The sequence below is a fragment of the Portunus trituberculatus genome, chromosome 16 (assembly GCF_017591435.1).
Source record: "Portunus trituberculatus isolate SZX2019 chromosome 16, ASM1759143v1, whole genome shotgun sequence".
Lineage (NCBI taxonomy): Eukaryota > Metazoa > Arthropoda > Malacostraca > Decapoda > Portunidae > Portunus > Portunus trituberculatus.
Genome location: NC_059270.1, coordinates 15,039,269 through 15,183,447, shown reverse-complemented (window position 1 = coordinate 15,183,447; position 144,179 = coordinate 15,039,269). Strand labels below are relative to the sequence as shown.

Sequence of the window (144,179 nt, the reverse complement as noted above, 5' to 3'; positions counted from 1 at the left end):
GAGATGACGCGGGGGTGGCGGGTGGAAACGGACGCGGCGCCTGTGGTTATCTTTTTCTTTAAGGGTGTGTGTGTGTGTGTGTGTGTGTGTGTGTGTGTGTGTGTGTGTGTGTGTGTGTGTGTGTGTGTGTGTGTGTGTGTGTGTGTGTGTGTGTGTGTGTGTGTGTGTGTGTGTGTGTGTGTGTGTGTGTGTGTGTGTGTGTGTGTGTGTGTGTGTTACAAAGCAGCGTAGGAAGGTGGTGACAAGGTAGTAAACAATCATGGGTATGATAAGTGGGGATGGATGAGGGTGGATGTTGGATGTATGGTAGGTTTGGTAATGTGGGAATGTGAGAGGGAGAGGTAGACAGAGTTATATAGTGATAGTAGTAGTAGAGACAGTGATGGTAATAGAGATAGTGAAGGATAGGAACCGAACATTTATTTGGAGGCAGAGTTATGCAGTGATAATGGCAATGGAGGTAGTAGTATAGATGTAGTGGGAGTGAAGGATAGAAACTAAGCACTTATATTTATCCAAGATTTGCTATCACACTCACCGTGAGACTTTACCTGAGTAAATTTCTAAAAATGACTCAGTGGACTTGTCATGAGCAGTGAATAGCTGGCAACTTCATCGTAACTGGCGGGGTTCCTTGAGTTGCCCTTGCCATCTCATAAACCTAAGATAATTGTAATTATATGAAATAAACCTGAGAGTAGTAGTAACAGTATAGTCGTTGTTTTTGTCATCGTGACACTTTGAATTGGTATATTAAATGCAACTTCGTGTGTAGAGTAGGAGGAGGAAGTATGGCTGTTGATTGTAACTCGAAAACTATAATTCCTTTCTTGCCACATGCATCCCATAATGTTGGGATAATACATACTGAATATGGTTAATATTTTTGTAACCATACACGTCAATCATTAAAATACTTACCTATTTTGACAACTATCCGCCTTGTAGTGGTCTATTTCTTCCTTAATCCTCTCAGTACCATAACGTGTTTCCATATTCATTCTGCTACTTGGTGATTTTTATACAGCTTATTGTGAGGTAGAAAGACTTAGTTGTTGCTTACCAAGCTTTATTAAGCTTAAACAGAAGTATAATCTTACTTCTCTGAATAAGCATACAACTCTTAAATCTACAGTACTCTGTACAATGTGTACATATCCATAAACACTAAAAATAATGAAAGAAAGGTAATAAAACTTACAGGGCATATTCAGTGTTGAGTCCCACCAAAGAGTGTAAGCAAAACAATGGGATCATGACAAGACTCATAAAATAAGTAGGACATATTATAACATTCTTCCCCTCGAGAGAAAATAAGAATATATCACATAAAACCCTCTAGCGAAAATAGAACATATAACATAACCAATGATCCTCAAAATTAATACCAATTCAGGACATCATTATTTCAATCCCACCCATATTGGCTTGAAGGCTTCAATATACGAGTTGATCTTCGCACTGCAGATGAAGTGGCAACCTCCTCTACTTGGCTTTCTTTATCGCAAGCTGAGTTCTCTGCCTCCTGTATTGATTGGGACAAATATTCCTGATCTTCTGTAGAAGTATCTGTGGTGGGGCACTTGGCCTGGCCTTCAGGATATGGTCATAGTCACGTACGGAGATAGTTGAATCCTGTCCATCCTGATATCTAATGTTGGCGTAAGTCTGGTTCACGTCCAAGAGTTCATCTTGATCCGCCAGACAAAGCTCCTCAGTAATACCGGCCCTGGTTTCATAAACCAAGAAGGTAAAGCACTTCTGGGAGATGAGCGACGTGGAAACCCGAAGAAACGTTTATGTGATGTAACATTTGTAGAGGATGTTGCACGGGAGTCAAAGTTGCACGTCTATCAATCTGGTAAAGACATAACTTTGGCACAGAAGCCACAACGCACGATTTCTAAGGGATATGTCATTGTTGACCTAACTCTTCACTTGAACGGACAGACTTATCCACCCACGCTTCTTGGGTTAATGAAGGATCTGTGTGCTGGAGTACTACTCGATCAGCATTCCTCTTTGATTTGTTTATCTGTATCCCGATATGTTTTCATTCTGTATCTAAAACACTCTTATTCTTTGTCTCTTCTCATGTCTTCCTTTATGAATGTTTTTTATTCGTTACTTGTATTTATATCGTGTTTTTTTTTTTTTTACTCGTTTGGTTTTCTTTGCTATCTTTTTTATTTGTTTGCCATTTATCTATACCTAATGCCTTGTGGATTTGCCTTCTATGCCTTTCTTTGTGTTCCTTTTCCAATTGTTTCTTATTTTCGTTTCTTGTACCTATAGTTTTTAATGCTGTCAAATTCTTGTGTTGTCTTATATGTCTTATTTTCCTTTGTGTTCTCTTCTTTCTGTTTCCTATTTCCCTCTTTCTACCTGATCTTTCTCGTTAAGTTCCGCTATCGAAGACATTGCACAATATGTTGTCTCCTTCTTCCTTTGTACTCTTTTTATCTTCACGTTTCAGATTTATTCCCATGATGTGTCTTTCCTTCAGCTCCTTTTTTTATAGCTTGTTTCTTAAATCTCGAGCAAATATCTTAACTTATTTATCGTTTTCTTTCCTTATCATCCATAATTTCTTCACTTATCTTTAAGGTTCTTTATTACCTGTTCCTCTGTCTACATTCATTAATTCTTTCCCACCTTCACAAATCAGCATAGCTTACTACTTTCCATTCCTCTCTCACATTCTTTGTATTCCTCCTGCCCTTCGCCCCTTCACCTTGCTTTTCCATTACCCTTACCCTTTCTTTCCCATTCTGATAACTTGCACGTCTTCTCTGACCCTTCCTTTCTACCTTGCGTCACATAGTTTTTACTCTTCCTTATTTGCATACTCCTGCCCTTTCGTGCCTATTCACACCCTTCTCCCTACATTGCGCCACATTCGGCTCTGCACGTCAACTGTGCCTCCTCCTCCTCCTCCTCCTCCTTCTTCTTCTTCTTCTTCTTCTTCTTCTTCTTCTTCTTCTTCTTCTTCTTCGTCCTCCTCCTTCCTCCTCCTCCTCCTCCTCCTCCTCCTCCTCCTCCTCCTCCTCCTCCTCCTTCTTCCTCCTCCTCCTCCCTTAGAGATCGTAGCATCTGAGGTGACCTCATCAAACGTTCAAAATACTTAAAAATATAGACAAGATCGATTACGAAAATCTTCTTGGAGCTCTCGCAATCAGTAACAAAAAATAACGGCTTGAAGCTTAAAGGACAGCGATTTAATACTACTGATTTGCGAAGAAACTTTTTTAACGTAATAGCTGAACATTGGAACAAGCTGCCAGCGTCCGTCGTCCAAGTTAACACGGTAGCTACGTTCAAAAGTAAATTAGACAAGTTTTATAGAGAAATTGGTTTCCGTATTTTTTTTTTTTTTTTTTTTTTGTGTGTTAGCGACAGTAGTAGTTACACTAGATATCTCTTTTTCATAGCAATAGTAGTAGTTTTACATTAGTACTCTCTTTTTCCCATCTTTCCTGTATAAATTTCCCCGATTGTCCTTCTCAGCAATCGGGGTGTATTTTTCGTCTTATTTCTTGCCGGGTGACGCCGGAAGGAGTGGTGGGTGGGGAGGAGCTTCATCTGTTCTATATCCTTGCCTTCTACTAAGTATATAGCTTCTGTACATGTAGTATAGTAAACGAGTGACCTCGTCATAGGTCGCAAGGCCTCCTGTCACTCGTCTTTCTCGTATTCCTATGTATTCCTTCTCCTCCTCCTCCTCCTCCTCCTCTTCTTCTTCTTCTTATTATTATTATTATTATTATTATTATTATTATTATTATCCTCCTCCTCCTCCTCCTCCTCCTCCTCCTCCTCCTCCTCCTCCTCCTCCTCCTTCTCCTCCTTCTTCTTCTTCTCCTTCTCCTTCTCCTTCTCCTTCTCCTCCTCCTCCTCCTCCTCCTCCTCCTCCTCCTCCTCCTCCTCCTCCTCCTCCTCCTCCTCCTCCCCTTTCACTCCCGCATACGTCACCTACCGGGCACGACGCGTCCATCCAGACAAGCGTAAAATGTCGTCGTTTATCTTCGTTGTATATGCTGCGTTTGTCATTCTTTTTCCCTCATAGTCTTCCCCGCTTCCCGCTCCCTTGATCGTGAAGAAAAGAAAAAAATATGTGATGGTTTCCTTCTTTTCTGAGTTTTTTTTCTTGCCTATGTTATCGATATTTGTAGTGTGTGTGTGTGTGTGTGTGTGTGTGTGTGTGTGTGTGTGTGTGTGTGTGTGTGTGTGTGTGTTCACCACGGTCGTTTGCTGGTCACTCAGCCAGTCATACAGACCGATCTTCTGGTAGGACTGAGACCACACCACACTCCACACACCCGGAAAGCAAGGCCAGAACCCCTCGAGTGACATCCCGTACCCATTTACTGCTAAGTGAACAGGAGCTACACATTGAGAGGCTTATCCATTTGCCTCGTCGCGACCTGGACTCGAACCCAGGCCCTCTCGGTTGTGAGCCGAGTGTGCCAACCATTACAGTACGCGGTGTGTGTGTGTGTGTGTGTGTGTGTGTGTGTGTGTGTGTGTGTGTGTGTGTGTGTGTGTGTGTGTGAGATTCACTGTTTGATCTGCTGCAGTCTCTGACGAGACAGCCAGACGTTACCCTACGGAACGAGCTCAGAGCTCATTATTTCCGATCTTCGGATAGGCCTGAGACCAGGCACACACCACACACCGGGACAACAAGGTCACAACTCCTCGATTTACATCCCGTACCTACTCACTGCTAGGTGAACAGGGGCTACACGTGAAAGGAGACACACCCAAATATCTCCACCCGGCCGGGGAATCGAACCCCGGTCCTCTGGCATATTCCCTTGGCTATCTTTTTACTATGCGATCTCGTAGTTCTATTTAAGTTTTCCTCTCTCAACATCATTTGCTCATTATCCACTTCATCCAGTCCATTCAACAGTTTATAAACCTGTATTAAATCTCCTCTTTCTCTTCTTTGTTCCAAGGTAAGCAAATTCATTTCTTTTAATCTCTCCTCATAGGTCATTTCTGCCAATTCCGGAACCATTTTTGTTGCCATTCTCTGCAATCTCTCCAACTTCCTTATATGCTTCTTTTTATAAGGGGACCAAACCACTCCAGCATATTCCAATCTTGGTCTAATTACCGTACTAATTAATTTCTTCATCATATCTTTATCCATATAATGGAAGGCTAATCCAATATTTTTATCAAATTATACGTTTCTCCAAACATCTTATCAATATGAGCCTCAAACTGCCCATGGTCTTGTATTATCACTCCCAAATCCTTTTCCTTTTCCACCTTTTTCAACACTACTTCTTCACCCATCTTATATGACCCTCTTGGCCGTCTTCCACTCTTCCCCATCTCCATCACATGACTTTTGCTCAGATTAAATTCCATTTGCCACCTCTTGCTCCACTCCCAAATCTTATCCAGATCTGCCTGTAAAATTTCACAATCTTCTTCACTCTTCACACACCTACACAACTTCGCATCATCCGCAAACAAATTAATATAACTGTTTACTCCTCTGGCATGTCATTAATATATACAAGGAAAAGTATTGGTGCCAGCACTGAGCCTTGTGGGACTCCACTCTCCACCACCAACCAGTCCGACTTTGCATCCCTTATTACCGTTCTCATCTCCCTCCATCTCAAGTAGTTTTCCATCCACTTTAACACTTTTCCTTTCAGTCCTCCATAAATCTCTAATTTCCATAGCAGTCTCATGTGAGGTACCTTGTCAAAAGCTTTCTTTAAATCCAAATATACACAGTCCATCCATCCTCTCTCTCTTGTATTTTGTCAACCACTCTTGAATAAAAGCTCAGTAGATTTGTTACACATGACCTCCCTTTCCTAAAGCCAAATTGATGATCCGATAATAACTTATGATCCTCCAGGAACCGTATCCAATATTTCTTTATCACCCTCTCACAAATCTTACCGACCACACTTGTTAGAGACACAGGTCTATAGTTAAGAGGCTCTTCCTTACTGCCTCCCTTATAAATGGGCACCACTTCAGCTCTTTTCCACTCTACTGGTACTTCCCTGTTTCTAATGAACACCTTATAATATCATATAATGGATCAATCAATTCTTCTCTACACTCCTTCAATAATTTTCCTGAAACTTCATCTGGTCCCATCGCTTTATCATCTTTAAGTTCCTCCAACATTTTATATAACTCCTTTTAGGTATCTTAATGTCATCCATGTGCACATTTCCTTGTACATTCTGAGGCTTTACAAACATTGTTTCTTCAGTAAATACTTGCTGAAACCTATTATTTAGCAATTCCGCTATATTCTTAGGGTCATCTACTATCCCTTGCTCTCCTTTTAATCTTTCAATGGACTCTCTCTTTTAAGTTTACCATTTATGAACCTGTAAAACAATTTTGGATGTTCCTTACTCTTGTCTACAATATCTTTTTCAAATTTTCTTTCTTCCTCCCTCCTTACCCTCACATACTCATTTCTCGCCACTCTATAATTCTCCTTATTTAGTATATTCCTGCTCTTTTCCATCTTTTCCAAGCCACATCTCTCTTTTCCTTAGCCTTAACACAAGTTGCATTAAACCAATCCTTTCTTCCTTCCTCTCTCGGTTTATACTTTGGTACAAATTTCATAACTCCTTCTTTATAATATTTCATAAAAATCTCATATTTTTTTGCACTTCTGATTTGTAACATCTCCTCCCAATCTAATTTTCTGAAATAATTTTTCAAACTTTGTGTCCATCTTTCTATAATTCAATCTACCACTCCTGTATGTCTCGTCTTTCCTTCGCTGTGTTGTTGCTATCTGCATTTCCATAACCACATGATCACTCTTTCCCAAAGGACATTTGTATTGTATATCTCCACATAGGTACACTTCTCTTGTTAACACCAAATCCAGTCTAGCCGGTTCATCATCATCTCTATATCTAGTATTTTCCTTCACCCTCTGTTCCATCATATTTTCCATCATTAGATTAAGAAATCTTTCTCCTGTGTGTGTGTGTGTGTGTGTGTGTGTGTGTGTGTGTGTGTGTGTGTGCTTGTGCGTGTGTGAGTGTGTTTCACTGTTTGATCTGCTGCAGTCTCTGACGAGACAGCCAGACATTACCCTACGGAACGAGCTCAGAGCTCATTATTTCCGATCTTCGGATAGGCCTGAGACCAGGCACACACCACACACCAGAACAACAAGGTCACAACTCCTCGATTTACATCCCGTACCTACTCACTGCTAGGTGAACAGGGGCTACACGTGAAAGGAGACACACCCAAATATCTCCACCCGGCCGCGGAATCGAACCCTGGTCCTCTGGCTTGTGAAGCCAGCGCTCTAACCACTGAGCTACCGTGTGTGTGTGTGTGTGTGTGTGTGTGTGTGTGTTACAGGACTGTAAGACTAAAAGACAGACATACTGGTTTACGTACAGGACATACTCGCATATCATTACGTAGGACATCATTTCTATGATTTTCCATCCCCGACTAAGTAACTGTGTCAGCTGTTATCAAGTTGTCCTTCATGACGGCTTTGCTTTTTGGAAATATTGCCTTGGTCGTTATGATGTTTGTTTGTATTTTTTTTTTTTTTTTTCCATAGAAGTGTGTGTGTGTGTGTGTGTGTGTGTGTGGGTGGGTGGGTGGGTGTGGGTGCGTGCGTGTATACGTGTGTTCGCATTATGCTCTTCATATTTGTTTGATTAATTGTATTCAGTGTTGTGTCCTTTGTAAATAATGTCATGAAAAGTAGATAATATTGAATGTATATATGTTTACATTTATTTTGTTCCCATTAGAGCAGCATTAATGCCGCCACATTGCAGCATGGTGGCACTGTTGTGGCTATCTCTTGTTAATGTTTGTTTTGCCTGTGTGCCTGTGTTTGAGCAGCACGTGGCGGCCCTTGCCGAGGCTGATAAGGACTCCACAGTGGAAGAGGTTGCATCTAGCGAAACAATGGAGAAAGAAAAGATCGAATCCCCTTCGCTTCTGCTCGCTGAGGAAGCCGAGAACACTTCAGATGATGTTTTGACTCCTATAGAGGATGCAGCTTCGCTGAGTGGCAGCGACAGAGTCTCAGAAAATGACATGATTGTACCAGGAGAGGAGTCATTGCCCGAACCGAGTGAGGCAGACTCTCCTCAACTCGAAGAGCCTCTGGAGGGACGGGAACAAACCCACCCCGAGACTGACGGTTCCCAAGAGGAAGAGGTGCAGCAGCAAATGGAGGAGGAAGAAAAAGAAGAGAAGGAGGAAGAGAAGGAAAAGGAAGAGGATGAGATAAAGGTCGAGGCTACTCCCGAACAGGAGTCTGACCTCGAAGCAGAGTACGACAACGTGGAGATAGATGCTGGACGTGCCGAAGTAGTCGCTTCTCAGGCAACTTCTGATTCGCACTGTCTTTCTGCTTCCTCGGGGGAGTCACACTCCTCACACGGCTCCGACATCACCCGCACTGACCCTCCTACTCAGGTTGGTTCTTCCCCAGCCACCGCCCCGCACGCCGCCGCTGCCCTCAGCTTGCACTTAGGGGACTCCACCACTAACACTCCTGCTATCTGTAATAATCAGCCTAAACCCTGTTAACACGAATTAACAGATTAAACCGCTTCTGTTACTTAGTATAACCTGATGACTACCGCTTCTTTCCTTTCACCTCTCATGCTACTAACAACAGACACGACCAGCTGCCTAACGGGCTCAGGTTGCTTCCTATTTATTTATGATGTGGCTTTCTTTTTACAGACAGTGTGTGTGTTATGATATAGTATTCATTCTCTCTCTCTCTCTCTCTCTCTCTCTCTATATATATATATATATATATATATATATATATATATATATATATATATATATATATATATATATATATATATATATATTTTTTTTTTTTTTTTTTTATGTAAGAAGGGAAATCTGGCTCAGGACACCAATATTAAAAAACAGGCCCACTTAGTTGGCAGTCCCCTTGCAGGTCCGAGAGAGTTACCTGAAATAAAAAAAGGATGAACGTCTTGAAACCTCTCTTGAATGAAGTTATGTCATAGGAAATTGGAAATTCAGAAGTAGGTAGGAAGTTCCAGAGTTTATCAGAGAAAGGTATGAATACTGATTAGAGAGTTGCACAGAGTTGGGGCGGAAGAAGAGAGCGTTTTGCAGCGAGGCCGCAGGGAGGCATGCAGTTAGCAAGATATGAAGAACAGTTAGCATGAAAATAGCGATAAAGGATAGCAAGAGATGCAACATTCCAGCTTTGAGAAAGAGGCTGGAGATGGGTATTCAGAAGAGAGGAATTAATAAGACGAAAAGCTTTTGATTCCACACTGTGTGAGTGGAATCCCCCCATACATGCGGAGAGTACTCCATACATTGGCAGATAAGGCCCTTGTACAGAGTTAACAGTTGGGAGGGGAAAAAAAATAAATAAATAAAAAATAAAAAAAAAACTGGCGGAGACGCCTTAGAACACCTGACTTCGTAGAAGTTAGGCGTTCTAAGGTGTGAGGTTCTGAGGTGTGAAGTTTTCAGTTTAGATTATAAGTAAAGGACAGACCGAGGATATTCAGTGTAGAAGAAGACGACAGTTAAATGTCATTGAAGAAGAGAGAATGGTTGTTTGGAAGGTTGATAGATGGAGGAATTGAGTTTTTGAGGCATTGAACATTACTAGTTTCTCTGTCCAATCAGAAATCTTAGAAAGATAAAAAGTCAGACGTTCTGTGGCGTCTCTTCCTAAAAGGTTGTCTCTGGAAAGACGCGGAAAATAGATATTCCAAGAAGTTTGATTTAGATTATTAATAAATATTAGGAAGAGAGCGGATGACAGGACAAAACCCTAAGGAGCACCACTATTAATAGATTTAGGAGAACAGTGTTCGTCTACCACAGCAGCAATAGAAAGGTCGGTAGGAAAACTTGACAAAGTTGCAGAGAGAAGGATAAAAACCATTGGAGGCTAGTTTTGAGATCAAAGCTTTGTGCCAGACTTTTGATATATATAACGCAACAGCTAAAATTTCACCAAGATTTAGTAAGAAAAGCCAGAGTACCAGTAGAGCGGCCTTGACGGAAATCATACTTGCGATCAGATAGAAGATTGTGAAGTGACAGATGTTTAAAAATTTTCCTGTTGAGGATAGATTCAAAGACTTTAGACAAACAAGAGATTAAAACTATAGAGCGGTTGTTTTAGGGATCAGAATGGTTACCCTTTTTAGGAGCAGGTTGAATGTAGGCAAACTTTTAGCAAGAAGGAAAGGTAGAAGTCGATAGACAGAATTGGAAGAGTTTGGCCAGGCAAGGTGCAAAGACGGAGGCATAGTGTTTGAGAACGATAGGAGGGACCCCAACGGGTCCAGAAGCCTTCTGAGAGTTTATGCCAGCTAGGGTATGGAAAATTATCTATCTTTCTATCTATATGCCTATGTATTTATTTATCTCATTTATGTGCACTGCTGTCGTTGAATATAAATTTCTGAACTACCTGTATTTCTAATATTTTCCTTCCTTACAGGCTTTAGTTCTTCAGCCTCTCGTTGTCCTTTGGCAGACTTCACAACACAGAACACATCTGCATTTTACTGACGTCTCTTAGCAAAATAAAAGGAAAACATCGATGCGCATTATTCTGTCAAGTGGTTTCGATTGCCTTAATGCAAATGTAGAAACTCATTTTCACCCAGCTTAGTTTTCTTTTTCTTTTTTTTTTTTTTTTTCCTTATTGATTATACGCTATTTCTTTAATTGAATGTTGAGGCAATACGTCACCGGTTTATCCATTACTTTTAGCACTTAGAAAGATTCCTGTGACTGAAGAATGAACAGCCATCAACAATCATTCCATAACGTGATCAGGCTCAGGGTTTTTTTTGTCATTTTTCTTGAGTCCGTCTCGATTTAGAGAACACTATTCGTAATCTCTAGTACTTTCCATCATTCCTTTTATTTTATTTTGCTGTTAACTCTGATATTTGCTTGAAAAAAGTGTAGTTCAATGTTGCTGTTCCTTTTCTGTAAGTCAATCACTACGACGACTTCCTTCCGAGTCTGGATCAGTTTTTTTTTTTTTTTTTTTTTTAATACTTATTATCACACACGCGGCTAATATAATACAGAGCTCAGTATGGCGCTATATTAGACGTGGTGACTCAATGTGAGCCAGTCGTTCAAGCCTCACACAGCAATAACTTGTCAGGTAATCATCTCTCCGAGGACTTTTGGTATTTACATTATTCGGTAGAATGACAAAAAAATATAAAATTGTGGAATAGAGCATCTGTTTCCACACTGCATACAGGAAAGGTGACAAATCAAGAAGAAAATTATTTTATTTTCAGTGCTGCTACTTACAATGACAGCACCTGAATTTGAATAGAAGAAAAAAAGACGTGCACAGTAACATCAACAAGTCGTGATCAACTCTTTCCTCTTACAGTGAAATTTCCAACATACTCCCTTGCCAAAGTCCTTCACAAACACACTTTGTCTATAGATATAAAGAGCTTTGTATTAACTGATGACCAGTATATATGATCAACACTTGCAATCAGGGTTCACTATAGTCACCACAAAACGCAGTCTTACCACAAGTATACTTCTTCACTCTTCCTCCCCTTCACCATTTTTCTCTGCTCCCTCCATCACTCGTCTCACGTTATTCAATTCTTTTCATCTCACCCTCACAGTTTGCGGTCACATACACTCGCTCCTCACTATGTATTTTCTTTCTTCCTCTAACATTCTTCACCGAGCCGTCACTACAAAACTCATTCAATCTCGCCATCATAAAATCGATGTTACGATCCACCAGCACTGGCACCACTACACACACACACACACACAAAGAGAGAGAGCTATGATATCCTCTTTCTCCTTCCTTCCTTATTCTCTTACCTGTATACCACTTACCACCAATGTTACACCATTAGTGTTCAACGCCTTAGTCAGTCACTTGGTTGTGCAGGCATTCTCTAGACTCTACTCTTGAATGACCTGCTCGTAATGGCACTTAATGAGAGCAGTCGTCTTTTACTCCCAAGATCAGTCGTCTTAGAAGAAAGATTATGAAGGATGCCTGAATACTGCCTAATCAACATTCATTTGGAGCTGTAGACGACTTGGGGTGCAGTGTGGACTCGCATCCTTGATGGAGTTTTAGGCGTGACTGACAGAAAACGCAAAACAGCAACGTGGATTCAATCTGGGAACTTCAGTTCGATGCAAAAGAGTGTCAATTGAACTACTGAATGGAGCTAGCCAGCCCATCCACCGATGATTTTTTCTTTTTTTCCAGAAATTTATCTAAAGTTCTTTGTAACGATTGTTTCAAGTAGGACTTCGCTAACGAGATTCAGCTGACTTCACGATCTTTTTTTTTTATGCTGCAATGTCCGAAGTGTTGTACAACTGGATGGCAACAGGACAGGAAGATGAATACCAGAGATAATGATCCAATTTTCGTTATTTTTTCCTTGTCCAGAGTCCCATGAGCACTTCCCCTACGCCGCCACCCTCACTGGAGTCTGTCCCCGAGCCCGTGCGCAGTTCTCCTCAAGCAACCCTCAACAACACTGCCGCAGCCAACACCACAACTACCAAAACTAGCACCACCAACAATGCCAGTCCGAAGTCTCAGCCAGTGTCCAACAACAACACTTATAACTCCAGGTAAGCTACTTATTGAAGTCATTAGTGTAATCTGAGTATTTTAGTTCTTAGTTTTGTATACATGGTGATACTGTGGGCTACCTAGCAACTCAGTATATGTCCATTTCCTCAGTGGCCTTAACCTCAACATGTCTGCGGCGGAGATGAGAGCAATGCTGGCTCGCAAAAAGAAGGCTGACCCTCGGAAGGAGACGGTCGATCTCAAGACGAAGTACGAGATCATCCAGAACATGTGAAGAGCTGGACGGGGGCATAGCAGGCGTCCTTGTCACACCAGACTTGTGGACACGCCGAATTGCCACTTATGTGGTTCATGGTTCTTTTTCACACTTAATCTTTCTTTCCTGTGATTTATGATGATTGTACATGTGGTGAAGACTAGTAAATAATCATGTATATATTAGTAAAATGTATAACTTTGAACTTCTGGTATATGTGAGGTGAGTACTTTGAACTTCTGGTATATGTGAGGCGAGTCCTTTGCCAGGATTAGATTGAGGTCTGTGAAACAGGGAACAGGGAAAATAATTCTCGATTCAGAGTAATAGAATGAATTTCAAGCAGATTTCCATACAAGCTGAGGCCACTATTGTTTTTCATGTCATGTAAAATATGTACCATCACGTAACCACAGATGCCTCTAGACACAGCAATTCGTCTTTATGGGTCTTGATTAGAGGCCATTCTGATGCCACGCCACGAGCACAGGTCTAGAAATGTAAGCAGCATGGAGGGTGAGCTGTAATAGAGGCTTAGCTGCCTCGTCCGTTACTGTACACTATGGGGCAAGTGATGCAACGAAACCAACTTGCGCTGGCGATGTAAAATGTGAATTAATGGTATTATAAGCTTACATTAATAACTTGTTTGTATTGAAGACATAAACACCTGATTTTAAGTTTGATTATAGTAAGATCATTTATTCTTCTAATCGATGTAAAATGTGAATTAATGGTATTATAAGCTTACATTAATAACTTGTTTGTATTGAAGACATAAACACCTGATTTTAAGTTTGATTATATAGTAAGATCATTTATTCTTTTAATTCATACCATGTGCCGAAGCATAGACTTAGGGAATTGATGGAGCAGCTGCTGCCACCCACTCATAACTTAACGTTCTTTGTCCTGATCGCCTCTGGCACAACGATGATGGCATGATGTTCAGAATATTGATGCCTCCTTGAGCACTTAGGGATATATTCTTTTTAGACTGATAGGTTACACTATCTACACAGTGCCCCAATCTACTGAAGGAATGACGTGAAGACCTTTCTGACTCTGCTTCGTTCACCGAGCATGAAGGTTCGTCAATAATTGCGTCACTAATCAGTAGTACCAGAAGGCAGTGCGGTGAGGTGACGCCCAGGTCAGTGCAGCACCTTACTGAGGAACACTACATAGGTCTCCCATGTAGGTAGCTTTTCAATGTGTTGTGGTTTGATTTCTTACCTGGTGTACCTCTCTGCATATAACCGATAGGTGTGTGTACGATCATTTTTGTGCTTACCAGTGCATTCTATGTTGTCCCTGTTCATTGTGATACGTAACCAGTATATATTCAATAAACTGTAAGCATGTGACGTACTTTATTTTAATCCTTACGTATCAGAGTTTGACAATTAAGAGGAGGTGGAAAAAACTACTTAATTGGCGGAGTTATCAGCTTAGGATGTTTTTGTAGTATGGTAATGGTATGCACTAGTATCTTATAGGGTAAGAGAGCGATGGGAGTTGGAGAGTTACATAGTTCAGCATGTGAGAGAAGAACGTTATTAAATACAAGTTAACCAGGATAACAGCACATTACCTGTGTGTGTAAGCATCGTATATTGGTCTCTCTACAGGCTAGATTCTTACTTCTATTGAATGGCCGTTTTGAGAAGGATTTGTAAAAAGGGTTTGCACCTGATCCATCTGGAAGTAAAAGATACACAGGCTTACAGAAAAAAAAAAAAAATAGTCATTGGTAGTTGTTATTAGCGTTGAATGCGAGAGAAATTGGGAGGTTATTAATAGCTTGTTATTGTTATCCAAAGTGTACTTTAAATGCTTTATCATCCCTCAGTCCAATGTAGCACTTGAAACAAATAACATGACTATAGTTCTAATAGTAATTAGTTCTGAAGATTTTGAGAAAATTTTCGATATATATTAACAAATTGCTATGCCAATAAAGAGGAGCTTTGAATATGGTGTTTTTGTCAATCCCTGTGTAGCACCAGTTAAGACAAATACCCTGAATTGATAGTAGCCTAGATTGGCCTAATCATCGCCATACAAGGAAAGAATTCATTGAAGTAATAACAAATTAGCACTATGAAGACAGACAGGAATATAAGTTATTCTTCAATCTGGCATAGTTGAGAATATTTTCTTTTTTACTTATTTTATTATTATTTTTGCAGCAACGCTGATTGTTGCTGGGTTTCATTTCCCTTTCGTTTTGCTTTCAGTATATTTAATGTTCTATCACAGATATTATTATTTCATATTACATCTAATAATTTACAATCTTTGACTAAATAAAGAATAAGAGTGTGACACCACAAAGATCTCATATAACTAGCATTTTGCTTTGAACTGCTACAACAATCCTCGACAATATAATCATGAATACCCCATTAGAGAATGCTCCTTTTAGATAAAGTTTTCTTTTATTAAGATCTATTTTTGCAGCAACGTTGATTGTTGTTGGGTTTCATTTTCCTTTTGGTTTGCTCTCAGTACATTTGATGCTCTATTATTATTTTTTTCATGTTACACCTAATAATTTACAATCTTCGACTAAATATAAAATAAGTGGTGTGTTTGGCAAAGATCCTACATAACTAGCGTTTTGCTTTGAACAACACTCGACAATATACAATCATAAATACCCCTCCTTTTTAGAAAACTTTTCATTGACCTGACTGCTTAGAACAGTAGAGAGAGCAAGATGAGAGAAGGAATGAGAAGAGGAAAGAAAAGCAGGTAACCAGTGTATGTTACTCGTAGTTTCGCTGTCAGGGAGAGCGAGGAAGGAAGGCTGGTGTTGATAAGGAAGCAGGGCCCAGGCAACAGCTGGTAGTCTTGCGACAAACGGCTGAACGAGGGTCTACAGCAGGACAACAACAAAGAACATGGCGCAGTAAGACTATAACTGAGCAGTCTACTCCTACTACCAGCACTACAGGTGTGTCCAGTGGCAGCGTTTTGTGGCATAATACTGTGATATAGTGCTATATTGTGTAGTGTTAAGGGAAAGACGAAATTGCGGAGAGAAGCGTTAACATCGACGGGAAAAAACGGGGCGCGTGCTGTACACCCCCGCTCTGCACCTTGCCCGGGGGCACACTGACACGAGTGGATGTCTGCTATCCTGCAGAAGTTGGTGAGCTCCAGACGTTCCGCAGACAACGACACCACCTCTAACGACGGTGCCTCACGCCCCAGCAACGATGTCGTGCCCACGCCGCGACCACACTTGCCACACAGTGCCACCCTAGCGCCACATTTGTCGTCGTCCGCCTCCCTGAAGGAGTTCAGTGTGTGGAGGTAGAAGTTCGAGGGGTTCTTGAAACTCACCGGGGTTTCTTCTCTCCCTCTGGCGGATCAAACAATCGCTTTAGTGTCCTTGCTTGACGACGACTGGACGAGGACGTTACGCTATGGCCTTGATTTGGGTCAGCAGGCAAGCCTGCAACCCTCGACACAATGGAGTCTCACCTACAGCGCCAGAGGAACGTGATGGTGGACCGAAGGGACTTCTATGCAAGAGTTCAGGAGCCTGGTGAGCGATTCGACGACTTTCTCTGTGCGGTGAAAGAAATAACTGCATTCTGTGATTTTTGCCCTACGTGTTTAGACAACAGATTACGTGATAAAGTTGTTGTTGGCACCCGTGACGAGGAAGCACTTAAACAATTGCTTCAGGTACACGACCTTGACTTAACTAATGCTGTACGCATATGCAGGGCTTCAGAAACTGCTCATGCCGATAGTGCCAATTTGCGAGGGAGTGGCTCGACAAGTGTTCAGAAAGTGTCTCGTCGCCCACCGTACCAAGGTAACAAGCAACGGCACGGTACAGTCAAACCTGAAAACTGTGCTTGGTTTGGTGGAAATAGGCACACTGACAGAAAACAATGTCGAGCAAAATGTCAAGTGTTATAAGTGTGGTAAAATAGGACATTTCAGGAAAGTGTATAAGTCATTGAAAGTCAAGTCTACGAAAGCAGAGAAAACGAAGGTGCATCGTCTAATTGCCGATGTTTACGTGAATGGTGTTTGTTCTCGCCGGGCGCCTTGAATCAGTGTGCGAACTACTCACCCCACTGGTAGTGGTTTGATTCAATGGATCCCAGACTCGAGCGCTGAAACGACCATCATGGGCGAAAGGGTCGCAAACTCCCTTGGCATCCAGCAACGACACTTGTGCACTTTACCTAGTTCTGGTCTGTTTGCTGCGGACCAGCAACCTTTGACTTGCATCGGTACTTTCCCTGCGAGTCTTGAACTGGGTGACAGGAAAGCGGAAGTGACTGTGTCCGTGGTGAGAGAAGTGAGGGGTTCGTTACTGAGCTGGTTCGACTCTGTTTCTTTGGGTATTTTACCAGACGATTTCCCGGCACAGATTCAGGCTGTGAAGAATAAAGTACCGAAATCTACACCTGGAAACGTAACGCAAGTGGAATCTACGCCTGCGACTTTGCGTCGATGGCCACATGACCGTGAACCCACACCAGTAGAGCGAGCAACGCATGCTTTGGAAATTATTGCCGCATTTCCGAAAGTGTTCGACACATGGAAGCTTGTTCAGTGCGGTTCTCGGTTCCTCACAGACACAGAGACCCGCTATGCTGTGATTGAGATGGAAATGGCAGCGCTTGTATGGGCTGCTAACAAGTGTAGTACTTACCTTCGAGGTTTACCGCACTTTGAGGTAGTCACCGATCACCGCCCGCTGCTACCCATCCTCAACCACAAGTACATCGGAAAGATAGAAAATACCAGACTCCAGCGCATGCGTCAGAAACTAGTTGCGTATAATTTTACTTGTGTCTGGCAACGCGGTGCTGATCACAGCATCGCCGACGCTCTGTCCAGATCACCTGTTCAGGATCTGGTGGAAGAGGATGAAGAGGAGGATGAGGATCCCCTTCATACTGCTATTCTAGCTACCTTATGTGCAGTTGATGAGACCGGCACGCGTATTTCACCTCTACACGACGCTACGCTCGCAAAGGTATGTTCTGCAGCCACACATGATCATGAGTATATGAAATTACGTGATGTAATATTAACTGGCTTTCCTGAGCATGCTAATAATTTAGACCCTGAGCTTCGACCTTACTGGAGGATTCGCGACATGTTAGGTGTCGTGGACGACCTCATAGTCTACGGACCACGACTCCTTATTCCATGCTGTCTTAGAAGGGAAACCTTGGACTGCCTGCACGACAGCCACCAGGGTATAGAGAGGACGAAACGACGCGCTCAGCACTGTGTGTACTGGCCGAGAATAGACACTGACATTGAAAATATAGTTTCTTCCTGTACAGCGTGCCGCCAGTTGTTACCAAGCCTGCAGAGGGAGCCACTGCTTCAGGACGACACACCTACCCATGTCTTTGAGTCTGTCTCAGCCGACTATTTCCACATGGCTGGCCGCACGTTCCTGGTGTATGTGGATAGACTCTCAGGATGGCCGTATGTATTTAGCTGCGCGAGGCCTGCTTCCTCGGCTCAGCTTGTCTCACTTTTACGCAAGCTCTTCACGGACACTGGCGTACCTACCGTACTCAGGACTGATGGAGGTCCTCAGTTTACGTCATCGCAAGTGCGACGCTTCTTGACGCAATGGGGGGTGGAACATCATATTTCCTCTCCTCACTTCCCTCTCAGTCGAACGGTCATGCGGAGGCGGCCGTGAAACTCGTCAAGAAGTTGCCAATGACCACTACGCAGAACGGTAACTTGGAAGATGATGCTTTCACTCAAGGCCTGCTGGAACTAAGAATCGCTCCTCATGGTGACGGGAGGTCGCCATCACAGGTATTATTTGGACATCCTTTACGATCCTCTGTCCCTACTCACTATCGTTCCTTCGCAGAGGAGTGGCAGAAAGCAGCGGCAGAGTGTGACAGCAAAGCAGTAACTCTCCATCAACAAGCCAAGGACAGATATGACGCCAGGTCTCGCACACACTCCCAACTCTTTATCGGAACACACGTGGACGTGTTCAACCACACGTCGAACCGTTGGGATCGTCATGGCGTGATCGTGGCCATAGGATCCCGGCGTGACTACCTGGTAAAGCTGGGTAGCGGGAGGACCTGGTGGAGGAATCGCAGGTTTTTACGCCCACATCGCCCATTCCTCACGAGCGCAACCACTGGTGAAATGCGTTTGTAAGAATCGTCGATTACTCAACCCCCAGCCTTGCATGTACCTCAGGAGGAGAAGCGCAAGGACAGTCAACCTGCCCATCTACACCGCAGCGGATGCCAGCGACGGGAGCCGAGCAGACTCACTGTACACTGGGATAAGAAGTCTCACGACTAATGTATATATGTGATGTAATCTTGGGGGGAGGTGTTGGGTTATCAATTATGATTGTTCCCTTGTCTTGTTGGGTTCATTGTCACAGCCCTCTAATTCAAGAGTTTCGAACCATAGAGACTAGAGGGAGTCTATGTTGGGGTTGTAAGCACTACACTAAGTCAGTAAACAGCACGGCTCCCCTCAGCTTACTTGTTTCCCTCGTCCTGCCCGAACCTAACATCATAACATGCCTCTGCCATTGTCTCTATCTACCATGCCGTAATCCTTATTCGAGTCATTGAGACGTAGGTTGGCTAAGAGACACACACAATCATGGGTAAGGGACGTAAACCCATGGAAGACGCCTCACGGCCCTTCCCACCCACGGCAGCATCACCCCCATCGCAGCCATCTAATGCGACCCCAGGCATGGCAAGTTCAAACGACGTGAGTTTGCCTCCCGCTACGGACCTCGCCACCCTTCTTCAGTGGATCACGGTCAGGGACGAACGCCGACGAGAGGATGAAGCTGTGAGGGAGGAACGTCGTTACGAGGAAGAAACCGCGAGGGAGGACAGACGTCGGGCAGGCGAAGCCAGACGTTTTGACACCTTCCTCACACGACTTGCTTTGCCACAACAAAGTGCAGCCACTCCACCACACACGACTGAGAGCTCAGACGATGAGCCGTTAACGCCGCCACGCCGCCACACGGCTCCACCGCCAACGAAACCACCCACGCCAGCCCAGCCTCTACCACCCCTTGCCACAGGTGTTACGTACCAGACTTTTCGTGAGTGGAGACAACGATGGACGGACTATGCTACGATGGTGGACTTGGCGAGGTTGCCCCAGCCAAAGCAACTTATTCAGCTGAGGGCGTGTCTGTCACTCCAAATGCAACGAGCACTCAAGTACATGCTACAGGTGCCCCCAGACTCATCAACTCCAGTGGAGGAGGTCCTTGACAAGCTACAGGAGCATGTCAAAGGACAGAACAACGAAGCTCTACGCAGGCGTGCATTCTCTAGCTGCAAACAAGCCGAGAACGAGACGTTTGACGACTTCTTCGTTAGGCTGAAGAGTGCATCAGAAGAAATTGACGTCTGCAAAGTTCACGCTCGCGAATGCGAAGAGGTGTGGATTAAACACGGAATCCTCATGGGTGTAAATGACGAAGAGCTGACGCAAAAACTCATCGCCATGCCTGCCACTTGTTCACTTCAAGAGATGTTGACAGAGTGTAGGTCACACGAGGCCACCAGATCCGCCACCTCCGCGCTACGAGCCCCACCCGCCATGCGAGCAGTCTCACGGTACAAGAAGGACAAAAGGCAGCACGAACGCAGAAGACTGACGCCTCTCCTGTTTCGTCTTCAACTCACCAAACGGGCAACGACCACAAGAAGCAGCACGGCTCCCAGTCAAATCCGTCTGTAACATGTGTTTGTCGTGGTTGTGGACGCAAGGGACACTATGCACACACGGACAAGTGCCCTGCCCGAGCTGCCAAATGTGGGACCTGCTCTCGGTATGGCCACTATGATCGCTTCTGCAGCATGTCTACGACTTCTACGAAAACTGACAAGAACAAGCGGTCTACACTCAACGTAGTACGAACACAGCCATCACCTGAACCCCGGTGCAACCCTACGCAGCACGACAGCCACATACGAAGAACGTCTGCCAAACGTCCAAACGCACAACCGTCTCCAACCATCTGTATCGCTGTCACCCACAGCGGTAAATCTGGCTTTCTCGATGCCATACCCGACACGGGTGCAGAGACGACCGTGATAGGCCTGCAGCACCTTACAGGCTTAGGCCTCACCAAACGAGACCTAGTACCACCCTCCAAAGTGTCCTACTACAACGCAGACGGTTCCAAAATGAAGGCCACATTGGGTTCATTCTACGCTGAAATCACCTACGGTCCTGTTTCCTGTCATGGATGGATTGATGTGCACAGTTCTTTATCTGCACCACTCCTGTCTTGGGAGCTCTGCCGAGATCTGAGGATTGTGCCGAAGGATTTCCCAAGCAAATACGTGCCCAGCACACCACAACCAGTGGACATGAGAGGACACACATGAAGCCTAGTGCCACCAAATGGAGCTGCCACGAGGCTGTCACTCTCGACCCACCCCTGTCTTCTGCTACACCACTCCCGTCCTTCAACTCACCTTCAGAGGCTAAACGTTACTTCCTTGAAGAGTACAAGGATGTGGTCGTGAACAAAAAAGATCTCAGGAGTGCACGGCTCAAGACCATGGCTGGACCACCAACGTGAATCCACCTATGGGACGACACTCAGCCGTTTGCCATCCACACCCCAAGGTTGATTCCCCTCGCCTTCAGGGACGCTGTCAAGGCGGAGCTTGACTCCATGATGGCACAGGGTGTTATCACTCCAGCTGGCGACGAACCATCTTCCTGGTGCCACCTGATGGTCGTCATACCAAAACCAAATGGAGGCATCCGCATTACTACCGACCTTTCCAAGCTCAACAACCAAGTATCTCGACCAGCCCACCCTTCACCCACTCCATTCGCTGCCATACGAAGCGTGGACGCCAAGGCACGATACTTCACAACGATTGATGCATTGTGCGGGTACTGGCAGATCGAGCTTGCTGAAGAGGATCGGGCCTTGACAACTTTCATCACGCCATATGGTCGCTTCCAATACTGCCGTGGCCCTATGGGTTTTGCCGCGACAGGTGATGCCTTCTGTCTACGCGGCGACATGGCACTCAAGGCGTCCAAAACTGTGTTAAGGTAGTGGACGACATCCTCCTCTACGACGAGGACTACCTTACACACCTCAACCGTGTCAGACAGGTTCTGTCTAGGTGCAGAGATAATGGCATCACCCTCAACGCTGCCAAATTTACCTTGGCCTCACCTACAGTATCGTTCTGTGGTTACCGGCTCTCAGAACAAGGCATCGCAGCGGATCCGGAGAAAGTCAGTGCCATAGCAGACTTCACGACGCCTGCTAACCTGACCGACTTACGCTCTTTCATGGGCCTAGTCAATCAACTGGCTGATTTCTTCCCTGCCATTTCCACTGCTGCTGCACCTATACATCCTCTGATGAACCCAAAGAGGACCTTCACTTGGACTGTTGATCACGACCAGGCCTTCAGCAACGTAAAGAAAGCCCTATCCAGTCCCCCAGTCCTCACTACGTTCGACCCGGCCCTACCCACCGTCCTGCAGACAGACGCTTCTCGCCTCTTCGGGGTGGGATACATCCTCCTGCAGGATCACGGCGGTGGAAAGTTCCGGCTCGTGCAGTGTGGCTCGCGCTTCCTCACAGACGCCAAGATGCGCTATGCCACCATCGAGCTTGAACTAGTGGCTGTGGTATGGGCAATGACAAGATGCAAGTTCTACCTAGCAGGCCTACAGAACTTCGACCTAGTCACCGACCATCGCCCACTTGTACCTATTTTGAACAATTACACGCTTGACGCCATAGAAAACCCACGACTTCAGAGGCTGAAGGAGAAGATCTCGGCGTTTGTCTTCACTGCAGTATGGCGTGCCGGGAAGGACCTCTGCATCCCTGATGCCCTTTCCTGTACCCCAGTAAGCCATCCAACTCCAGAAGACAGCCTGCTAGACACCGAGACCCACCACTCTATAAGACGACTGGTCACGCAGCCTGCCACGGACTCCCTTGCTAATCCTCACCAGAATGATGACATGGTCCTGGAAGAGCTACAGACAGCAGCGCGTGCCGACCCCTCCTACGTACAGCTCGTGGAAAATGTAAAGAAGGGATTCCCAAACGACCGCTACACTCACATTACAGCCATCGTGGGGCAGAGGCCACGAAGCGTCGGCCACGACAAGCTGTCTACTGGCCTGGGATCGACGCTGACATTGTCAACACGGTTAAGGCCTGCGAACCATGCCAGGTCATGCAGCCCAGCCAACAGCAGGAACCACTCCTATCAGACGACAAACCCACCAGGCCCTTTGAGTCAGTGTCAGCCGACTACTTCAGTGCATCTGGGAAGCACTTCCTGGTTGTCGCTGACTGTCTCTCTGGTTGGCCCGTGGTGGTTTCCTGTGGCACAGACACGACATCTGCTGCCACCATACGTCATTTCTGGCACCTCTTCAGGGACCTGGGAGTACCAGTACGCCTCCGCACAGATGGAGGACCCCAGTTCACCAGTCGAGAGCTCACCGACTTCTTGGAGCGATGGGGAATACGCCACATAATGTCAACGCCTCACTATCCACAGTCCAATGCAGAGGCTGCCGTCAAGGCAGTGAAACACCTCATCCTGAAAGTGGCTCCATCTGGAAACATCGACTGTGAGGCGTTTGACAGGGGACTGTTGGAGTTACGTAACACTCCCACCCACACAGGACGCTCCCCAGCCCAGACACTCTACAGCCACCCGCTTCGCTCGTGTCTCCCTGCCCACGCTAGCTCTTTTGCGAAGGTATGGCAGGCCAGAGCAGAGAGCTGCGACCGTCGCGCCGCCAAACGTGCCCAGGACGTCGAAGCACGGTACAACGACCATGCTCGCCCTCTTCCACCTCTCAAGATTGGATCCCTCGTCCGTATCCAGAACGCTACTACGAAGCGATGGGATACAGTGGGTACTGTGATGGGTGTCGGACGATCGAGGGACTACCACGTGAGGATGCCCAGTGGCCGAGTATGGTGGAGGAACCGATGCTTTCTCCATCCTATCCCATCCCCAGCTCCAGACTCTCCAGCTGCACAAGAGCACCGCAATGGTGAAGCACCTACATCCCACCCGCCCAGTCCTCATCACTCTGAACGACTCAAGGCTAAGAGAGACGCTCAAGAACTCTGACGCCTATGAGCTTGAAGGGGAGGGGGAGGTGTGGGACAGTTACGTCTGGCAGACTAGCCTACCGTACAATGTTAGGTGAGCGCCAGGCAGCGTGTGGACAGCTGCCGTACAGACTACCCGCATAGCGTGGTACCACTTGTATTTTCCCCTATTGTAGTCGTATTTTGGAGTGTATCTGCTTAACAGAATAAGAACCTTGTTTGGACATCTCATCTGTTGTTTATGTGTCCCTGTACACACATCCCTGCTATCCAAGTGCCACAGACAGCTGGACGAGGGTCTACAGTAGGACAACAACAAAGAACAGTCCAGATTCTATTGTAGAGCGTTAATAATTTTGAAAGGGAATGGTGGCCGAGATGTTGTAACATGATATATGAAGTATTGTCTGGACCAGGACTGGAGCCTTTACAGGATTTCAGGGCAAAGAGGAGTTCATCCAACATAAACTCTGTGTTGTAGTCCGAGTTTATGCCTCCCGTGGCAAAGTTTGGGACAGTGAGTTCTGCTGCCTCCTTCCTTGGAATGAAGGCAGGGTCATAATAAGTAGTACTGCTGGCGTGATGGAACTGGTGGGCTATTGCATTTGCTATTTTTGTTATCAATTATAATATCATTTATTTTAAGAGTAGTGATAGGAATATAAGGCTTTCTGTTATTTAAAATGTTTATTGTTTGCCATACTTTGGAAAGAGGAGTGGTGCAGTTTACAGATGATATAAATTGTCTGAATGAGTCTTTCTTTGCATTACGGATGACTTTCCTTGCCTGAGCCCTTGCCTTTTTATAGGCTATGAAAATTGCTTGACTGGGCTTCTGGCTGAAATACCTGTATTGCCTATTTCGCTCATGAAGTGCTTGTTGGCAACCCATTGTCTGCCATGAGACTCCATGCTTAGTGTGAACTGCAGAAGTCTTCAGAATTCAAGCCTCAGCGGCGTGTAATATGGATTGTGTTGCGTTGCTGACCGTCGTGTCAACGTCTTCGCCAGATATATCCATGTCGGCAACCTCACGGAAGGTTGCCCAGTCTCCTCTCTTGAAATTGAAATTGGGAGGGCGGGGGGTGGGTGGGAGGTCACGTGCATAAGAGATGCAGATGGGCAGATGGTCACTTCCGTGGGAGTCGTCAATGACTTCCCAGGAGAAGTCAGGGAGTATATTTGGCGAGAGCAATGACAGATCAATGGCAGACACGTTACCAGTCCAATCATTTACTAGAGTCGCACTTCCATCGTTCAGAAGACAGAGGTTTGTCTGTAACAGTATATTTACTATCTGCTCCCCACGTACACTTGACCTCTCACTTCCCCATTGTTGATGATGGGCATTAACGTCGCCAACAACTAGCCTGTTGCTTGGAAGCTGGCTAATTAAAGATGTAATGTCATCATCAACAATGGAGGTATTGGGAGGCAAGTAGAGAGAACAGATAGCCAAATACGTGTTGTTGAATCTCGCCCTGCATGCGGTCGCTTCCAGAGGTGTATTCAACGTCACTTCTGTTTGTGTCAGTTTTTTGTGAATGTATATGGCAACACCGTGTCCCTCATATCTTCTATACAAATGGTAGTGTTTTAGCACTGCAGGATCAGGCTGATCCTGCAGTCTCGTCTCCTGTAGACAAATAATGGACGGCCTGTGTATGTTCAATAAAAGTGACAAGTATGGATCTTTATTCCGAATACTTCTGCAATTCCACTGTAACACTTTGAACATTATGGCAGTGGTGGTGACGGCCATTTTTCTTGGTCCTTTCGCGCTCAGAGGTGCTGCCGGGGTACCTCTCCCGGCCCTTACTAGTAGCGACATCCATCAACTCGTCAATTATTTACTCCCCGGAGCTGGTCGAGAGGGAGCGAGTGTGTGAACCCCTCCTCGACGGCGCGGGAGCAGCGACGACATGAGAAGGGCGGTGACATTCAAGTTTTGTTAAATTTAATTTATTAGTCTTGTCAGTCTTCACATCCTTGCTGGGAGTACGAGAAATAGCTGACAGATATGGAGGAGAGGAAGTGATAGCAGTAGAGGTTTTAGTAGAAGTAGAAGTAGTCTTAGCAGATGATGAGGCAGAGGTTGAAGGGGAAGCTGTGGTGGTAGATGGAGCAGGCAATGGGTCAGTCTGGATGGCAACAGTACACATCTTGGGTGGAGCCCTTACTCTTGAAGCGTAGGAGACGTTTGAAGTAGGCGCGGACTGCATCTGCTTCACTCGCATTCTTGCTTCATAATAAGAAATTCCCTCTGTAGTTTTAACTGTGCAGACCTCTTAATCCACTTTTCACGCAGGACAATCAGGTGAGAAAGTGGAGTGAGTACCCTCACAGTTATGGCACTTCTCTACCAAGGATGTGCACTGGTCCACCAAATGGCCTTCTCCTGAGCATCTACTGCAGTAGATATGTGAAGACCAACAAGTGTTGCCATGGTGACCATAAAGCTAGCACTTGAAACATTGGAGAGGATTCGGAATGTAGGGACGAACGGGAACCGACTCGTACCCTACATAAACCCTCTCTGGCAACTTAGCAGTATTAAAGGTGAAGATTACTGAAGCTGTACTCCTGGTACCGTCAACCATTTTAGTGCTCTTCCTAGCTTCATTGACATCCTAGTCAGCCATGCATTCGACTATCTCAGTCGGTTCCATATCCACGAAATCGCGATGGGAAGCGACTCCCCAACACGAATTCATGGACACTGGAATCGAGGTCTCAATCTCAATGTCATGAATGAACCAGAGCTTCAACAATGATTTGACTTGACTTACATTAACTGTCTGAACAAGCAAATCACCACTGGCAAGTTTTTTTCACATTAGCAACATTTCCAACATTACCACCAATTATTTTCTTTATGATAAAAGAATTAACAGTAGACAGGCGGGTGTTTGTCTTTGAAAGGAGAGTCACATATGTTGCTTTAGAGGGGTCAATAACCAGACTGGCAGTCGGGGGTCGTCGATCAATGTCCTCCTTCCCCCTTATGGGGGAAGGGTAGGAAGGTCCATCAGGCATGGAGGGAGGTATACCCCCCTCCTGCAGGAGTGGAGCGGGACACAAGTGGGAGGAGGTCAGGGAGGAGTTACCTAATGTCAGATCGTCCTACCAAACCACTCTAGGGAGGCCGGACGATGTTAATTCACCCCAAAAGCACGCTCACTGAGGCGGATCCTCCATAGGTGAGAGAGAAAAGACAATCTGACAACCTGGCAACAGACACTTTCTATTGCCGCTAAGGTGAGGACAGTGGAAAGCAAAACTAAAAACACGGGGCAGTGGGAATCCTAACTTTATTTAACTAATGCCTAAGTCTGATGGGCATACAAAAAAATTCCACACAAAGGTGGCAGAAAGACAAAGTGCAGGACACGTGTTATCAAGAACAGAACAGAATCAGAAAAGGAAAGATGGGGAGGGGGAAGTGGGGACAGAAGAAGAATAGATGGGTGATAAGAAGGGAGCTTCAGTAAGAGGGTAAAGTCACTGGGGCTTGACCCAGGCGCAAGATGGACTTTTGTGGTTACTGAGCGCTACGTCTATTATAGAAGTTCTTTATAGAAGAGATGGACGCGGCAAGGGAGGCCGGCACCAGACCAGGGGGAGCCAAGCAGAGCGCATTACTACCGAGCACGCAAGAGCAGAGGACCGCCAATGCCATGGACGAGGGCGACGCACCCACACGGAAGTGGCGGCCAAATCTTTTCGTCTTCAGTGCAAACAACAAACACCGTGAAGCAGGAAGAGTGAAGTACGTGATAGTAGGAGGGGAAAGGATGACACATAGAGAGGATGGGGTGAGAAGTACTTCCGTATAGCGGAGGGACCTACAGTTTTACGTGGGTTCCGAACCACGGATAGTAGTAGAATTGGTGATTTGGGGTTGTAGGATATGTTTTAACTTTATTAGCGAGGTTGGTGAGGGGGGTTATGAATATTTTATTTGTGATTAAATGCATGTGATGAATGGATATTGGTGTTTGGTGGTGTCCGCCGGGAGTGGTCCGGTCCTGGAGTATCACCCTGTTCTGGGGATATCAACCTGCTATGGATATAAGTAAAGGATTAAAAATGTCAATTGGATGGAGATGGTTTGTTTTGTGAGGGTGGATGACGTGACGGCGAGATGACCGAACAGTTCCGCGTCCTCTGTGGAGGTGATGAAAATGTTCCCGCGTTTTGTGCGTTCACAGTACCTTCCATCAGTACTGGCCCCTCCATAACAGACGCGGGGGGGTGCCGCTGCCGGAACGTCATGTAGACGGCCGGGGGGCCCCATTGCCGCGCCGTCAGAGGGAGGGGTGCGGTTGTTCTCGTCATTCGCCCAGCATTGGCCGCTCCCAACTACCTCTGTGGAGGTGATGAAAATGTTCCCGCATTTTGTGCGTTCACAGTACCTTCCATCAGTACTGGCCGCTCCGCAGTAACAGACACAGGGGGTGCCACTACCGGAACGTCATGCAGACGGCCGGGGGCCCCATGCCGTGCCGTCACTGGGAGGAGCGGTAATGCTGTCCCCGACCCTTGGAGGTGGTCCGGTGCCCCTTAAAGCCTAGGCTGCGAGACGGAAAAATAATGCATAAAACAAAAGATGAATACAAAGCCATAAGACAAAAAATATGAAAACACCACTAGGCGTTGGCACGCGGGCCCACTCCCGTAGGAAGGGGCATGTGATGGGGGTGTGGGTGATGCCACTCTGACACCTGGAGTGGTACTGTTAGTAGTAAAGATAAGTGAGAGGGAGAGTGTGAAAGGAAGTGAAAGGAGGATGGATGGAGAGAAAATAAAATAAGGTTTGTTAGTGAAGAAGTGATAGGGAGGATGGATAGGAGTAGGAGTTAGTTAATAAGAGGGAGTGAAAGAAAGGTGAGATGAGAGATGATGAAAGAGGGGAAGAGGAGTCCGTTATCTGTAGATAGGATCAGGAGGTTCATCTGTGGGGTCAAGGAGGGTGGTGTGGGGTAGACGTCTGTGTGGTCGTGGAAGGTTTTTCAGGAAGTTGTATGTGTCTGTGTGTCTGTCTGGAAACGTGTTTAGTTGTTTGTTTATTCTGTTGTAGAGTGTGATGTTTAGTGGTAGGATGTTGGACTCCTCATGAAGAGATGAAGAGGTCCGGAAGTCGAACCACTTCGTTCCAAGTGCGAAACGAACTGCTCGGTTCTGGACCTTTTGTAGTTTTTGAAGATTGGAAGGGGCTGAGAGAGACAAGGCAAGAGGGCAGTATGTTATTAGAGGAAGAATAAAAGCTTTATAAAGGTGAAGTTTCAGCTTAGAAGTACTGTCGCGAAAACGTTCCAAGTTGCTCAGGGCCCCTGAGGCAGTGGCGACTTTTTTACTTATATGGGTATGAAATCTAAGGTGATTGTCGATGGTGAGGCCAAGGACAATGTTGACTTTGCTTATTGGGATGGGTACAGGGTTTGGAAAGTTTTATAAAGTGAAATTTGGCGGGGCTGTTTGGATTTGGTGTTAAAGTAGGTAACCTTAGATTTTTCTGGATGGGAGTGAATGCGCCATTCTAGCTCCCATAAGCTTGTGGTTGTTAACTCTTCTTGAATTTTGTCAGTAAGGCGATCTAACGTTCTGGCGCGCGCCAATTGTGTTACATCGTCTGCATATTGAATTGTTAAGGAATCATTGTGGGTGGGACGGGGTAGGTCGGCGGTATACATGTTGTAGAGGGTGGAGAGAGGACGGAGCCTTGTGGGACTCCGGCCTGGGGGGAGAAATAAGCGGAGAAGACGCCCTGGTGTCTGATTCTAGTTTCTCGCTCGTCCAAGAAACTGCACAGGATTTTTGGGTTAGGGGGTAGATCAAAGTTATTGCAAATTTTGTATTTTAATCCTGTGAGCCAGACTGTATCGAAAGCTTTTTTCACGTCTTTTGTCACTAGTGCAGATTTATAATAGGGCGAGTTTCCATCTAAATACGTGATAATACTGTTAAGGGCGTCTTCGGTTGAAGCATTACTACGAAAGCCGAATTGCTGGGGACCCAGCAATTCGTTGCTTTCGAGGTATGATCTTAACCTTTGATTAATTAACCGCTCGAAAGATTTACCGAGTATTTCCAGCAAGCTTATGGGGCGATAATTTTCAGGAGATGTAAATTTTTGCCGGGCTTCGGGATGAGTGTTATGTTAGAAATTTTGAATGGTTTTGGGAAGTACCCGGAGGAAAGGGAGGCGTTGAAAATTTTTGTGAGACTGGTTATAATTTCTGGGGGAAGATTTTTTACCATTGGCCAGGTTATACCTGTTGGCCCGGGTGCCCGTTTTGGGGTGTGCCTGAGCATCTTGGAGACATCCTCCTCCTCAAAGGGTGTTGTGAGATAGTGGTTTGGATCTAAGCGTGTTAGCTGTGGTGTGTTGTGAGGCAGCGTATTTTCTAAGTGTTGTTGTACGTGTGTTGTGATGTTGTTGATGTGTTCGACACTGGGCCCGTAGGCAGGGAGAGGGTGAGGATGGAAGATGTTTTGCCAGTGTGTTTTGAATGTGTCGGCTACCTGGGCTGGGTCAGAGATGCGCACTCCGTCCACTAGGAGATACTCGAATCTCTCCCGCTGGCATCCCCTCAGCCTGTGCACCATGTGCCAGAACTGAATGGGGTTTTGGCAGCGGGCTCCGTCCAAACGGGAGACCATAGTTCTCCAGTGGGCGCTGTGGTCATCTAGCAAGCTGTTTATGATGTGTCTGCGGAGGATGTGTGTGTCTCTGTGGTTTTGAAAAAAGCGTGTTTTGTAACAGATTTGTAGTCTCTGTGTTCTGATAGAGGGTCTGAAGTCAATGTGGATTTTGTGGTGTTTTTTTGGGATGTGTCTGTCGGCTGATGTTATGATGTCGTTGTGAAGTCGCTCAAGGGCCCTGTCTATCTGTGTGTGTGGTAAGCCCTCGAGATGTGGTGTTTGATGTATGTCAGCAAGTGTTTCCTTGAAATGTTCCCAGTTAGTGGATCGGTAATCAGGGATGGGGTGGGAAGGAATAGAGATGGGGTTGGAGGATATTTTAAGGATGAGGGAACGTGGTCTGAGCCACAGGGTGGTCCGTGGGAGATGTGGTGATGGAAGGGTAAGGACTGGCGGTTGGAGAGGATGAGGTCGGGTCTGCCAGATCCATGATTGGTGAAGCAGGTAGGAAAATCTGGGCCAAGGAACCGGAGGCGTTTGAGTTGTGTGAGCATGAGGAGTTCTTGTCCGTGTCTGTTGTTGCTGTTGTGACGAAAGGCTGTGTGTGTGGCGTTGAGGTCAGCTAAAACGTAGACTGGTATGTTTGTGTTGTTGAAAAGGTTAGTTAAACTGTTCAGAGGAAGTCCAGTGTTTGGTCTTGCATATGTTGTGGCAACTAGGAATTGCCCGTGCTGAGTGTGAATTTTGGTTGCAAGGAAGTGTTCTGATGGCCAGTCGGTTATGTGTACGTGTTTTATGTTGTTTTTAACCATGACGGCTACGCCGTCATAAGGCGTTCTATCGTGTATCGTGTATTGTAGCCGTAATGTTTGAGGGGTTTAGGAGGAAGACCAGTGTGGTTGAGGAGAACAATGTCTGGATCGGTAGATAGGATGGCTTCTGAGATAAGGTGTCTGTTATTCCAGAAGACGCGACAGTTTAATTGCATAATTGTTATCATATTTCTTTATATGTTTTTCCTTCCTCTTAACGCGGTACGTGTAGAGGAGGGAGGGTTGGGGTGGAACAAGGAGGTGTCGCTTTGTATCAAGGGTTGTTTTTTTTGTGGTGTTGGTGTTGTTAGTGGTGGTGTTGTTAGTGGCGGTGGCGTTGTTGTTGGTGGTGGTGTTTGTGGAGTTGCTGTTAGTGTCGGTGTTTGGAGCAGGTTCCGGTGGAGAGGGCTTCTGGGGCTGCGGTTCCCCAGATGTCTCTTCGGCAATAAGGAGGGCCGGTGGTGAGCTCGGACTGGTGTCACCAGAGGAGGAAGAATCCTGTGGTAGGAATGATGTGGTTGGAGGAGTTTTTTCCATTTGTTCTGTGTATTTTTGTTGGTAATGTTGTTTGTTGTTTTCTATGTACTGTTGTGGGAAAGATATTGTGGGGCAGCCGTTATGTTTTAAGAGAGAGTTCATTAGGTCTGTTTGTTTTTGTAGGTCCCCAAGAGAGAGGTGAATAGAGTATTTAATGATTGTTTCTGCTAGTAAGAGTTTTTCCGTGTTGGGTTGTGTTTGTGTAGGTGCTGTAGTGGCTGGTGCGGCAGAGGTGGTTGGTGTGGTAATTTGGGCGTAAGATACTGTGTTTGTGGCTGGTGTAGAGGAGTTTTGTTGTTTTTGCTGTTCCCGTTTAATCTGGCATTTAAATGAAACGGCTGTGTGATCACCGTCGCAGTTAATACATTTTAGTGTAGGTGCTTGGCAGTTCTTATAATCGTGGCCCTTAGCTGCGCACTTAGAGCACGATTGTTCCTGTTCCTTGCACTGGTTTGTCCGGTGAGTGTATTGGTAGCATTTGTAGCATTGTGTAACAGGTAGGTATTCCTCTATGTTTATGTTGTAGTGTGGGATGATCTGGGAGAAGGCTTTGATACCCTTGTTTTTTGTGTTTTCTGCTTCTTGTTTGTTGTTGAGTCTGAGTTTGATCATGTGTGCCTTGGGGATTATTTTTATGTCTGCGATTTTTATGTTGTTTTGTCTTCGATTTCATCTCTTAGAGTTTCGACACTCATTTGGAGGATGTAATCGTCGACACGGCGGGCAAGGATGGTTTTGGCAGATATTTGGTCTTGAGACTCAACGAGCTCAAAACCAAGGGCTTGAAGTTTTCCGGTGGCAGCGCTGGTGGTGTGTTTGTCCCGGTCTGCTTCGCTGGCAACACCTACGATGATATAGGGTCCAGACTTGAAGCATTTCGTATGAGGTACCTGTGTTTGAGAGAAGAAGACATTACTAAGTTCGGCAGGAAGGTTGTTAGTCTTTATACGATACCGTATGGTGCGATCCGGGGGGCGTTCGTTCCTCATCCTTCGGTCATGGGTGAGGAATCTGTTGGTGAAAAAAGGGGATGGATTATCCTAGGGAGACCTATAACAGTCTAAGACTGTTACCTATCGCCCTAATGTCCTGTATCCCAAGGGGGATCCTGAGCTCTTTGAAGTGTCCCTAACTGTCTAACCCGAAGGGAGGGCTGGCACGCTACCAAGGAATCTCTAGGCCGCTCTGGCCAACCTAGAAACCCCTGGCTGGCTAGGAGTGCGGAAAGCGGGCTTGCCTAAGGCCCGATCCTGGCTCCGGTCGCCGGTGCGAAAAGAGGAAAGGTATGAGGGGAAGAGGGACAGTGGTGGCAAAATTGTCTCCTGGGTAGGGCGAGTTACCACAGCCTTCCAGCGTTACCCTTAGGTGAGGCTCTCTCCACCGGGTACGTAGGGAAGGAAGTGGCTCCTCTAGGAGTCTGCCGTCTATATTCTTTTTTTGTATAGTGAGGACTAAGCCTCTGTGTTTTATTGTGCTGGAGCGGAGGTGGTGATGTCGCGGCTGCTGTGGGTCCAATGGTATTGTTGTTGCTATTGCTGTGTCAGTTGATCTTCCTGATCTGAAACCATGTTGGGAGTCTGGTAGGATTTTATTGGCGTCTAGGAAAGTTCTTGTTCTTTTGTTAATTATTCTTTCGAAGATTTTTCCGGGTACTTCCAGAAGTGAGATTGGGCGATAGTTAATTGGATCAGTTGATGGTTTGTTCTGTTTTGGGATGAGTATGATTCTGGCGTGTTTGAATGGTTGTGGAAAGTATCCCATTGAGAGAGCGATGTTGAATAGTTTTGTGAGTATTTCGAGCACGTTGTCTGGTAAGTTTTGTAATATTACTTTATTTATTTTTGTTTCCCCAGGTGTGTTGTTTTTTAATTGTTTTATTGTTTGTTTTATTTCTTGTGTTGTGATCGGTGTTGTGTAGTAAGTGTCATTGGATAAATTGTTTGGGTTTCCTTGTATATTAGGTAGTGTTTGGACTTTGTTATCTTCTAGGTAGTTATTAACTCTGAGTTCCGTGTCTGCATCATATTGTAGGTTTTCCATGGGGTTTATTCTAAAAACATTGCTCCAGATATCTCTAAATATTTCTTCCTTTTTTCAATTTTGTGTATTTTCTTATTGTTTACTACTAGATGTGAATTAGTATTGGTTTGGTTGCCTTTTAGTATTTTTATATTCTGCCAGAATTTTTGTGGGTCTGCATACAGTTTATTTAGTGTTTTTATTTTGTTTTCCCAGTTACTTTTATTTTGTTCTTTGCATTCTTTTATTATATTTTGTTTTATGGTTTTGTAGGCGGTGTATGTTGTATAGGTCCAGCCATTTCTGAGGCTGTTATTTAGCAATTGTTTTGCCCACCATTGTAATTCTTTGACTTTTTTATTATATATTGGTTTAACCAGAGTTTTGTGTGTGGATAATGGTATATTTTGTTGCATTGCTGTTGTTATTCCATCTAGCAACTGTTTTATTGATGTGTCTAGTGTGTGTTGTGACATGTATGGGTTGGTGTTAATGTCTTTTGTTGTATTTATTGCTTTATTCTTGAATTCATCCCAATTAGTTTTTTCATCATATATGTGGGTGGTGTTGGTGTTCGTATGGGGTGGGATGTTATATTTATTAGTATTGGTAGGTGATCTGATGGCGTTGTTGGTCCTTGTGTTATGTTGATGTTATGGTATGTTTTGTTATTGGCAAGTATTATGTCTGGTGATGATGTTGCGTTATGAGTTAAGAATGTTGGGAAATCTGGACCTAAATGTGTGAGTTTATTATAATCAATGAGCATTTTTATAGATCTGCCGACACTGTTGCTTTTTTCTTATCGATTGTTGGGTGGTGAGCATTTAAATCTCCTATTATATATGTTGGAAATGTTTCTGATGCTATATTGTGAAAATCTGTGATAGGTAGGAAAGGTCTTCTTGGAGGTAGATAGGTGGTTGCTATGTTTATTGGGCCTGTTGTTGTTTCAATTGTGGTTAGTATTACATCGGTATCGTAATTTTCTTTAACTCTGTGTTTCAGGTGTTCCTTTACTAGAATTGCCGAGCCGTCGTTTGCTTCTCCGCTGGAATTTATAAGGTAAGTTATATAATTTTGTATTTTGATGCTTTCGTGATTTTTTAAACCATGACTATTTATTAGTATCACGTCAGGGCTTATTTCTTTGTATATATTGGTTAGTGTTAGTTTGTTTGTGTCCCAGTGTCTTACGTTGTGTTGTAGTATTAGTATGCTGTCGGTGTTGTCCATATTTGATGTTTTTAGGATGTGTGCTTATATGAGTGGGGATGAATGAGTAAATTAGGTTGTGTATTTAATTTAGAGGGAGTTCTGTCTTTTATGTAGTTTTCTTCCTTTGGTTGGTGGTGTTTTTTCTTGGTAGAGCCCATTTCTTATTTTCCTGAAACGTGCGTCATCTTCTATTGCCCATACGTCGTGTAAGTCTATATCATTGTTCTTTAGTAGGTCGAATATTTCCTCTTCTTCATAGGCTGTTGATGTGAATATGTATTTGTATTTTCCTTCCTCTATACCTTCTATTATTTGTTTATGGTAAAGTGTTCTTTTCGGCCATCCGTTGCTCTTTTTTGTTATTATTTGCAACCCAATGCCTTTCCCGCTAATTTTTACTGGTTTTTCTTGTTCCTGTTCTTTTTCCTCCTCCACATCTATCTCTTCCATCTCTTCTTCCTCTTCATTATATTCATTTTCTACGGGGTGGTCAAGTGTTGTTTGTGTAGGAGATGATGCTGCCAAGCTTAGAATTTTTTTTGATGGTGGGTTGTCTGGCAGAATTATTTGTGGGATATTGTTAAGTTTGAAAACCTTATTTAATTCAGTGTTGTATGTGCCCGGGTTGGCCATGTTGATGATATGAGAGTGTATTATGCAAGTTAGTATTGTTGAGGCTGTGTCTTTTTTGAGCATGTCAGCTGGCATATTTAATGTATTGTTGTTTGGGTTATTCTTCAATGCCTGGCTGTAAGTGCTTGTGTTTTTCTTTTGTTTTCTTTTGTTTTCTTTTATTTCTTTTCTTTTTGGGCATTTGTTTGCCAAAGTTCTGTGTGGTCCAGAGCAGTTGAGACACTTCTTTTCATCTGAATTACAGTTTTTCCAGGTGTGTTCCGAGCTACTGCATTCAGAGCACACCGTGTGGTCTTTTGGTAAAGGGCAGTTATTGGTGGTGTGTTCCTCAAGAGAGTAGCACCTCATACAGGTGAGGATTGGAAAAAAGTCATCTATTTTGATATTGTGTGAAGGAATGCTCATATGGAAAGCGAGCATTCCTCTATCTGTGGCCATTTTTGCTGTGGCTGTTTCTTTTAAACATATTTTAATTATTTTGGTTTTGGGGATTTTGAAGACACTTTCAATGCCGCCAATCAGCCAATTGTTGTTGTTTAACATTTCTTCTTTTATTTCAGCTTCAGGGTGTGATAAAATGTAGTCGTCAACGTTAAAGAGGATGATTGTTCTTTTTGCCCGGAGTTCTGGTGGCATAATGGGGTCGAAACCTTCTTCTTTTAGGGCTGCAGAACATGTTGTCTGGAAAATTTTGTCTATCTCATCATCCGATCGGGTAAGTGTAATATACGAATCAGGCGTTGGGATAACCTTTGTGGCATAGATGAGGTGTTCAGATAGAATCTTCAGTAACTTAAGCTTGACGCTGTTGTTCGGGTCAGGGTGTTTGATCCTCACCCTGGCCATGGTGGCATTGGTATTATGTGGTAGATTAAACAAAACACAAAATTCCTATAAGGGGGCCGAAGCCCGACATACGACCCAGCTAATATAGAGTAACAGAAGAAGCCTACCTATGCAAGACAATATATTGGCCCAATTGCTAAAAACTGTCGTAGCCAACTTGTCTCGCGCCTACTCCTAACCGAGTTTTTGGCCGACCCTACCGGTGGGCTTAAGGCAGCCCTCTAAGGGCCCCCCTTGGCAAGCCGCGGGGTTCACCTTCACCACACCGGGGGACGCTAAGGCCGAAAGGAAATACAGTCAGAGAAAAAAGTCTCTGCACAAGGGCGGAATCTCAGCCAAGAGGGAGATTCCCGGTACACTTGTGCAGATGCGGCCAGTGGTAGTCAGCCGTAATCCAGGGACAGTTCAGTGGTCCAGGCAGCTCCCTCACTTGCGCGTTGCACACCCACACTAGCCAGGAGCCACAGCCCTTCAGCCAGTGACAACTAGCAGGGAGGTGTGTGACGAAGGCGCAGTCGGCAGACAGAGCAGCTCAGCGGCGAGCGAATCGGCGAGCTGTTGTCTGCAGAGGTAGTTGTTGCTTCTATGGCTGCCAGTGTTAATCCACTTTTCACGCAGGACAATCAGGTGAGAAAGTGGAGTGAGTACCCTCACAGTTATGGCACTTCTCTACCAAGGATGTGCACTGGTCCACCAAATGGCCTTCTCCTGAGCATCTACTGCAGTAGATATGTGAAGACCAACAAGTGTTGCCATGGTGACCGTAAAGCTAGCACTTGAAACATTGGAGAGGATTCGGAATGTAGGGACGAACGGGAACCGACTCGTACCCTACATAAACCCTCTCTGGCAACTTAGCAGTATTAAAGGTGAAGATTACTGAAGCTGTACTCCTGGTACCGTCAACCATTTTAGTGCTCTTCCTAGCTTCATTGACATCCTAGTCAGCCATGCATTCGACTATCTCAGTCGGTTCCATATCCACGAAATCGCGATGGGAAGTGACTCCCCAACACGAATTCATGGACACTGGAATCGAGGTCTCAATCTCAATGTCATGAATGAACCAGAGCTTCAACAATGATTTGACTTGACTTACATTAACTGTCTGAACAAGCAAATCACCACTGGCAAGTTTTTTTCACATTAGCAACATTTCCAACATTACCACCAATTATTTTCTTTATGATAAAAGAATTAACAGTAGACAGGCGGGTGTTTGTCTTTGAAAGGAGAGTCACATATGTTGCTTTAGAGGGGTCAATAACCAGACTGGCAGTCGGGGGTCGTCGATCAATGTCCTCCTTCCCCCTTATGGGGGAAGGGTAGGAAGGTCCATCAGGCATGGAGGGAGGTATACCCCTCCTGCAGGAGTGGAGCGGGACACAAGTGGGAGGAGGTCAGGGAGGAGTTACCTAATGTCAGATCGTCCTACCAAACCACTCTAGGGAGGCCGGACGATGTTAATTCACCCCAAAAGCACGCTCACTGAGGCGGATCCTCCATAGGTGAGAGAGAAAAGACAATCTGATAACCTGGCAACAGACACTTTCTATTGCCGCTAAGGTGAGGACAGTGGAAAGCAAAACTAAAAACACGGGGCAGTGGGAATCCTAACTTTATTTAACTAATGCCTAAGTCTGATGGGCATACAAAAAAATTCCACACAAAGGTGGCAGAAAGACAAAGTGCAGGACACGTGTTATCAGCACGGTGTCTGGGGTTAGTCCAAGGATTCTAGGGAGGATATACAGGTTCAATGGGCGGGCTGGAGGAATTGATTAGGGAACCTCGCTTCTAACAGATGGCGCGTGGGTCGTAGGTAGTAAGGGGGTGAGGGATGGGGGGGTTCATCAGCGGGGGAGGATGAGCACCGTTACAAGATTCAAACGACAAACAGACAGTCAGTCACGGGAAGGAGCACAAGGCACATCAACCATCGTCCGCCTCCGCCTGGGCCACACCACGCTCGGTGCTCACTTGCATCGCCTACGTCTGTCTTGTGACCCCTTCTGCCCTTCGTGTAGGACTACCCCTGAGGCCATGGAACATTTCCTGCTTCAATGCCCACGGTTCCACTCTTAACATACTGCATTACGTTCCCGGCTCTCCGCCCTGGCCATCACAACACTCAACCTGCCCACCCTCTTGGCAGCCTCAGGCGTCTACCTCCCTGGCAACCTGCTGTCCTTCGCCTTACTTGTGCCTTCTTGAGGAAGACCGGCCAGCTACCACGCAACTGAGGCCACTGAGGTCTTTTTCTCATTCTGCGGGACCAGATACACATGGTTCACTCCAAGCCTCGTCCTCTGAATCCCCACACATGCCAACAACACACTCTGCAACATTATCTACTTCACCGTCATCCACCATCTCGCTGTTGCTCCCCACCTCACTTTCTGGCAACGAGGATGGTCCCTGCTGACCCCACGTGAAGTGTTCTTCCACCACAGCAACCCACAGGTGATTGGCGTGGACAATGCACGGCTGCCTACTTGTCCCATCGCCCAGCTTGTAGGTGACGGCTGCGGGTTGTTGCAGGATGGTGTACGGCCTTCCCACATTCCCAGTCAAGCTGCAGCCCGCTTATATACCCCCTTCTTTCGCCGCCCTGCCCTGATTGGCCCAGCCATGAGCCAATCAAGGATGGCTTATCCACCTGCATCCGGTGCTCACATTCGGTTTGTCTCAACACCACAGCTTGTACCAGAGACAGTATTGCCAGCATACCAGTGCTGCAAACGCTATCATCACTACCTGCACCCCGTGCGCCGCTGCAACAATACACTTCTAAAAAAGTCAAAAATTAAGAATTAGATCCCTTATCATTTTCCGGAGAAGAAAAAATATTTTTAATATAAACAAGTAAAAAAAAATTAAACAATGGGAAAGATTGAAACCAAAGGAACATAAAACAAAAGAAAGAAAGAGATGTGAATGTATGAATCGTACATAATTATCTTCATGTTTCTTTACATACAGCCATAAGGATGGGGCTGATGTAAGCCAAAGGCCCCTATATGTTTACATTTTTTTTTTTTTCCTTCACATGCACTTGCTGAGGTCAACATTAGCTTTCACAGGTTCATTGTGGAAATCACTAGTTACTAGATTGTATATATGTAATTATAGTCAAGTATGATAACATAGACATATGTTTAATAAATTTTTCTTCTTCCATTTTTTTAATTGGATAATACTATAACTGTTGTAATCAATGCATTTGTAAGTGTTCCTAAATGTACGAGTCAGTCACCGTATCAATGAGTTTTTGCTGATAAAGAATCTACAAGTTGCCAGAGGAGACCAAGTCTAGCGATTGCACGATCTGGCTGTGATGTTCCTGGCGACTGTCAGGGAGCTCAGGACATGTGCAGACTATCATAGTGTAGCATAGTTAAATGCACACTGTACAACTGTAGTGATAAACCAAACGGTGTTTCTGTTACCAGCATGGGAAAGCTGTGTGAGAGGGACGCATGACACTTGCTCCTTAGTGACCGCTCACTTACCAACATTACAGTGTCATTAACATTAACTAGAACATGTGTAAGACTATGGAATGACAATTAGTAGGATGGATGATTCTTGACTGTTAAGATTAGGCTTATATTTCTAAATCCATAGTGATTCAGCAATTCTAAACTCCGTTAACGTACTGGGGATGCATACTTGAAACTTCCTAAGACGCTTTTGGCCACAAGACCCCTTTCCTAAGCATCTATCCTCTGAAAGGAGCATACTCAAACGCTCTGCTGGGCGCTGCCATCTTTGAAAATGGCGGCCAAAGCACCTTCTTGGGAAGTCAGGGAAGAGGGATCGAGGCTTGGGGAGCCAAAGGCGCTTTTGGGAGCAGCAACAGAGGAGATAGGTGCATCTCTTGACAAGTGATTATGCAAATTGAAAGCTTAATATTGTGTTTAGAGTGACGTGGTTTTCTTCAAAAGTACAGGCAACCCCCGCTTAATGAAGGGGTTATGTTCCTAAAAAACCCTTCGTTAAGCGAAATTTCGTTAAGCAAATCTATTATAACAAGTTTAACCCCTGACTTGAACTTCCATTGAGAGTAAACAAAGCGAGAATGCATCATAGTACAGTGAAAGGTTTAATGAAAGTAAAAATTATGAAGTTAAACATTTAGGCAGTTTAATTTAAGTCATCATAATGTACACTAATGTATGTATGTACGTAACTTTATATGTTGATGATCTGAAATTTATGAAGGGAGGAAGAGTGAAACGGGAAAGACACTAACCAGCAACCTGTGGAATGTAAACAAAGGGAGCACCATTGTATCACATACAAGACTTATGTACCACGTTTACACAAGGCTTTCCATTTTATCCATTGTAGAGTCTCAAGTTCAGGAGGTTCTTTTAGCTTGCAAGGAAGATACGGTCTCACCAGCCTTCTTAATAGAGTCTGCTGACTTGAAAATAGTAGAGACAGTAGATGGAGGCGAGCAATGCTATTATGTAGTTTTCTCGTCTCTCTCGTGTCTGTGAATAATATCCAGCTTCACTTCGAGAATAAGAGATTTCCTGGTATTCTTGGCAATGCTAGACGACATTGCAGGGCATTTTGGTGGTAAGTTGAGTGAGAGAAGACGAGGTGCTGCTGACGCTGCTATTGTTTTTAACAGGGAGTGAGTGGTGCACATGTTGTCCACGAGAGGCGCTGGTGTATTCAAAAGCCTGTCAGCTTGCGTGATATGGCGAGGCTTTCAGAGTTGGAAAAATTACGGGGATAAAACTTCGTTAAAGAGAGTTTGGTATTCATTAAACGAGCAGATGGTAGTAAAATGAAACCTTCATTGTGTGAACCTTCGTTAAGCGGGGATTGTCTGTATTTATAGGGCAGCGAAACCTTAAAATAATACCCATAGTAAAATAATTAATGTGATAAATATGATTTTGGAGCATAGATAACTCCTCAGCTTTGGAAGTGGAGATGAATGCATCTCTTGGCTATTTACTTCACAAATTGTAAGCTTAATATCGTGTTTAGAATGAAGTGGCTTGTGTTAAATTTTGTTATATAGTAGTATCAGCTTAAAATGCTACCCATAGTAAAGTGAACAACGTGATAATAGTGTTCTGGGAAGATGAATAACTCTTGAGGAAACTTGGCAAAGATAAGTATGCCTCCTAGCAAATTTGACAAATTAACACTTTAATGTTGGGTTTGGAGGAAAATATTGAGCGCCAGAAATAGTTACTGGGTAGAAAAAATCGAAAAAATTAGCCATACCATAGTAAATAAGGCGATATGTGTGATGTTTGGCACATTCAACAGCAATAATTGTCTAGAACAGTATTTTTCCTCAATTTTCAATATTCTATCATAAAGCTTTCACACACACATTAAAATAATAAGCACTGGAATACTATAAAATGGTGGGGAGTAGTAGAACAAAAAGGCCATAAATAAAGTCTAGTACGAGTATATTGGGTTGGAATTTATGGCAATCTTTGGAAAATGCACGCATACCATCAGACTGGTCCAAAAGTAAACAGATGTAATGCTGTCACTTGTAATGATGCACCTTCACAACTCACCCTTGGGTGAGTTGTGAAGGTGCATCATTACATCGAGTTATTGCAGGACTGGAAAACAGAGATGGATGGGTGGATACAGTATACCTGGATATTAAAAGCTTTTGATAAATTCCCTCATGGAAGACTACTTTGGAAACTAGAGAACATGTGATGACTGCGAGGAACTTTGCTAGAATGGACAAGAGATTATTTGAAGGATAGGGAAATGAAAACTGTGATCAGAGATACATACTTGGGGTAAAGTAACTAGCAGAGTGCCACAAGGGTCAGTGTTAACCCACATTATGTTTCAGATTTATGTAAATGACATTCACATTGGGATAAACAGTTATATAAATTTATTTGCTGATGAGGCAAAGCCAGTGAGGACTGTCTGCTGTTGCAGGAAGATAAAAACAAGATCTTTGAGTGGAGCAGGAAGTGGAAATTGGAGTTTAATGCCAAGAAATGTCACATAATGGAACTAGGAAAGATTAAAAGAAGACTGGTATGGATCACTATCTGATGGGAGAGGGACAAGTATTGAAGACTAAAGAGGAAAAGATCTGGGAGTGATCATACAGGAAAATCTGAGCCCCGAAAAACATATAACAAGATATTTGAACAATCACATAAAATGTTGACTTATATAAAAGAGTGGTATTTCAATACATAGACAAAGATATGATGAAAAAAATTATCATAAGCATGATATGTCCAAGGCTGGAATATGCAGCAGTGCTGTGGTCTCTAAGCTCTAAAGAGGATATAAGAAAACTGGAAAGGATACAGAAGATTGCTACAAAGATGGTGCTAGAATTAAAGGACCTAACATATGAAGAACAACTGAAGGGAATGGGACTGCCAACCTTACAAGATAGAAGAGAACGTGGGGACCTAATAACAATGTACAAGATAGTTAATGGCATTGAAAAGATAGACAAAGAAGACCTGGTGCTGTTGACAGATGATGATGGAAGGACAAGGCAGTGTGTGAAGGATATTGGAAAATACAGTTTTCCACACAGAACAGTGGAAAAGTGGAATGCATTGGATAATGAAATTGTTACAGCACATAATGTGCATAACTTTAAGGAAAAATTAGATAAATGGAGATATGGAGATAGGACACTGAGCCCCACTCGAACCCTGTACAATACAACTAGGTAAATACGTACATGTAGTAGTTGACCTATCGTGATGTTAGTTATTTCTTTTATTCTTACATATTAGTGTTGTTGCAGTAATATTACTAATATTGTATATACATTACAGAATTTTTCTGAATATTTTTAAGGTGGCCCCAAGGTTTGACACTGCAAACAATTTTTAGACATCAGCTTCTTAACAAGGTACATACAATGTTCAGTTGTTATATTTAATCTCATGATATGGTATTCAGCAATATAAGCACAACCTGGAGATATCATAGTTATACATTTACCCTATTCATTCTCCCAAAATCTTAGATCATGCCTTGTTATCCTCAAATTCCCACCTCTTGTTAAGAAAAGAAACAACATAACTAAGAAGACACCAATTGTTTCAGGTCTACCAGCAACTGCAGTATGGAAGCTATATTTATATACTTTGCTACCCGACAGCTGCGACAGGAGAGGAAGATACAGTGACCAACTAGATCCTTTACACATAGATGACAATGAATCGTTAAGGAATTACAGATTTCCTAGAGAAAAAAATTATTGAATTATGTGAAGAACTAGAGCCACATAATGGGTGAAGAACAAGACGGTCTCACGCCATTGCAACACACACTCAGGTCTTACTGACTTCATGCTTTCTAGCAAGTGAATAGTTTCAAAATGTTATTGGTGATGTAACAGGTTTAACACAAATCAGTGTCAATTGTATTGGGCATGTAACAGATGTCTTGTTTAACATGGCAAAGACTCACATAAAAATGCCAACAAAAAGTTAACAGGACTGTGCAAGCTTTTCACAGAATAAGTGGCTTCCCAAAGGTCATTGGTGCTATCAATGGAACACTTATACCCATTAAGACATTAAGTGAAAATTAATATATGTATGTTAATAGAAAAGGGTATCACTCCCTCATTTTGCAAGTAGTAGCTAATGCAGACCATCTCATCACAAGCTACACTGTAAAGTACCCTGAAAGCACACATTATGCTTACATCTGGAACAACTGCCTTCTAAGAGATTGCTTCCAAGCTGGACTCTATCGAGACACACATCTCCTTGGTGAGCATTGCATTATATTATTATTAAACTCAATAGGCTGCTATATGCTTACGACTTGCATTCCATTAAGCAAGCAGAAGACATTTGGTGGACTTCATTAAACATTTGGATTAGAGTTCATTATCATTTGATGGTCAATGATTTATAAACTAGGAAAACATACCTATACATAGTATCTCTACTGTTAACATACATATACAAGTGAGATATTTCTATGTTATTTTTTTCTGATCACAGGTGATAATGGCTACCCACTTGAACCCTTTCTCCTCACTCCGTTTCCATATCCAAGCACCTGTGGAGGAAGAAAATACAACAGTACAACAGAAGTCATGCCAGAGCCTTAGTCATCATTGAGAAGACTTTTGGTATCCTGAAATCTCGCTTCCAGTGTCTCCATCATTCAGGCAGGTTTCTTCAATACGACCCCCAAAAATGTGGAAAGATTGTGGGAGCTTGCATGTTGTTGCATAACTGCTGCATACAACATAGAATACCAGTTCCTGAACTGCTGGAGGATGATGCTGAAGATGAGGATGATGATCATGGTGATCATGATCCTTCAGAAGAAGCAGGTGCATAAAATTACTGGACAGCGTGCAAGAAACATAGTGATTGATTTTTTTTTTTTTTTTTTTTTTTTTATGAATTCATCGAAATTACCCATGTTTTTCATTAAGTTAAGTTTAGACAAATATATTTAAGCTAATGTATTCTATTCTATTTACTTAATTAAGTTTGTATGTACTTCTATGTTTAAAATTTTGTTTATTATTTTATTTGTTAACTTAGGTTTGAATACTGAAGTTATTCCGTTAATATACATTATTGTTTTTCATTAAGTTAGGTGAGGTGAAAGTACTAAAATATTTAAGGTAATTACATTTACTATATTTTTAAGCTTAAGCTAATAAACATTATTACATAAATTTAAATATAATGCAGTGCCTAAGCTAACAGAGAATGTATTATTCATTAAGTTATGTTGATTTTTTAAAGCTGTCACACAAAAATGCATTTAATATTTTATATATAAAATATGCATTCATTGAATTCCTTATATTAATATACTAATGTTATATATAATAGATTTGTACTGCAGCTTCACTTTTCATACAAGTAGGGTGAGTTGGGGACGGATCATACAATTTTTTTTAAATAATCATAAAAAAAAACTTTGGTGAATTACGTATAGTTGAAGTTATTAATATAAAATATAGTCATTTGGCTATGTTGTGTGTAAGGCACAGTTTTGGCATCACAATATTAATGGGTGAAAATAAGGCAAGGAAAAAAAATCTAAAAGTGTACAGATCGTCCACAGGTGTGGACGATCTGTAAAGGCATGTAGGTCCCTCACAATTTATATATATATATATATATATATATATATATATATATATATATATATATATATATATATATATATATATATATATATATAAACAATTAAATATACTGCCAGTTTGCCCTCCCATTCAAAGTGATTGGCAACATAGATATGTACCTACAAAACGCTGCATGTTGAAACACAAAGTGAAAGGTTATTCATCAAACTTTTATTGTACAAAAAAGTACAAAAATATTCAGTATCAAATTGTTTGAATCACAGCAGGTCATCCTACACATCATACTGCTTAAACATAATAAAAGAAATCATCATTCAAATCCTTATAGGATGACAAAGTAATAAATATTGATATTTAGTAAACTGAAGATTTTTTTCAATCATTGAGGATCATCAAAATAGAATTAAACAATCTTTCATTCCACTGACATGTTTTTCTGCAGTACAAAAGTACCATATAGGGCTGGTCTACCCTACAAAGCCATGAAGGCAGGCCTACTTAACATTGTAGGATGCCAGAGAGTGCTGGAATCTGATGAATCGCTTCAATCTAGGGGTGGGTTCTGGCAATGGAGCAAACAAAATCCCCTTCACCTGCTTAACCTCAATATCTCTTTCATCTTAAGTGTTAGGGAAGATAAATGAGTCACTCAATTTAAGTGAGAATGTTCCGTACATTTAAAATCCAAGCTGTACGATAAGACCACATGCCATTAAAATGTAAACGAACACCACGCCATTCCTTACGGGAGCACTTCCATATCATCTTAGTCATATCATCACATACAGGCATATCTTGGTATTGAATACCTTACCATCGCACTCCTGGGATATTCATGAGCACTATAAGCCATAAATTAGTGGCAAAATATTACATCAGACATGCCCAAAACAAGAAAGCGAACCTGGTCATGACAGCGCGCGGTATGCAGCATCAACGGCGGGTGTCAGCTGTGCGCCTCCGTTTTCTTTCTCAGCAGATTAGTCACTGACTTCGCTATTTTCATAAAATTTAATAAGCTCACGGGAGCGTTTGTACGTTACGTCCTCATGTACGATCTCTCCCTAACTCACCCTACACAATTACATATAAAAGTATAAAATTATAATTAACTAAACCACATTTAAATTTAGATAATTATATAATAAGAATGATAATAAAAACTATAGATATTAATAAGGGGGTGTTGTCAGAAAATGATAACTGCACTAATGCAGTGTAAAAAGTAAGAGTAAAGTAGTTTAAAAAAAAAAAAGTAATAAATCCAGCTAAACATGTATCCTACTGATTATTAAAAGAAAAGATATGAAACACAAATCTGATGAAAGTTAGCACCAATATGACCATCATGTGAAGCTTGTCTACAGATTAGTTTGCTTTGAGAAAGTTCAATATACAGATGAAGTTCTTTTCTTAAGTTTCTTACAATAAGTTTTCTTTTCATACAAGACAGTAAACCTGAGTATGATTTACATGGGCAAACATGAAAAGAAAATGTGCTGTATTTTACAACACAAGAACTTGAATGAAAAAAAAATAATAAAAAAACAGTTCTGTACTGCATAATGACTGTAATAAGTAGTCTTAAATAACCTGAGATGATTAATCTAAAATTAAATTTGTTGTGCATATCACAGTAAATAATATCTGAAAATATAGAAGCAAATTTAATTCAATTATTGTACTGTATAATGAAGTAAATAACAGCATAAACAACAAAGGAAATATAAGAAAGGAACTTCTTGATTTATATACTGAACTTATTCAAAATAAATTAAACTGTAGAGTAGCTTCATAATCTAAGACTTAATTTTTACCAAAGTTTTGCATAACAGCTGCAATGATTTGGAGGGATTGGGCCATGTCCCTCACGTTTTCATTTAATTCTACCTGCACCTGCAGCATCCGGTTCATTGCCTCTGGTACAGGGTAGTTTGAGCCACAACTTGCAGGGCAGCTTGGTCCGCTGCTAGAGGGATTGGAAGGAGTTGTTTTCCCCATTCCTGCATATAGGTGGTCATGTGGTGAAGGTGTTATTTCCACAAAGGACTGAGCATTTTCCTCTGGAAAAAACAGGTGAATGGGCACCATTGGTGTTTGGTCCTGTAAGGCTGCGGCAGAAGTGCTGGGGCGAACCTCCTCTGTGGCACCAGATGCAACCCCAGCGGGGTGAGATGGCTCTGAAACCATATGATTTTTTTTCACATTAAAAATATAGGGTACCTGTCAAGATATATGTAATTTTTTACTTCCATGGAATATATGTTGAGCCAAAAAAGAATAAATAAAAAAAGCTTCTATGATGTAGAAAGTCTTATAAAGTGAGGCTAGGGAAGTGAAAAGGCATACAATTTTGCAAAACAGTACCAACAGATGTAATGGAAAGAGACTGGAAGATTTAAAACACTGTGGAAGAGTGTGACTGAAGACCATAAGATTTAAGAGGAGGAGCTGGACAGAACACATGCTCCAAGTTTGGAGGAGCAGTATGAATGGGATCATCCCCCTTTTTTATTTATTTATTTTTTTTAATGTAGGAGGGAAAGCTGGCCAAGGGCAGCTAACACAGTGATTAAAAAAAAAGGCACACTGAAGTCAGGTTAGTTTAGGTTAAATTTATGGCAAGAAATGGTAATGGTTGTTCTCAAGTAAACAAGTAGAGCTTTTTAAACAACAGAAACAAATTTTGTTTTGTTTCATTAAGTAATTAAAGAAAAATCAGGACAGATAGACTAGCAACACATATAAAATTATAGATTTTCCAAACTATCTGTCTATGTCCACTGATGATACTGTAAAAGAGTTTACTAACTATTCACAAAGATATCTAGGTCTTGACTGTAAGGAATTTCTGACAGCCCCTCCACTGCCTCCTGCGCCAGAAGCCTTGCATTGATGAGGGCTTTCTCAGATGGCTTGAGTATAAGCTCTTCATATGAAGCACCACCTGGAAATTTTCATAAGATTCATGGATTGCTGAAAGAAGTTAATTGAAAAAAAATAATAATACCTACTGCAATACTGTACAAACAGCTCCAATAACAATACATGTTCATTAATACATTATTATAGCTCATCACACCAGCAACAAAGGCCATATACTAAAGTTAACTAAACACCAATCTTTTCTAAAATATATTCAATCAATCAATTATTCATTACTAGTGTTTGAATTTCATCATCAGATATTGTCTGAAAGGTTTTTCACAGTAACAAGCCTCATTTAATAGAAAATTAATACCAATATAATCTTTCTTGACTATTTGAAACAGCATATTTTCACTCACTTAGACTAAACACCATAAAATGAGGGCATTAGTTTTGAGAAAACTACCAATTCAAGTAACAAAATATAAGTCATGAATCTATTATCTTTTTTTCTAAATACTAATGACGTATACTAGTGCAGCAATTGAATGAAAGGATGCCTATATTTTCTGCATGACAAAACTTTGTAAAGCTATAGGCATGCCAAGGTTATTAACAACTACCATGAAGTCTCACCAGTCTTCCTTATTTTACTTTTCTGGAGCCCAACCTTCCTTTTACTTCAGAGTGGAAGTCTAAATTTTTTCCTCACATCCTTTTCATATCTTGTTGTTTGGCTGATGGCATTCACGGCTTCTGTAATCACAGCCCATGCTGCATCCTTTGTCCTACAAGAGACTTTACTGGTAAAGAATCCATGTATAATATCTTTTCTCTTGCTCACCTTGGTGATCATCATAAAAAATTCATTTTCAGAGATGTTTGGCTGCTGCTTCTTCATAAGTGGCTCTACAATGTATACCGTTTTCACAAAACCCAGAAATTCTCCACAAACCCAAAACCCAGAAATTCTCTACAAACAGTCACAATGCTACGTGCTCCCCTCCATCACAGTGCTCTTATCGCACGTGCTTTTTGTTTATCCCTTCGCCGCCAGCTGATAATGCTGCTATGTGATTGTCTTGTATTTCCCAAGCTCATCTTCTTACAGCCACTGTGACTGGCTTGCGTGTTCAAATCTCTATAAGAGGATGGTAGTCAAAAGCTGGTTATCCATCCGGCGCACCAAAGAAGTCTTTGTAATATTTCGAGCATGGGAATCAAAGATGGTGGAAAAGAGCCTTTGGCCTGTTATGGCAAAGTTGCCATTTTGCTGAGGCACTTTTCAAATATGCGGACCCTGGCTTTGTAAAAAATTTCTAAGTCCTGTTAGCTAAAAATCTGATCTAACTCTTTTAAATTGTTTCTTATGACAAACACCTGAGTTTGAGATATGTTTGCCAGTTTTAAGAGAGATGCCCTTGTGTTTACACATACATAATTTTAAGTTTCAGTTAGTTGAGCTGATATACAGTGGAGACTCAATACTCGAACATCTAAATACTCAACCTTTTCAATACTCGAACGCAAAAGTTCAATTTAATACTAAAGAAAATACCTTAGAGTTGAACATCCACACCCGTGGTTGCAAACAAAGGCTCCCTGGTGTTCCTCCTCCACCAGTTGTGACTTGTGCTGCCACAGTCATCAGAATAACATTCTTCTGCATTCTATCTGTAGTTTTTCATTTATAAACTTACATTAACACCAAAGGCTTATTAATGGTGAAAATAGCTGGTAATCAAATGGCCGTGCATTTGGTCGTATACAAAGCTCTGTTGTCTCCCTTCTCACAGCCGCCACTGTACTGTTCTGATACCATATAACTGGTAATACCAGTAATACTGGTATACCAATGCCGGTGCACATTGTTAGTCCTGCTGCAATCTTGAGAAAAACAATGTTTTTTCTGCGTTCTGTCCGTAGTTTTTCATTTAGAAACTTACAATGGCACCATAGAGGCTTATTAGTGATGAAAATATGGAATCTGGTGAGAGTGTAAGTGTTACTGAGCCACATCCCTCCATTAGTGAATTCAGAGGAATCACACCAGAAACTTTACTAAGACATTTTCATGGATGGTGACTCATCCTCTGGTGACCTCCCTCTTCCTCCCCACCTTTCTCCCCTCCTCATTTAAGTTATACATCACTAGCCTTCACTTACAGTATGTACAAATCAAAATTGTAAAAAAAAAAATACATTGAAATTTTTGTAACAAGAGGTTTTGCTAAGATTAGAATGAATTATCTGATTTATAGGTATCAATAGTCAGACTTCTTAATACTCAAATAGCCATTTGGAACTAATTAAGTTTGAGTATTGAGTCTCCACTGTATCCTGTTTTACAACTGGTACAATGAAAACTATATTGTTACCTTGCTGCCCTCTCGTCTTCACAGCTTCTACCACAACTGCTATCTACAGTGGCCAAACAGAAGGAAACAGGAATAAAGCGGTAGTAACTCACCCAGGAACTTGGACATGGATCTGTTGATGAGCAGAAGCAAGGCAGGAGGAGGTAGCAGATACATACTGAAATGATAATTTACTCCCAGCGAGGTCTAATAGCACTAATTCAGGGGGTCCTGTGAATCTTCCATAAAAGCTAGTTGTGATCTCGCTGAACATTTCCCTTTGTGTCTCACAACTCAAGGGGGCAGTCACAGCTTGTCCTCTAAAGACAACTTTCCTTCTTCACACAAAACTACATGTATATACTTATCACACATACACCCTTCATTTGAAAATCAAAATTTAAGAAAATGGTGACAAAAAAACCTAGCCTCCAAGTCCCCTTCTGGGGAGGAGATCAAAAATATCCCCAGGTCAGTCTCCTCTCTCAATAATGACCCCAAATGCCTTGACACCTCCCTCAACTTTTTCTACATTAACTTCTGCAACATTCGCAGTCTTAGATCTAATTTTCAATCTGTGGAACACCACCTCTCCTCTACTAAACATCATCTTTTCCTCACTGAAACACAGCTGTCTGAGGCAACTGACAGTAGCCCCTTCTCTGTTATCTCCTACTTTCTCTATTCTCATTTTCGTTCCAAAGCTGGATGTTTTGTCTATGTACGCAATGACTTAACTTGATCTCATGCCCATGCTCTTGAATCTTCTGAGTTTTCCAGTACGTATATGGCTTTGACTCAACAGTCACTCTCTAACTAAATTAATCTGTGCTGTCTATCTCTCCCCTGACTCTTCTGACTACAGTAAATTCTTTGACTATTTAACTTCCAAAGTGGAGCACATTCTGTCTCTCTACCCTTTTGCAGAGATCTCTATCCTTGGAGATTAATGTTCACCACCAACTTTGGCTTTCCTCTCCCTTCACTGACCACCATGGTGAACTAGCCTTCAGCTTTGCTATCCTCCATGACCTAGAGCAACTGGTGCAACACCCTACTCGTATTCCTGACCGTCTTGGAGACACGCCCAACATTCTTGATCTCTTCCTCACCTCTAATCCTTCTGCTTATGCTGTCACCCTTTCATCTCCTTTGGGCTCCTCCGATCACAATCTCATTTCTGTATTGTGATGGGCACCGTCTTAATCCCCTTTAATTTATTATTTCATTATATGTGTAGCCTATGCCACCCATCGCGGGCCCCTCGGGCTGTTCTGCTGAGCAGACAGCCCGCCTCCCTCTTCTCGCTTCTCGTTGCGAGCGGGACTCAGTCTCAAGGTAGCCTTCAGCGGAGATAGACACGCACTCTCGTCGGTCTGGCACAGTGTTACGGAGATTCGTGTTGCTGGGCTTCTCTTGTTACTCGCTAGTCATCGGTCTGGGAGTTGTGCCCTCCTGTTGAGTAGCTGGCTTGTTACTCGGTATACCGTGGCTGTGTAGAACAACGGGCTTGTTGTTCTGAGAAAGTGTGGCCGGTTGTGGCTGCATTTCCCGTGTTTTGCGTTCGTCCACTCGGGTGTGGCGACGCGGAGAGACACGCTTTGTCTCGTCCTGTTTTTTGCTGTTGGTGGCTGTGGTCACCAGTGTGGTTTGGCGGGCGGCTGTGTGCCCCCACCATCTGTTGTGTAGTATCAGTAGTATACTGTTTATAGTCTCAAGGTAGCCTTCAGCGGAGATAGACACGCACTCTCGTCGGTCTGGCACAGTGTTAGGGAGATTCGTGTTGCTGGGCTTCTCTTGTTACTCGCTAGTCATTGGTCTGGGAGTTGTGCCCTCCTGTTGAGTAGCTGGCTTGCTACTGGGTAGACCGTGACTGTTAGAGCAACGGGCTTGTTGCTCTAGGAGAGGTGTAGTTGGTTTGGCTGCACTTCTGTTTTGCGTCCGTCCTTTATTGTGGCGGCAACGCGTGGGAGAGACGCGGCATTGTCTCGTCCTGTTTGTTTGTTGGTGGCCGTGGTCACCAGTGGGGTTTGGTGGGTGGCTGTGTGCCCCCACCATCTTTTGTATAGTTTCAGTAGTATACTGTATTGTAGTGGTAGTAGCCACGCACACTATTGAATGCTGAGAGGCTTCATGTCGGCCAGTGGTGCATAGTTGTCATCCGCCAGACTTGTCTGCTACGAGTATTTGGACTCAGTGTATAGTGGGTGTCACCCGTAGGTGGTGTCTGGGCTTGTGTGTACATCACCGGATGTGCTGTACACATCATATATTGCAGTAGTAGTAGGCTAGGGAAGTCAGTCTGACAGGTGTTAGGAAGCACTTGTTGTAGTAAGATAATATAGTAATATATACTGCACATTTTGTCCCAGTCTGTGAACCCTCACAGCCTGGGTGCAAGGCGTGTGGAGAGGCATTAATACTTCATAGAGAAGTGGGTGGAATTGTCCTTGTGGGCGGTTTCTCTAGGGGGTATTAAGGCCTCGCCCTGTTACACATAACATCTACCATTTATAAATTCTACTTGGTTGGGTACAGGAGGAGAAGGAGTTGCTGAGGAGATTCCCTTACAGTGGGGGAAATTATACACTGTTGGCGACCTTGAAAGAACCTGAGGGTTACGGTGGCTGTGAGTTATAGTAGTGGGGACTCTGTGAAGTGTTTTATAATCCCCACTGTACTGACCGTAACAAAGTTGGCGATTTTGCCAGAATAACAGTCTAGTGAGCTGTAGCAGTTAACCGCAGCCGTGTGGCATACGTAACCATAACAGTATCTTGTCCTATTTCTCCAATTCCTCCTCAGGATCCCCCAAAGCAGAGGTGCCTCTGGTGTTTTGCCTCTGCCAGTTGGGCAACCTGAGGAGGTATTATGCTGATTTTCCCTGGAATGATTACTGTTTCCGTGTCAGAGACTCATCTCTGTGTGCTGAACGTATAACAGAGGTGATAGTTTCTGGCATGGAGGCGTACATTCCTCATTCTTTTTCTAAACTTAAACCTTCTAAACCTTGGTTTAACACAGCCTGTTCTCATGCTATACATCATAGAGGGGTTACCCACAAAAGGTACTTGAGCCTTTCATCTCCTGAATCTCATGCACTTTATATCTCTGCTCGGAATCATGCCAAGTCTGTTGTTCTTCAACTTGCCAAACACTCCTTCATAAACAGAAATGTCAAAATCTTTCAAACTCAGACTCCCCTCAAGACTTCTGGCATCTGGCCAAAAACATCTCCAATAACTTCACTTCTTCATTTTTCCCTCCTTTATTTCATCCTGATGGCACCACTGCCATCTCTTCTGTCTCTAAAGCTTAACTCTTCTCTCAAAACTTTGCTCACAACTCAACCTTCAATGATTCTGGGCTTGTCCCTCCCTCTCCTCCTCCCTCTATTTCATGTCTACTTTTAAAATTCTTAGTAATGATGTTTTCCATGCCCTCACAGCCTAAACCCTCAGAAGGCTTATGGTTCTGATGGGGTCCCTCCTATTCTTCCGTGCTTCAACCATGAATGGCTAAACTCTTTCAACTTTGTCTGTTGAGTTTTACCTTTCCTTCTTGCTGGAAGTTTGCTTACATTCAACCAGTTCCTAAAAAGGGTCACTGTTCTAATCCCCTCAAACTACCATCCTATAGCTTTAATATCTTGTTTGTCTAGTTTTTTAATCTATCTTGAATAGGAAGACTTTCAAACATCTGTCACTTTGCAATCTTCTGTCTGATTGCCAGTATGGCTTCCATCAAGGTCGTTCTACCGGTGATCTGACTTTCCTTGCTGAGTATTGGTCATCCTCTTTTAGAGATTTCAGTGAAACTTTTGCTGTTGCGTTAGACATATCAAAAACAATTGATATAATCTGGCATAAAGATTTGATTTCATAACTGCCCTCCTATGATTTCTATCCTTCTCTCTGCATCTTTATCTCAAGTTTCCTTTCTGACCGTTTTATTGCAGCCATGGTAGATGGCCACTGTACTTCTCCTAAATCTATTAAGTGGTGTTCCTCAGGGTCCTGTCCTGTCACCCACTCTCTATTATTTATTAATGACCTTTTCAACCAAACTTCTTGTCCTATCCACTCCTACACAGATGATACCACCCTACATCTTTCTACATCCTTTCAGAGACGTCCAATCCTTCAGGAAGTCAATAGATCATGCAGGAATGCCACAGAATGCCTGACTTCTGATCTTTCTAAAATTTCTGATATGGGTAGAAAAAATCTAGTAGTTTTCAATGCCTCAAAAACTCAATTCCTCCACTATCAACTCGACACAATCTTCCAGACTACTATCCCCTCTTCTTCAGTAATGCTCAACTGTCTCCCTCTTCCACAATGAATATCCTTAGTCTGCCCTTTATTCATAATCTTAACTGGAAACTTCACATCTCATCTCTTGCTAAAATAACTTCTGTGAAGTTAGGCGTTCTGAGGCATCTCCGCCAGTTTTTCTCGCCCTTCCAACTGCTTACTCTGTATAAGGGCCTTATCCGCTCCTGTATGGCGTACTCTTCACATGCTTGGGGGGGTTTCAGTCACACAGTTTTACTAGATAGGATGGAATCAACAGCTTTTTGTCTCATCAACTCCCCTCCTCTGGCCTCTTTCTCACTGCTGAAATGTTGGATCTCTTTCTATTTTTTATTGCTATTTTCATGCTAACTGTTCTGCTGGTCTTGCTAACTGTATGCCTCCCCTCCTCCTGTGACCTCATTGCACAAGGCTTTCTTCCTCCTCTCATCCCTGTTCTGTCCAACTCGCTAACACAAAAGTTAACCAGTGTGTACTCTAAATCATTCATGCCTTTCACTGGTAGACTCTGGAACTTACTTCCGGCTTCTGTATTTCCGACTTCCTACGACTTGTTTTCTTTTAAGAGAGAAGTATCGAGGCAGTTGCTCCCTAATTTTGGCTGACGCTTTTATTCTTTGTAGAGAACCAACACTCAAGTGGGCCTTTTTTTTTTTAATCTTTTTAATTTTTTTTGCCCTTGGCTAGCCCTCTTTCCTACATAAAAAAAAATAAATAAAGTACACTTGAGCACCTTAGCACTTACCAGGCATACTGGGGCTAGCAATGACTCAGACAGACATAGAGAGAGGCAGGGGATCAACAGGCAGGACACAAGACAAGGAGCAACTTACAGAGTACAGCAGAGCAGGAAACACAATGAAACAGAATACATGGTATGGTAGTGGAAACACAGGCAGCACGGTTGGCAGCAGGCAGGGAAGACAGGTTGGTGCAACTCCTTTGTGACGAGCCTGAGAATACAATGACAGCTTGCTTCCTGTCAGGACTGGGGCCAGAACAGAATGAGAGAGAGATGGGTTCGAACAACCTGGAAGGTCAGCTCGGATCCATCTCTTATTGGCCCATTCCTGAGCTAATATTGGCCTGAGTATCCATCTGGTATCTTGCCACTACAGCTAGCAGCAACTGCAGTACTGCCAATGCTGTAGTCCTGCCAATGCATAACTTTACCATTCAACCTCAGCTGTGGCCACTGCAACACTACTTTCTCCTCCTGAATATCCTTCATCATTACTTACACATACATAGTCTATCCACACTGCAGTCTCTTCCTCTTCCAGAGGGGATGTGACAAACAAGGTGCATATAATTCTTTAATTTTCTTTGTCCTCTATAGCACTTGCGGCACATTCCGTAATATCTACCCTCACTTCGTTCTCCTCATCGTCACTCCCTCTGCTGTCACTCTCCAGCTCACTTCCCAGCAGTGACACTGGTCCCTGTAGGGCATACTTGAAGTGGCTTTCCTCAACAGCAGCCTACAGTCAGTCGGCATGGACTCTACAAGGCTATCTACAAGTAGAGTCACCCAACTTGTATGTGACAGCTGAGATTTGTTGCAGGATCAATAACTATGCAGTTTTGGGATGAGTGCTCCTTCTTGAGATTGTAGAGCCAGAAACAGTCCTCCATCACATACTGAGCATCCCTGGCACATTGCTGGTACTAGCGCAACATTGCTTGCCCCACCAGACATTGATTACCAGACACCTGCCACTGCATGGCCTCCATCCTCTGCTATAAAATCACCACAAATTCAGGCATCTGCTGCAACTCTTCTCCAGGTGGTTGTCCAGTGACCAGGTCCTTAGGCAGCTGCATCTTCTGGCCAAACATCATCCACACTGGAAAGAAACCTGTAGCTTCCTGCTGTACAAGCCAGTACGCTATCAGAGTGAACAACAGCCACAGGTCCCAGTCTTGCTGGGCAGAGCTGCAATACTTCAATTATACTTGGCCAGTTCTTCTGCCAACATCCTCTTGAAATGCTCCACCATGCCATTGCTCTAGGAGCGTAGCGGGGTGGTGCATGTCTTGTAGGCTCCCAACACCTCACAGCATTGCTGGAACACCCTGGAATCAAACTTTCAGCCCTGGTCTGAATGCAGCTCTCCTGGAATACACCCTTACCAGTATTCCAGCTAGTCTCAGTCTCAGTCTCCTGGTCTGGGATCCCATATGCCTCTAGGCAATTGGAAAAGTAATCTGTAGCCACCATCATGTAGCACTTGCCTTGGAGTGTACATGGCAGTAGATCTGTGATATCTACTGCTGCTCACTCCATTGGTGCAGCTACCTGGTACATCTGCAGCGGGGCTTGTGTTTGCCACACCTGTCCTTTCTTTGTGGCCCAGGCGTGGCACAACTTGCACCACTCTTCCATGTCCGACCTCATGCCAATCCAGTACAAGCATTAGCGTAGGCAGCATAGAGTCTTCTTACTTTCCAAATGACTACCAGAGATCTAGTATGAGTCTCCTCAAGCAGCTTAGCACGGAGGGAAAGGGGAACCACCAGTAATCAGGCACATTTCTCTGTCGCTGCATCTTCCCAGCCCCTCTGCAACACACCGTACTGTACCTGCAGTGTCACCCACTGCTCCACCAAGCCCTTGGTAGCATGACTTTCCAGCGATAACTCCTCCTTACTTGGCTGCTCACCCTCCTCCATCCATCTCAACACATGGGCAAGGTCAGGATCAGCTTGCTGTGTCTCTCCACCACTGGCTGGTCCAATTCAGTTTGCCTTCCACCCGTATCCCATGGCAAATAGTGTTGTTTTCTCACCGTCGGCAGTATGAGTACCCTACCTTACAAGGCCTACAGCTCAAGCTATTGGCATTGTCATGGTTACATCCTGGGCGATGGTGGTACTGTGATGTGTTGGGAGGCAGTAACATGCTAATGGCTGGTACCCAACATAATGCCATGACAGAAAAAGACTCTCATGTATGGAAGGCCATTGTTTTTCATCACAGCATTATGCAGGGGTGCTTGCTCGGCGTAATGCTGTGACGAACACTATATATATGTTTCCAATGTGTTATATTTAAATTTTGAACATAAAACTATGCATACAAATTTTCATGACATAACATAACATAACAAGAAGATCCTTCATTGAGGCAAAAATAAAGAAAACTCTAGTAGAGAAAAGTGGCCATCCTTCTCCAACAATATCTCCTTAATCACTGAGTAGCCAACATCGACAGAGAGGCAGACTGGTATTCCAGACATACAATGACACACAACGAATTCATCCAGGTAGACACTGAAAATCCTCGTCTTCCTATCTTCCTGTTATATATAATTGAATGTGAGCTGACGAATTTATTGGCATGGGCAGTTAAGGGATAAATGAGTTCAGGTCATAGCAAGATGGAAATACAGAAGCAGGTAGGAAGTTCCAGTTTACCAGATTGAGAGTACTGGTTACCTCATTTAGAGAGGTGGACAGAATAGGGATAAGAGGAAGAAGTCTTGTGCAGTGAGCCTGCAGAAGTGGAGGCATGCAGTTAGCAAGATCAGAAAAGCAGATAACATGAAAATACCATTAGAAGATAGGAAGAGATGCAACATTATGGCAGTGAGAAAGAGGCTAAAGATGGTCAGTCAGAGGAGAGGGATTGATAACATGAAAAGCTTTTGATTCCACCCAATCTAATAAAATAGTGTGAATGGAACCCCCATACATGCAGAGAGTACTCCATGCAAGGGTAGATAAGGCCCTTGTACAAAGTTAACAGTTGAGTGGATGAGAAAAACTGGCAGATATGCCTCAGAACTAATATGAAAATAGTTTTATGGTGTATTACAGCACTTATCTATGTTAATCAAACAGCTAACCCTTTCCTGTGATCACCAATATAATACAACACTTAAAAGAATCTTACAAATTTTATTGTCAATGTCTTTTTTTTTCTTTTTAAAATACTGTAACATTTCATATATAAATATATAATAATATAATAGCACCACAGTCATTATACCTTCATCCTACCAATCCACTTACTTGTGAAAAGTATCTCAAGAATAAACCATTGAAGAACAATCATCCACCAAGAAAATGTTCCCATTTATATTAATGAATTTTTTTAGCATTAATGCTTAGTGATCTTTGCAATGGCTACTATGTAAAAGAAAATATGCACTTACCTCTATAAGTATTATAATCTTTGACAATTCAGTTTAGTATCAATTAATTGTGAATCAAGTGAGTGTCATTTTAACACATTCTCTTATATTCAACTTGGCATGCCACATGATCTAATTTTGCATATCAATTATCACTGAGTTTGGTGGATAATAGTGAAGGCATAGCTACACTTGTGTCTGTGCATAATTAACATATTTTCAGTCATTCATGGGATTGCTCCAAAACATAAAGTTACAAAAGAAAAAGTGAGAAAATTTAAGAGGTACAAAAGATACCATTGTGATACTATTCTTATCATTCAGAAAGATATATGTTATGATTAGCATAGTAGAGCTAAATCCAAAAAAAAGTTAGTCTTCAAATGACATTCAATAATTTTTGATATGGTAAAATATAATATGATAAATAATACATTGCATATTCAAATTTAATTTTCACTGAGTTATAATCCAATTATAACTCAACAAGAATAATAAAAAGACTGTGGATGAGAAAAAAAAAATGTGATAAGAAAAAAAAATGTTTGAAGAATGCAACAAAATACACATTGAAAATTTTTGCCAAAAAAATGTATAATGCCTAAAGAGGAAATGTATGAGCACAGAGTTTTATGTATGTCAGACAATCAAATATTAAAAGAAAAAAAAAAAAAAAAAAAAAAAAAAAAAAATCTAGCTTGTTTTTCATATCAAAATTTCCTACTATGTATTCAAGTAAAAAAAAAAAAAAAAAAAAAAAATATATATATATATATATATATATATATATATATATATATATATATATATATATATATATATATATATTGAAAAATATGCCGAATGTCTGAAGGAAAAATGTATGAGTACAGAATTGTTTAGTAGTATATATCTGAGAATCAAACATTAAAAGGGAAAACTTGCAATGGAAAGCTTTAAAACTTAATTTTCATTACTTGCATCTCATAATTATCTGCATTTTGAGACTATCTTCCCAGAGTTAATAACTAATCTTAATTATTTGCCTTCCTAGAAAGTAAAATGTATAATGCAAAGAACTGTAATTGAGAAATAACAATATGTGCAGTAGAAAAAAGTAATGTCTAAAGATAACCAAAAATTATATTTATTGAAAAAAATTGCCAAAAATTTCATAATGTCTGGAGGAAAAACATATGAACACAGAATTATTTTGTATATCAAATATTAAAGGGAAAACTTGTTATATAGGGTGTATATTGAATATAAAAGAAAAAACTTGTTAATGAAAAGTATGAAGATCTAGTTTTATAAAAACTAAGAAAGATTTGGAACCAAAAGTATCGGTGATACCAATAAATCGATAACATAAGAAAAAAAAAATGTTCAGCTAATATCAGATATTATTGTGATAAATCACCATGATAATACCCACCTATGATAATATCTTAAGTACCTGTTTCCACAAAATACACTTTCCAATTGAAAAGTAGAAAACTTTGCACCAGTAACATAAATTAAATTTAATTGGGTGTAAAAATTTGGTGCATCTCTTCTAATGAGAAAATGAAGAAATTTTTATTTTTGATGCTTATTCAGTGGAATTCTCTCTAGAAAAATAGCCTTAGAAAAATTTTTGTCATTTGTTGAATATTCCACTTTTGACCATCCATTTCATGGAGGATTTTCACTCATTCACTCCACTTTTGCATAATATCCTACTTCTTATTTAATTTGTAATAATGTATCAATATGGCCACAGCGTCAGGAGCAGTTATTTGTGCTTTAATGTAATACACCTGAAACTTTGTCTTTGACTCACAGTAAAACCTGTGTAATTCAAATCCAAATAAGCCAGATAGGCCTATAGGATGTCAGACATTTACAGCAATTTTTCTAATATTCTATCCTGAGTGTACTGGTGAGCATTTTTTGTTCTTTGACTGAGTAATTTTAAGCCATTCCGTTTATATGCTGGCTGAAACAACCCAGATAGCTCTTACATCATCTGAGTCATAAGAGGAGTTGTATGAGACATTCGGAATGCAAAATAGGTGTAAGTGCTGCCTCACTGGTGGTGACAAGGTCAGTGTTTACATATCTGACTCAACAAGCATGTGGCAGTGTCTCCCTTATTTTGCTCACTCTGTGCTCTTATTGCTGCCTTTGTAATTTTATCATGGCTTATATGGGTAAGGCCATCTTTAATGTCAGTTAGGACACTGAAGATGATGTCAGTGGCAAACGAAATGTCTGTTATACAAGACCATGAGAGAGGTGTGAGCCGAGCTGTACTATGCCGTGTGTGTGTGTGTGTGTGTGTATTTACCTAGTTGTATTTACCTAGTTGTAGTTTTACAGGGCCTGGGCTTTATGCTCGTGTGGCCCCGTCTCCATATCTACACTTATCCAATCTTACTTTAAAAGTGTGCACACTCGTTGCAGACATCTTCATCTAAACTGTTCCACGTCTCAATACATCTCTGCGGGAAACTATATTTTTTAATATCTCTCAGACATCTTCCCTTTCTCAGCTTTTTACTATGCGATCTTGTGCTTCGGATGTCATATTCTTCTCTCAGGATCAGTTTCTCATTATCCACTTGGTCCATTCCGTTGATCAATTTATAGACTTGTATCAGGTCTCCTCTCTCCTTCTTTGTTCCAAGGTTGGTAGATCCATAGCCTTTAGTCTCTCCTCATATGTCATCCCTTCAAGTTCTGGGACCATTCTTGTAGCCATTTTTTGTAGCCTCTCCAATTTCCTTATGTGTTTCTTTTATGAGGGGTCCACACTACTCCTGCATATTCCAATCTGGGTCTTATTATAGTATTTATCAATTTCTTCATCATTTCTTTGTCCATGTAGTGAAATGCTACTCCAATATTCCTCAGCAAATTATATGTTTCTCTAAAATTCTATCAATATGGCTTACTGGTTGATTGTTTTCTTCCATCGTCACTCCTAAGTCCTTTTCCTTTTGACTTTCTCCAGTTCTACTCCATCTCCCATCTTATAGATTCCCACAGGTCGTCTTTCACTCTTTCCCATTTCCATGACATGGCTTTTGTTCACATTGAATTCCATTTCCCACTTCTTACTCCATTCCCAGATCTTATTTAGGTCTTCTTGCAGTATTTCACAATCCTCCTTTTGCTTTATAACTCTGCACAGTTTCGTATCATCCGCAAACAAATTTATGTAGCTGTTCACTCCTTCTGGCATGTCGTTAATATAAATGAGGAAAAGTACTGGTGCCAATACTGACCCCTGTGGCACTCCACTTTCTACTGCTCTCCACTTGGACTTCATATCTTTAACTACCGTCCTTATTTCTCTCCCCCTCAAATAATTTTCTATCCATCTCAATGTATTCACCTAGTTGTATTCACCTAGTTGTAATTTTACATGGCCTGGGTATCATACTCTTGTGGCCCCGTCTCCATATCTACACACATCCAACTTTCCTTTAAAACTATGCACACTCCTTGCTGACACCACCTCCTCATTCAAACCATTCCACACCTCCACACATCTTTGTGGGAAACTATATTTTTTCACATCCTTCAAGCATATTCCCTTGGCTATCTTTTTACTATGCGATCTTGTAGTTCTACTTAAGTTTTCCTCTCTCAACATCATTTGCTCATTATCCACTTCATCCAGTCCATTCAACAGTTTATAAACCTGTATTAAATCTCCTCTTTCTCTTCTTTGTTCCAAGGTAGCAAATTCATTTCTTTTAATCTCTCCTCATGTCATTTCTGCCAATTGGAACCATTTTGTTGCCATTCTCTGCAATCTCCAACTTCCTTATATGCTTCTTTTTTAAGGGACCAAACCACTCCAGCATATTCAATCTTGGTCTAATTACCATACTAATTAATTCTTCATCATATCTTTATCCATATAATGGAAACTAATCAATATTTTTATCAAATTATACGTTTCTCCAAACATCTTATCAATATGAGCCTCAAACTGCCCATGGTCTTTATTCAAGACCTCTTCTTTATATTTTCTTTTTTTTTCTCTTCACTTTTTTTTTTGTTTTGTTTGTGTTGTGTGTGTGTGTGTGTGTGTGTGTGTGTGTGTGTGTGTGTGTGTGTGTGTGTGTGTGTATTTACCTAATTGTATTTACCTAATTGTAACATACGGAAAAGAGCTATGCTCGTGTTGTCCCGTCTCCATATCTATTAATGTCCAGCTTTTCTTAAAATCATGAATATTCCTTGCGTTGACCACTTCCACGTCTAAACTATTCCATGCTTCCACCCTTCTATGAGGGAAGCTATATTTTTCACATCTCTCCTATAAGTGGCCATTTTAGTTTTTCCCATGCCCTCTCGACATTTTTTCATTCCACATACACAGATCTTCCCTATCCATTTTTCCATGCCAATCATCACTCTGTATATTGCTATCAGGTCTCCCCTTTCTCTTCTGTTTTCCAGGGTTGGAAGTTGCATTCTTTTCAGTCTGTCTTCATAAGTCAAATCTCTTAAGTCAGGCACCATTTTGTTGCAGCCCTCTGTACTTTCTCTAGTTTCCTTATGTGTTTCTTTAAGTTCGAGCCCACTGTATTGTTGCATATTCAAGCCTCGGTCTTATCATTGCAGTAATTATTTTCTTCATCATTTCTTCATCTAGATATACGAACGCCACTCTTATGTTCCTCAATAAGTTCAATACTTCTCCAATTATTTTGTTTATATGTCTCTCTGGCGATAGGTCATTGGTAATTGTCACCCCAAGGTCTTTTTCTTCATGACTGGTTTTATGTCTTCATTTCCTATCTTGTACATACTCCTGATTCTTCTTTCACTCTTGCCAAACTCTATTTTCTTGCATTTTGTCGTGTTGAACTCCATTTGCCATGTACAGCTCCATTTCCATATTCTGTCCAAGTCTTCCTGGAGTAGTTCGCAATCTTTGTCACATCTCACTTTTCTTAACAATTTTGCATCGTCTGCAAATAGGCTCACATAACTGGACACCCCATCCACCATGTCATTTATGTAGACTGCGAACATTACTGGTGCCAACACTGATCCCTGTGGAACTCCACTCTCCACCAATCCCCATTCTGATGGTCTGTCCTTAATTATTGTTCTCATTTCTCTTCCTACCAAAAGTCTTCCATCCATTTTAGTAAACTGCCATGCACTCCTCCTACCATTTCAAGTTTCCAGATCAGTCTCTGGTGTGGTACCTTATCAAAGGCCTTTTTTAAATCCAGATATATTCCATCAGCCCAACCATCTCTTTCCTGTATTACATCTATCACCCTCGAATAGTAACATATCAGGTTTGTCGTGCATGAACGCCCTTTTCTAAAACCAAATTGACACTCACAAAGTATGTCATTTTTCTCCAAGAAGTCTGTCCATCTAGTCTTCACCACCCTCTCACACATCTTAGCTACCACACTTGTAAGTGACACTGGTCTATAGTTCAATGGGTCTCTCTTGTTACCTGATTTATAGATTGGGACAATGTTAGCTCTTTTCCAGTCTTGGGGCACTACACCTTCCCTTAATGAGGCATCAATTACTTCACAAACTTTTTCTGCCAATTGCTCCTGCATTCTCTTAAAATCCATCCTGATACCCCATCAGGTCCCACAGCTTTTCTCACTTCTAAACTCCCCATCATGTTCTTGATCTCCTCCACAGTTACTTGAAACTCCTTCATAATCCCTTTCTGTTCCATTACCAGTGGTTTGTCAAAAGCAGTCTCCTTTGTGAATACCTTCCGAAAGCATCCATTCATAGCCTCTGCCATTTCCTGGGATCTTCACTGCATACTCCATTTACTTCTAAACTTTCAATACTTTCTCTATTTTTGATGTTGTTGTTCACATGTCTGTAAAAAGCCTTGGTTGGTCTTTACATTTATCAATTATATCCTTTTCTTGTTTCTTTCTTTCTTCTCTTCTAATCAACACATATTCATTTCTTGCTCTTTTGTAACTTTCCCACTGCTTAATCCGTCTTTTCCTTCTCCACCTCTTCCATGCATCCTCTTTTCTTGTTCTAGCCTTTTCACATCTATCGTTAAACCAGTCCTGCTTTCCAACTTCTCTATGTTGTCTTATTGGTACAAATTTTTCTCACCTTCTTTGTATATTTTTATAAATTCCTTCCACTTTTCATTTGCTCCTTAGCACTCTTGAATTTCATCCAATTTGTCTCTTGAAAGAATTTCTTTAGGTTTCCAAAATCTGTCTTGGCATAATTCCATCTTCCCACTTTATATTCTTCATTTCTTCTAGATTTCTCTTCGTCTATCACCTTGAACTCCAAAACTGCATGATCACTCTTTGCTAAAGGGCACTCCACCCTCATCTCCTCAATGACCATTGGCTCTGTACTAAAGACCAAGTCCAGTCTTGACGATGCTCCTCTCCTCCAAACCTAGTATCTTCTTTGACCCACTGAGTTAACACATTTTCCATTGCCAGTGTCAATAGTGTATTTCCCATGTTGTCTCTGATCCTTCCATTGACCAGTCCTCCCAACACACCTCTTTACAATTAAAATCTCCCATCATTATAGTTCGTTCACAGCCACCCAACATTTCTTCCAGACATGTTCCTGTATCACTTATCATTTCTTCATATTCCTGTACTGACCATGCATTTGTCTTAGGTGGTACGTACACCACTATGTAGTGCCTCTTTTTCCTTCATTAGTTTCTGCTCTGATCTTTAGCACTTCTGCCTTTCCCATACCTTTTTTCACTTGATCCACCTTTATATCTTTTTTAACCAGCAACATCACTCCTCCTCCCATCTTACCTACTCTATTTCTTTTCCAAACGTTATATTTCCTTCTCCAACCTTCATCAGGTCTTCTCCTCTCTCAGTTTTGTTTCAGTAAGACCCACAATATCTGGGTTCTTGTCCCTCAAGTAATCGTTGAGTTCTAAAATCCCCGATATCACTCCATTTATGTTGGAATACATTACATTTCGCTCATATGTAAGTTTCTTTAGTCCTTTCTTGCTGTACTTTTCTGGGTTATGAACCACTTCCTCAGTCTCATATCCAAGATTCTCCAGAAAACTCTTTCTTCTCCTCTTCTGTCCTCTCTTCATTTTTTTTCAAAGCCTCCTTTCTCAACTCATTTAACATTTCTCTTTCCTTTTCACCGAGATCTCTTCTCAACCAAATCTTCCTTGTTGTTTCCTGCTGGGCTAGCCTCCATGACTTCTCCACCAATTCATCTACATCCTTTTGTGACTTAAGTTTGATTCTTATTGGCCTCATACCTTCTCTTGTGAACTTTCCAATTCTATGGAAGTCCTCTATTTCTTGTACTAGGTCTTTTCCTCCTCCTGCACCACATTAATGATATTATTTATCACCTTTTTATGTTTTCTCTCTCTCCATTTTACTCGGTGTCTTATCCTCCTCCACACCAAATATCACCACACATCTCTTTTTGTCTACAGTTTCCCTCACCAATGTCTCATTTGACTTAATAACCTTCACCACTTTCTCAGCTATCTTCTCTTCTATGATCTGTTGATCTATAATTTCAGCAAGGCCCAAAGTTTTCTCCCTGACTCTTTGATTTCCTTTTCCAGACTTGCAACTTTGTAATTTACCTCCTTTCTTTCCACTTCCTGACTTTTTTTCCATTCAGCCTGCTTCTCCATCACTTTTCCTAGAGATTCTCCACATTTTTCGCAATTCACTTTAATTAGCTTAACTTCCTCTTTCAGTGCTGCATTTTCCTTCTTCATATCGGCACAGTCTCTTTTTACATTGTCATAACTCGTTTCCAGGCCCTCATACTTTTCAAACAGTTTTTCAATTTTACCTTCTAACTCCAGAATTTTCTTCACATAAGCGCTCTTCTCCATTATTCCTTGAAACCCTGTGAAGTCTGATTCTCTTTCGAGTTCACGGCCGCCATGTTACAAACCAGCTGATGGCTCAAACGCAGGCTACAGTTTATATTTACCTTCACTGGACATTATTTTGCTAATCAACAGTTAACATGACTATATGGAGACGGGACAAACATTACCAGCTCCTTTCCCACCTTGGTTACTCTTAGGTAACTGTAGAATTGTAGTGTGTGTGTGTGTGTGTGTGTGTGTGTGTGTGTGTGTGTGTGTGTGTGTGTGTGTGTATTTACCTAGTTGTATTTACCTAGTTGTAGTTTTACAGGGCCTGGGCTTTATGCTCGTGTGGTCCCGTCTCCATATCTACACTTATCCAATCTTACTTTAAAAGTGTGCACACTCGTTGCAGACACTACTTCTTCATCTAAACTGTTCCACGTCTCAATACATCTCTGGGAAACTATATTTTTAATATCTCTCAGACATCTTCCCTTTCTCAGCTTTTTACTATGCGATCTTGTGCTTGGTGTCATATTCTTCTCTCAGGATCAGTTTCTCATTATCCACTTGGTCCATTCCGTTGATCAATTTATAGACTTGTATCAGGTCTCCTCTCTCCTTCTTTGTTCCAAGGTTGGTAGATCCATAGCCTTTAGTCTCTCCTCATATGTCATCCCTTCAAGTTCTGGGACCATTCTTGTAGCCATTTTTGTAGCCTCTCCAATTTTCTTATGTGTTTCTTTTATGAGGGGTCCACACTACTCCTGCATATTCCAATCTGGGTCTTATTATAGTATTTATCAATTTCTTCATCATTTCTTTGTCCATGTAGTGAAATGCTACTCCAATATTTCTTAGCAAATTATATGTTTCTCTAAAAATTCTATCAATATGGCTTACTGGTTGATTGTTTTCTTCCATCGTCACTCCTAAGTCCTTTTCCTTTTGACTTTCTCCAGTTCTACTCCATCTCCCATCTTATAGATTCCCACAGGTCGTCTTTCACTCTTTCCCATTTCCATGACATGGCTTTTGTTCACATTGAATTCCATTTCCCACTTCTTACTCCATTCCCAGATCTTATTTAGGTCTTCTTGCAGTATTTCACAATCCTCCTTTTGCTTTATAACTCTGCACAGTTTCGTATCATCCGCAAACAAATTTATGTAGCTGTTCACTCCTTCTGGCATGTCATTAATATAAATGAGGAAAAGTACTGGTGCCAATACTGACCCCTGTGGCACTCTGCTTTCTACTGCTCTCCACTTGGACTTCATATCTTTAACTACCGTCCTTATTTCTCTCCCCCTCAAATAATTTTCTATCCATCTCAATGTGCTTCCTTTTAAGCCACCCTGTGTGTGTGTGTGTGTGTGTGTGTGTGTGTGTGTGTGTGTGTGTGTGTGTGTGTGTGTGTGTGTGTGTGTGTGTGTGTGTGTGTGTGTGTGTGTGTGTGTGTGTGTGTGTGTGTGTGTGTGTGTAATTCACCTCAGTCGCCTGCTGGTCACCCAGCCACTCTTCCCCATTACAGAGCGAGCTCAGAGCTCATAGACCGATCTTCGGGTAGGACTGAGACCACAACACACACTCCACACACCAGGAAAGTGAGGCCACAACCCCTCGAGTTACATCCCGTACCTATTTACTGCTAGGTGAACAGGGGCTACACATAAAGAGGCTTGCCCATTTGCCTCACCGCTTCCCGGGGCTCGAACCCGGCCCTCTCGATTGTGAGTCGAGCATGCTGACCATTACACTATGCGGTGTATGTTAACGTGTGTATGCGTGTGTGTGTTCCACATGTATACATACATACATACATATGTGCATGTCATTTATGTAATGCATTACACAGACCAATTCAACTATCAATGGTAACAGATTTGCAAAATGTGGGAGAGAAAGAAAAAAAAAATCCCTTGGACAACTAAAATTTTCAGATGACATAGACCGGCCTTCCCAGTAATTGCTTCATCATATGCAAGGTTTACTGTTCTTATGAAATCTAATGAATTTTGAGTAAGGAGGGACATCAGGTCTTCTCATCCATTTTTCATTGTTTTCTCAACAACAAATTATGTACATATGATGATGATGAAGATTAACATCAATACAATCATGGTAATATATACACTGCAAGAGTCAAGTATTCAATTTTGCACTAATTCATAACAATCAACTAAACAACTTTGTACTCTTAATCTAGAGGAGAGACTCCCTGCCTTCAATTATAAAATAAGGCTAGCAAACCGATTATCCAGCAGATCCACCTCTTCTTCTCTTTCTTCTGGGCCAGCCAGAGGGTACAACAGCTCCTCTTCTTTTTGGGTTACTTCCTTCTTCTCTGACTCTATTCCTTTGTCATTACAAGCACTTTTTTTATTTGACTTTCTTCTTTTCTTCTTTTTCTTTTGAATATTCTCAGTATTATTATTCACCAACACTGCTATACTTCTATCAGGCTTTTCTTTTTCAAAAGCTTTCACACTTTCAAGATCTATAATTCCTAGGTACTTCTTAAAATTTAGAATTTTATTCAATTGTCTAAAAAATATCAAAAACAATTTTTCAAGGCAACTTCCTTTACCAAATAATTCTGAAACTCTGTTCAGAGGACATTTTCTTTTTTTCAAGTCATAGAATACATTATAACAAAATGTGCCACCCCATAGGTATTCAATACTAAGGAGAGGAAATGGAGAACCCAATAAAGTGTTGAGCAGCTGCACAAAATATATGCAAGCTTGGTATTCACTAAATGCATGAACTGTCTTCTTGTTGTAGTATTTGTCATTGATCTTTTGATCCATGTGATGAAACTTGAAGAGCCTGTATCCAGCCAGTAAACATTCTTCTTCAGACACCTGAGCCAGAGTATCTTTTATATTATCTCCAGGTTGACAATAAGATGCATCATCTTTAAGAATAGCAAACTGTGCTTCCCATTTTTCCTTATCCTCAAAAGATTTTCTTGTTCTTTTTCTTCCAACTTTGTTATCAATAATGTAGAACATGAACACACAGACTAAGACTGATAAAACATGTATGTCTATTAATGATGACATACTTTCTTCATACCAAAATATGATGAAACCAAAAATTAATTCCAAATCATCAGGTAGTTCTAAACTGGATGACTGAAGATTACTTTTGAGTATAGAATAAAACACCTTCCTTTTCTCAAAAACTGACAATAACTCAACTTCATTCAGCGAAGGCAATGCCTTAGCATTTTCATAAGACAACTGTGATATTCTCTTAATCCACATTCTACTTCCTTTCCTCAAATACCACTTAAGACATCCCTTCTTAGGTTTATCATTTTTAACCTCTAAGGCACAGTCATCAACTACTTCATTAATTACTCTTACATTTTCACCAATCATCTCAGAGTTATTACATTTTTCTTGCATCTCTTCATTATTAACAACTATTTCATTAATTTCTTTCTTGTTCAAAAGTTGACTTTCTTCATTACTACCCTCATCTTTATCATAAAGGCTTTCTTCACTGTCTTCTTCAACAACAACATCATCAGAGTCATAATTTTTAGATGCAGTCCAAGCATCCTCCAATCCACAGCTCTGAGACATAGATGACTCATTTAAAGCTACACTGTTACAACTGCTATGATTTTGGTCCCAGTTGCTTGTCTGGGAACTTTTCCACAGCATGGTATAAACAGCCTTCACAATAGGTTCAATAAACAAGTATGCCGAGTCAAAGGATTTCTCCTCCACCTGTGGAGGAGAGATAAAATATTCCTGTGTCACAATGTCAGCAATTTCATGAGGTATTCTGTGAGCTCGGTAAGCTAATACAAACCAACTAGGAAGTTTCTTCCCATTTTTGCAAAACAAGGATGTCGTCACATTATTCATTGCACTCAAACTGGGATTCTGAAAGATACAATGTTTTATCTCAAAGTTTTCTATAGAAAAATCATAAGGTTTTCCAGTATTGTCAAGTGCATGGTTTAGGGTGTTTTCTGATACCAAGTTAATTAGATTGCTATCAGTATCAATGTAGTTCTTCATTGTTGCTCTCATCTTGCTTCTCAAGTTCTTGGTACTGCAGTAGCTGACAATCTGTGTATCAAGAGATAGACATTACATTCTAAAACTAATATCAAATTCAATAATCTTCCCTCTTCTAACAGAACAAAAAGTCATAAAAACACAAGTATAATATCTGAATAATGACAACAAATGCACACACAGACACATACACATACCTCACAAACATTCTCACACAAACACAAAAGGAACCATTTCAGTAGATGAATGGACAATGGAGTCTTGGAAAGATAGGGATATTACCTAGTTTTTTTTTCTTTTTACTATTGAAAACTAGGAACAAAGGAGACTGAAACTATACTTTTATGCATCAATAAAGAGAGTCTGCTGCTAGCTTTATTTACATTTGTCAACTCACAGGAAGCAGTATACCATATTTGATGGCACATAAGATGCATGAACTCATAAGACACACTACTTTTGGCAGACATTGAAAAAAAAAAAAAAAAAAAAAAAAAGGTAATATAAATGATTGAATTTACGCTCTATATAAAAATTGAAGGATTTCACCTGATATTCAAAGATTCACATGCACCTAGATCATTATTATATTCCAGTAGTTTGCATTTAAAAACTTTAATATTTGCTATAGTCTGACCGAGCTTAATTTACGGCTATGGGGGGGCGAGGGGAACTCTACAGTGCTGCCACGTTTCCAAAAAATGCGATGTGAAATGGAAGTTATTGGTATACAAGGCATCAATTCAGATGTATAAAATTTCGACTTGTGTATATAGATGGCTGAATCAACAGTAACCATCATATGCATAAAAAACTATATAGTACCATACAAACATGGCATACATATTCAACAGTGTTGCTGATATCAACTGTAGTAACTTATAATGGTACTTAGCGTATGTTTAGGGTGTGTAATAATATCAGCTTTACAGATATAAGATAATGAGCATGAAAAAAAGAAATAATCTATTATCCAAAGTAAAAAAAAAAATAGTAGAAGTCTTGTGAGTGGCGGCAATACTGATGAACCCAGCCTGGCCAGGCCGAATAGCCTCACCTTGTAGTACCAGATGTTGCTATAATTATAAGATAAAATGCTCACATTTACTGGCTTTTACAGTAATTTCAAGGGTGAGGCATAATCGCATTCATAATTCGTAAGCCAAGCTAATGTGTAGTTTCTGTTTTTACAAAATAGTAGGTATATGCCAATACCTAAGTAAAAAAAAAAAAATTATTTTTCACTTGTGAGCGGCAACTCTTCAACACCCAGCTGGTGGCCTTGACACATTGTGGTGGTGACGTGACTGACCTCGTGCCACTCACTTATATATATATATATATATATATATATATATATATATATATATATATATATATATATATATATATATATATATATACAATATAAATGACTCTCTGCTTACCTTAGATTCTTTAGTAGAGAGAGAGAGAGAGAGAGAGAGAGAGAGAGAGAGAGAGAGAGAGAGAGAGAGAGAGAGAGAGAGAGAGAGAGAGAGAGAGAGAGAGAGAGAGAGAGAGAGAGAGAGAGAGAGAGAGAGAGAGAGAGAGAGAGAGATTAACAGAACAGTAGTGAAAACGTGGCAACACTGTACAGAGACGCTCGCCCCCCCATGGCCGTAAATTAAGGCTGGTCAGACTATAGTAGCCTATATACCATTCTTGTTGTGAGATGTAAACATGGTAAACATGTACGTGGGAGTCTTTCATCTTTGAGTGCCATTTTCATAAAAGCAAGCTTTTAGACTGCGGTTTAACAACTCTGCTATTTATTGACCAATTACCTTCATTCTTCTTTTAACATGATCATCATTAAATATTCTATATTTTTAGATGTTCAGATTTCAATTTTGTCAAATCATCCAGTCAAAATTTCCCCTAATTTCACTTTTTGACAAAAAAAGAAAAGAGGGAAGTTTACAACAACAAAAATCGCAAATGAACATAACACAAAAAAAATTGTCAAATAGAAATCTAAAGTAACCATTGTAGTTATAACCAGATTAAATTAAAAGCAATTCAGGAAACTCATAATGGCATCAATCGTTTATATGCTTGATGGATTAACAAGCAATTTATTTTGTGCTTTTGTTTTTCTTTAACAAATGTCCTCATCATATTGGGACAGTTATAGCTTAACATTAAGATTCACATACAAAAAAATTCAAATGATTGAATGAGTTTTAAAGAAAATGGGAAAAAGAGCCAATACTCTCCCATGAATACATGCATTATGTCTGTCTCTCTCTCTCTCTCTCTCTCTCTCTCTCTCTCTCTCTCATTTGTACAAGTACAAAAGGAAATATATAAATGTGAACAAAAAGTACTGACTAGACTATATCCTTCATTTCTCACCTTGTTTTTCTCTTTGCTTTTATTTTCAAGATGTGAGTATATGTGTTTAAGATTGCACACAAGTGTGTGAATGATATATATATATATATATATATATATATATATATATATAGAGAGAGAGAGAGAGAGAGAGAGAGAGAGAGAGAGAGAGAGAGAGAGAGAGAGAGAGAGAGAGAGAGAGAGAGAGAGAGAGAGAGAGAGAGAGAGAGAGAGAGAGAGAGAGAGAGAGAGAGAAACATGAAGTAGAAAAAGGAATGGATATGATAGCCAAGCAATTCAGATAGGAATCCTTATAAATTTCATTCAACATTTAGATTGGTTTTCCATTATAACAAGTTCATTTCTTTATGGAAATAAATTTGTAACTATATAGCCAATCTTATTTACATGCATGTTTATAAGATGTCAGATCTTATCTGTTGTAGTCAAGTGATCAGTGACTATAGTCCGTTCATCCAAAGAATCAGGCGAAACTGCAGTTGGTTGGCAGCCTGCCACCCGCCGCCACTAAACCTTCCGACAATTAAATTTTCTTCAAGTACATTTATTTTTCTTCACTTAACTCAATAGATATACAAGTTTATAGTTTGAAGAAAAATAAATGTACTTGAAGAAAATTTAAGTGTCGGGAAGGTTCAGTGGCGGCGGGGGTGGGCAGGGCTGCCAACCGAACTAGCAGTTTCGGCCTGGATTCTTTGGATGAACAGACTTTAACTGTTTATAGTTTATATGGATTACAATACAGCTAATGTGACAGCTGATGATCAATGCTTGGCTAATTACTATCAACAGTACATCATGTTGTTCTCTACAAGAATTAGGAATGTTTTGTTAAGCATAGTTTATAAGCAAAATTGCCCTTACATATAAACTCTTTATAAGGCACAGTCTATGAGTAGAATTGCTGTTACATTCATATTTTCAAACCTTCCAGAGCCTAATATCAATTGCTTCTAACATGTTCTAGTGAAAATTAATGGCTTTTACACGACTAATTGAATAAAACATCATGAGAACCTAATGATAATTTGTAGCTTTTACAATATGAAACATCTAAGATTTTATTCCTTGTAATAAACTAGAAAATAATGAGAATTAACCATTCACGGGCTCTGCAGATATAGAGAGATACTCATTTTGACTGACAATGATGATGAGAAAGTTATATTGGAGATATCTATTCCACACCCATATGCAGAGGTAAAAACAATACATAAAAGATAACACACAGAACAAGATACATCCCATCAAATGAATGTAACATTAACTTACGATAGAGAGGATTTCTTCAGTCGTCTTGGCTTTTTGATGTGATAACCAAGTGAGGACATTCTTTATGGTGTTATGGCGAGATGTCATTCTTGACCTCTTGTTTTTATCTTCCAAAATGTTATAAAAGTCTTTGAAGTGATCAAATGCCAAATAGTCATTTCCAAGGAGTGTGGCAAGGATAGGTAAATGTGCAGGATCAATACCAGTCACCTGAAAAACATAACTGTAATGAAAGAGGCTGTAAATCTATATAAGGTTGCTCCTCAATAGCAGAGGACCCAAACTGTCCTGTTTTCAGTGTTTGCCAGCTAGTTTAATTCAGGAGAGGGTCAGCATTGTCTTGTGGTACAAAGTGGTCATCTCTACACAATATATTACTATGTATCTACTGATTTACCATGCTTTATTTCCTTCCAGTATTTTTCTGTTGTTATTTTACTGTTATTTCTTTATAGTTACTTGATTTTATACAACTAACATCATTATATAGAACAAAATATAGTTGCTTAGTGTACCAATCTCTTTAATTTTTAGAGACTTTAACCTTAACATATGTTTCACCTCACCTCTGCCGAGGTTAAAGGTTCACAAGGAAAGCGTGGAGCAATTTTTGTTTGGTTTTCTTTATGAGGAAAAAGAAAATTTGTGGTCAAAACCAAAATAGCCTGAGGATGCTATATTGCTATCATCACCATATCTCTAAGCTGTATCTTGTCACACCCTGAACATGGTATGCCCTTAGACTAAAAATAACTCATTAACACCAAAAATGTCTACACAGAAAAACGGTTTGGTTGACAATAAACAATCTCATAAGCAGACTTTGATTTCTAAGTTATGAAAATAACTAATTTACAGGACTTATATTTTCATGGTTTCTTGTATTCTACTTCTTAGCCAAGAAGACAAAAAAACATCATACTAACTTTGAGTATCAATTGAGAAATAAAGCAGAAATCATACAAAAAACATGTTTATATATAACCTTAATTTTACTATTAAACCATTTATGTCATAGATATGTCTAAAAATACTTTAGCTATTTCAATATTTTGGTATGTGATAGTAGAATATCTAAAAATATATGACATTCACTAGACTAACTTTTCTGTGAAATGTTATGATATCTGGTGAATCTGGCAACCAATTAAGAACATATGATTCTGACTATATAGTGAACTAATGATTTCTTCAAAGTCTTGATATAACTTCTTAATATAACCTGTAGTATCCCCATGAGTTTAATGATATCTGAGTTTCACACAGAGTACCAAATTCTTACTATTGTTATGGCTTTCTTCTCTATCTATGTCCATATGATTTGGTATCATTTTAATTGAAATAATCTTTTAAGAGTGCAGGGGTAGCATTTCAATTCCTTTTTTTTTTTTTTCTTTTTTTTTGCCTTAATTAATTACAGTACATTATCATTCTGTTGTGACAAAATACTCACTAATACAGTCAACTCTCAATTAACGCAAATTTGGATAATGTGATTTCGATTTGACACAACTTGATATTTAAGGAGAAAGGTGATTTATTCTATTTAACATGGAGTTAACTCAACTTGATGACATCACATGTACAGTACACTGCTTCTGGTAGGAACTGCACTGGGCCAGAAGACAAGAAACTTAACAATGAGCAAAGCAACTTCCAGCTGCAAAATGCTATCCAAGAACACACAGGGATACATTGTTGCCATGGTAACAAGGTTGCTAGCAGGATGATAGTAAAACCACCTCTCGAAGAGATGTTCCTGTTTCATACACACCTAACCCTACGTTATCGCGCAAATTTGGTGCCTAAAAAACGCGCCATAGCAGAAAACACGATAATGGAAGTGAAGAATAAATATGAAATAAAAAAATTGGTGCCTCAACCCAAAAATTTTCCTGTTACCCTAAATTTACTACCATTAATACTGGAGTAGCTTATTAACATTTGACAATCTGAAATGAATGAAAATCAGCTCTGAACAGCAGAATACCAAGTGTGAGACTGGGGGGTGGTGGTGGCGGTGGTGGTGGTGGTGAGCAGAGTGACTAGAACCAATCAGTTCCCTTATTCAAATCACGTGACGTGAATACACAGCGATGACTGGCTGCTGGCTCCTCCTCCTCCTCATGATCATCATCTTTCTCCCCCTCCACCTCTTCCTCCTCCACCTTCCCCTATCTAAACATTCATCAGTGTGTGGTTGGGATATGGGTAGTACTACTACTACTTCTACTACTACTACTACTACTACTACTACTACTACTACTACTACTAGTACTACTACTACCACTACTACAGGTGCACGATAACGACTTTCCAAACGCGATAATGGAAGGGCGCGATAACGGAGGGTTAGGTGTATATATATATATATATATATATATATATATATATATATATATATATATATATATATATATATATATATATATATATATATATATACAGTAAGTCCTCATTATATGGTAGTTCTTTATCCGGTAAATTCACAGTTACGGTATTTGGAAATTACTACCCTCAATTCGACATATGGTAAGAAAAATTCATTCCACCAAGACCTGAAAACTCCCTAGAAGCACTTGACACAGCAGGAGTCTGCACCATACTCACTCCTGGGGCCACACTCAAGCTCACACCCCCAAAACCAGAGAAGTCCGCAGAAGAGCCTGAAACAGCAGGGGACTGTACCCCCCATCACTCCCAGAGCCAGAGGGGCCGCACACACGCTAACTCCACCAAGCCCCGAAAACTCCGGGGAAGGGCCAGGAACAGCAGAAGTCATGCCACTCGGTACCGGCGGCGGGGCAGAGCATGGGGCCGCACATAAAAAACACTCCCCTGACTACCAACTCTGGAGGAGGGCTTGGAACAGAGGGAGCCTGCCCCCACCCTCACTCCCGGAGCCAAACCAGGGAGAGGGGACACACTGAGACTCTCCACTACTACCAGCAGCTACCACCGAAGGGCCTGAGCCGGGGAAGACTGGGGCTCCCTTACACCCGGCACCAACCGGGGGGCAGATGCACACTCGCTCCGCCATCTGCAAACCCTGAAAACGTAGAACCGGAGGCAGGGGGCAACAAGACCGCTGACAAATGGGCAATAGAAACCTTCATAGCAGCCAGATCAGACTCTACAGTGACAAACCTGCTGGCCCAAGGGGCCTCAGAAGTCAGCTCCTGCCAGCAAGAATGCTTCTCACTGGAACCGCCAGACAACTTGGCCCACTTCTTCTCCTTAACAGAACACTTCTCAGCATCCTTCACAAATGCTTGGAACTGGAGAGGGAAGAGGTGGGAACACTCACTACACCAGTCCTTGGCTGAACACATGGCAGGCCAACAAGACACACAGCGGGAATGCGGCTCTAAAGAATCGCCCAGCAACTACCTCTCGCATCCAACACAACTCTGAGTGGCCATGGTAACTCAGGGGGAAGTAGAAATGGAAGCAAGGAAGTGGGCACCAAAAAAGACAGGAAGAAGCGAGAAGAGGCACAGGTGAACACTGTGGCAAGCACAGAAAGGATCTGAGGTTTGGTTGGCCAGCTTAGTTGGTGGTTCCCAGCACACATGCGCACAGAGGTGATGTAGTACTGTTATAGGCACGATCTCTATATAGAGGTGCTGGTTGATTTTCTGTGCTGAGCATGGGAATAATGGCATATAGGCATATGTAATTACATATGGGTGGTTAGTATATGTAGCAACAACAACATTTCTATTAGCTTTTTGCAAGCCTTACCACCAAGAAAAAATTCTTCTGTGATGCACAAAATGAAATTTTGCATGGAAGACTGAAAACAAAGCAAATGACAAGGCATTATTTTGTCAGCTGCCGATCAGCAGTGGCAACTTCTTCTTTTTCTTCTTCTGACCTCCTTCAGCTCATGCACTGCTTTTACCACAATATTTGTGTTTATATCTCTATTGCCTGCTGTAATGAATATCATACCTTTGTATTCATATACGATCATGCCATGAGGATCACCTTAACTCCATGGCACAATTATTAGTTCAGGGACTCTCTGTTCCTTCTCACAGTCCTCACGCCTCAAGGCCATTTCACACCAGATGTGATACTAGGCGAGGTATGCTATACCACTGAGGCAGACTGACTTTCTCTACTATGAGCATTTTCACACCAAAAGCTATGCCTGTCTGTGAGGAACAAGCCAAACACACTGACAGTCTGACAGTTCCTTGAATTAAGGAGTGAGGTGTGGGACAGGAGTAGGCAAGAGGCGGGACTCTGGAGGCGATAGCACAAAGGTGGGAGTCCCAAGGGGACATCAGTCATCCAAGCTATGGAGGGAAAAATCACTTGGCCACTGATCTTGGAAGCGATGTGAACAATGTGGCAGATGAGTGTTCCATGGCTTGGGATCTGGTGTGAACAAAGCTATTGGAAATACACTTTAGGCGATTGTAAGCCATGTAGCTTCACACTGCACATAAAACATGTCCCGCCTAACATTGTGTCTGGTGTGAAATGGCCTTCAGTCTAGAGCTAACCCACACTGTGAGTGGATCGTTTCTCTACATTTTCACTAAGTGTCCTATACTATGGACCCCAAGCGTCCTTCAACTTCCTCACAAGAAAGTGATTCCAAGAAAGACAGTGACCATTGAAAAAATTTGGAAGAGTTACATTGCTATGCTAGGGAAGAAAAGACCTCGGTGAATGTCCATGCAATAGGACTGAAGGAGAGCACATTGCATACTAACGGAGTAAATAAAATGAGAATACATATGTGTTTTTATTGCTTCTATGACCTTGTGATGTATTAATAATTATTCTAAGGTTTGAGTGAAAAAAAATCCCCAAAATAAGCAGGCTTTGCCAGTGTCCAGGAACATAACCCTTACCATTACCCTTGTTTTCTATGGGAGAATTTTTTTTTTCCGTCTGGTTTCCCTATTATATTAGGACTAGGATGGTGCCTCTTAACAGAGGAGTCAGGAGGACTTTGATTTTGGATTTTGTGAACCGTTATCCCAAGTGGGTGCCCTTCCTAACCTTAGACTGTGGCCAGGATTCGAACCCATGCACTTGAGAACCCTGGGAATGTAATCCTTGTGTTAACCGAGAGTTGACTGTATTTATATTATCATACTATATAAGTCATTATATGTTTAGTTGTTTAAGAAATATTTGTAATGAGATATTCTTATGAATTATTTGAGCTGCTGAAGTATCTACTGTCTAAACGAGAGAGAGAGAGAGAGAGAGAGAGAGAGAGAGAGAGAGAGAGAGAGAGAGAGAGAGAGAGAGAGAGAGAGAGAGAGAGAGAGAGAGAGAGAGAGAGAGAGAGAGAGAGAGAGAGAGAGAGAGAGAGAGAGAGAGAGAATGCCGTCCCTGGGAGCAGCTTTAAAATGAGTGTCACATGCCAGTGTACGCTCTTAGCTCACGAACTCAGCTCCAACTGTAAATATAAATTATGTGTAAAATATGTATGTAATGTGCATTAAGTTTAAATTAAAAAAAGAGAGAGAGAGAGAGAGAGAGAGAGAGAGAGAGAGAGAGAGAGAGAGAGAGAGAGAGAGAGAGAGAGAGAGAGAGAGAGAGAGAGAGAGAGAGAGAGAGAGAGAGAGAGAGAGAGAGAGAGAGAGAGAGAGAGAGAGAGAGAGATATGCCATGTGGAGACGGGCATAAGGTTGAGATATTGTGACTTGTATATTGGATTCTTTATATGCTTGAGTGCCACTGTTGTAATTTTTCATATGGATAACCTGTGTCAAGGTGCATGAGGTACAAGTATTGTGGTGCAAGGTGAAATAGGAGTGTTATGGAGAACAGCATTCTTGTCTCTGTCCACCAGCTGTGGTGGACAGAGACAAGAATGCCGAGTTGGCATGTGATGGATTTGAGGTGTATTGAGCAGAAAGACTATTCCAAGTGATGGATGGGAAGGCTAAAGGGGGTAATGTCACATGGAAAGCACCCTATGAACCAGCCACCCTTCACCTGTTGAAAGCCAGTGCCATTCACTATGTTTCTTGTGGCCAATGGAAGGGCCCAGGTGGTGGATAAGAGTGAGAATGGGAGTCAAGGATTACAAAGAGTTGTGGAAAAAAAAAGAAAAAAGAATGGAATGAGAAACACAATTATCGTAAGGGCAAAAAACTGAGCAAATACACTACAGAGAACTAGGCTAAACTTTTATGATTCTTGGAGTTTTGCTTCATAAACTGAAATTTATATCATGTGGTAATTCAAGTGTAAGTTAGAAAGCTAGTATAGAGTAAAGGCGGCAGTTTGTGCTACTCTAAGCAAACAACATCGGCTATGAAACCTCCCAACTCAAATACAACAAAAAAGTGTCACCAGTAGTGTAAAATTTTATGTGCTATGAGGGTAACATGCTACTTTCTATCACTGCAGTTTCTCTGCATGGAGTACCATAATTGAAGGAAGGTTAGGATGGCTTAGTGCACTACTAGCCAGGTTTATGTGCTAGGTTGAGGAGGGAGTTGTGCCAGTGGGAGGTCAGTGAGCTATGGGATGTTGGGTTATTATGCTGGGTGCCTTAAGTTCTTTATTTTTATCCACAAGCTATAAAAATCATTGTCACTAAATAGTTAGTAATTCCTCTTGTATGTCAAGAAGTAAAAGTAAAAAAGTAAGAAAAAAATTGCAAACTAGCTTTTTATTTTTACACAATGTATTAACAAACTGAGAGAAACTCTTAGTTAATGTTGAAAATCATAAACAAATCAATTTCCAACAGAATTCAAATGAAAATGTTGCAAATACTCCATGTAAAGTTTCAGTAGCTAGACAGCCTAAGTTGCATTAAAAAAGAAAAAGAAAAAAAAAAAAATCAACATCCATTGCCTCAATGTCTTCCTGAGACTTCCCACTCAAATCAAACCCACTGACACATTCCACATGTCACTAGCTATGACACAATGCACACTTTATTCTCACTTTTGCTCTTGTACCACATTGACATTTGGCACAGAGTGCTTTCATATCTTAATGAAATCATCTGAGTCATCATCCAAGATTGGCTCATCCACACAGTCTTAAGAGTCTGTCTCCTCACCTTTCTGCTGTTGGGAAGCACACAGAAGTGCCCTGAATTGTTTTTCTTTTCTTTTACTCTTCCTTTCTTCTGATTCTTTCCTTTCTTTTCCTTGTTTTTTTTCTTTTCCTCCATTTTCCTCTTTGCCTTAGTAACTTGTTCCTTAATCTTTTTTCTCTACTCTCTTTCTAAGAACATTCTGACTATTTCATTAAATAGTGTTATATACTGAATCAAATGTAGATATTTCACGTACATAAACATATGACGATGTCAGGTCAGGTGACATTGCCAAATGACATGAAGCAGGATTTTCCCTGGGGAAGAGGGAGTCAAGTCACCAGGCAGGCACACACAATGCAAATCGACTTACTACTCATCTGGTCACCACAATGGAAGGATACACTGACGCTTCCCTGTCTTACTGTGTGTTGTACAGCCAGACCAAGGAAAAGTCTCTCCATCCAATGATCTTTAATAAATAAGTCGAACTTGGGGCAATAACTAAAGTAAAATACTGTTATTTTCTTATATTTCTTCTCACCACTCATTATGCTAGACTGGGTACCACGAGGGGATATAACAGTAAATATTATGTAAATTATCAGTCTCATTTTCACTTTTATAACCAGCACCTTTACTGTATTCAATTTACTTATGGCATAATCCCAAAGATCTTCATGTCTCGTGTCCCTGCCCCCTTTTTTTAGCGAAGTCATGCATTAAATTGAATAGAGAACTGTTATTCAACTTTCCTTGAAGTAATGAGAGATATGGCAGCATTGCATGGATTATCTGCCTCATCCTGTGGGCCAGAACAATTTAGTTTCACTATACCCTAATAATGCCCTAACCTGGTTGGCGTACTACCCCCTTAGGGCATTTTATGGCAGGTGTACACATTACCCATGCAATTCCTTATTTGTTGAAACTAGACATGTTTTCCCTCAACCATTTGACAACCAGGCATAATAACGATAAATTCATTGACAGGTTGTGTTAGTTTTGCATGAAAATATCTGGCAGTGACTAACATTGACATTCATGTGTGCTACATAAGCAGACCTCAACATACCTCAGTTATAGTGGAAAACACACTGCCTAGTTCTCTCTAGCGAGTACAGAACAGAAAGATTTTAATTTTGCCTCATCATTTATGTGTTATGGGACTTAACATGGTACTTAACGCACAGACTGACCTGGTGCATGGACCCTCCACTACTATAGATGATATAGCTTAATTGGCAAGGCTTTGGTCCCAATTCCATTTTTCCTCATAAGTTAAGTTAACTTTGCATCTCACTATTTTGAATCCTGATCAGTACTTTCAGTGCCAATTTGAGATTCTACTGTTCAGTAAGCTACATTATTTCTATATAGCCTGCTCATCAGGCACTGGTGCTGCTGTAGTTGTAGCTGTCTTCTCAAAGAACATGATGGGGAGTTGTTGGTATTGTTCTAAGAGGTTTCTCTATGTCTGGGTATTTGCTAAACCCACTTTTGTATTTTATCAAATGTAATGGTAAATTTTTCCACGATAAAGTGAGATTTCCTGCAAAATAGTGAGTTTCTAATAAAAACAAAATGTAAAAGTGAATCAATGATAACCAAATTGTTTGGTGTTCACTGTACTGTATGTTATTTAACTCATTCAATATCAATTTAGTTAGAAAGTGATTGTATGTATAAAATATGATAGTTGCATCAATTATTAAAAAAAATAAGCAATCTTTATCTCTCATGTACAGGATGCGACACAAATACCTCCCACATTTTAAACTTTCACCTATGCATTGCTACTGAAATTATGAAGTGTCAATGATGTTTTCATTTAGATAATAACTTGCCATTTTCTTTCCAGATACAATCATCTAACAGCATGGTTTGCACTGGTATACATTGTACTGTTACTGTAGAAATGTTTTTGAAGAATGGTGAGTCTAATTACAACACAGAGAGCTTTTCGAGATCATTACATATTAGGTTGGAATGATGCTGTTCCAGATAGAAAATGAATATTGGTGTGGGTTGCAAATTTCAAAGCCACAGGTTCAGCACTTTAAAGAAAGCAACCTGGAAGACCACAAAGTGCTCAAACTCCAGAGAGTGTTTAAGCTGTGGGACTGTTACTCAGCCTCCTACACGTTCAGCTCACAAACATGCTTCTGCCTTGGGACTGTCTGATTGAACAGTCAAAAGAATTCTACACACTGATCTACAGTTCCATCCATACAAATTAATGATTGCTCAGAAACTGCATGAATGCAACTGGGAAGATTGCATGTCATGTTGTGATGATGTCCTTCAAAATGTTCCTGTAAATGTTGTTCTTCTCACAACTGATGAAGCTTACTTTCATTTCTAAGGCTACATGAATAAGTAAAGTTTTCATTATTGGTCAGAAAATAACCCTAGACAGCTTCCTGAAAGACCTCTACACAGTGAACAAGTGACTGTATGGTTCAGTTTCAAAATTAGGTGTATGGGGTCCTTATTGTTTTATTAATTTATTTGATTTATTTATTTTTTATTTATTTATTTATTTTATTTTTATTTTTTTTTGAGAGGGGGTAGGAGAGAGAAACCACTCTGTTACAATTACACCTGGCCAATATGTGGAGGTGCTCCATACATTTCTGGGACCAATAGTAAACGATCTTTGCAATCAAAATGTATGGTTTCTACTTGATGGAGTCACCTCACACACAGCAAGATCAATGAAAGCTCTGAGAGAAATGTTTCCAGGACATTTGGTTTCCTTACACAGTAGCATTCAATGGCCAGCACACTTGCCCGATCTCAACCTCTGTGATTTTTTTGTCTGGGGTTACTTGAAAGCTGAGGTCTACAAATATCAACAACTGAAGAATTAAAGGATGCTATTTGTCTAAAGATTCCACAAATATCACTTTGAATGACTCTTCGAGTTATAGAAAACTTCAGAAATTGTTTCCAACACTGTATAGCGAATAGAGGTCACCATTAAGAGGATGTAAAAAAAAAAAAAAAAAAAAAAAAAAAAAAAAAAGGAAATGAACAAAAATTGTAACCCTTTGTTTAAACAACAGTAAAATCAATTTTTCATAAATGTTGTTTCTTCTTCCTTTTGTCAACCTTTAAAATGTGGTAGGTATTTCTGCCACACCCTGTATTACCTCAGGTACAAGATGATTGCGATAGTCTAAAAAGAGAGGAGTAACAAATCCTTAAATAAACCATTATGACAACAATTATCAAGATGTATATGAAGTTATCAATGAGAACTTCATTGGTTTAACTACACCTTTGGAGGAGATCTCTGAAAGAAATGAGGCATTAAATCCATAATAAGATGAAGGATACATGGTGGAAATCACTAACTAAACATTCATCATTAATTAAGAAATATTTTTGGGTTATATAAAAATGCATTACGTTACAAATTTCATGCAACTATAACTAAACAAATATATTTTGCAGTAAGATATAGTGAAGTAAGACTACAGTAAAAATCCACAAACCTGGCAGAACTTCTCTTGATTGAAGAGGTTGCAATTTATATAGCTAAACATCTTATTGGAGCTCTTCTTTTTTCCAGTGCTGACTTTATTATAGGTGATGGAGCTCAGGGGAACAAACGGCACACTGAACATGTAGAAGTCTGAATCATTACTGAGGACAGTCAACCCTAGTTCTTTGGCTAACATGGCAATTTCTAAGTCTGCCTCAAAGTCTGTTTGCAACACAACAATGCCCATTTTCTTCAATGTTGAAACAAATACATCCCGTCCCATGCAAGGGAAGACTTTCAAGCGGTATTGGCTACTTGGTGAGATGTTGAGACATGTCTGGATCTGATTTGTGACTCTCTCTCGTACAGTGTTCATCTTCTTGTTGTCCAGCGGCTGTCCTCCATCCATTATGACAATTGGATAAATCTCACATACTTGCAGCCTGTAAACATATTCTTATTAGAGTTTTGAAAAATTATCTATATAAACCTTGCATAAACATGGTATCCATAAAAGTATGGTTTGGTTTTTAACCAGAGGCTGTAATGACAGTGTCCCCATCAAAACATGTTAATTTAGACACAAAAGTTGAAACATACAAAGAGATAATAATCTATTTGATATATATAATAAGTCTATGTTACATAATTACACTGGATGTCTTGCTACATGTAGATGGTAAAATACCTTAGTAATGTTTTTAATATGAGATGAGAGGCAACTGTCACTGAAACATTTCCTTAATAAATTTAAGTCTTTCTATGGCCCAGTTCATACTGGTCTATTTTTAAAGATTTCATCCCTGTCCATTGTCCAACAACAATGTCACCACTATGTCCATTCAAGACACTATACAGTCAATCCTTGGCTATTGCGACTTCAGCTATCGCGTTTTATTGCTATCACGCACCCATGAAAAGCTGCTAAGATTTCATTATCGCAACCTCAGATGCCTGCTATCGCGTGCCCAGCCATGACGTCATGGAATATCTGAGCGCTCATTGGCCAAAACCGTCTTCCTGCCAAGATCAATTCGGCTATCGCATTTTCGGCTATGGCGTGGCTATTTCGGCCCCAATTGGTCGCGATAGCCGAGGGTTAAGTGTAGTAGAAACTGGGTTCCATTTCTACCTCTGCTTGAGAAAGGCCCTATGAATGGAAAAGATGAACCAATTTCAACTTTGTGGTCAGTGTTCTAAGTATGATATTTGAGTATAACAATAACCCAGGTTATGTCCTTAATTTGTTTCATGGACCATAGTGCAACTTGATTTGGGCACAAACTTGATTATCATTTTCCATTGAAATCAATGGAAAATTAATTAATTTGTCCTAAAGTAAGAAACAAGGTTTAAGATCATGAATATTACAGAAACTAATGGAGAAAAGTTGCATTGAAAAATCTGTTCCTATGAAAACTCCCATTGTAACTGACACATCAAACAATGCATTTATGGGATTGTATAAAATCATTTAAACACTGCTTAATACTAAAATATGCACTATATTTGATGGTATATAAGACAAAGGCATATAAAAGTCACCTTCATTTCAGCAGCCTAAGGGTATTTACATTCAATACATTTTTCTTAATGATAAGAAGCAACATCTAGCCTTGGAATGAATAGAATGGTCAAGAAAGTAGGAGGGAACAGAAAAGGGGCTACTGTCAGTTACCCAAACACCTAGGTTTCAGTTAGCACCCATTAAGTGTGTATTTACCTAGTTGTAGTTTTACAGGGCCTGGGCTTTATGCTCGTGTGGCCCCGTTTCCATATCTATACTTATCCAATTTTTCTTTAAAACTATGTACACTCTTTGCTGACACCACTTCCTCACTCAAACTGTTCCAAGTCTCAACACATCTTTGCGGGAAACTAAATTTTTTAACATCTCTCAGACATCGTCCCTTCCTTAGTTTCTTACTATGCGATCTTGTGCTTCTAAAGTCATATTCTTCTCTCAGGATCAGTTTCTCATTATCCACTTCATCCATTCCGTTAATCAATTTATAAACTTGTATCAGATCCCTCTCTCTTCTCTGCTCCAAGGTTGGTAGATCCATTGCCTTTAGTCTCTCCTCATATGCCATCCCTTTAAATTCTGGAACCATTCTTGTAGCCATTTTTGTAGTCTCTCTAATTTTCTTATGTGTTTCTTTTATGGGAGTCCACACAACTCCTGCATATTCCAATCTAGGTCTTATTTTAGTACTTATCAATTTCTTCATCATTTCCTTGTCCATATAGTGAAATGCTACTCCAATATTCCTTAGCAAATTATACGTCTCTCTGAAAATTCTATCAATATGGCTTACCGGTTGATTATTTTCTTCCATTGTCACTCCCAAGTCCTTTTCCTTTTTTACTTTTTCTAGTTCTACTCCATCTCCCATCTTATAGATTCCCACTGGTCGTCTTTCACTTTTTCCCATTTCCATGACATGGCTTTTGTCCACATTGAATTCCATCTCCCATTTTTTGCTCCATTTCCAGATCTTGTTTAAGTCTTCCTGTAGTATTTCACAATCCTCTTTTTGTTTAATGACTCTGCACAGTTTCGCATCGTCCGCAAACAGATTTATGTAGCTGTTCACACCCTCTGGCATGTCATTTATATATACGAGAAAAAGTATTGGTGCCAATACTGACCCCTGTGGCACTCCGCTGTCTACTGTTCTCCACTTGGACTTCATATCTTTAACTATCGTCCTTATTTCTCTCCCCCTTAAGTAATTCTTCATCCATCTCAATGTGCTTCCTTTTAAGCCACCCTTCTCCTCTAACTTCCATAGTAATCTTTCATGTGGCACTTTATCAAAAGCCTTTTTTAGATCTAAATAAATACAGTCAACCCATCCTCTCTCTCTTGTACTTTATCAACTATTCTAGAGTAGAAACTCAATAAATTTGTTACACATGACCGACCTTTTCTAAAACCAAATTGGCTATTTGATAATATTTTGTTGTCTTCAAGAAACTCAATCCATTGCTTCTTTATTACTTTTTCACACATCTTGCATATTACACTAGTTAGTGATACCGGTCTGTAATTTAAAGGTTCTTCCTTCCTTCCGCTCTTATATATGGGAACCACCTCAGCTCTTTTCCACTCCACTGGCACTGTTCCATTTTCTATTGAGCATTTTATGATGTTGTATATTGGACTTGCTAGTTCTTCCCTACATTCTTTCAGTATTCTGCCTGAGACTTCATCCGGTCCCATTGCCTTTTCCTCATCTAGTTCCGTCATCAACTTTTTATTTCAAGCTTGGTTACTTTAATCTCTTTCATATAGACAGTCTCTATTACCCTGTGGTCTTTCAAATTTGGATTCCTTAGTAAAGACCTCATGAAATTTACTATTTAACAGTTCTGCCATACTTTTTGGGTCTTCCACCATTCCGTTTTCTCCTTTTAACCTTTCTATTGTTTCTTTTTGTCTTATTTTTCCATTTATGAATCTGTAGAACAATTTTGGTTGTTCCTTACATTTTTCGACAATGTCCTTTTCATAGTTCTTTTCTTCTTCCTTTCTCACCTTAGCATATTCATTTCTTGCTGTTTTGAAGTTTTCCTTATTTTCTGGATTTCTGTTTCTTCTCCACCTTTTCCATGCTCCATCTCGTTTCTCCTTTGCCCTAGCACATCTTGCATTAAACCAATCTTTCTTTCCTTCTTCTTTAGGTCTATATTTCGGAACATATTCCTGACCCCAGTTTTGTATATTTCCAAAAATAAGTTATATTTCTCTTGAACCGTTAATGAGTTTTCCATCTCCTCCCAGTTTACGTTTTAAAATAGTTCTTGAGATTCTCAATATCAGCCTTTCTGTAATTTAATCGGTCTCCTTTGTATGATTCATCTCTATCTTCCTTTCCTTCTTCTATATCCATTTCTAATATTACATGGTCACTCTTTCCCAATGGGCACTTGTATCTTATATCATCGTTAATTGGTATATCCCTTGTAAAAACTAGGTCTAATCTTGCCGGCTCATCGTTTCCTCTGAATCTTGTGTTTTCCTTTACTCTTTGGACCATCAAATTATCTATCATTAGGTTCAGGAATCTATCTCCCAGGCATCTTCCCCATACCACTTTCATAATTTTCCCAGTCTACCTCCTTACAGTTGAAATCTCCTACCAATATCACTTTTCTCCTTTCCTTAATGATTCTTGTAAGACTCCTTATTGTGTCATCTATCATGTCTCTATATTCTTGGTTAGTCCATGAGTTTGTTTTGGTGGCACATATGTTCCAATGATTGTTAACTCCTTTTTATTAATATGCATCTTAACATACAGTATTTCTGATTTTCCTTCCCCAAACTCCACTTGATTTACCACTATCTCCTTCCTTAACATCATCATGACTCCTCCTCCTCCTTTACCCACTCTGTCTCTCCTCCATATATTATACCTTTTATCTATGTCTATTTTATTGCCTCATTTAACTTTGTTTCCACCAGGCATACAATATCTGGTTCTTCTTTCTTTATGTAATCTCTTAATTCTAATTTACTAGATAAAATCCCATCTATGTTTGTATACATCATTTTAATCTCTTGTTCTTATCATTTTTAGTTAAACTTGCTCCATTTTTTTCTCTTCTTTCTCTTTTATATACCATTTCCTTATCCTGTCTCCTATAATTCTCCAAAAATGCCTTCTTCTCCTCCTCTGACCTTTCATTATTTTTTCTCTTGCTTCTGCCACCAGTTCATTGTGTCTCTTCCTTTCCTCCTCGTTTCTATTTTTCTTTTATATATATATATATATATATATATATATATATATATATATATATATATATATATATATATATATATATCTTAGAGATGTGAGAGAGAGAGAGAGAGAGAGAGAGAGAGAGAGAGAGAGAGAGAGAGAGAGAGAGAGAGAGAGAGAGAGAGAGAGAGAGAGAGAGAGAGAGAGAGAGGGGGGGGGGGTCACCGACCATTCTCAAGCTCAGTCCCTGGTTGTTACAACCAATACTTCTCTCTCAAACTGCAGTTGGCAGTGTATCATTCCCCAAAATGGATGCCAATAGAGAAGCTGTGTGTGTGTCTACCTAGTTGTATTGTACAGGGTTCAAGCGGGGCTCATGTCTCCATATCTTCATTTATCATCCAAGGTGGAGTTGTGATCAAAGGTCTGAGAGAAGAGTTAAGCTTTAGAGATAGAAGAGATGGTACTTGCGCCATCAAGGTGAAATAGAGGAGGGAAAGTTGAAGAAGTGTAGTTATTGGATATATTTTTGGTTAGATGTTAGAAGTCTTGAGGGGAGCTTGAGTTTGAAAGATTTTGACATTTTCTATTTATGAAGGAGTGTTTGACAAGTTGAAGAACAGACTTGGCATGATTCCAGGCAAAGATATAAAGTGCGTGAGATTCAGGTGATGGAAGGCTCAAGCACCTTTTGTGGGCAGCCTCTCTATCATGTATAGCACAAGAACAGGCTGGAACGATGATGTGCATTTTGCGTCATTGCTGCTTTCTGCTATGATGATGTATTTAGTTTCCCAGATGCTGTATGAGATCTCTCAGAATGTACATTGTATAAAAGGCGTTCAGAATAATAGTGACGTAAGCGCCACCCCAACCGATTTTGAGGTTTGTATAGCATTTTCTTTGTCTCGCCTTCAGCTTTCCGAATCTGGAACATCCAAGTTGAGATTCAGCTTGCAACATGGTCGAAATTCCCATTCTTTGGAGGGGTACACATGACTGTGTGGCCGTTGACAATAAAAAAACTCTCATGCTCACTCAATAATGACCGGCAGATAATGGGAGGCCTGAATTTTCACCCTGGCATGTCTCAGCAAGCTGTGGTATAGCACTATCTTCTTCCTATTGTGTTTGGCTTGCATCTGTGCCATCAGAAGTATTATGGAAATAAGGGTGAAATTCCGCTAGTAGTGAAAGCATTAATCGACCGTATTGGCATCACATTAAAGTGACTGCACAGTGAATTTTACTCCAACATATCTCCACCTGGGCTGCTCAGCGAACAATGGAGAGACAGGAATGCGGTGACATGACTGACAATAGCTAATGAGAGCCCTCCATTATCACTCCTCTCACTCTCCCTGTATTTTTGCTCTGAAAATACAGGTGCCTACCTCGGAAAAACGCAGTTAATGAGCAACTTCAGAATGTAATTACATTTTGCTTGCAATGGTTGCAAATCCCTGTTATAGAGCTTCATTTTGCAAATAACTAGAGCTTTCTACCTCATCTCAGTAAAAGTTATTGTGTTCTGGATGTTGCAATACTTTAACTGCGTTTTTCTCTGTTTTTTTATTTTTGGCGCTTACATCACTACTATTCTGAACGCCTCATATGATACAATGGCATACTTGACTTTCAGCATTATTACAAAGGTGTATAACTCTCTTACATCAGGATAAGTACTGATATGCCATGCTGGAAATAATTATTTTACTTTTAAAATTTTGTTATGGTACCAACAGATTAGTTCACCATGAAATTCACGTTTCCTCTCGTTTGTCATCTTCAGAAAATGGCCTTGAGAAGGCAGACTATATATTTTTTTTTCAAAAAATTTGTGTGGGTTTATTTCTTATTTACATAATTATGAAAAATCACTTACCAATCAATATTATAGATCGACCGATATGGTTTTTTCCGAGCCGATACCAATACCAATTATTAGTATTCAAGGAGGCTGATAACCGATATTTGGAGCAGATATTCATTTGCAGTAAAAGGGAAAATATTGGCATCAAAATTTTAAATACAGGTTGAACCTCCCAAATCCAGCAACCACCGGACCTTAGACTTGCCGGACCATAGAAAATTCCGAACTATATGTGATCCCCAAAACACCTTCTATATACTTACCCTGCATTACACAAGTGTAGCTGTAACATTGGTTTGATATATGATAGTTGTACATGAAAATATACATGCAGAAGTATATAGAAAAACACGTAAATTAAGTTCAGCATGGAAAATTTTTGCCTGTGCCATTATCATCTCGCCGGACACAGGGACATTACCAGTGCACCGAAGTTTAAACCACTGTATGAGAGCACAGTCTAAATCATTGCTTTTACCCTCCTTAAGTGTTCTATGAACCTCCATGTTCCTCTTGCTCTCACACTCACTGTAAAACTTGAGAAGTTGATTCTTCTTTTTCATATCATAGACAGTTGATGAGCCAATGTTGTATTGTTGGCATAGGGTCTGCACTGAAACACCTTTATCTAGCTTCCTCAATAGGTCCACTTTCTGTTGCACTGATATTGTCATATGTTTGCACTTTTCTTTGGTTCACACACAACACTATCACTTCCTGGTTGCTTGGAAGCCATGTTTAGGGACAAATATTACAGAAAAAAATGTTTATGCACCTGGGGAGGGGGGTGCTTGCAATGAGCGGCAGCGTGGTACTGATCCAAATTTGACCCAGAATGCCCGGGCTCCAAAACACAGTACAGCACCGCCGCGTCCTAGCGGTGGTCCGCAAATTACTGCAAATTAAAAAATTCCAGCAAACAAAAATTTTGCCGGATTACAGGTGTTGCCGGATGAAAGAATACCGGATTAAGGAGGTTCAACCTGTAATACAAACTGGTGGATTGGAAGATGGTCCTCTGGCCTGACAAGGCTATCTTCTCCATCAGTGATACCAGAGGAACTAAAGTGTGGCATCCACCTGGTACGTCAGCATGTGACCCACACTACACAGTTACGCGTGTGAAGCACCCTCCTTACCTCATGGTTTGGGGTGCATTTGGTTATGAAGACTTGGCTGACCTTGTCTTTCTGCCTAAAGGCCACACAGTCTACCTGAACATCCTCAGCGATAATCTGGCGGACTGCTTTGCCACTACTAGCCCCGAGATCCTTCAGCAAGATAATGCACCATGTCATATGGCAAAAATAGTCAAAGACTGGCTTCATAATACCGAAATGGACTTTATTTTGGATTGGCCAGCACAAAGTCCAGATATATCTCCTATCAAGAACCTTTGGGGAACAGTAAAGGCAAAACTGTGAGAAGACATATCTACCGTCCCAAAGATTGACGAGGCTCTTCAGAGGGTGTGGTCAGGACTCAGAAATTCCCCATTCAGCTGCTGAAAACCTGGCTGACTCAGTACCTGGCAGGCTTAACATGATAAATGAGTCACCGGTAAGTACTAAATTTTACTTATCGACCATTATATACTTAAGAACAAGTGTTTACATGCAGTTCTAAAGTTATTTGGTGCTGACTGTAAGCACTGTGCATACACAGCTTTCACTGCTGATTGTCTGTTACCATGGCTCTGCTTGTAACCAATCAGATGGTGCTGTGGGTGGGACAATGCTAGAGACAGAGTAGTGACAGCAGATAGTGACAGCAGACAGAGAGGTGCAGCTGCATCAGAACCAAACTAACCCAGTTTTAAATTGATCGCTTATTGGACGTCGAATAAAAAAAAAAGACAAATGCTTAATATCACCATAATCAAAATCATCATATAAGAGAGAGAGAGAGAGAGAGAGAGAGAGAGAGAAGAGATCCTAGACCATCATCATTTTCATAGTGAGAGAGAGAGAGAGAGAGAGAGAGAGAGAGAGAGAGAGAGAGAGAGAGAGAGAGAGAGAGAGAGAGAGAGTGTGTGTGTGTGTGTGTGTCAGGTATCTCCCCACCCCTACCCAATCCAGATATGGCACCAAGACCCATTTTCTGTAGGCTATAGTGAAGAGGTTAAGGAAAGAATTTTATCACTGATGTTAGCTTTGATAGAAGTTGGCAGTACATCGATATGAAATATGATTGGGTGGACAGCTCATAAGCTTTTTGAGGTAGCTGCACAATTAGTGTGTCACATGGTACTGTACACTTACATGGAACTGATAGACTGGTAAGGATGTGGTAGTATGGTGTCTACTGTATAGGTAACTCTCAATCTGACTAGACAGCTAAAACCTTAACCCTTAAACTACAAACCAAAGTAGAGACGGCACAGCTCCATGATCCCAAAATCCATACTTCAGCTTGTGCCACACTATGTAATGCAGTACATAGATAGGTGTAAACAACATAGGAACAACTAAAGCCTGCCATCCAGACACGGTACAAGCTAGCCAGGAGCTGAGGCTCCCCGGACAAAACGCCTGCCCTCTTTGCCATGCGCTGGAGGCAGTCCATAACCAGCATAGTTCGTTTCAACTTAACAACCTTACGTTACTAAATTTTTGTTAATGAATTTATCTGACAATATTCCATCCTAAAAACTAAATTTGATACCGAAGAATTGCTTAAGAAAGATCAGTTACTCAAGAAGCTATTGAGGGGAATACCAACAGAGACCCATGACAAATTGAGCAGTTTCCTAGAACAGGCAATACCATTTAAGAGGTTCATAGATAGGTTAGAAAGCAAAACTGCTGTAAAATTATATCAACAAAAGACAGTCAATATGGTAGAAAAAAACCCTGAAGATGAAAGTCTAAGAGAAGAAGACAAGTTCAGGAGTTAACTTTAAAATTACATCAATCAAATCAGCCACCAGCTGCTTGGTGCAACTTTTATAGAACAGCAACCCATAACATCCAAGAATGTCATAGTAAGCCCAGGTATAGGGCTGTTATAACTGTAATAGGCAGAATTGTAAAAGACATCTGCACTGTCCAGGACAGAGAGTCTGACAGATGAGACTAAATATGTCTCCCACCATCCAGTTGGCAGTAAATGGTAAAATGTTATCGGCTGTCATAGACACAAGTAGTGACATAACTTTTAAAAGATCGACTGTGTCTCATCTAGATCTGGACATCAATCAAAGGCAAAGTTTACCAAATGTAGCTGGAGTAACAAGTCCCTTAGGTGTAGTAAAGGTAACGATTGCCATCAGTTATGAGATGGATGTGCAGCAATGAGTACCAGTAGTCCCTGATAACTATCTTGATACAGACAGAATAGAAGCCATAGATTTCCACGAATATATGATGACCTGTTGATGAGTTTATTTTCATATTTTCTATTGCCAACCAAACCATTCTGTATGGATGTTTTAAGCATCACAGAGACCTAACAATGTTAGCTAATGGACACTGGCCATACTGAGGAGTTAATTGTAGTCTAAAGACATACCATATTAAAGCTATGGCAAGACAAAGCTTAGGGATACAGTGACAAAAGCACTGCAGCACCCTCAGGCTATTTTGGTTTTAGCTGCAATTTTTTCCATTAACAAAGCCAATGAAAATTAGTTTTCAAAGTAATAATGCTGGTAATAATAACAATACCAGCAACAAAATAATGATGCATACAGTTAGGATATGTAGATGTACTGATCACAGCTATGTTAATGAGCGTCAGGGAGAAGATAAGCCTATGAGAAGTTTCAACTTTGCATAATAGATGCATGGCAAATTTTTTAGCCCAAATTTTGGGTAAAAGGTGCATCCTATATGCCATCACATACAGTATATATATATATATATATATATATATATATATATATATATATATATATATATATATATATATATACACACACACACACGTCACACTCTCGCCGTCGCTGAGAGAGGACGGCTCGTCTCCGGCTGCGGACGGGAAGAAGTGAAAATACCTATGGTGTTACAGGGCCCGGGTACCTTAAGTTAGTGTCCTGTTGATGTCCTACTGTCGCATAGTGTTGAAAGTGAGGGATATGGAGAGTGGTCCCTGAGAGGAGAGTGTGGGCGGTGATTGTTTTGGCCGTAATCAGCTGACGATAACAAACATGGCGGCTACTCCTAGGCAACCCAAGGATTTTGAAGGTTTTATAACTACTCCAAGAGGACTGGAGAAATTAGATATGGATGCAAGAATCCAGGCACTGGAAAGTAAGTTCCTAAATATTTTGTCCATAGAAGAAAAACTGGATAGAGTTATAGCCGAGAATGATTCGTTCAAAAAAGAGATCTATTTGTTAACAATAGCGAATAAAGAGCTATTGAAGGAAAAAGTAGAGATGGAGAAGGAAAACCAACAACTAAGGAAACAATGTGAAGAGATGAAGGCTAAAATCCTAGAAATGGAGATGAAAATATCCGAAGGGGACTTGAGGAAGGAGGAATGCCTTAATCTAATTGATGCCAGGATGAAAGAAGTGAACCATGAACATCAGGAGGTACAAAGGTCCTTTAGGAGATAGTGAAAAAGCAGGAAGAGGAAAATAAAGTGATTACGCAGAGTGAAATGGTAAAGGCACTAAAGGAAAATGAGTATGTGGTGAGAGATATTGCTGAAAAGAAAAATGTGTGATCATAACAGGATTGAGGAGGAAACTAACAGAAACTGGCAGGATAGGAGGAATAAGGAAAATGACAGGATTAAGTCTTTACTGAATAAGATCTCTGTGGTGGAAGAGGACCTATATGCTGAGGTAGAAGAAAGTGTGAGATTGGCAGCTTTTGAGGAAGGCAAGAATAGACCATTAAAATTGAAATTAAAGTCTCAGGTGGCAGCTGAGGCCTTGTTGAGGAGGGCTTGGAAACTTAAGGACTCTGAGGAAACCAAAACAATTTACATAAGAAGAAATATGTCACAGGATGAGCGAATGAAAATGAAAGAGCTTGTAACTGAAGTGAAAGAGAGGAATGACGAAAGAACAGAGGAGGAAAGACCAAGTTTTTTTTGGAGGATGAGAAATGGGAGGCTAAAGAAGTGGTGGATAAAACAGACGGAATAGACAGTACATGGAAGAAAGAGACTAGGAATGGAATAAAAGTGTCTTACACGAACATAGATGGATTTCTGTCTAAGAGGCTAAAATGTATGGATTACCTAAGAAATAACAAACCGGACATGTGTGTAGTGGAAACAAAGCTAAGGCCCGAAATAAAGCTAGACTGGTTTGTTGTAAAACACTACAAAGTATGGAGAAATGATAGAAAAAATAAAGGAGGTGGTGGTATAATGGTTCTTACTAAGGCAGATCTGATAGTGAAGGAGGTGAACTATAGTAAGAGAAATGAGGAAGTGATAAGTATGCTTATAACAGATGGCAAGAGGGACATTAATATTATAACAGTATACATACCACCCAGAACCAGTGCTTGGGAATATGAACAGTACCAAATGGTGATGAGAAATACTCTAGACAGAATGAAGCAAGAACTCATCAGAAAGGATAGAGTGATGATAGTTGGAGACTTTAATTGCAAAGAAATAGTGTGGGAAGACTACAAAGTGGTGAACGGTGGTGAGTGGGCAGAAGAATTGTTAAAGGTAGCAACAAATAACTTGATGACACAGTGGGTGAGATCACCAACAAGGTGCAGGGGACAAGATGTTGCAGCAAGGTTGGATTTGGTATTTACCACGGGCATCTCTAAAAGAGGAAATTGAACATAAATGTCCCTTGGGGAGAAGCGATCATGATGTCCTAAGCTTTGAGCTGGATACGGAATTAAGCACGAATAAGATTGTGGAAGCAGGAGGAAAAATTAAATTATATTAGGGCAAATTATAACCATATAAGGGAGTTCTTTAATGAAATTGACTGGTCCGTGGTATACCAGGAAAGGGATATGCAATTGAAATACGATAAATTTATGGATTTGTATAACTCTGCTGTGAAAAGTTTGTGCCATATTACAGAAAGAGGACTTTAAATAATAAACAGTGGTTTAATAGAAATTGTGAAGAAGCAAAAAAGAACAAAGAAAAGGCATGGAAGAAACTTAAGAAAAACAGTGATGTATTATCAAGAGAAGTTTACAAAACAGCAAGGAATAGATATGTTGAAGTAAGGAGAACAGCACAGAAGGAATATGAACAGAGGGTGGTGGAAAACTGTGATAGTGACCCAAAAATGTTTTACAAATTCATAAATGGAAAACTAAATATAAGGGAGGCAATAGAAAAGGTAAAAATGGGAAGAAGTATATGAGGATGCTGGAGATATAGCTGAAATTTTGAACGACAACTTTTGCAAAGTGTTTACAAAGGAGGAGCATTTTATGGGAGGAAGGCCTACGGAAATAAAGCAAATGCAGGACATCATGGTTACTAAGGAAGATGTAAGGAAAATTATAAGCAATCTGGATATTAATAAATCAATGGGGCCTGATGGCATATTTGGGAGGTTGCTAAATGAATGTAAGGACCAATTGTTGAACCCTGTATTTGATATTGTGGAAATCTCCATACAAACAGGAATAGTCCCGAAAGAGTGGAAAAGAGCTGCTGACATTGTGTCTATATATAAGAATGGTAGTAGAATGGAACCGCTAAATTATAGACCAGTATCATTGACTAGTATATTGTGCAAGGTATGTGAAGAAGTAATTAAAGCTAAGTGGAGTGAGTATCTAGAAAGTGAAAATATTCTGAGTGAAAGACAGTTTGGTTTCAGAAAAGGAAGATCGTGCGTATCCAATTTATTATGTTTTTATTCAAGAGTGACTGACATACTACAACATAGAGAGGGATGGGTGGATGCTATCTACCTGGACTTGAGAAAGGCCTTTGATAAAGTACCACACAATAGACTGATGTGGAAACTAAAGATGATTGGAGGAGTAAATGATAAACTAGCAAAATGGATGGAAAATTACTTAATGGGAAGAGAAATGAGAACAGTGGTGAGAGGAAGGAAGTCCGAGTGGAAGAAGGTAACCAGTGGAGTTCCACAAGGGTCAGTGCTTGGTCCCATCATGTTTTTTATTTATGTTAATGATATGCCAGTAGGAATTGACAGTTACATGAACATGTTTGCGGACGATACTAAAATTATGAGGAGAGTAAAGAATGTGGAAGATTGTAACAAGTTACAGGAAGATCTTGATAAAATATATGAGTGGAGTAAGGAGTGGCAGATGGAATTTAATATAGACAAGACCCATGTTATGAAAATGGGAAGAAGTAGATACAGACCAAACAGGGATTACAGGCTGGGTGATGAGAAAATTAAAGAGACCAATGAGGAGAAAGACTTAGGAGTAACCGTGCAAAACACTTTGTCACCGGAGAAACACATTAACAAGATTTTTGGGAAAACATATAACATGCTTCAAAATATTGGCCTTGCATTCCACTACCTGGATGAAGGAATGATGAAGAAGATATTATGTACCTTAATAAGACCCCAGTTAGAATAGGCAGCTTGTGTCTGGTCACCACATATGAAAAAAAATGTGAAGAAGGTGGAAAGGGTACAGAGGCTGGCAACAAGGATGGTACCAGGACTCAGGGAGTTAGACTATGAGGAAAGACTGAGGAAGCTGCGGCTGACCACATTAGAAGAGAGAAGAACAAGAGGAGACATGATAACTATGTATAAATTGGTGAACAAGATTGACATACTGGACAAAGAGTTGATAAAGGTGACTACCAGTAATCATCTCCGAGGACATGGAAAAAAAGCTAATAAAAAGACATCTGTCTAAATGACGTGAGAAAATACAGTTTCCCGCATCGTAGCATTGATAAGTGGAATAAACTGAGCAGTGATGTCGTTGACGTGGTGTGTGTCAATCAGATGAAAGAGAGATATGACAGGAATGGACAAGGAGACAGGACACAGAGAGCTTAGCTCGGGCCCTGTAATACACAAATAGGTAAATACAAATAGGTAAATACACACACACACACACACACACAGAGGAAGTAGAAGAAATCCATAGAATGGGACCATATCAAGAAGGAACAGTGAGACCAATTAAGATATTACTAAAATCACAAGCAGCAGCAGAAGAAGTACTATATAGAAAAACGAAACTCAGAGAAACAGAAGGTTGCAAAGATATACATATAAAGAAAAATAGAAACGAGGAGGAAAGGAAGAGACACAATGAACTGGTGGCAGAAGCAAGAGAAAAAAATAATGAAAGGTCAGAGGAGGAGAAGAAGGCATTTTTTTGGAGAATTATAGGAGACAGGATAAGGAAATGGTATATAAAAGAGAAAGAAGAGAAAAAATGGAGCAAGTTTAACTAAAATGATAAGAACAAGAGATTAAAATGATGTATACAAACATAGATGGATTTTATCTAGTAAATTAGAATTAAGAGATTACATAAAGAAAGAAGAACCAGATATTGTATGCCTGGTGGAAACAAAGTTAAATGAGGCAATAAAATAGACATAGATAAAAGGTATAATATATGGAGGAGAGAGAGAGTGGGTAAAGGAGGAGGAGGAGTCATGATGATGTTAAGGAAGGAGATAGTGGTAAATCAAGTGGGGTTTGGGGAAGGAAAATCAGAAATACTGTATGTTAAGATGCATATTAACAAAAAGGAGTTAACAATCATTGGAACATATGTGCCACCAAAAACAAACTCATGGACTAACCAAGAATATAGAGATATGATAGATGACACAATAAGGAGTCTTACAAGAATCATTAAGGAAAGGAGAAAAGTGATATTGATAGGAGATTTCAACTGTAAGGAGGTAGACTGGGAAAATTATGAAAGTGGTATGGGGGAAGATGCCTGGGAGATAGATTCCTGAACCTAATGATAGATAATTTGATGGTCCAAAGAGTAAAGGAAAACACAAGATTCAGAGGAAACGATGAGCCGGCAAGATTAGACCTAGTTTTTACAAGGGATATACCAATTAACGATGATATAAGATACAAGTGCCCATTGGGAAAGAGTGACCATGTAATATTAGAGATGGATATAGAAGAAGGAAAGGAAGATAGAGATGAATCATACAAAGGAGACCAATTAAATTACAGAAAGGCTGATATTGAGAATCTCAAGAACTATTTTAAAAACGTAAACTGGGAGGAGATGGAAAACTCATTAACGGTTCAAGAGAAATATAACTTATTTTTGGAAATATACAAAACTGGGGTCAGGAATATGTTCAAATATAGACCTAAAGAAGAAGGAAAGAAAGATTGGTTTAATGCAAGATGTGCTAGGGCAAAGGAGAAGAAACAGAAATATAAGGAAAACTTCAAAACAGCAAGAAATGAATATGCTAAGGTGAGAAAGGAAGAAGAAAAGAACTATGAAAAGGACATTGTCGAAAATGTAAGGAACAACCAAAATTGTTCTACAGATTCATAAATGGAAAAATAAGACAAAAAGAAACAATAGAAAGGTTAAAAGGAGAAACGGAATGGTGGAAGACCCAAAAGTATGGCAGAACTGTTAAATAGTAAATTTCATGAGGTCTTTACTAAGGAATCCAAATTTGAAAGACCACAGGGTAATAGAGAGACTGTCTATATGAAAGAGATTAAAGTAACCAAGCTTGAAATAAAAAAGTTGATGACGGAATTGGATGAGGAAAAGGCAATGGGACCGGATGAAGTCTCAGGCAGAATACTGAAAGAATGTAGGGAAGAACTAGCAAGTCCAATATACAACATCATAAAATGCTCAATAGAAAATGGAACAGTGCCAGTGGAGTGGAAAAGAGCTGAGGTGGTTCCCATATATAAAAGCGGAAGGAAGGAAGAACCTTTAAATTACAGGCCGGTATCACTAACTAGTGTAATATGCAAGATGTGTGAAAAAGTAATAAAGAAGCAATGGATCGAGTTTCTTGAAGACAACAAAATATTATCAAATAGCCAATTTGGTTTTAGAAAAGGTCGGTCATGTGTGACAAATTTATTGAGTTTCTACTCTAGAATAGTTGATAAAGTACAAGAGAGAGAGGATGGGTTGACTGTATTTATTTAGATCTAAAAAAGGCTTTTGATAAAGTGCCACATGAAAGATTACTATGGAAGTTAGAGGAGAAGGGTGGCTTAAAAGGAAGCACATTGAGATGGATGAAGAATTACTTAAGGGGAGAGAAATAAGGACGATAGTTAAAGATATGAAGTCCAAGTGGAGAACAGTAGACAGCGGAGTGCCACAGGGGTCAGTATTGGCACCAATACTTTTCTCGTATATATAAATGACATGCCAGAGGAGTGAACAGCTACATAAATCTGTTTGCGGACGATGCGAAACTGTGCAGAGTCATTAAACAAAAGAGGATTGTGAAATACTACAGGAAGACTTAAACAAGATCTGGAAATGGAGCAAAAATGGGAGATGGAATTCAATGTGGACAAAAGCCATGTCATGGAAATGGGAAAAAGTGAAAGACGACCAGTGGGAATCTATAAGATGGGAGATGGAGTAGAACTAGAAAAGTAAAAAGGAAAAGGACTTGGGAGTGACAATGGAAGAAAATAATCAACCGGTTAGCCATATTGATAGAATTTTCAGAGAGACGTATAATTTGCTAAGGAATATTGGAGTAGCATTTCACTATATGGACAAGGAAATGATGAAGAAATTGATAAGTACTAAAATAAGACCTAGATTGGAATATGCAGGAGTTGTGTGGACTCCCATAAAAGAAACACATAAGAAAATTAGAGACTACAAAAATGGCTACAAGAATGGTTCCAGAATTTAAAGGGATGGCATATGAGGAGAGACTAAAGGCAATGGATCTACCAACCTTGGAGCAGAGAAGAGAGAGAGGATCTGATACAAGTTTATAAATTGATTAACGGAATGGATGAAGTGGATAATGAGAAACTGATCCTGAGAGAAGAATATGACTTTAGAAGCACAAGATCGCATAGTAAGAAACTAAGGAAGGGACGATGTCTGAGAGATGTTAAAAATTTAGTTTCCGCAAAGATGTGTTGAGACTTGGAACAGTTTGAGTGAGGAAGTGGTGTCAGCAAAGAGTGTACACAGTTTTAAAGAAAAATTGGATAAGTGTAGATATGGAGACGGGACCACACGAGCATAAAGCCCAGGCCCTGTAAAACTACAACTAGGTAAATACAACTAGGTAAATACACACACACACACACACACACACACACACACACACACACACACACACACACACACACAAAGTGTATAACTATTAGATACATTCTAAAAATTGAGAAAGATCTTTCTTTAAACTCACCCTTTGAAAAATTCTTCAATAAAACTTGCATACTTGTCATAGTCTCCACCAAAAGCTGCATTAATACCAGTGCACTCAAAATATAGGATATGAGCCAGATTGTTGCCATCTATGACAACCTTGCGCTGGTGCAGCTTGTGACGCACCAGAACCTCATGCAAATGTTCATGGATGTAAGTAGAGAGACCTCGGATGCCCATTGTCTGTAAGAATGGTAAACAATCAATGACAGGTAAGCAATTATAATCTTTACTATAATCAACCAAAAATCACAACTAAAACATACATATCAAAGGAAAACTGTTATTTTTTTTTTACATTTTTTTTTACATTACAAGGGCACTGGCCAAGGAAAACAAAGTTGGAAAAAAAAAATGGTTGCCAGGCCCTGTTAAGAGGAATAGTATAAAGAGAAAAACAAAAAAATCTAAAGGAGGGTCCAGTTAACGTAAGAGGTGTCTTGACACTCCTCTTTGAAAGAGTTTAAGTCATAGGCAGGTGGAAATACAGACACAGGTAGAGAGTTCCAGAGTTTACCAGTGTAGGGAATGAAGGAGTGAAGATACTGGTTAACTCTTGCATTAGGAAGATGGACAGAATAGGGATGAGAAGAAGTAGAGAGTCTTGTGCAGCGAGGCCGCAGGAGGGGAAAGGCATGCAGTTAGCAAGTTCAGAAGAGCAGACAGCATGAAAACAGCGGTAGAAGACAGATAAAGATGCAACATTGCGGCGGTGACTTAAAGAATCAAGACAGTCAGTTAGAGGAGAAGAGTTGATAAGACGAAAAGCTTTAGATTCCACCCTGTTTAGTAAAGCTGTGTGTGGATCCCCAGACATGAGAGCCATATTCCATACACGGGCGGATAAGGCCCTTGTACAGAGCAAGCAGCTGGGAGGGAGAGAAAATGGACGAAGACGCATAGGACACCTAACTTCTTGGAAGCTGATTTAGCAAGAGTAGAGATGTGAAATTTCCAGTTTAGATTTTTAGTGAAGGATAGACCGAGTGTGTTTAATGTAGAGGAGAGGGAAGTTGAGTGTTATTGAAGAAGAGAGGATAGTTGTCTGGAAGGTTATGTCGAGTAGATAGTTGTAGAAATTGAGTTTTTGAGGCATTGAACAAAACCAGGTTTTCTCTGCCCCAATCAGAAACAAGTGAAAGATCAGAAGTTAGGCGTCCCATAGCATCTCGCCTTGAGTCATTTAATTGTTGTTGGGTTGGGCGTCTGTTGAAGTAGGAGTTAATGCACAAATTTTGTGTGCAGTAAGGTTCCTTTCAAACACTGAGCCCTAGAACACTTCATATGACCCTCAGGAAGTATTTTGTAATGTGTGCAGTAAGGTTCCTTTCAAACACTGAGCCCTAGAACACTTCATATGTCCCTCAGGAAGTATTTTGTAAGTAAATATAATAGAGTATAACATAAGTTTCAGTGGATAGTACTAAAGGTGAAAGTACACGGATTTCTTGATTTGCATATATTTGAAATATGCGATTTTGAAATAACACTATGTAAGAAAGAATCCTTTTTCCATATTATGCACATTATATAGAATATGATGTCAAGAAAATCAAGTTGCCCATCTGGAAACACCAGGTGACACCTGGTGTTCCCCATGTGTACTGCCAACATGCTGTCCCTTTGCACAGTGCTTCAAAGTAATTATCAGCAACAAAATCAGTGTGCAAGTAACAATTTATCCATGCACCACTAGTTTGTTTGATATCCTTTAACTTAATGTCAGCTGTGTTATTTGACTCACATACTTAACACAGACCAGCAATATCACATCTATACAATGCATTGATAATAGAAAGGTACACATAGTAAATCAGATAGTTTACCTTACCTTGGTACAAAAGCCAGCCAGTACACTCGTCACTACCACCGACTTATCTAAGCAACCATCCACAGCTGAGGACTAACTGATCCCACAACAAAACACATCACTGGTGATCCAAAGAATTAGACACATCATACAAATACATCACCTCTCCACCTCAACAATTTACCACCATACCAGACAAGAGGGCTTCCAAAAGCCAACACTCAGCCAGCCACTGCTCATCTGCTGACTGCCAGACTCAAAGCTACCAACAAAACTGCATTTTTGCTGTCAACTTCACCTCAAGTTGATGTTATGGAGGATCAGTGCACTAGCCTGCCACTCTGGCAAGTGTATAAGGTTGCCAGGACTCTTCTGATATTCCAAAATACTATTTATGTATACAATTTGAATGACACTAATATCTATATGGGATACAAAAAAAAATACAAAAATGAGATTCTTCTGATGTTTTTAATATTTGTTGATTAAAGACACTCATCCATGGCAGCTATATAAACCTTATGCAGCAAAATATTTGAATGGCAGCTGTTTTGGTAGCCGATGTCAAGTGCCCCACACTCACCAACATTCTATCTAAAGAGCGTCATGGACAAAATGGGATGTTACCCACAACACTGGTAAGGCAGTCTACTTTCATTAACCCCTTCCTGGCAGCAGGGCAGATGAGTGAACTACCAAATAAAAAACATCTACATACACCTAACCCTCCGTTATCGCGCCCTTCTGTTATCGCGTTTACGCATTATCGCACACTTATGAAAATGTGCAAAATTCAGTTTTAGCGCATCTGGAAAGTTGTTATCGCGCATCCGTAGTAGTAGTAGTAGTAGTAGTAGTAGTAGTAGTAGTAGTAGTAGCAGCAGCAGCAGCAGCAGCAGCAGCAGCAGCAGCAGCAGCAGCAGCAGCAGCAGCAGCAGCAGCAGCAGCAGCAGCAGCAGCAGAAGCAGAAGCAGCAGCAGCAGCAGCAGCAGCAGTAGTAGTAGCTACGCATATCCCAACCACACACCGACGAATGTTTAGATGGGGGGAGGAGGAGGAGGAAGAGGTGGAGGGGGGGAAAGATGATGATCATGAGGAGGAGGAGGAGCCAGCAGTAGCCAATCATTGCTGTGTATTCATGTCACGTGATTTGAATAAGGGAGCTGATTGATTCTGGTCACTCCACTCACCACCACCACCACCCAGTCTCGCACATGGTATTCTGTTGTTCAGAGCTGGTTTCTTGACCCTTGTGTGCTAGTGAACCATGGCTGAAATTACTCTGCACCAACCGCCAAGGCCAAACCCACCCAGTGTTGCCACAAAAACGAAGGATGAAGCGAAGGTGAAGAGGGCAAGGAAAACTTAACGTATGCCGAGAAATGGGAGTTGATAAAGAAAATAGACCAGGGTATGACAAAGAGGGGGTTGGCAACATTATACAGGATTAACAAGTCAACTGTTCGTGGGATATATCAGAAAAAGGACACTATAAAATCCCATATGGATATCGCACCCACAGCATCAGCTGCTCATAATGCTAAAAGGAGTGGCAACAGAGTGCTGGTAAAAACAGAGTAACTTCTTCAAAGGTACCTCAACACCATGGCAAGGCGGAATCTTGCAGTGGACACCCGGGAAGTTATGGATGTAGCCAAAGAAATTTACAAAGGTGTTGCATGCAATTGGGGCATACAGCAGCCCCCAATGTTCCTGGCTTCAAAGGAGTAGGTTGAGCATTTTACCCAACGAGATAAGGTGAAAAGTTCATTGATTTCTGGTGAAACAGCTAGTGGTGATTATATAAAGTGGCTCATGAATATCCAGTGAAATTAAAAAATGTGATCCATGAGGGGAATTACACACCTGATCAGATCTTTAACATGGACGAAACTAATTTTTTCTGGAAGACAATGCCCCAACGTTCATTCATAACAACTGAGACAGCAAAGTGCGAGGCAGGAAGGCAATCAAGGAATGTTTCACACTTCTCTTAGCCACTAATGCATCTGGTTCTTGTCGACTGAAGCCAACCATTGTTCATCATGCTAAGCAGCCACGAGCATACAAGGATAAAGACATGAAAAATTTAAATGTGCACTGGCTTAGCTCCAAGAAAGGATATGTTTCAGCCCAACTTTCCCTGGACTGGCTTAAAAAATGTTTCATTCCTGAGGTCAAGAAATTCTGTGAACGGAATAGTATCAGGCTTAATATTCTCTTAATATTAGACAATGCACCAGGTCATTCTCCAGTAATGAGTGACCTTGATCCTAATGTAAGGGTCAAATTCTTGCCGCCTAACACCACGTACCTCATTCAACCTCTAGATTAGGAAATAATTTCTGTTGTGATGGCTGCTTACTCAAGACATCAGTTTCAGCTTATGCGTCAGGCAACACTTGACGCTAACCTTATAGACCGCATTATCAACAGAGAGGAAGAGGATGAGGGGGAGGGGATTGTTGGTGATAGTGAAGCCAAGACAAAAGTTTTAACCTATTGGAAGTCCTACAATATCAAGCAAGCTGTGGACCTGGCAGTGGAATGCTGGAATGACGTCACCCCAGCTACCATTCACCATGCATGACGTAATATTCTCAAGGGTCTGCCAGACTGTAGGCGGGTACAAGTGCCAGGTGTTCCCCAGACTGTAGAGGCAGAGCTAGAGGGAGTTGTGGAGGAGGCACGTCACATCCCCGGGGCTGGTTTCGCTGATATTACTATAGGTGATATTTGAGAAATGCTGCACTCACCAGAAATAACTGCCCAGAAATATTAGAAGAGGATGTTATGAATGATGGTGAAATTGACGAGAACCAGCAGGAAACGACACCAGAAGAGGTAGGAAAACTTTTGGGTTGAGGCACCAATTTATTTATTTCCTATTCATTCTTCCCTTTCGTTATCGCGTTTTCCGTTATCACGCATTTTTTAGGCACCAATTTCACACGATAATGGAGGGTTAGGTGTATAGACTCTACTGACTTTCATCCATAAGTCTATATATAGATTCCCAGCAATTCGGTACTCCAGATTGACATCTATATATAGACTCTGCCTCAAAACTGAACAAACAATTGAATCTATATATAGCCTTTACCGCAAAACTGAACAAGTGACATTTATACATAGACTCTGCCACAAAACTGAACAAACAATTTAAACTATATGTAAGTGTTGTTTGTGTTTTGATTGGTGATAATATAAGGCAATATATTTGTATGAATATTTTAGTTACTCACAGCCAGTACTTGTGACCTGGATGTAATTTACTTCCATTCTTCTTCATATTTTTCGCATATGTACAGGCAACCCCCGTTTAACGAAGGAGTTACGTTCCTAAAAAACACTTCGTTAAGCGAAATTTCGTTAAGCGAACCAATTATAACAAGTTTAACCCCTGACTTGAACTTCCACTGAGAGCAAGCAAAGCAAGAGTGCATCATAGTACGGTGAAAGGTTTAATGAAAGTAAAAATTATGAAGTTTAACATTTAGGCAGTTAAATTCAATTTAAGTCATTATAATGTACACTAATGTATGTATGTAGCTACATAATGTTGATGATCTTAAATTTATGAAGGGAGGGAGAGTGAAACGGGAAAGACACTAACCGGCAACCTGTGGAATGTAAACAAAGGGTGCATCATTGTACCGCATACAAAACTTATGTACCACATTTCCACAAGGCTTTCCATTTTATTCATTGTAGAGTCACGAGTTCAGGTGGTTCTTTTAGCTTGCAAGGAAGATACAGTCTCACCAGCCTTCTTAATAGTCTGCTGACTTGAAAATAGTAGAGACAGTAGATAGAGTCAAGATGGTGGCCAGCAATGCTATAGCTTTCTCGTCTCTCTCGTGTCTGTGAATAATATCCAGCTTCACTTCGAGAGTAAGAGACTTCCTGGTCTTCTTAGGAATGCTAGGCCACATTGCAAGGAGTTTTGGTGGGAAGTTGAGCGAGTGAAGATGAGCTGCTGCTGACACTGTTATGGGAGTGAGTGGTGCGTGTTGTCCACGAGAGGCTTGATCTTGATCTTGATCTTGATTCTACAGGTGTCCCAGGATTTCTCCTGAGGCAGGCCTAGTATTTGTGGCTGCTAGTGTATTCAAAAGCTTGTCGGCTTGCATGATACGGTGGGGCTTTCAAACTCGGAAAAAAATTACCTGGATAAAACTTCGTTAAAGCGAGTTTGGTGTTCGTTAAATGAGCAGATGGTAGTAAAATGAAACCTTCGTTGTAGCGAAATTTCGTTGTGTGAACCTTCGTTAAACAGGGGTTGTCTGTACTTGTTCCGTACCTATTCATTTTCAGGCAACATTTCTGGTGTGTGGTACAGTTCTTTCTCTGACACAATACATATAAGCTAATAATAAAAAAGTTTTAAAAATGCAAAAATTTCCAGTATTAGCTTATGTGAATAGCACATCCACCATCAACAAAGCACAAGCAGTCATGTTGACCAGTGTTTAGGTGTTTGAGATGCCAAATGATTAATTATTTTATGAATTTTTTTTACTTGTAAGGAATCATCTATATACAGGCAACCCCTGCTTAACGAAGGAGTTACGTTCCTAAAAAAACATCGTTAAGCGAAACTTCGTTAAGCAAACCGATTATAACAAGTTTAATCCCTGACTTGAACTTCCATTGAGAGTAAACAAAGCGAGAGTGCACCATAGTACAGTGAAAGGTTTAATGAAAGTAAAAATTATGAAGTTAAACATTTAGGCAGTTTAATCTAAGTCATTATAATGTACACTAATATATTTATGTACGTTACTTTATAATGTTGATGATCTTAATTTATGAAGGGAGGGAGAGTGAAACGAGAAAGACACTAGCTGGCAACCTGTGGAATGTAAACAAAGGGCACATCATTGTATCACATACAAAACTTATGTACCACATTTGCACAATGCTTTCCATCTTATCCATTGTAGAGTCATGAATTCAGGTGGTTCTTTTAGCTTGCAAGGAAGACACGGTCTCACCAGCCTTCTTAATAGAGTCTGTTGACTTGAAAATAGTAGAGACAGTAGATGGAGTCAAAATGGTGGCGAGCAATGCTATTAGTTTTCTTAGCTCTCTCGTGTCTGTGAATAATATCCAGCTTCACTTCGAGAGCAAGAGACTTCCTGGTCTTCTTAGCAATGCTAGGCGACACTGCAGGGCGTTTTGGTGGTAAGTTGAGCGAGGGAAGACGAGCTGCTGCTGATGCTGTTATTGTTTTGAACAGGGGGAGTGAGTGGTGCACGTGTTGTCCACGAGAGGCGCTAGTGTATTCAAAAGCCTGTCAACTTGCGTGATACGGTGAGGCTTTCAAACTTGGAAAATGTTACCTGGATAAAACTTCGTTAAAGCAAGTTTGGTGTCCGTTAAATGAGAAGATGGTAGTAAAATGAAACCTTCATTGTAGCGAAATTTCGTTGTGTGAACCTTCGTTTAGCGGGGTTGCCTGTATAGATCACTCACACTACAACTTAGTGCAGTAAAATAAGAACAAGCATCTATATATAGATGATCCAACAAAAAGTCTCGTTTTCAAAATGTCTATTTATAGATCCTCCGCTGGAAATGGGTTAACCACTTCACTACTGTTCCGGATATCATAGGACTCTCTGAGTCAAAGAGGTCTGGCAGCGGCAAGATCAATAGCAAGAATTTTACTTACTAATGGCCTGGAATGATCAATGGTCACCACGTCAAAGGGGTAGCCATAGGCATCTCCAGCAGACTGCAGCCATCCGTTGTAGAGGTTACTCCAGTTGATGAGCATATAATGATGGGACTAAAGCTGAGGCATAGTCTAGACTTCATATCTGTTGTTGCAGTATATACTCCCACTGAGATGTGTGAAACTGATGAAAAGGTGTTCTATGCCAAACTCGACTCTGTACTGGAACAGTGTCACTGTCATGATGCACTTATTGTCTTGGGCAACTTTAATGCTGTCATTGCCATTGAGAGAGCCAGCTACGAGCTATTTGTTGATCCCCATGGCTCTGGTACCAGGAACGATAACAGCTCTTTCCTTCTGAATCTTGCAAGATCCAGAAGGTTGAGAATTGCAGGTTCTTGGTATCAGAGACCAGTGCTATACCGCTGAACTTGCTATAGCTATGCCAGAAGGGTAGCAAAGGAGATCAACCATATCCTTGTTAGTACACATTAGCGGATCCTCCAGAACCAGAGTGCCAAGTTCTTTGTGACTGATCACAGGCTTGTTGTTGCTACACTCAAGCTACATGTCAAGTCCAGAAAGCCTCCAAGATGCAACCACACTGTGTTTCATTTTGAGAAACTGAAGGACTTGACATGTGCCCAGGAGTATGCAGTGACAGTCTCCAATTGGTTTGGAGTGCTCGATACCATCAAGGACCCGGTAGAGCTATGGGATACCTTCAAACATAAGACTCTTGAGGTTGCCAAGGAATGCGTTGGGGAGTGCCCAAGGTCACGGAGTGCCTTCACCTCAGTAGAGACACTTGACAATATTGAGGAGAGTTGCACTGCCAGACTTGCTGGGAACTGTGAGCAATACAGGGCTCTGTCAAGTAGGACTAGAGCTTTCCTGAGGAGAGACAAGGAGATATGTCAGGGGTCTCGCTGAGGATGTAGAGTGTCATTTAAATGCTAATGACCTCTGACCTGCCTATCGAGCCCTGAAGAAATGCCGCTCCAAATCTATATCTCAGGCAAGCGCTATCCAAACAGCAGATGGTTGCCTCGTATCAGATGCAGATAGGGAGATGGCTCACTGGGTGGATCCTCCAAGCAGACAGCTCCAAACTGCAGGGTTACAGATGCTGGATGCTGATCCACCCACTGATGAAACTACACCCTCCATTGATGATGTCAAAGAGGCTGTGGCAAAGTTGAGGGGGTAGAAAGGCAGCTGGCGTCTGTAACATCAGTGTGGAGCTGTTCAAAGGAGGGGGTGAGGCCATGATCTGTCAGTTACATGCTGTCTTGACTGCTGTATGGCAGTCAGGAGGAGGTAGTAGACACCTACCAAAACAATAACTTACTCCCAGTGAAATCTAATAGCACTAGTTCAGGAGGTGCTGTGAAACATCCATTAAAGCTAGTTGTGATCTCGTTGAACGAAACCTTTGTGTCTCACAACTCAAGGGGGTAGTCACAGCCTACCCTCTAAAGACAGCTCTCCTTCTTCACACAAAACTACATGCACTTACCACACATACACCCTTCACTCCAAATAAAAATTTAAAAGAAAAATGGGACCCAAAATAAACAACACCTCGGAGTCCCCCCTCTGGGGAGGGGACCAAAAATGTCCCCAGGTCGGACACCTCTCCTGTTGAAGACCACAAATGCCTTGACAACTCCCTCAACTTTTTCTACATTAACTTCTGCATCATTCGCAGTCTTAGATCTAATTTTCAATCTGTGGAACACCACCTCTCCTCTACTAAACCTCATCTTCTTTTCCTCACTGAATCACAGCTGTCTGAGGCAACTGACAGTAGCCCCTTCTCTGTTCCCTCCTACTTTCTCTATTCTCATTTTCATTCCAAAGCTGGATGTTGCGTCTATGTACGCAACGACTTTACTTGCTCTTGTGCCCACGCTCTTGAGTCTTCCGAATTTTTCACCATCTGGCTACGACTTAACAGTCATTCTCAAACTAAATTCATCTGTGCTGTTTATCTCTCCCCTAACTCTTCTGATTATAGTAATTTCTTCGACTACTTAACTTCTAAAGTGGAGCACATTCTGTCCCTCTACCCTTTCGCTGAAATTTCCATTCTTGGAGATTTCAATGTTCACCACCAGCTTTGGCTTTCCTCTCCCTTCACTGACCACCCTGGTGAACTAGTCTTCAACTTTGCTATCCTCCATGACCTAGAGCAACTGGTGCAACACCCTACTCGTATTCCTGACTGTCTTGGAGACACGCCCAACATTCTTGATCTCTTCCTCACCTCTAACCCTTCTGCTTATGCTGTCACCCTTTCATCTCCGTTGGGCTCCTCCGATCACAATCTCATTTCTGTATCTTGTCCTATTTTTCCAATCCCTCCGCAGGATCCCCAAAGCGAAGGTGCCTCTGGCGTTTGCCTCTGCCAGTTGGGGGACCTGAGGAGGTATTATGCTGATTTTCCTGGAATGATTATTGCTTCCGTGTCAGAGACCCATCTCTTTGTGCTAAACGCATAACAGAGGTGTTAGTATCTGGCATGGAGGCATACATTCCTCATTCTTTTTCTCAACCTAAACCTTCTAAACCTTGGTTTAACTCAGCCTGTTCTCATGCTATACATGATAGAGAGGTTGCCCACAAAAGGTACTTGAGCCTTCCATCTCCTGAATCTCATGCACTTTATATCTCTACCCGGAATCATGCCAAGTCTGTTCTTCAACTTGCCAAACAATCTTTCATAAATAGGAAATGTCAAAATCTTTCAAACTCAAACTCTCCTCATGACTTCTGGCATCTAGCCAAAAACATCTCAAATAACTTCACTTCTTCATCTTTTCCCTCCTTTATTTCATCCTGATGGCACCACTGCCATCTCTTCTGTCTCTAAAGCTGAACTCTTTTCTCAAACCTTTGCTCACAACTCCACCTTGAACGATTCTGGGCTTGTCCCTCTCTCTCCTCCTCCCTCTGACTATTTCATGTCTACAATCAAAATTCTTCATAATGATGTTTTCCATGCCCTTGCTGGCCTAAACCCTCAGAAGGCTTATGGACCTGATGGGGTCCCTCCTATTGTTCTCAAAAACTGTGCTTCTGTGCTTGCACCTTGCCTGGCCAAATTCTTCCAACTTTGTCTATCGACTTCTGCCTTTCCTTCCTGCTGGAAGTTCGCCTACATTCAGCCTGTTCCTAAAAAGGGTGACCGTTCTAACCCCTCAAACTACCGTCCTATAGCTTTAATCTCTTGCTTGTCTAAAGTTTTTGAATCTATCCTGAATAGGAAGATTCTCAAACATCTGTCACTTCACAATCTTCTGTCTGATCGCCAGTATGACTTCCGTCAAGGTCGCTCTACTGGTGATCTTCTGGCTTTCCTTACTGAGTCTTGGTCATCCTCTTTTAGAGATTTCGGTGAAACTTTTGCTGTTGCGTTAGACATATCAAAACCTTTTGATAGAGTCTGGCATAAAGCTTTGATTTCAAAACTGCCCTCTTACGGCTTCTATCCTTCTCTCTGCAACTTTATCTCATGTTTCCTTTCCGACCGCTCTATTGCTGCTGTGGTAGACGGCTACTGTTCTTCTCCTAAACCTATTAATAGTGGTGTTCCTCAGGGTTCTGTCCTGTCACCCACTCTCTTTCTATTATTCATTAATGACCTTAACCAAATATCTTGCCCTATCCACTCCTACGCTGATGATACCACCCTACATCTTTCCACGTTCTTTCAGAGACGTCTTACCCTTCAGGAAATTAACAGATCACGCGGGGGACGCCACGGAACGCCTGACTTCCGATCTTTCTAAAATTTCCGATTGGGGCAGAGAAAATCTAGTAGTTTTCAATGCCTCAAAAACTCAATTCCTCCATCTATCAACTCGACACAACCTTCCAGACAACTATTCCCTCTTCTTCAATGACACTCAACTGTCTCCCTCTTCCACAATGAATATCCTCGGTCTGTCCTTTGCTCATAATCTTAACTGGAAACTTCACATCTCATCTCTTGCTAAAACAGCTTCTATGAAATTAGGTGTTCTGAGGCGTCTCCGCCAGTTTTCTCGCCCTCCAACTGCTTACTCTGTATAAGGGCCTTATCCGTCCCTGTATGGAGTACTCTTCGCATGTTTGGGGGTTCCAGTCACACAGCTTTGCTTGATAGGGTGGAATCGAAAGCTCTTCGTCTCATCAACTCCCCTCCTCTGACTAACTGTCTTCAGTCTCTTTCTCACCGCCGAAATGTTGCATCCCTTTCTATATTTTATCGCTATTTTCATGGTAACTGTTCTACTGATCTTGCTAACTGCATGCCTCCCCTCCTCCTGCAGCCACGCTGCACAAGGCTTTCTTCTTCCTCTCATCCCTATTCTGTCCAACTCTCAAATGCAAGAGTTAACCAGTACGCTCAATCATTCATCCTTTTCACTGGTAAACTCTGGAACTCCCTCCTGCATCTGTATTTCCGAATTCCTACAACTTGTCTGGCTGACGGTTTTGGCACTTCTTGTACTCTTTGGAGAGCCAGAGCTCAAGTGGGCTTTTTTCTAACTTTCTTTTTTTTGCCCTTGGCTGGCCCTCTTCCCTAGGTGGAAAAAAAAAAAAAAAAAAAAGGCACCATTCCCCCTAGCTGGAAAAAGGGGTTGGTCATCTCTAACTGGAAGGGGAAAGGGGACCATCAGAACTGAAACAACTACTATGGTATAACACTGCTCAGCATTCCAGGCAAGGTGCTTGGCCATTTGCTGTTGATGCATTTCCCCAGTCACCAGCTGAAACATCAGAAATCTGAACAGTCTGGGTTCACACCCACCAAGTCAACAACTGACCGTATCCTAGTGCTTCACGTACTGGTGGAGCAGCCTATGTCGATCTCAAGAAGGCATTTAACTCTATGTATCGAGACACTCTGGGATCTTCTGCTTCTCTGTGGGATTCCTGCAAGGATTATTGGTCTATTAACTGGCCTCTACTCTGGGACTGTGAGTGCTGTGAAGTGTGGAGGGGGCATGTCCAGCTTCTTCCCTTTGAATACGGGAGTGAGGCAGGGATGTGTGCTTGCTCCATCACTCTTCAACATTTGCATGGACTGGGTACTAGGCAAAATTGTAGACCAAAGTAACTGTGGAGCATCTGTTGGCAATACTGAGATTACAGATCTTGCTTTAGCTGATGATGCACTAATCTTTGCTGAGTTACTGGAAGTTCTGGTAATTTGGCTTTAGAGGCATTGCACAAGGAGGCAAAGACCTTGCGACTCTAGGTTTCCTGACCCAAAAGCAAAGTTCAGGTGTTTGGAGGCTTGCTGGATGAAACAGTACAGTCTGTCCCTGCATGTGGTGAGGACGTCGAGATCTTGGAAAACTTCACATACCTTGGTAGTGAAGTGCATAACGACAGTTGTACTGCAGATTGGCCTGGCCCACAACGTTATGGACTTGCTCAACACGAGTATTTGGCATTGTTGATACCTGTGCAGACAGACAAAGTTGCTGGTGAGATATGGATGCTGAAAACCAATCTGAAGAGGCAAATTGATGTCTTTGGTACTAGATGCCTTCGCAGGAGCATTGGGTTCCATTGGTATGACCGTTTCAAATCAGCGATTGCACCACGAGACTGATTCAAGGCCAATTACCAGCATAGTCTGTCAACGCCAACTGTGACTACGTATATGGGCATGTGGTATGCTACCCAGAAGCCAATCCTGCATATCTGGTTGTCTCCAAAAGGGTTAACCCAGTATGGAGGAGGCCAAGGGGACATCCACAGAACTCATGGCTGCAGCAAGTCAATGCCTTCTGCTAGGAGTTACTTGGAATGGGAAGGGAACCTGCATGGAGACTCGCGAGATGTGACCGCCTGGAGTGATGCCATAGGATATAGGCAAGGCAATGCACCCCCCGGCATATGCCCCCCCCCATGACTGATTGATACTGTTCTGAACACACGTATGTGATATGGAGATCCTGTAGCATATACTATCACACACTACACTATGTGATGGAGCAAACTTAACCATTTTAGATGATAGCTGGACCTAAACATAAACACAGCATCAAACTGTCTTATTGGTTCTTAGTTACATAATGTTTGATTTATATATTTTGACATACAATTATTATTTTTGTTGTTAAAATATAATTTTAAAATTCATTTAAATTTATTTGATTGGTTTTTGGTAAAAAAAAAAAAAAATTTAATAGCAAATGTATTTTGTTCTCAAATGAAAGTTTCTTTCTCCAAGGGCACATAAAGTCGGAAATTTTATGCATCATATGAATAATGGAAACAAAGTGAGGGTGCGCACAGAGCTGGAAATGTATTAACTGACGTGTGCACTAAAAGAGGACCTCTGCATTATGAAAAGTTGACTACATAGGTTAGCTACACAAATGAAAACCTTGGATTCACACCAGTAGTATCACTACCTCTCATCTCCAGAAGCATAACAGTAAACAGGAGGTAGTGGTGAAGAGGAAGCAGAAAGTACTTAGACCAAGATTACTAGGCAATGTGTTTACAGGACGGCTGTAGGATCTTTAAACTTTAAAATCTTATCCTGAATTTTTTTTTTCCATCGAGAAACCTACTACTTTGTTAGCTTTTAACCAAAGCAAGTGATCTTTGTTTTGTTGTAAAGAAGAAATTTATCTATTTTTCTTGTAACTGAAATAAATATATTTAGTTTCAAACATTTCCTACTATTTTTTTCTCTATATATCACCAGGTTGTCAGAGAACTTAAAAGTAAAATTTACACTGAAATGGAGAGCATTTAGAGAAAAATTTTTCTCAAAAAATCGTTCTACAATAGTAACTCCTTCAAAATGCCAGAAAACTGATGACTCCAGAATATTGACTGCCAGAACTTTGATAGTCAACTGTATTATAATGCATGGGCAGAGTATGTGAAACAGCTGAGACTAACAAGGCACATGATAATGAAGGCCATAGTGAAGTGTGAAAGGAACATGATTGAATCTTTGAGGGTGAAAGGCATGGAAGGTGGCTATGAATGGCATGAATGGTACATGAGAATGCTTTGTTGGTGTGGGAGTCTGAAAGTGAATAGTGAAATGGTGAAGCTATAACAAAGAAGGAAGGAATGAGAGAGCAATCAGACAGCTCTGGAAAGAAGTGGTTTCCATGTGGACAGGAGAGCTGAGGATAATATATTCGTGGTGAATGAGACGATCGAGAGAAGAAAGGATAGAAGTAAACTATATTTAGGTTTTCAGGATATAGAGAATGTGTACAATGGGGTGGATAGAGAAATATTAGGTAGTCTTAGGAATGGTTAGTTTGAATGCAAAGATAATCAACATAGTGCATAGCATGCATTTTAACATGATAGCTGAATACAAACAACTATATAGAAATAAGATGAGTGAAGATTGAGAGGAGTTAGGCAAGAATGTATAACGTCATCAATCCTTTTTAACTTGTATACAGAGGAGTTAGCAGCTAGAATGAGAAAAATAAATGCAGGAGTAAGTGCCGGGAATGATATGTGAGCTTCTTTAATTACCATATTTGATAGCTCATAAGACACACCTTTTCTACAAAATAAAAAGCCTCAGGAAATCAGCCCTCAGTGGTTGGTGGTAATCTATGGCAACAGAGGCTCCAAAATCAAACCCCAGATATCTTTGCACATGTAGACAAAGTGATGATTGGTACTACACCACAAAAAAATCTTTCTTTCAAAGTAACAATATATAGTACGTCATACTTTCCAGTGATTCATTTAGAATGACACCAGTCACAAAGAATTTGCCTGAATGACCATACACCACACACTGCATGAACCAAAACAAGACATGTGATCGCCGATTCCCCCCAAAATGATAAATCTTTAAAAATTGTTGTCAATGTTACAAACACTTTGTGACAGGAGTGTATGGATTTAAATTACTCAGAGTGAGAAGCTCTATAAGATGAGGAGGGTAAGAGAAGCCATGGTGATTATGGCATAACACTGTAATAATACCAAAACTCATAAGGGCTGCCTCCTCTCAGTTTTCTGTGGTCTTTGAACTGCATGGTTGTATCCATTTTCAAATTGGTTCAGTGAAGCTCTCCCATTGTTATTCTGATACTTTTACACCAAACTCAACATGGCTTTTCTTAACCATTTCATCATTTAGAGCTTCTCATTCTAAGTAATTTGAATCCAATATATAACCATTGCAAAATGTTTATAAGGCTGACAACAAATTCTAAAGATTAATAGTTTTTAGGGGACTAAGCTAATGCTCTGCCACATCAGTGTGTGTGATGGAAAGGCAGGCACTAAAGAATGCCATTAGGTGTGTTTGTTATTTTTTCAGTATATAGGATGCACCTTTTTCCACTACTTTTACCTACTGTGTGCCTTATTATTGCTTATATTGCTGGTATTATTATCATTACCAGTATTATTACTTAAAAAAAAACAATAATAAATTTATTAATTCTACTATTTCAGTATCTTATTTTAAACTATGCAAGTTAAATTGCACTATCTATGAGGACAAGATACCAATATATACATTATGTAGAGATCAATAACAGTGAGCGAGTTATTTTGGTTAGGCACTGTAACAGCCAGGGTCATATGGTGCTGAGATCAGTAATAAGCATGTCTCACTCATAACAAGACAAAGCAACTGGAAATAATAATAATGCATTTACATTTACTGTAAATAATGGAAAATAAAGTACTCAAGAAGCCCTATTGTACATTACAGTACTTGAATCATAAATAGAAATATTTTCCTGACTTCAAAGCCCCAATATACATTTCATAATACCCAGACCATATATAGGCATATCTTCCTCGTCTCAAGGCCCTATCATGTATACACATCACAGTACCCAAATCATAAACAGGCATATCTTCCTCACCTCAAAGCCCCAATGTACACGTCATATAGAGTACCATTAATGAAAAAATAGACATGTACTCAAAACAAGAAATTTAAAGCAATTGTAAATCATGGAAGCAATTGTAAATCATGGAAGATAAAGCATGCCCAAGAATATCAGAGTCCCAATATAGACATCATGCACAGTACCCAAGCCATAAATAGGCATGTCCTCATTCTGTGCTTGACATTTTCAATTGCATTAATACTTGTTTCCGATGACCTACATGAACAAGAAGTTTTAATGAAGTCAAGTAGTGGCTTTGATAGAGAAATAGGGAAATTATTCTCAGCAAGGAAACTACAGATTCTACTTTCAGTTAATATCTTGTAGGCTGCAGGTCATTGATTTGAAATAAAACAATCACTGACACTTCTCTGAGACTTCATATTGCTGTGCTTTCCCCACTCCTAACAGCTGTTGGGGTGGCTGCAGCATAAGCCAAGAGGGATTCGTACGTGTGCTGAGGCGAGGCAAGCCAGTTGAGATCACACCAGGCAGACACAGGAAAAACAAAAGCATATGACATTCACCAGCACTTCATTATATGTCACAACCAGGAATCTTAGTACAATGCCAAGCGGGGTAGTCACAAGCACACTTTCACAACACTCAGTCGCTAGCACAGGATGCAAGGTGGAGCGCAGGTGCAGACTTGGTCAGAGGTGCAGTAGGTAGTACAGCCAATCCAAGTTCAAGGTGGCAGTGGAATGCCAGTACCCCACTATCCATGTCACCTCTGCACCTCTGTCCCAAAGCCATTCGCCAGTTCGTGTACTCGGATGATGTATTCGAACTGTCTCACACACACATGCACACACGCATGCACTACAAAAAATGGCTACAAAAATGGTCCCAGAACTTCAAGAGATGACATATGAGGAGAGACTAAAGGCTATGGATCTTCCAACATTGGAGCAAAGAAGGGAAAGAGGGGATCTCATACAAGTTTATAAATTGATAAACGGCATGGACCAAGTGGACAATGAGTATCTGATCCTGAGAGAAGAATATACCAGTCGAAGCACAAGATCGCACAGTAAGAAGCTCAGGAAGGGAAGATGTGTAAAAGATATTAAAAGTATAGTTTCCCGCAAAGGTATTGAGATGTGGAACAGTATGAATGAAGAAGTAGTGTCTGCAATGAGTATGCATAGTTTTAAAGTAAGATTGGATAAGTGTAGATATGGAGATGGGGCCACACGAGCATAAAGCCCAGGCCCTGTAAAACCAAAACTAGGTAAATACACCTAATGGCATTCTTTAGTGCCTGCCTTTCCATCACACACACTGATGTGGCAGAGCATTAGCTTGGTCCCCTAAAAACTATTAATCTTTAGAATTTGTTGTCAGCCTTATAAACATTTTGCAATGGTTATATATTGGATTCAAATTACTTAGAATGAGAAGCTCTAAATGATGAAATGGTTAAGAAAAGCCATGTTGAGTTTGGTGTAAAAGTATCAGAATAACAATGGGAGAGCTTCACTGAACCAATTTGAAAATGGATACAACCATGCAGTTCAAAGACCACAGAAAACTGAGAGGAGGCAGCCCTTATGAGTTTTGGTATTATTACAGTGTTATGCCATAATCACCATGGCTTCTCTTACCCTTCTCATCTTATAGAGCTTCTCACTCTGAGTAATTTAAATCCATACACTCCCGTCACAAAGTGTTTATAGCATTGACAACAATTTTTAAAGATTTACCATTTTGGGGGGAATAAGCTATAATGGACTGTGACCCCCCCCACACTTGTTATGGACTGATGGGCAATGAGGAACATCATTAGGTGTGTTTGTTTGTATATGTGTATTGTTACTTTGTTTGCACACGTGTAAAATCAGTCACGATGATTGGTTCATTTGTTTGAGCATGCAGCCACTGTCTAATAAAAATAATATATAATAAATCTAGGCAATCAAAGCAGTTTCTGGAGAGAGACGACTCAATTTGAATCAGTGTAGGGAAGATGTCTGTCAGCAATTATTTCCATCATATCACTAGATTTTATGAAGAAAAATAAGGTAATGACTTCATATAAATTTCTTAGCATTGCTAATCAGGTTAAGCTAGTCTGCTTTGGTTAGATCAGTTTAATGGTGTGAGATCAAGTTATTCTGTTCTACGGAAGTGGTGCATGTTACCTTAACTAGGTTACATTAGTTTAAAGTTAGGGTTAGGTTAATTTTGGCTAAATATATAAATTTTAATATGTTAGCTTGGGCAGCAGTGGCAGCAAGTACCTACTCTCCACAGCAGCAATGGTAAAAATTTGGGTCTGTTATTTTTGTGATACTTTGTGACAACAAAACTATTTTCTTCTGGTACATTTTGGTATGTTCTGTATTTTTTCTTATCACAATACAGTACTTTCTGAGGGGATACACTGTGTTTTTTGGGTGAATGTAGGAGGAGAGGAATATAAAACAGAAAGTGCTGATTTGCGACGGAAACGAAGTGCAGATTAATTCAAAACAGGTCGAAAACTTTCAGAAATATTAATAAGAAAAAAAAAAAAAAACTTCATCCTGAAGTGAGCGTATGAGGTAAATCTGTAAATTTACCAGTTGCTACTTACTTGCCTCTTTACCGTCACTGAAGTAAGCAATCACTATGGTAAATTTGGCATTGTGGACGGCATGTGGTTAATTGCTGGACTGGGAATAGATGGAGAGTGCTGCGCTCGTAGACGTTTGTCTGTTATAATATATTATGTCTTATTTAAGGGCGTTGTGTTTACAATAGCTATTTATCCTTGAATCAGGTCAGCCTTACCTGTAAATCCTATTACAAGGCATTCTTTGGCGATCAGTTCGGTTCAGTCTTGTTCTTGATCTTGATGTTACACGTGACGCAGAATTTCTTCTGCGTCAGGCCTTTGTATCGACAGCGCCTGTAGGGAAAATAAGAAAGAAAAAAAAAAAAAAAAGAAACACAAAACAACAAAGAGGGCAATCACCATCTATCACACCATTAGTTCCTGCATCTAGCACGCCACATTCTCTCCAAGAACTCTTATACAGCCTCAATCATCCTTTCATTCGTCTCCCCACAGAGTCCCAGCAGCACCACCATCTCCACTCTGTCATGCCCCAGCTCCCTCAGCACCACTTGCATCATCTCATACCTGTCTCTGGCATACTTCACACACTCCAACACCACATGCTCCACCGTCTCATCCTCTCCCATGTCACACATCTGGCACACTTTGCTGCGGGACTCAGACCATCTAGAATTCCTTGCATTCACATCCATGCACTGTGCCCTAGCTCGGAAGAGAAAGTCCCCACCCAGGCTTCCATCATACCACTTTTCATACATTGGGGCCTCTTTCTCTCTATACCACTCCAAGGTACTCTTTTGCTCAATCCTGTATTTCCAGTCACTCAATCCCACACCTTTCACTACTGTCTATCTCACACCACTTCCTTACACCCCATTCTCTACCATCTCCATTTCTAACTATCATACTCCAGTCCTTCTCTAAAAGTGCCTTCCTTCTACCTGCTGAAAAGCCCAACTAGCTATTAGACCACTCTTCACCACCATCCTGACACACTTTTTCCCCCACTTGCTACTCCTGACATTCCACAGAAACACTTTTCTCACTATTCTAGCATCATTCATTCGCTCTAACCTAGCCTTATACCTATGATGGTCTATGATCTTGATCTTGATCTTGATTCTACAGGTGTCCCAGGATTTCTCCTGAGGCAGTCTCCTGTAGGAAATAAAAAAAAAAAAAAAAAAAGGCGGCAAGAACCTTAACCAGACACCATCCTTAATACTACTAATCACTGCATCTGGCACTCCATATTTTCACCAGGAACTCCTTGACAGCTTCTATCATCATTTCACTCGTGTCTCCACGCAGTCCCAGCAGCAACATCATCCATTCCCTTCCAGTCTTCTCCACCCTGGCATCCCCCAATTTCCTCAGCACCACTTGCATCATCTCATTCCTGTCTCTGGCATACTTCACACACTCCAGCATCATATAGCAAGGAATATACAGAGAATCCTTGGTCTTTAGCCTTTACAACGGTACTCCCATATGCGTTTCTTGCTTTCCCGGTCATTATTATTATTATTATTATTATTATTATTATTATTATTATTATTATTCTCTCTTTTAGTCCAGTTTTCTTCGTCTCTTTCTTTCTTTTATTGTTGTCTGATTTTCCAGGAATTATCTAAGGTTGTTTTCGTTATTTCTACATTTAAATTGTCTAATAGGAATCTTCCCGCTACCATACTGCTTCTTCCTCTTCATACGGCTGATTTTCCAGGAATTATCTAAGGTTGTTTTCGTTATTTCTACATTTAAATTGTCTAATAGGAATCTTCCCGCTACCGTACTGCTTCTTCCTCTTCATACGGCTGATTTTCCAGGAATTATCTAAGGTTGTTTTCGTTATTTCTACATTTAAATTGTCTAATAGGAATCTTCCCGCTACCATACTGCTTCTTCCTCTTCATAAGGCTGTACGTTTGTTCTTCTCTCCTGCTGTATACAGGGCACCACAGAATGAAGTGCTTCAAATCTTCAAAATCTTTCCCTCACAGGTTACATTTATCTAGTATCTTCATTTCTAAATCTGTTTCTGTCATTCAGGCTGTGGTTATTTATTCTGCATTTGACTAATATTTTTTTTGTCTGATCTTGACATTACAGTACGATGGACTCCTGCACACCATCGAGGGATTCATCGCGACTCCAAGGGTTCCAGCAAGGGCCCATGCTCCACACCGCTGGACTTACGCTACCGACCCTGTCATACTGAACTGCCAACAGATGCTCACTGCCAACCAGAGACGTTGGCAGCTCAACCCAGCAGACACAGTGTCACGGGATGCCATGGTTACCGTGGCTCTACACCTCACGGATCTGCGGCAGCAGGAAAGGAAGAAGTACTGGGTCTCCTTCCTGGACAAGGTGCGCAGGACCCGGTCCCTCCGGGAGGTGTGGTACCATGTCAACAGCGTCCGGGGCAAGTCCAGACGGCAGGTGTGTGACCCTGATCCTGCAGGCAGGGCACGAGAACTCTTCTTGCAGTGGAAGGAAGCCTCATTCTTCTCTGGCCTTCCTGTGGAACACCAGGAGGTGCTTGATCATCAAAGACCATGAAGGATGGAGTTGCTTTGCCACAGTGTTCCTCTGCTGGACGACACCTGTGTGCCTATCACACATGACGAACTCCTCTCAGCAGTCAAGTTGGGCAAGTCAATAGCTCTTGGCAAGGATGGCATCACCTATGATATCCTCAATGCTCTCCTGGAGGTAAAGGTAGACAACCCTATCTTGGATTTACTTAACATGTCTTTCACTGCAGGCAAGCTTCCCCACTCTTGGAAAACAGCCATCGTCATCCCAATACCCAAAGGTGATGGCACCTTTCGCCCTATTTCTCTCACCAGCTGTCTGTGTAAGATGATGGAACAGGTAATATTGAACAGGCTTATATACAAGGTGGGCCATGTACTCTCTGGCAATGTACATGGCTTCCTAAAAGGTCACTCTACAAGTCATTGTTTTGTTGAGTGTCTTATAAATAAGGATGCTACCTGCAGAGCTTTCGTTGATCTCAAGGGTGCCTTTGACAGGGCCAACAAAGATGTTATTATGGAGGAACTCATTCTCAAAGGTGTCAAAGGTAGATTATTAGGATGGATCAGGAACTATTTGTACAATAGAACAGCACAGGTTTGGTTTCAAGGTGCAGTCTCCTCTGAGGAAGTTTTTGAGCTTGGAACACCACAGGGTGGAGTCCTTAGTCCAATGCTTTTCAATGTTTTAATGGACAAAATTGCGTGCTGTTCCTTTCCGCAGGGCACCCAGGTCCTCATCTATGCTGATGACATACTCCTCCAATGCCCCACATCCAGGATTCTCCAGATTGCTTTGTCACAACTGGCAGTGTTGTGTGTCCAAATGGGATTAGTGATTAATGAATGTAAAACAAAATTTCAAGCTAAAGGGAAGGTCTCTCGGCTGCCCACTGTAAATAACATCCCCATCCCTAGAGTTCATATACACAAGTACCTGGATGTTCAGATGAGCTTTAGGAAGTCTCTTCAAGCCGTCCACTATGTTCGAGACCTCTGTCTGCCACGGTTAGCACCACTTCGGCTGCTAGCCAACAGGGGCCTGGGGGCGGGCATTCCAGTCCTAAGAATGTTCTATATATCTGTCATATGATCCCTTATTGATTATGCCGCCCCTGTTTTAATACAGTTTAGTGCCACTCAACTCCGTCCCCTGGAGCTTGTTGAGAATGAAGCCATGCGGATAATCTTGGGATGCCCCAGGACCACACGGATTGAAGTCCTCAGAGCTAAACTGCATCTGCCAAGTATTGTGTGTAGGGTACAGGAAATTACTTGTTGCACAATTAGTCGGATGCTATGCACGGGCTCTGACTCTCTAAAGGGATCACTGACCCCCCTGTATCATGATCCTTGCACTCCTACAACACCATACCTCAGGAAGATCTTGGGAGTACTGACAAGTGTAGGTGTAGTTGAGGCTTGTATTAACGTTGTTATGTCACCGCTGCAACCCACCTGGAACCCTCACCGTGTCAGTGTTGATATTCACTCACTGCATCAGCCCAAGAAGGACTGGCTCCCTCATGTCCTGCAAGACATGTTCATGACTAAATTGTCCAAGTACCTACACGTTCAGGCTATTCATGTTTATTGTGATGGGTCAGTCAATGGCAGCAGGTCTGGATGTGGGCTGTTCATCCATGACTACATCTCTGCCAGTCTCTACACTGACACTGAGGTTTCCAGGCGGCTCCCTGCACCCATGTCTTCCACTAGAGCAGAACTGTATGCTGTTCTGGAGGTGCTCCACATTGTGGCACCTCTCCATAAGAATGTATATTTCTTTATTGACAATCAGGCTGCATTGTACGCCCTTCAATCCACCTCCCCCATGGACTGTGACCTAGTTAATAAGTGTCTTGATCTCATCCATGCCCTTGAAGGTGCTGGTGCCACGGTCCATTTCATCTGGATACCTTCTCATGTGGGTATCCCGCTAAATGAAAAAGCAGACCACCTTGCTCAGTGTACCCTACAAGATGACACAGTGAACCCTGGCACTGAGTACACTCTGGGTTATGTTAAGAGTAGCATTAAGGATTAGTGATCAGTTGGAGCTTTGTTGCCATAGGGGCAGTAGCACTAGTCTTCACTATGCACGTGTCTCCCAGAGCTGTGCTTACACCTACGGGAGACATACTGCATCACATGACAGGGTGGCAAAGAGGCTCAGATTAGGCTACAAATACTTTTGGGAAGTCAGTGCTTCTCCTGGTGTGTGTTGTGTGCTGTGTGCTGCACCAAGGGGACACACTCTGCATCACTATATCATGGAATGTCCTCTCATTGCTGATTTCACTTCACAATATTTAAACTGACGTCACCAAGGCAACAAATGAGATGTCTATGCCGCTCCTCGTCAGTCTGTTGTTCGTCCTCGTCTGGTCTACACACAAGCTCAGATCTCAGGTTTTTTGCCGGCTGCTCCTCAGAGCCTGCTGCTGCCCTTTTCTTTGCCTGCTTCTCCTCGGAGTTGTCCTGGTCAGTTTTCACCTTCTCCTTTACCCTGCGCTGCTGATACATGGTGGTACACTTCTCGATCTTAGGATCGTGTTGGCTTATTTGCCCTGTTGTCGGGTGGCCCCGTTTGCAGATGGCGGACCGGTTGGCTTCCCCTCCACGGGGCAGGAAACGCCCTTGCGAAGATGGTGCTTGGTCTGATGTTCAGCAGGGAAAAAGGGACCGCCGTGACCCTGGCCATGACAGAGCGTTTCAGCTGGCTTCCGATTCGGCCCTGGAGGGGCCGAGTCAGCCCCGTGATGTCAACTCAGCTAGCCCGTCCCTGGAGGATCGTGTCAGCCATTTGGGTTCCATCGTGGCGGAACTGATTGCGAAGCTGGACAGGCGTTCTCCTGAGACGGTGCCCCAGGCTGACAGCGGGGACTTCAGTGGCTTTGGCAGCATCGAGAGCGCAGGATCCGAAGACGGTGAGGTGCGGGAGGCAGCGGCCGACCCGCTAGAGGGGCTGGATGACCTGGGTGGCCCACGGGGTGCGCTTGAAGATGCTGATTTTCTTCGGGCTTTGGAAGAACTGGCGGGGCATTTTCATGGTCAGGAGAAGAAAGGTGAGCCCCTGTCTGACCATTTAGCAGGCATTTTAGATGATAGCCTCAGGCATCGCCCCACCTCGGAGGGGGTGAAAACTACCTGTAGTAAGGTGAGGTTGCCCAGCAATGTTCCTAATCTGATTGTGCCTGCTACAAATGCAGTTATTACCAAGGCTCTAAGTGTGGGCGGCAGGCTGATTGATGCTCGCCTGGTTTTCACCAATGGCCTGCTCTCCAAGGCCCTGGTTCCGGTTGCCCAGTGCCTGAGTGACATTGGGGAGAGGAAAGGTAAGCCTGTGGATGATTACCTGGATGGCCTGAATAACTGTGTACGTCTCCTGACTTCTGCAGTGTGTTACCTTAACCAGCTCAGGAAGGAAGTGGCCCGCATTCACGTGAACGATTCAGCCCTTGCGGAGCTTTGCCGTTGAGACTGTGAAGTTGGCACTGCAGAGCTGTTCCCCTTTGATGTCATTAAGAAGTGTGAGGAGTTGCATCGGGCCAGGCGGCTGGGCAGGCCTTCTTTCCGGCCATACCAGTCAGGAGGTCCCAGGCGGACGGCTGCTTCCCGCCAGGCTCCCAGGAGGGCCCCTCCTTCCCAGAACTCAAGGTTTCAGTCTAAGCCTTTTTTAGGCCAGCGGCCTCCTACGCTGAGGGGGAACCAGCAACACAGGCCGGCCCAGTGAACCCTTGCCGAGTGAGTATTACCATTAACTCTTTATCCAATACCTCTGACAATTTTATGAGCAGGAAAATTTTCACTGCTAGACAGCAGTGGCTAACTCTTTCCTCCAATAAATGGATTCTTGATGTGGTTTGTGGCCATGTGCTTGAGTTTGATGAGCTTCCCTTACAATCTGCTCTGCCTCGGCCCCTGTCCCTTTCAGAAAGTGACAGGGCGGCCCTGGATGCCGCTGCTTAGGTTTGTGGAACAGGGTATTGTTGAGAGATGTGAGCCCTCTCCTGGCAATGCTTTTTATTCCAATGTTTTTCCCACTGTAAAGAAAGACGGTACTACTGCCAGAGTCATTCTAAACTTGAAAGAGCTAAATCCTTATGTTACTCACACTCACTTTAAAATGGATTCCTTTAAGGATGTGGTGCGTTTAGTCCAGCCCCAGTGTTTTTTCATGACTATTGATTTTCAGGATGCTTATTATTCTGTGTATGTGAGACCTGAGGAAAGGTGTTGGTTCCGTTTTTTTTGGAAGGGCCAATGTTTTCACTTTACCTGTCTTCCTCAAGGGTTAACATCTGCCCCTCAGATCTTTAAAAAATTATTGAAACCAGTGTTCTGTCACCTCCGGTCCCTTGGGATTATGGTCATCTGTTATATTGATGATTGGATCTTTTTTGCTCCCTCGGAGGAGCTAATTAGCAATGTGAGTTATGCTCTGTATCTTTTTTATTCGGTTGGGCTCACTATTAATGTTAAAAAATCAGTTTTGGTCCCTACTCAGGAGGTGGAATTTTTGGGAATTATTCTAAACTCATGCCTCATGACTGCTACTCTGCCTCTCAGGAAAATGATCAAAATTCAGGAACTAGGTCGGTTGTTGTTGAAGGACCGTGTCTCTTTGCGTGATTTAGCTTCTTTCATTGGCCTTGCTGTGGCTGCTGAGCCAGCTGTCAACCTGGCCCCGTTCGTTACAAGTACCTTGAGATCATTAGGAACAGGGAGCTTGCCCGGCACCATGGGGATTATGCAGCTAGAGTTTCTTTGGATGAGCATGCTAAGGAATTAGTCCTTTGGTGGATTAATAATGTTCCCTTGCAATCTAAATCACTGCGTTCTTCTTCCCCTGACCTTGAATTGTTTGCCGATGCTTGTCTGACAGGTTGGGGTGCCATTGTCGGATCCGCGTCGGGCGGCTCTTGGGCTCACGCGAGTTAGACCACATCAATTGCCTAGAATTGCGAGCTATATTACTTGGTCTCCAGTCACTATGTAAGAATGTCAGTAATGCCCACATCCGCCTTCGTTCAGATAACACCGTGGCTGTCGCGTGCCTGAATCGCAGTGGGAGCAGCGAAGATCCGTCTTAACTTTTTGATAGAGGAGATCTATGCTTGGGCCGGGTCTCGGGGCCTTACCTTGTCTGCAGCTCATGTAAAGGGTACCCAGAATGTGGAGGCAGATTCTTTGTCTAGGTTAAAGAATTTAGACACCGAATGGATGTTGGACCCCCTTGTCTTTCGAAGGTTATGTGACATGTTTTATGTTCCCGATATTGACCTGTTTGCGTCGCTTAAATGCCCAGGTGGCTACCTATGTTTCTTGGAAACCTGACCCTGCAGCTACTTTTGTTGATGCTTTTTCAATTAATTGGGCGGACAGGACTTCATATGCCTTTCCTCCTTTCAGTCTCATTGCCAGAGTGCTGCGGAAACTCCAGGAGGACCGGGCTTCCTTGATCGCGATTCTACCTCTTTGGCCGTCAAGCATGGTTCCCCAGGGCCCTTCAGTTTCTTGTTCAGCCACCAGTCCTCCTCCCTCGCCTCCCTGTGTCATTACCGCAGAACCCTGCTTACATCCACCCGGGCCCGGTCTCTGGTGTTGACTGCGATGAGTTTATCAGGCGATCCTTTGAAGTCCAAGGCCTATCGCGAGACGTTGCCCAGCTTTTGCTTCACTCCTGGCGGAAGAGCACTTTACAACAGTATAGGCCGTATCTCTCAAGATGGGTGTCAGTTTGTCTCCGGCGGGAAATTGATCCGTTTCTACCACCTTTAAGTTTTCTTTTAGACTTCCTACTGTGTGAATTTCAGAGGGTTCCCGTTCGAGTTATAGTACTATGAATACCATCCGTTCGGCCGTGTCTGCCATCGCTAAGATCGGGGGTCAACCAGCGGGTCAACATCCGTTGGTTATTAGATTTATGCGAGCCGTCTTTCAGGAGAGGCCTGCTTTTTCTCACTGTCAATTTACCTGGGACCCAGAGTTAGTGCTCAACTACTTAAAGAGTCTCGGCCCTGATGAACGTCTTTCACTCATTCAGTTATCCCGCAAATTAACTGCCTTAATGTTACTGGTTTCGGGGCAGCGTGGCCAAGTCTTAAGTTTCTTAGATATCCGTAATATGTCTATCTCGGATTCCATGATAGTTTTTCGTATTGGGGATCTCCTTAAAACTTCTAGGCCTGGTTGCCACATTTCTGAATTATGTTTTGAAAAATATTCTGCGGACCAGCTTATCTGTGTCTATACTACAATTGTTAATTATTTAGAGAGGACTAAGGACTCTAGGGGTTCCATCACTGGCCTTCTCTTGACTACCAAACCCCCTATTAAGGTGGCTTCCCAGGATACCTTACGGCGCTGGGTCAGGGAGGTTATGGGAGCCGCGGGTATTGACCTCAATATTTTTTCACCTCACTCTACTAGGTCCGCCGCGTCTAGCAAGGCTGCGCTCCGTCTTCCGCTGTCCTCCATCCTTTCATCTGTGGGCTGGTCCAGGGAGTCTACCTTCGCGAAGTTTTATGGGAGGCCAATTAGCAAGAAGGGGTTATTTGCACAGGCAGTGTTGGTGGAGGATGGGTCTCCTCCATGAATATGTAAAATGCACTACAGTGTTTTGTGGTGGTTTTCATATGATTTCATTGTTTGTCCACATATTTGTACTTAATTGTATGCTTTTGGCTGAAATACATGAAGATGATACTATATGGTTTTCAGTCGTTCCTGGTTTTGGGGTTCGGCTTGGTTTGAGGACCTGCTCTAAAGCTCTTATTTGTTGCCTCGGTGACGTCAGTTTAAATATTGTGAAGTGAAATTGTAAGATTAAACGATACTTACCAAGTTGAAGTTTGATCGTAATTTCACGAACATTTAAACGACGTCACTGAGGCAGTAAATGCCCTCCCTTCCCTCCCCTGGCTTCTTGGTCGCCGTGTTTTGGGTTTTTCTTCACTCACTGTTTAATTTTTAGCTTTTGTAATTTTTATACTTTGTTCCTCAAACCAACACTCTGAAGGACTGACGAAGAGCAGCATAGACATCTCATTTACTGCCTCAGTGACGTCGTTTAAATGTTCGTGAAATTAAGATCAAACTTCAACTTGGTAAGTATCGTTTAATCTTACAAATTTAGGCCACAAAGTCAGCATGACTTGTACAGCCTCATTGACCATCTCCTAGACTCTGCCACCCTCAGGGATATACTCAGGGAATATCCTCAGTTTGCTCCCAGACTGTAGGATGTCTTAGGCAATAAGGTGTGCAATATGTGTATTTATTTATTGAAATACTTGTATTCTTGTTGTGTATACTGTTTGTGATACTTTAACCTTAAGTCTTTGCCCAGGGGGAGGGTGGCAAGGCCCATCCTCCTCCTTTGTTGTAATTATTAATTAATTCAACAATAAATGTATCAATCAATCAATCAATCAATGCTACAAGTGGCTCGGGATCGCTCCAAAGCAGGGATCGGCTCTGTTATCATATACTTGATCTTGCCCTCCAATATACCTTTTCTCTATTCTCTGTACCTAGATCTTCAGACTTAATTTTTCATTCATTCCTTCTTAACTTCCATTCCATTTCAGCCCACTTTTTTACCCTTAAGAGGCTGATCCACCCCAATTAAGTAAATCAACAAAAACACGACACAGACACTCCTCTAAGTATATAAAACTAATAATAAAACTACTATTTTTGTTAAACATAATCTGAATCACAAAATGAAAGAAGATTAGGACACTGACATACTGCAAATTACAATAGAAACAAGTACAGGCACAATAAACATCGTCACAACATTTCTTCCATCTCGAAGACCTTATCTACCAATCCCAGACTCTCATGCAATAGCGTCCCAATCAATCCCAACCTACATCATTGGAGACTTGAACGCACATCACCCCAATTCAGATAACAAAACTAATAATAACATAGTCAAAGCTCTAATAATGCTGATCAATGATGATAAATTAGCACATATAGGCCCAGACTTCCCTACATACATATCTCACAATGCCTTATCCACCCCAGATATAATACTAACCAACAATAAAACATACCATAATACACCTATCCAACCAGGACCAACAAATGACTCAGACCACATACCCATAATCATAAATATAATTACATGTCCTATTAGAATAAACACACCACCTATATACATAACAAACAAAATTAACTGAAAAGAGTTCAAACAAGACTTAAAACAAAAAAACATAAACACACATTCATATATCAACCAAACTACCTTGGAAAACTCAATGAGAGAGTGGATGACTGCAATAACCTCAACTATGGAAAACATATACCGACCAGAACACAAAACAACACATAAACCTATATATAACCAACGTATAAAAGAACTACAATGGTGGGCAAAACGATTAATGGAATATGGTTTTAAAATGAGGATGGACTTACACTAAATATATCACTTATTAAACCATAAAATACACCATTGAAAAAGAATGCAAAAAACAGAACACAATCAATTGGGAAAACAAAATAAGTGAAGCACAGGCACTCTATAAAGATCCAAAGAAATTTTGGCAAAACAGAACAACTAAAAGGTAACACATCATATCAAACGCAGTATCTAATACAAGATAACAAAATGATATATGAAGAAAAAGACAAATAGAAAATCTTTAGGGATATCTGGAGTAATGTCTTCAGAATAAGCCCAACAGAAAATATGTTGCTCAATCAAGAGAACGATCAAATAGTTAACACTTACATCAAGAACAACATGGTAGAAATCCTTCCCTACCATCAAGGGAACCCAGATAACCTAAATAATAACAACAATTTAACATCCCAGATCACAATACAGAAAGTTGAAAACATTATAAATCAATTAAAAAACAACACACCAGGACACACATAAATAAATAAAATCATTCAACAGAATCTACCCGATGAAGTTTTAGAAATATTCACAAAACTACTCAACATATTATTATCTATACTATCTATGGGATATTTCCCAAACATATTCAGACATTCTGAAATAAAGTTGATTCCTAAACAAGGCCTGTTTCCTGGGCACTGCCTGGGCAGACTGCACCGGGAGGGTTGTCTCCAGGGCGAAGTGGTCGCTCAGCAAGGACATGACAAGAATGGTTTCAGCAGTATATGCTGGCATATTGATATTGGCTCCATAGTCAAGTCTGCCTCCTTGAACATGTGTGGGTGCATGTTCCAAGGGATCACTGACCCCCCTGTATCATGATCCTCACACTCCTACAACACCATACCTCAGGAAGATCTTGGGAGTACTGACAAGTGTAGGTGTAGCCGAAGCCTGTATTTACATTGTTATGTCACTGCTACAACCTGCCTGGAAATCTCAACGTGTCAGTGTTGATATTCACTCTCTGCATCAGCCAAGAGAAACTGGCTCCCTCATGTGCTGCAAGACATGTTCATGACTAAATTGTCTAAGTACCCTCACATTCAGGCTATTCATGTTTATTGTAATGGGTCAGTCAATGGCAGCAGGTCTGGATGTGGGGTGTTCATCCATGACTACATCTCTGCCAATCTCTACACTGACATTGAGATTTCCACTTTCCAGGCGGCTCCCTGTACCCATGTCTTCCACTAGAGCAGAACTGTATGCTGTACTGGAGGCACTCCATATTGTGGCATCTCTCCATAAGAATGTATATTTCTTCATTGACAGTCAGGCTGCACTGTATGCCCTACAATCCACCTCTCCCATGGACTGTGATCTAGTTAATAAGTGTCTTGATCTCATCCACGCCCTAGAAGGTGCTGGTGCCATGGTCCATTTTACCTGGATACTCTCTCATGTAGGTATCCTGCTAAATGAAAAAGCACACTGCCTTGCTCAATGTGCCCTCCAAGATGACACAGTGGACCCTGGCACTGAGTACACTCTGGGTTATGTTAAGAGTAGCATTAAGGACTTTGTACATAATAGCATTAGTGATCAGTTGGAGCTTTGTTACCATAGGGGCAGTAGCACTAGTCTTCACTATGCACGTGTCTCCCAGACCCGTTAACGCTTCCCCTCCCCGGTAAGGGGTGGTGTACTCCGGCACTGTCTGCTCATATCCAGCAGTGGAGAGAAGTTGAGAGGAAATTATACGTCTATCCGAAGTTCCATAACACATCCACCATTAAACCTAACTTGGTATTATAAAATAAAATCATATACACAAACAAAAAAACATATATATACATACCTACACATGTAATAGTTTAAGAATTAATGACAAGTACATGGGTCCTCGTGGCTCAGTGGGTAGAGTGATGACATTTGGAATTGGCGTGAGGGAAGCGTGGGTTTGAAACCCGTTCACAACTTGCAAAAAAAATCTGAATGATCATCATGATGGAACTGCCCAGGGGAGAGCTAATCTGCCCTCCCCCTCCACCCCAGGCTGGGAACTACACTCACTAATAATAATTAAAGAATTAATGACAAGTACGATGTCCATTACTGTGTCACACCGTTACACTACTAGGTACTCCTCCTCCTCCTCTTCGTACTACTACTACTATTGCTATTACTACTACTGTTACTATTCTTCGTACTACTACTACTACTACTACTACTACTACTACTACTACTATTATTACTACTACTACTGCAATAGATTTTTTTTTTTAAAGAAAAAATTATTATGATTATGAAACTTTTAAATAAATTTTGAAACTTTATTATAAACAAATTGGTAGCAGTAGCTGAATTATGGAACTGGTTATGATTTTGAATTATTATTAAACCAAAACTAATTCAATGTACATTTGAAATAAATTTAATTAGGAGAAAAATGAATAAACATACTGACTGAATAACAAGGGAAATTTCCCTGCCCACAATCACTTTTTTTTTTTTTTTTTTCCTACTTATGCTGGGGTAACACTACAGTTTTTTTTTTTATTGCAATGCCCCCGACGATCGTACAGCCCAGTTTTCTGCAATTGCATACGACTGTCGTAACAATTGGGAACATTTCAGTGCAAGAAGGACAGGGTATATCCACCTTCGTGGGGGTTTGAAGGTGGATGTTCACTCCTGGTCTTGAAGGCGGCCCCTCTGTACTTATGTCTGATGGGCCTGCAATGTCCATGGATGTCCCAAAGAGATCTTGCAATGATGACGAACCATGCATGCCCTTCCTCTGTCCCATCGTATTTGTTGGGTAAACTGAGGCTAGTTTTTTATTTTTTATTTTAATGGTGACAACGTATGAGCAGTCACACTGGTCACGACGATTCTAGTGACAACGTTTTCATGCATTAAGGTACGTTTTGCTCGGTGCGATTATCGCTCAACGATGATCGTTCATGGCTTAACGCTGATCATCAAACGATTGTTCTTGAATGGGACTGTTTTACTTCGAGCGACTGACGTTACAGTTGTGAACGATCATCGTTGGCCCCAAATAGCCACACAGCTAGGGGGTGAATATAATCGCAGTCGCAAATGATCATTTGACTTGGAAGGAGTGTTATAAGACTTCTTGGATAGGTCGTCTTTGATCAATTCGCCGCCATGGTACAGTGGAACCATGCGTGCTTTGGGGTCCGAGGGGTCTCCAAGCGCACGGGTTCGAATTCTGTCCATGGTACGAGTGCAGGTTGGGCTCCCTCACTCAGAGCAACGGTTTCCTAGTGGGTGGGCTTTGAAATAGGAGGTACCCTAAAAAGTATCCCCTTTAGCCTAGAAATTCCCGTGAAAAGCCCATATGGTATAAAAAAAAAAAATTCAACCAGGAAGTTGAACTGTTCAACAGAAAGGCAGAAAAACTCATCAAACTTGTTGTGGTCTTCATGCTGATGGTTTGTAATCAATTTCTGAAACATTCCCTCTTCACTCCTCAATTCAAACATCAAATGTATCTTAGCCCTTTTTCCCCCGTACATTTCGAAAATAATTTCTTCATCTTCCATCTCTTCAGCTGGAAGATGTTTAATTAACCACCTTCTTTTTCTACTCAGTTTGCTGAAAGCAATTTTCTCGCGACGCTATACATACCTTCTTTGAGACACTTTCGTCACGTGACTGCTGTCTCGTCAAAAATCGCACAGACACTGACACTCGAAGCAAACTGGTATACCTACTACTATCGTGGACCGATAATCATTGAACAGTGATCGTACAGCGATGATCATGATACAATGAACCAGTCTGAAATTCAATGTTGCAATCCTCTTCCTCAGTGTTGGCGGGGATTCTGGCCCCGCTTTCCCCTCACTGTTACGTTTTCAATAGGATTTTCCTGCATAATTAATAGAAGCTTTAATATCTCGCTCCATGTTATCGGCTGGGTCACTGATTAGAATAGCAGGAAATTAAGTTCGATAAATTCTTGAATTCTGTTACACTCAGTTACAGGGTCATGGATGTTGTTGCATATCAGTGCAGTATCCAGCAATATGGAGAAGTGCATCTGATAGACTACTGCTTTGTTATAAGTCCCCTTTTCTTTAATCATCTTATTGTCTCTTTAATTAAATATCATGACTGAAGATTTATGGTCCTTCCCACATTCAGCTACAGGTTTTGGTTGTGGTAGTATACCAGTACAATAAATACAGGTTGAACCCCGCTTTAACGGCACGCGATTTACCAGAATCCCGTGTTTAACGGCAAAAATTTCCGGTGGGAACATAGTGTTGTCTTTAACGGCATTTCGGCATTTACCGGCATCGCCTAGTACCGATTCCCCCGCACCGATGTACCGGCGCTGGTGTGCCGCTCCAACCCACGTGCAGTTTCCCGCCACAAGCGTTATTTCCCGCCTAGACAGCATAGAGAGAAGACGTATTCGTTTACTTTGCCCCTAGTCTTTGTTAGTTCGGTGATATATTTTGGCAAAATGGCTTCGAAAAGGCCTGCAGACTTTGGAAAAAGTGGTCCAAATGAAAAGAAAAAGCGTTTGTCATTGACTATTGCACAGAAAGAACATTAATTTTTGTTTTCTCCTAACCTAACTTTTTATTTTCTATTATTTTCTTATATTTTTAGTATTTATCGGCTTTAACGGCAAAATCGATTTAATGGCAACGGCAAATCCCCGAGCTTGCCGTTAAATCGGGGTTCAACCTGTACACTCTTTCGGGAGATGGTACGTTTTTCATATAGGAGTACTGGCCAAGGATAACAAAGTGATGAAAAAAAAAAAAAGGACCACTGAGGTGCCATTTCACGAACAGATACAAAACTGTAGTCAAAATTTTCAGGATAAGCACAGTGCATGAAAATACAGAAGCAGGTAGGGAATTTCAAAGTTTACTAGAGAAAAATCTGAATGATTGAAAGTGCTGGTTAACTCTTGCATAAGTGACGCAGACAGAGTAAGGGGTGAGAGAAAGAAGAAAGTCTTATGACGAATAAGTTACATAACATATTTAGCCATGTGCATTTGTGTACGAAGTTAATGTAGTCCTTATGTAGGGTTACCAAGAGAAAGAGATTCGTTGAGTGAAGTTACTTGCGTGACAATATCAAGATTTGTCGTTATATTTGGTGGTGTGTTATGCTGTCGTTTTCGTGAACGGAGTAAGGTAACTATATAGATATGTGTATGCTAATATATTTAGGGGTGTGTTACGTTGGTTGCTTGTATTCATGTACAAGTAAAGGCAATCTGGCACTGTCCCCGAGAAGCTGTCCCGCGAGCTTGCCTCGATTCCTGGCTTCCCCTCCGCAGCTCCTCCACCCAGCTGATTTGACGTCACATTAAATGAGAAATATATGGTGTATAAATTTGATTTTGCGAAGGGGTTCCTTGAGACATGTGATGTATTTGAAGGGTTACGCAAGGGTAAAAAGGTTGAGAAACCCTGCCTTATTCATTGCCATATTCTCTCTCTCTCTCTCTCTCTCCTTATTCGTTTTCATATTCTCTCCTTATTCGTTATCATACTCTCTCTCTCTCTCACTCACACCTTATTTGTTTTCATATTCTCTCTCTCTCTCTCTCTCTCTCTCTCTTGCTGACCAATAGCTTGGCTTCATATATGTGACGTCAAATCAGCTGGGTGGAGGAGCTGCGAAGTGGGAGCCGGGAATCGAGGCGAGCGCGCGGGGACGGCTTCTCGGGGACAGTGCCGGCAATTCTTATATATGGGTAATTGGTTGAAGAAGGAAAATGTAATTACTGCATATGAGATTTACTGATAACTAAAGCACTGTGTTCAGATACTGTAATAACGTTATGAAGATACAGTGGACGACGTTGAGGTAGAAACAGTTCTGACGTAAGAATATATAAAAGATTAAAGTAATTCTTATGGATGTTTGTAAAGGAAATTGTAATGATTTACAGTGGAGAAGGCAACAGAGGAAGTTGTGATTGTCATTTGCCAGTGCCATATCAAACATCTTGTGTATAGATATTATTTTTGTTAATTAAAGGTAGAAGAAAACCTTTGACTATTTATAACCAGTAGCTAGAGAAAGTGCCACGTCGTGCAACAGCTCAGATCAGATATATATATATATATATATATATATATATATATATATATATATATATATATATATATATATATATATATATATATATATATATATATATATATATATATATATATATATATATATATATATATATATATATATATATATATATATATATTTTTTTCTTACACAGGGAAGACGGCCAGCCAAGGGCAAAAAAGAAAGTTCAAAAAAGGCTCTCTAAAAAGTGTAAAGAGTGGTAAAGTGTCAGCCAGAATTAGGGGAGTAAATGCCTCGACACCTCCCTCTTAAAAGAAGACAGGTTGTAGGAATTCGGAAATACAGATGCAGGGAGGGAGTTCCAGAGTTTACCAGTGAAAGGGATGAATGATTGAGAGTACTGGTTAACTTTTGCATTAGAGAGTTGGACAGAATAGGGATGAGAGGAAGAAGAAAGCCTTGTGCAGCGAGGCTGCAGGAGAAGGGGAGGCATGCAGTTAGCAAGATCAGTAGAACAGTTACTATAAAAATAGTGATAAAAGATAGAAAGGGATGCAACATTTCGGCGGTGAGAAAGAGGCTGAAGACAGTCAGAGGAGGGGAGTTGATGAGACGAAGAGCTTTCGATTCCACCCTATCAAGCAAAACTGTGTGGCTGGAACCCCCCAAACATGCGAAGAGTACTCCATACAGGGACGGATAAGGGCCTTATACAGAGTAAGCAATTGGAGGGGCAAGAAAAACTGGCGGAGACATCTCAGAACACCTAACTTCATAAAAACTGTTTTAGCAAGAGATGAGATGTGAAGTTTACAGTTAAGATTATGAGCAAAGGACAGACCGAGGATATTCATTGTGGAAGAGGGAGACAGTTGAGTGTCATTAAAGAAAAGGGGATAGTTGTCTGGAAGATTGTGTCGAGTTGATAGATGGAGGAATTGAGTTTTTGAGGCATTGAAAACTACTAGATTTTCTCTGCCCCAATCGGAAATCTTAGAAAGATTGGAAGTCAGGCGTTCCATGGCGTCCCCGCGTGATCTGTTGACTTCCTGAGGGGTTGGTCGTCTCTGAAAGAACGTGCAAAGATGTAGGGTGGTATCATCAGCGTAGGAGTGGATAGGGCAAGAAGTTTGGTTAAGAAGGTCATTAATGAATAATAGAAAGAGTCGGTGACAGGACAGAACCCTGAGGAACACCACTACGAGTATTAATAGATTTAGGAGAAGAACAGTAGCCGTCTACCACAGCAGCAATAGAGCGGTCGGCAAGGAAACTTGAGATAAAGTTGCAGAGAGAAGGAGAGAAGCTGTAGGAGGGCAGTTTTGAAATCAAAGCTTTATGCCAGACTCTGTCAAAAGCTTTTGATATGTCTAACGCTACAGCAAAAGTTTCACTGAAATCTCTAAAAGAGGATGACTCCGCAATTGTGAAGTGACAGATGTTTGAGAATCTTCCTATTCAGGATAGATTCAAAAACTTTAGACAAGCAAGAGATTAAAGCTATAGGACGGTAGTTTGAGGGGTTAGAGCGGTCACCCTTTTTAGGAATAGGCTGAACGTAGGTGAACTTCCAGCAGGAAGGAAAGGTAGAAGTCAATAGACAAAGTTGGAAGAGTTTGGCCAGGCAAGGTGCAAGCACGGAAGCACAGTTTTTGAGAACAATAGGAGGGACCCCATCAGGTCCATAAGCCTTCCGAGGGTTTAGACCAGCAAGGGCATGGAAAACATCATTTTGAAGAATTTTAATTGTAGACATGAAATAGTCAGAGGGAGGAGGAGAGGGAGGGACAAGCCCAGAATCGTTCAAGGTGGAGTTGTGAGCAAAGGTTTGAGAAAAGAGTTCAGCTTTAGAGACAGAAGAGATGGCAGTGGTGCCATCAGGATGAAATAAAAGAGGGAAAGATGAAGAAGTGAAGTTATTTGAGATGTTTTTGGCTAGATGCCAGAAGTCACGAGGGGAGTGTGAGTTTGAAAGATTTTGACATGACAGATACTAACACCTCTGTTATGCGTTCAGCACAAAGAGATGGGTCTCTGACATGGAAGCAATAATCATTCCAGGGAAAATCAGCATAATACCTCCTCAGGTCCCCCCAGCTGGCAGAGGTAAAATGCCAGAGGCACCTCTGCTTTGGTGGATCCTGTGGAGGGATTGGAGAAATAGGACAAGATACAGTAATGAGATTGTGATTGGAGAAGCCCAACGGAGATGAAAGGGAGACAGCATAAGCAGAAGGATTAGAGGTGAGAAAGAGATCAAGAATGTTGGGCATGTCTCTAAGATGATCAGGAAACAGTTGCTCTAGGTCACAGAGAATAGCAAAGTTGAAACAAATTTCTTCTCTACAACAAAGCAAAGATCACTTGTTTTGGTTAAAAGCTAACGAAGTTAGCTTTTAACAAAATGGAGATGAAAGGGTGACAGCATAAGCAGAAGGGTTAGAGGTGAGGAAGAGATCAAGAATGTTGGGCGTGTCTCCAAGACGGTCAGGAATACAAGTAGGGTGTTGCACCAGTTGCTCTAGGTCATGGAGGATAGCAAAGTTGAAGGCTAGTTCACCAAGGTGGTCAGTGAAGGGAGAGGAAAGCCAAAGCTGGTGGTGAACATTGAAATCTCTAAGAATGGAAATCTCAGCAAAAGGGTAGAGGGACAGAATGTGCTCCACTTTAGAAGTTAAGTAGTTGAAGAATTTACTACAGTCAGAAGAGTTAGGGGAGAGATAAACAGCACAGATGAATTTAGTTTGAGAGTGACTGTTAAGTCGTAGCCAGATGGTGAAAAATTCGGAAGACTCAAGAGCGTGGGCACAAGAGCAAGTTACTCAGTTCCCTTCTACTTTCTCTATTCTCATTTTCATTCCAAAGCTGGATGTTGCGTCTATGTGCTCAACGACTTAACTTGCTCTCGTGCCCACGCTCTTGAGTCTTCCAAAAAAGAAGAAGAATAAGCGGCCGAGTCGCCGTGAGTCTCCCGCTTTGTCTGTGGCTCATCTCATCTCTCCTTTATTTTTTGGTATTCCATTAAGATTTCACTTGATGCATTACAAAACAATCCTTTCTTGGGGACAAGGTTTGTAAAAAGCTAATACAAATGTTGTTTTGTGAACATAAATGCGAGAATGTGAGAGAATTTGTTCGTAGCTCCTCTAACTTCCAATGACTCATATGGCATCATAAAAGTAGTGGTAAACCGGTGGCCCAATATGCTGCCAAACATATATATATATATATATATATATATATATATATATATATATATATATATATATATATATATATATATATATATATATTTTTTTTTTTTTTACCCATATGGTATGTTGGGGACCAGCCCAGAACGCATCCCCCCCTATTTCCATTATTTCCTATGGGAAAATTACATCTGCTTAACGAATTTTCGCTCTATGAACAACTTGGACACCCCCTATCCAGTTCGTTAAGCGGAGTATTACTGTATTGGAAAAAGGACCAGATGTAGTATGTATAACAGAAACAAAATTAAGTGAAGACATGCAAGTGAATTTTAAAGAGAAGAGATATAATGTTTGGAGTAGAGACAGAAGGGGAAAAGCAGGAGGAGTATTGATAACGACTCGAGAAGATATATATATATATATTTGGAAGAGGTACAGTACAGAGATGGACTGCACGAGGTGTTAAGCATAACGATTAGGACCAGTGGGAGGGGAAAAAAGTATCATAGCAACATATGAGCCACTGAAGGCTATACAAGGAGGCTTGATGTACATAAAAAAATGCAAAAGGAAGTGCTAAATTGCATGGACAGTATGTTAAGGAAAGACACAAGAAAGCTACTTATTGGAGATCTAAACTGCAAACATGTAAATTGGAAAGAAATGGATGCAAACAGTCACACTGGATGTTGGGGAAAGGAAGTGTTACAACTGGCAATGGTAAACACATTGAACCAATGGATGAAGGACTATACAAGATATAGAGGGGAAGAACCATCTATGTTAAATTTGGTATTAAAGAAAACAGGAGCCTTGTCCATCATATATCATAGTACAAATAGAAAAAGTGATCATGTGTTCTAGAAATTTATATAGAGGATAAGGAAATTTTGTAATGCAATGAGGGACAAAACAAAAATGACACAATCACGCTACATAAAATTTTGGAGGATTAAGAAGTTACTTTGGTAGTATTGATTGAAGGGAAATTAAAAAGGCAAGACAATTCAAGAGAAGTATGATATGTTCCTAGACAAGTATAATAAGGGAGTAAAGAGATATGTTCCCAAAATAAAGAGTAAAATAGAGCAAACACACGTGGTATAATACTATATGTGCAAAAGCTAAAGTCTAAGAATGCAACTTGGAAAAAAGTTAAGGAAGCAATGAAATGAAGAAAATAAGAAGCAGTATAAAGAGCCACAAAACAAACATACTGTATTACATTAAGAAGAAAGGAGGAGAGAAATTTTGAAAAGGATGTAGTGAAGATATGTGAAAAGGAACCCAAGCTTTTTTATATGTATATAAATGGAAAAATGGCAAACAGAAAGACCATCACTATGTTAATTAATGGATATAAGATAATATGAAACAACAGAAGAAATGAGTGAACTTGAAAATGAGAGCTTTAAATCAGTATTTAATGAAAAGGGAGAGTTCATAGAGCCAAACAACCAAGAGACACAGGAACGATTAAGAAACGTTGTGGTGCAAAAATAGAAAATTAGAGAATTACTAGAAAAGGTGGATGTAAGAAAGGCAATGGGGCCAGATGGAGTGTCAGGATGG

At 41.2% G+C, this 144,179-nt stretch overlaps 4 protein-coding genes and 1 pseudogene across 6 annotated transcripts in view; 4 read left to right on the top strand and 1 right to left on the bottom strand.

Moving 5' to 3' along the window:
- The window catches only part of LOC123504508 (Na(+)/H(+) exchange regulatory cofactor NHE-RF1-like), a 70,816-nt gene extending 56,577 nt beyond the window's left edge, over positions 1 to 14,239 (top strand). Inside the window, 3 exon segments of the mRNA XM_045255080.1 lie at positions 7,882 to 8,463; positions 12,470 to 12,657; positions 12,770 to 14,239. Coding sequence (XP_045111015.1) covers positions 7,882 to 8,463; positions 12,470 to 12,657; positions 12,770 to 12,893 — 894 coding nt within the window. The 3' untranslated portion in view covers positions 12,894 to 14,239.
- A 1,963-nt stretch (positions 14,240 to 16,202) lies between these two features.
- LOC123504507 (uncharacterized protein K02A2.6-like) lies at positions 16,203 to 19,388 on the top strand. The gene is given in 2 exon segments (XM_045255079.1): positions 16,203 to 18,540; positions 18,543 to 19,388. Coding segments are annotated over 2 exon segments (2,025 nt in total). The 5' UTR covers positions 16,203 to 17,028; the 3' UTR covers positions 19,056 to 19,388.
- Positions 19,389 to 22,991: 3,603 nt separating this feature from the next.
- LOC123504505 lies at positions 22,992 to 24,045 on the top strand. Its single transcript, XM_045255078.1, has one exon. It carries the CDS (start codon positions 23,114 to 23,116, stop codon positions 24,026 to 24,028), a length of 915 nt encoding a protein of 304 aa, XP_045111013.1. The 5' UTR covers positions 22,992 to 23,113; the 3' UTR covers positions 24,029 to 24,045.
- Positions 24,046 to 40,496: 16,451 nt separating this feature from the next.
- On the top strand, positions 40,497 to 45,062 carry LOC123504429 (annotated as a pseudogene).
- Positions 45,063 to 69,258: 24,196 nt separating this feature from the next.
- On the bottom strand, positions 69,259 to 122,785 carry LOC123504504 (protein asteroid-like). Of its 3 annotated transcripts, XM_045255075.1 has the most exons (6): positions 122,631 to 122,754; positions 116,315 to 116,411; positions 103,443 to 103,645; positions 85,552 to 85,984; positions 75,025 to 75,234; positions 69,259 to 71,427 (listed from the first exon to the last, which is right to left on the bottom strand). In XM_045255075.1, the coding sequence occupies exons 1-6, from the start codon at positions 122,651 to 122,653 to the stop codon at positions 69,568 to 69,570; spliced, it is 2,826 nt and encodes a 941-aa protein (XP_045111010.1). In that variant the 5' UTR covers positions 122,654 to 122,754; the 3' UTR covers positions 69,259 to 69,567. The 3 variants fall into 3 exon arrangements, with proteins under 3 accessions (XP_045111010.1, XP_045111011.1, XP_045111012.1); XM_045255076.1 differs by lacking the exon at positions 116,315 to 116,411 and having other exon boundaries at positions 122,631 to 122,785; XM_045255077.1 differs by lacking the exons at positions 116,315 to 116,411; positions 122,631 to 122,754 and adding an exon at positions 122,434 to 122,620.
- Between the last annotated feature and the right edge of the window lie 21,394 nt (positions 122,786 to 144,179).

Coding starts and splice junctions, on each gene's coding strand:
- LOC123504505 (XM_045255078.1), top strand. CDS start 23,114: ATGCAGCCCAGCCAACAGCAGGAACCACTCCTATCAGACGACAAACCC.
- LOC123504504 (XM_045255075.1), bottom strand. CDS start 122,653: ATGCCTTGTAATAGGATTTACAG. Junction 75,235..85,551: donor ATCAAGAGAAGTTCTGCCAG/GTTTGTGGATTT, acceptor TATGTTTTTCAG/GTGACTGGTATTGATCCTGC. Junction 71,428..75,024: donor CTGAAGAAATCCTCTCTATC/GTAAGTTAATGT, acceptor CTTGATACACAG/ATTGTCAGCTACTGCAGTAC.